Below are 141,835 nucleotides of genomic sequence, written 5' to 3' on the forward strand. Positions count from 1 at the left end.
CCAAGGGACTAGAAAGTTCTTTTTGTGCTCTGCTCATGGGAGGCTGGGCACCTGTGCAGCTGCCCGTGCCCCCACCTGCCTGCCGAGCCTAAGCCGCTGAGAGTTAAACATACAAGTCGCCTTGGCAAGGGTTTTGCAAACACCTGCTTTGCAAGCTGTCCTCCCACACGGTGACCTTGGGAAGGCCTTGGAGAGGGGAGCTGGAGGAGCCAGGTTGGTTTTTTTTTTTTTTTTTTTTTTTACCACAACTTCCCGGGGCATCAGCACTGCTTTGTCTCTGGGCTCTTCCAGAATCGGGAGGCAAGTGCCAGCCGGGGTTCAGTGGTGGGTGATCTTGGCCCCGCGGTGGCTGCTCATCCCTCTAACCCGACCAAGTCAGCAAGGGGACCAGGCTCCTCCGTGTTCAGCCCCAGGGCAGCCATCAGGGCGAGGGGGATGCTGAGCAGCAGCTCCTGCCCCCCCCCCCCCCAGAGGGCACGGGGCAGCGTCTATGCTGGCGGTGGGCAGGGGAAGAAAAGCTGGGCCCGGCTCAGCCCCCGGTCTGTGGACAGCGTTCCCTCCCTCCCGAGGGAAGGAAAGGCCCTTGGTGCCGAGCCGGTGTGGAAAGCCTGCTGCTGGGAGCCTGAGGTGGGCATCAGAGGCCGATAGCCTGCCCTGCCTGGCGCCTGCCGGAGCCCGGCGAGAGGGAAGCCGCCACCACACGGCAGAGCGAGGCCAGCAGGGCCTGCCCGAGCAGCCAGGTAAGCATCTGGCCCGGCCGCAGGGGTGAGGCGGGTGGGCGGGCGTGGCTCACAGAAGCTTCTGGCCGCCGCTGCAGCCGCTGCCCCTGACGGCAGGCCACCAGCCGGTTCTAAGAGGGCTGTGCCCTCGGGGGGAGCGGGGGGAGGAAGCCATTTCTCCTCCATGATGGGCAGGGTCCGTCTGCAGTAAGCTGCTGTTTGTCACTTAACTGCAGGGGGGAGGCGCCGTCTGCCTAAATGTGGGGCCTCTAATTCTGAAGTGGGGTGCTGGGGTAGAGGACTTCCTCTTTCCCTTTCAGAACAGACCAAAAGTTTCCTCTTGGGGGCATCGTCAGCCAAGGTGCGATTTCTCCCTCCTGGGGAAGGTGAGGCCATCCCCAGAGTAGCTTTTAAACACACGTTCCTGGCTGGGCAACGGCCACACCAGGGCAGCTCGTGGCTTGGCTTACAAGGCACAGTCTAGGGGCAGAGAGGAAATTCTCTGGGCTGGGGTGGGGGGTGGGCGCGGCAGTCCCCTTCGGGAATCGGATGAAAGCCAACCGGCTTCTTCCCAGAAAGTGCTCCTGTGTACAGTTTTGGGTCTCTTGGATCCCGGGCTAGGAGCCCCTGGAAGGGGTGGTTCTGGGTGGTTCGACTCCACTCTGGGCCAGAGCAGGTACCGTGGTAGGCGGGGGTCGGTCCCAGGACACCTGGCCAGGGAAACCAGTAATTGAACAAGCAACGGATTTTAAAAATTTATTAGAACCAACAGACATAAAGTATAAGCAAAAGGCAGACAACATTTTAAGACACAAGAGCTCTGGCGCTGGGCCCTCTGGCTCCCCCAGTGACATAGGAGTCTCTTCTCTCTTTAGGGGAGACGGAGGGGGAAGCGTCTGAGCAGCAGAAGGGCTACAGAAGAAAAGGACATGATACATCTGCTCACAACTCCGAACTTGCAAAGAAACTCCCTCAAACTAGCCAACAGGGATGAAGGTAAGGTGGGATGAGCGGAAGGGGTGGGCGTGGGCCAAAGGGTTTTTAAGTCACTGGGTAAATGTTGATTTCTAGAGGAACTCTGGTCCTTTCCCCACCTTCCATGGTGTAAAGTTTGCAGCAGCAAACTCTGGGATTCAGTCTGGATCTGATAAACCCTCCTTCACAAAACCAGGCAATTTTCCTTAAGGATAAGAGAGGTTATAAACGGGGAGGAAAGAAACCCCCTATAATCGTGACATTTTACACTGGACTACTGTTGGCAGCGAATGACAATAGTTTAAAACTATTCTTAGTTTTGGTAGAATTTTCTGAGTTTTCAAGGACCTTTCATGGCTGCAAAGCTGGGAAGGGAGAACACATCTGTAAAATGGTGAAATCAAACTGGAAGGGCCTCTTTTTTTTTTTTTTTTTTTTTAAAAGATTTTATTTATTTATTTGAGAGAGAGAGAATGAGAGAGAGCACATGAGAGCGGGGAGGGTCAGAGGGAGAAGCAGACTCCCTGCCGAGCAGGGAGCCCGATGCGGGACTCGATCCAAGGACTCCAGGATCATGACCTGAGCCGAAGGCAGTCGCTTAACCAACTGAGCCACCCAGGCGCCCCGGGAAGGGCCTCTTAAAAATGTGTTTACTTAGTGGTCCAGTTGCACTAAGGCTATGAGATGAAAAACCTTACAGAGCGAGGTCACGAGGGGGTCAGAGCACCACATGACAACAGGAGTAAACAAAATACTTCATCTGCTAACTGCAGACTAGCTTCATTTCGGAAGTAATTTGGTTGAAAGGAAGCAGAAGGCCGTCTGAAAGCGAGGGATGATTCCCAGGTGCGGCTCTTTCTCTGGGTCTACTGTCCTGTCGAGTTGCATGGAGGTTTGTAATGATGGAATATCTGAAGCACTCTGAAAATACTTCCTTCTAATTTTATACACTCGTGTATAGTAGGAGAGCTTCGTTTTTCTCTCTGGATTCATGTGGGTAGATCATCCCCACCCTGAAAATCCTGTGTGCATAGTTTCTCACAGCCCCTTGTGCTTTTCGGTATCCAGAGGTGTGTATTTTGGAGGCCCCTGGGTGGCTCAGTCGGTTGGGCGTCCTGCTCTTGATCTTGGGGTTGTGGGATTGAGCCCTGTGCTCAGCGGGGAGTCTGCTTAGGATTCTCCCACTCGCCCCTCTACTCACTAAAAAGAAAAAACAGTATATTTTGGCTTTCCAAAAGCTGGTTCAGTGTAAAATGGGGTGAGCATAGGGTTTTGGTGTTACGATTAACTTTGCGATTTGTTGGTTTTCTATTCCATCAATGGGTGTTTTTAACCCTTCTTTAATTCCTTCCTTGGGGGGTCACTATTTGAGGTGACAGCTATTCATTTATCTATTTTCTATTCAAGCCTCACTTTGTCCACTCTGGCCTCACCCCTGGGGTTTTGATGTTCAGTGTTTTCATGGCCCAAAGGGTTCACATTTTCCATTTTTTTCACTTTATCTAATTTTATTGCATCGGGGTCACTGATTTGGGCCTGGATGTGTCTTTGTGGTCTTCAGACAGCCATTTTCTGTGCGTGGTCTGTGGATATTTAAAAAGGCACAAAACTCTATTGGATCATGCTTGTAAATTCTATTAAGTAGATCCTCTGAATCCTTCATGTGTTGACCACCCCTGAGGAGCATGACTTTCATATTTTGAAGGGGTACTAGTGGCCGCTGCTCAGAACAGTCCAAATCAAGAGTAATGCAGTGGTTTGCCCTCTTCATCTTTTGGAAGAGTTCCCGGTGCTGCCCTGCTTTAGCCCAGTGGTGGAAGGTAAAGGTCTCTTCCCCAGCTCTTCCAGCCTAGGTGGAGGATAACTGTTTATGCAGCTGATAGGTAGAAAATAATCTGTGGTGTCCACAACATGTGATACAAAGTAAACAGTCCTTAATGCAATAAGTGTATAAATATGTAATTATAAATTGTGGTAAAAACTATGAGAAGACAGTACTGTTAGCCTAGGTTTGCACTGGGGGGCGGGTTATGTGTGATCTGAGAGCGAAGGGCTTGAAGACTGGAAGGGTGGAGCAGGGCCCTGCAGGGGTAGCGTACAGCCGGCGGGGCAGACCCACCCCGTCGCCAGGGCAGCACAGTGTCCTACGCCCCCGTCTTGCCCACAGGCGCGCCCTGGGCTTTCTTCCCCCAGCCCAACCCTTTAAAATCTGGGGCAGAGCTCCGCAGTAGTTTTAAACATCTGCTTGGGTTCTTCCCATCTGTCCCCCTGCTCCCCCACCCACGGTCCTAGGGAAAGGCGAGCGCAAGGTCGTAGCTGTAGGCCGGCGCCGTGTCGCTGGCCGCTCGGCAGACGGGAAGCGCGCTCTGGAAGGCCAGCCGGTCCACGGCAAACTCGTAGGCGTGGATCAGCCCGCGGTGCCTAGAGGAAGCACACGGACAGCGAGCGCGTCAGTACCGGACACCCAGGACGTGTCCCTCAGAATCCCCGGACTCGAGACAAGTCTGGTGGAGGGCATGGCGTGCCGAGAGGCTGGCGGCGGGGTGGAAAGGGTCAGCGTCAGGGAAGGACCCTGCTGTCGGGGGGGAGAGCAGAGTCACCCTGCAGCTTGAGGAGGACGGGGCTTGGCCACCAGCACTAGGAGTCGAGCCACGGCCAGACCCCTGGGGAGGCTCCTCACAACTGCTAGAACGGCCGTGCCTGAGAGAAGACCCTGGCGGGAGGCCCGGAACCCCCGCAGCCCCAGCGCACTGACCTCCTGTGAGCGGTGAAGTTGTCCAGGTCCGTGTTGCGCACCACCCTCTCGTAGGGCACGTTGGCCGTGATGAGGCTGTGGCTGGTGAAGGACAGGTGACGAACGGGGTGCCTGGAACACGACAGGAGAGCCGTGGGAAAGGGAGCCCCCTGAAACTGGGCTTTAGAACCCTCTGCCAAGCTTCTCATTGCCAGAGGACAAGCCTGGGCGCTGTCTGGTTGGCTACCCAGCAACATGGTGTTTCGGATGTCAAGGAAGTTAGCCACCTGCGGGAGAGAACAGCCCCATTTCGGGCGGGCTGGCCTTGGGTAAGTTCTCCAAGCCAGGCTCCCCAGCTCACGGTGTGGGGCTGAGCCCTAAAAGCCCCCTCCCTCCTAAGGCTGAGAGGGCTACCACGGAAGTATGGACCATCTGCAGGTGCTTTCATGCTGCGACATTGTGCAGCAATGGCTAGAAATCAATGTAGCAAAGGCTTCTGTTCATTCTAAAAACTTTCGTCCAGTGCCTCCTTGGTCACAGCACAAGCAAGGGGAGACAGGATAGAAAAGATGTCTACTGCAAGCAGGAGCCTGCCGTCAGAGGATTCCTAACTAGCTGGAAGATGCATCCCCACAGAACAGGACCAGTGTTTCACCAGTGTTTCTAGAGCACAAGAGACATTACAAGCCCCCAAGATGGGACACAGGATTCGGCACTGGGCCCCGGGTGGAAAAGGCCCATCAGCCAGGCCTTTCAGCAAGGACGTGTGCAGGCCAAGCAGGGGCTGCTCCTGGGATGGCAGGGACAGGCTTCTTGGCTGGAACAGAACAGTACTCTTGAGAGTACTGAAGATTCAGGGGGAATCTGAGTTCAGCTCTGTTGGTCCAGGGCACCAGCTAGAAGACTTCACTAGGGGCCCAGGGAATGGCGAGGACAAGGGGAGCTGGCTGAAGATGGCAGGAGGAACCAGGGAGCGTGGCAGCAGAGGCTCCCACGTACTGCAGAGCTGGACCAGAGGCTCAAGAGAACCAGACCAGCTGCGTGCACAGGCAGGAGACTGAGGAGTGAGGCCCAGAGGTGTCCTGGTGGAAATGGGGGCCTTGCCCGGGACAAGCCACTAACCAGCGTTGAAGACTGGTTGTACATTTACAAATGAGTTAGGAAGATGAGTGCTGGGACAGGAAAATTCTGGGGAAGATCTTACTGACCCTGGCTTCCCCCGAATGATGCATTGGAGGGAGCATAGCTTTTCAGGGAAAGAAAAAGATCTGCTGGAAAGCAGGAGAGGGGATGGTGGCGTCCCCTGGGGCCGGAGCTGCAGGGAGAGCTGCCCTAGAAGGGGAGGTGGACCAGCTGCTTAGGGCAGTTCTTTTGGGGATGCCACCATGGCTGAGTTTTAGCTGCCTTCCGGCACCACCTGGTGGCAAGTCCACGCATCACCACAGAAAGCAGGAAAAAAGATTACACACCTGCTCGCCGAGTAAGGCCCGGCTGGACAGAGTGGGCAGTGTAGCTCTCACCCAGGGCTCGAGTCTAATAAAAGCTGCTGAAGGGAGTGAGCACTAGCTCCCACTGCTAAGCAGCAGCCAATTCGTCTTTTAACCTTGCCTGCTTTTGCACCTGACCTGGACTGCCCTGCCTTCTCTTATGCGTTGGAGACTCCCACTGGGTCTTGCCGACCCGAGTTGTGCAGGAGTCCTGGCAGCGATGAGAGAGAGAGGAGCTGCCTCTCCCGGGACCGGGGTTCCTGGCCTGAGAAACGGAACCCCTGCACCCGGCCCAGGGGCTATGCCAAGGACGGTGCGGGGAGCTGGCTCAGAGGCAGCCTGTTACCTGGAGTGCACTTCCCACAGCTTCTGGCTCATCCGATAATCCCACACGGAGACCAGGCCTTCCTCGCCTCCGCTGACGATTTTCCAGTCGTCCATCTGCACCGCAGAGACTCCCAGCTGGTGGGCAGACAGCGACAGGGCAATTTTGTCAGTGCGGAGGTCGTGGATCCTCACCCTGGACACAGAGACGGGAAATGGGATGCAAATTAAAGCCCGAAATGACACATTCATCCCCAGTGGTGCTGGTCTATGCACAACGATCTTGTGAAGACAGAACATACAAAAACCCCTTCGGTTGCAAACATCTAACTACCGGCAGGGACGTTGTATCCCCTTATACACGCTCACAGAGGCCAAGATGCACGAGGAACGAGCTCGCTTACAGTGCTTGCAACTCTCTAGTCAGAATGACTTAAAAGCCCCTGGAACAAGAGAGACTTGAGAAATATCATGCTCTTTCTCTGCTCGACAGGAAAGACACCTGCCCTGAGCACGAGTCCGCTCCGAGGGAAGGTGAGCGGGGACTGGCGTGCGACGGTGCAGGCTGTCCCAGGGGTAAGTGAGGTGTCCAGCACATAGTCGTGCCGGCCATCTAAGATTCTGTTAAGGGCAGGAGGTAAACCAGCCACACGCGTCTCCAACCCAGATCCTTACCTGGTTGGGAAATCAACACTTTTCTGGTATTTAACTCGACTCTCTAAGTTCATCACCTTCTTGTTGAAATTTGAAAAGGGATGTGTCTGTCTATGGTTGACTATGTGGACAGTTGGCTGCCACTTACCTGAAGTCTCAAAGCAATTAACTTTGTCATAATCTGAATTTAAGAACCTATTTAAAAACTACTCTTTACCTAAGAATATGCTGAATTTCTACATATAGACAAATTAGATAATGAGACAGAAATTTCTCATCCAGCAGAAACACCAACATAGTTCCGGAAACAAGCCACAAGAGCAAAAATTAAATGTGGCAAAATTTCAGTACAGGTGAATTTAACAGCCTCTGCGCTGAGTCAAGAAGGTCAAGAAGGAAAAGTCAAGAAGGAAAAGACCCTACCACCCAGCAGGGGAGCTGGACAAACCCAATGCTGACAGGTTACGTGTGGTCCCAACAAGTGTTGAGTAGAGACGATCTGAAACACATTCTGTGTCCTAAACTCTCAGTTATGAGCATGCACACTCTAGGTCTATTGTTTTCAGAGTTCTGAGGAACATTAATTTGAACCAAAAATTCTATATCCAGTGTAGTTACCAAGTTTAAATGCATAATTAAGATTTTCTTTCTTAACAGGAAAAGACCCCAAATCAGCTACCTGTGGATACTTTCTAAAAGAAAGGGATGTAGCAAAATCCTGGCAGAACATACAGGCCCTGGAGAGATGAAGAAAACACTCAGTGTAGCACCAGACCGACTGCTCAAGACCTAACATGCTTCCTGAGTCATGGATGCACACAGGACAAACCCACATATTAACAGTAAGCGCTCTGAATGGATCACAAAGTAAAACTCCACCCTTCCTGTGTTGCCTGTGCTGATTTCAGGACAAAAAGCTTTAGAATGACTAAGGGGAGAGTTTAGTAAATGTTTGGTAAAACTGCCCAGGGGGAAAAAAAAAAAAACTTAGATGGACCTAGTTTTTGTAGTTTTTTTTTTAAGTCATTCAGTTTCTTGAGTCATAATCTACTCAGGTTTAAGCTGATTTTAAGTCTCCAAATTGAAAACCTAGATGAAATAAACAACTTTCTAGAAAAATGACAGTTACCCAAACTGACCCCACCCCCAAAGATAGAAAAGGCTACAAGGAGCAGACTGTCCCACAAACAAGCTAAATGGGCCCATCCTGGAGGGAAGAGCCCAGGGACTCTGCACACCGCTCCACAGCCTAGCAAGCAAGGCGCACAGCTTCCCACGTCTGTCTGTGAAGCCAGCATTCTGTCCTCCCCAAAACTGACCATGACAGCAGAGTATCAAAGACAACACTAGATCGGTATCAGGGCTCAGACCAAAATAAAATACAGAATTCATCGAGGATGTCTATTAATATAGTTCACCAAGTTACTACAACAAATCATGGATACTGAAACGTGAGGAGATATAGCACTTACTCCTAATGAAGGCTTTAAGAAACAGTGATCTGCTTTTACTAATACTTCACATTGTTTTAAAAATTAGGTACAATTAGATACAAGAAAAAATGAGAAGTGGACAAGTTTATTAGAAATGACAGTCGAAGATAATTCAGTAATAAATCAAATGAAATATGTCAAAATCAATTAGCTATCTTAGGTACAAACAACCACTAGTTTTAAAAACTGTACTCAAAGATCTCACTTATAAAAGCAATTAAAGACAATACCCTATAATAACTTTCTCAACTTGGAGCTCTACCAGCTACACTGCCTCAAAATAAATTCTAGATGGCTCGGAGAGTTCATTAGCTACAAGAATATTCAGAATAGGGAAGGCCCTTCTAAACCAAAAAACCTCAAAGTCAAGAAGGAAGATATTGATAACTATATATAAAAGTGTTTTAAAATTTTCCTACATGGGGGGAAAAAAAGGCAAAAATGATAAACTGGGGAAATGTTTGCAACAGAGATAACTGGCTAATTTCTTGTTAAAAAAATTCATTCGAATTGAAAGTAAAGATTCGCAACCCAATATTAAAATAAGAGAAAAGCTAAGAAAAAAAAGTTCACAGGAAAATACTAATGGCTTTTAAACATGTGTGAGATGTGTTCACTGGTAATGAGAGGAATCATGAACTAAAATCACATTTGGATACCACCTGCTGCCTATCCATCTACCTGGCAAAGGTCAAGTATGGTAGTAAACTCGGTGAGACCCTTCATGCTGGGGAGCCTTGGACAGACAGGTACTTACGTATGCCTGATGTGAGCACGCCTCTTTGGGGTGTGATCTGGCAATATTCAGCAAACAATATACTTTACTTTTGATCTGGCAGTTTTGCTTCTGGGAATTTATCTAGGCTGTATCTAATATGTGTATAAAAATACACACACGGACATATAAGGCCATTAGCTACAGCACTGTTTTTAGTAGCAAAAGATGGGGTTTCTGTTTCAGACAACTCACTGACCCTCCCACTGAAAATCACTTAGTACTGCTGGATAAATAACACCCTTTAAAATGCACTGCTGGGTTCACAAAGCTAGTGACTGCCCCGGGGCCCAAGCTGGAAAGCAGCCTGGACAACCTGGGGTGGGGCAAGGCTTCTGGTAGGTGCCAACCTCAGGAACCAGGACAAGATGGTAAGACTTGGGCCCACCCAAAACGGGGTGGGGAGTGGGAGTCAAGACACCTGCCTTAAAAAAAAAAAAACAGCCACATAAAACTTCCAGAAATGAAAATACCACTCCTGAAATTAAATTCAGAAGAATTTGTGGATTAGACAATAAATTTGAAAGATAACCTAAAATGGAGCACAGATAAACAGATGAAAAATGTGACAGGGGTTAAGAGATGCAAATGATAGAAGGGGACAGCTCATCATGGGGCAATATCCGTATAGTTAATGGCTGGTATTTTTCTAGAATTCATGAAAAGCATGCATACTCACACTCCATGAGCACTAATCAAAATGAGAATTACATATTTCTAAGTGTCCTACTGAAGTGACAGAAAGAGGTCCTAAAAGCAACCTGAGGAATGAAGCCATCACCGATCGAGGACTGGAAAGGGAGGGGCCGGGACTCTCGCTGCGCCTGTCAGTGAAGGGGCCACCACACAGCGGGGCCCCTCTGTACGGGGGCAGGGCAGCCCGGGGCTGTGACAGGTGTGGGCGTGCAGACACCCTGTGGAGGAGGACTGGGCTGCTCAGGAAGAGAAGCCTGGCTTCTCCGTTGTGCTTTTGAATTTAATGTGTAGGTTACCTGTTTAAGTGAAGCTGGAAAATTTTAAGATTTTGGGGGCGCAAGCGTTGGACTCGGTTTTAGCTCAGGGCTTGATCTCAGGGTTGTGAGATCGAGTCCTGCATTGGGCTCCAAGCGCTGGGTGTGGAGCCTGCTTAAGAGTCTCTCCCTCCCTCCCCTGACCCCCGCCCCCACTCTCTCTGAAAAAAAAAAAAAAGAAAAATCTTAAGATTCTGGAAGGACACACTCGAACTGGTAACAGCAATAGCAGAACGAAGGGCATAAAGGCGCCCTTTCCTTCTAAGCGGAGACACTGCCGGGTTGTTTCAGAAACAGGAACTCATTCGTGAGGGGGGAGGGGGCACCCCGAGTTCTTCAGGGGTACGGGCCATGCTGTTTCTTAAGCTGGGGGTGGATGCACAGGCATTCCGTGACTAAACTGGACACGGCTTACATACGCTCCCAGATGTATGCTTTGTTTCAGATAAAACTGGACTGGAGAAATACGTAGTCCCAGAACACAGAGACAGACGCGCTCGTTCTTCCTGGCCAGCGCAGGGAACCATCTAGACCCCGCAGCGCGCCCTCGAGCTCCGTGACTGGGGCCGCGCGGCCCTCCCTCCCTCCCTCCCTCCCTCCCCAGGGAGCGGTCGGGGGCTACAGATGCGGGGAGAGCAGGGAACAGGCTCGGAAAACCAGTCTCCCTCTCAGCATTTAGAGCTGCTTGAGGCATGTGTGCGAAAGAGCAGTGGGAGAAGGTGTAAATGCTGTGAAGGGAGCACTGCCCGCAGGCCACAGCTGCATCGCTCCCTCAGGGCACCTGGTAAAGGACGGGCGGGGGGAGGACGAAGATTCTAGCCCAAGGACTTTTCAGCGCATGTTTGGTTAATAAGGGTCTATTTTGCTGGGGTGATTTTCATAAAGAGCTCCTCTGTTGAATATTTATACTCCATAATTTACAGTTTGGCTGTTAGGGAGACAAAGGCAAACACAAATTTGGTCCAGAAGTTCAAAGTTTGCCATCTGTTTTCCTATTGTATTTAGATACCAGCATGGATGGCTCCAAACAAAATAAACAAATACACCAAAAGATACAGCACTTGTGTATTTTACATCACTAAGGAAAACAAAAACGGGCCAAAAGAGACTTGAACTTCTCCCCCCAGGAAAAAACGAAAAGCATTTATGACCTCTCCTTAGAGAGGCATCACTCTGCTTTCTCGTCAACAGACCGAAATAGCACACCCTACGGTGTGCACAGTCCACACGAGCCATTCAATCCACATTAAGAAACCCGTGTCTGCCTCGAGCATCTGACAGTGTGCGCCACCAACCTGAACCGTGTCCCTTGGCCAGGCGTGCAACCTTAGCACTCCAATCAGAGACTCGATGCTGGGAAACAGGTAGCACGACAAATGGGCACAAAATCCTGCCAAGACAACGGATTCCAGGGCCAGAAAGAAGCCAATGGTAGATATTGTGAATTCCTATCTAGCGAGTATTTCGTCAACTTTGCCCGTTGAAAAGAAAAATAATTGGTCCGAGAGATGTAACTGTATTATGTTTAATATTCATGGTTGGGTTTGGAGGGCTGTTCCAACGCTCCCTCTCTCCAGCCCCTCTCTAATGAAAATCACACCCTAGGAGTCGGCTCTAGCCCGCCAATTAAAATAAAAGACACCAGAACCTTCCAAAGACTCCAGCAGAGGAGCATCCATCTGATGGGCAGGAAAACGTGCTGGAACTGAGAGGGAGGCACGCTCTGGTTGGTCCTGTGTAAGAGCTTTGAATAACTTATTAGAACCCTTGCAGATGGAGCAAACACAACATTTACGCCCCACTCACTCTCTCTCGCACACCACCACTTCGTGTTTGTCGGGGCCAGAAGTAAGCTCTGAGACTCTCTAGCTGGGGGTCATCACTCAGGGGTCGCCTCCCATTGGTTTGGATTAAATAGTCCCGAATGATAATAAGGCAAACTGTGTTTGATGGCAAAGATGAAGCCTACTCAGACTCTGGCTCGGCAGTTTCATTTAGAAGGACCTGACCTAAAGCTATATTTCTATCCAGAAAATAGAGGGAACAAATAAGAAAACATTAACATGGAGCCCTTTTTTTAAACACCAAATTAATCAGAAAAGCTAGTTTTGTTTTGTTTTGTTTTTTTTTCAAGAAATCAATACATGATTCTGTTTTGTCCTGTTGAACCTGGGCTATTAGAGAATCTTAAATATAACCTTATATGCCAAAATCAATAGCTTTATCTCTGCAGCACTGACGATGGCCTCTGGTGAAGGATTCACTGTCAACAGCAACTAGAAGAACATACAGTTTTAAGTAGAACGAGCCAGTTTAATTTTCCAACTCTAGGCTCTCCTCGGAGCTCTGCATTTTAAAGCTGTATCTCTGAGGTTTGGAGTTCCCTCGGACTGCTCACTCGACCTTCCTGGCGACGTGCGTACCCCGCCTCCGAAAATAAGGCACATGATCCCACATTGGAAACATGGAAATATTTAGCTTATTTTAATATCCTTTTAGATTTTAAATTTTAATCAGATGACTATAAATAGAATATCTGCTCTATTTTACAGTCAGCTGATTTTCAACAATGGTGCTGACCAGTCCGACGGGGCAAAGGATGGCCTTCCGACAGAGAGTGCTGGACATCCACGCAGAAGAATGAGGGGGGCTCCGCCTCGCAGCATATACAAACATCAGCCGTAACTGCATCGGGGCCTCAACGGGACAGCCAAAACTAGGAGAATTCTGGGAAGGCGGCTTATATAAGAGTAGATCTTCGTGACCCCGGGCTAGGAAATGGCTCTTCGGCGTGATAGCAACAGCACTAGGGACAGAACTAAACAGACGAACGGAACCTCATCAAAATTAAAGACTTCGTGCTGCCAAAGACGCCACCAAGAGAATGAAGGGACAGCCCACCGACGGGGAAAAGTACTTGCCAATCGTATCTGATACAGGCTTGGCATCTGGAATCCATGAAGGACTCTTACAACTCAGTAGATAAAAAGACAAGTAACCGAGCTAAAAAAACAGGCCAAGGATCTGACCGCACACTTATCCGATGAGGCCAAAAGCACATGAAAGGATGTTCAACACCATTAGCCACCAGGACGATGAAACTCAAAACCACGATAAGCTGCCGCTTCACACCCGTTACGCTACAGTTAAAGACCAGAGCGAGGACTGGTGAGGATGTGGGCCATGAGGACCGTCGCCCACCGCCAGTGGGACTGTCACATGGTGCAGCCACTCTTGAAGAGAGTCTGGAAGTTCCTGAAAAGGTTCAACATTGAGTTACCATATAAGCCAGCAATTCCACTCCTCAGTTTATAGCCAAGAAAACTGAAAACCTGCGTCCACACAGAAATTTGTACTTGAATGATACAGCAGTATTTGTAATAGTCAAAAAGTGGAAACAACCCAAGTGTTCATTAATTGATGAACGAATAAATGTAGTATATTCATACGACGGCATACTATTTGGCCATAGAAGGAATGAAGTAGTGATTCATGCTACAACGCAAGTTTAACTTGGAAACGTTAAGTGGAAGAAGCCAGTCACGAAAGGTCGCATTTTATAGGATTCCGTTTATATGAAATGTCCAAAACAGATTCATAGAGACAGAAAATAGAACAGTGGTTGCCTGGAGCTGGAGGGGCCAGAGGGAAATGGGGAGTGGCTGCTGGTGGGTACAGGTTTCTTTTTAGGGTCATGGTGATGGCTGCACGACCTTGTGAATGTCGTACAATTTAACTTTGTGGATTGTACAATTTAAATTGGCAAATTGTAGGCATGTGAATTTATCTCCGTAAAGCTGCTAAAAATTTAAAAACTCATCTTGAGATTCCAGGGCGAGAAAGGCCGTGGGAACTGTTGGTGCGGTGTCTGTCGCCTGTTGGCAGCCCTCTCCCATCCTGACATAGGCCCCCACCACCAACTCCCACTTAGATTCTCCCTGCAGAGCACTGATGAGCTGCTCTGTTCCAGATCCCCGATTTCATGGTAGGGAATGAGCAGGACACTGATGAGGAGACTGAGAATAGACAGAATGGAAAGGGGCCTCCATTAACACAGCCCCCGACTGCCAACTACTCATTATTTAAATCATTGAAGAGAAAGTGGGAGTTCTGGTTCTGGCCAAGAATGAAGCCTGTTAACTGCCTGTCTCCTGCTGACCACAACCAAATCCTCTGGATGAAACACAAAGCAAATACCTGAGGACACTGAAGAGTCAACTCTGGGATGGTGGGCTGTGGAGGAAGTGGCCACATGGGGAATGGGTTTCCAATTTTTTCCCTCTTCTCTCAGCCATGCCCCACGTATGAACTCCAAGAGTCGTGTGGTGGTGTAGGAGCTCATACTCCAAAAGAAACACCATCTTTCTGAAGAACCAAGGGAAAGGGCCCTTCCAGTCCCAAGAACATGTGTGTTGGGGAAGGGATGTCTTTGTGGGGATTTCCCCCGCTCTTTTCTCTTTTGCTTTGTTACCACAGAGCTGCATGGTGGTAGTGAAACAGGCAGGGAAAACTGAGAGAAACTCTCACTTCTGGTCAGAGGCCCAAGAGAAAGGAGCCCCTGAAGGCTGGAAAGTGTCGGGATGAAGAGAGGAAGAAACTGAAGAAGCGCCTATTGCTGTTTGTACAAGCCCCCCCCCAGCCATCAGGCTCGTCTCTGAGCTGTGTGCAGGACCGCTCCCGTGCAGTACAGCAAAGGCTGAGATTTCAGCTCACACTGCCGTCTCCAGACGACCGGAATAGACATTTTTTTCTGAAGACCCAGAGATGGCCAACAGACACAGGAAAAGATGCTCAACACCACTTATCATCAGGGAAATGCAAATCAAAACGACAATGAGATATGACCTCATGCCAGTCAGAATGGCTAGTATCAAAAAGAAATAAGTGTTGGCGAGGATGTGGAGAAAAGGGGACCCTGGGCACTGTTAGTGGGCATGCAAACTGGTGCAGCCACTGTGGAAAGCAGTATGGGGGATCCTCAAAAAATTAAAAATTCCACCGCTGGGTATTTACCCAAAGAAAACAAAAACACTAATTTGAAAAGATACATGCACTCTTGTGTTCACTGTGGCATTATTTACAAGAGCTGGAAGCAATTTAGGTGTCCATTGATAGATGGATGGACAAAGAAGACGTGGTATATATACACAATAGAATATTCTCAGCCATAAAAAGTGAAATCTTTCCACTTACAACATGGATGGACCTAGAAGGTATTATACTGAGAGAAATAAGTCAAAGAGAAAAAGACAAATACCATATGATTTCACAGATGTGGAATCTAAAAAACAAATCTAAAAAACAAAACAAGCAAACAAACAAAAAAACAGAAACAGACTCATAAATATGGAGAACAAATTGGTGGTTGTCGGGGCAGTAGGATGAACAAAATTGTGAGGGAGATTAAGAGAGTACAATATTCCAGGTATAAAATAAATAAGTCCCAGAGATGAAAAGTACAGCATAGGGAATACAGTCAAGAATGTTGTATGGTAATAGTAACTATACTTATCCTGGTGATAATGCATAAATGGCTAAAATTATTGGATCACTATGTTGTTTACCTGAACTAATATAACATTGTATGTCAGCTATACTTTAGTTAAAAAAATAAAAAACCAATACCATCTCAGACTAACCCCTGAGTAACATTATGTGTGGGACAGAGCCAGAGAAGCATTAACAAAACCTTTGAAAATTGAGCTGACACTGGAATCACCAGCCACAGAAGACAGAACTTGCAGTCTGAACCTAACCAGGGTCACTCCCCATTTACAACAATCTTTTTTTTTTTTTAAAGTAGGCTCCACGCCCCAGCGTGGAGCCCAACATGGGGCTTGAACAGATGCTAAGATCAAGAGTCAGACGCTTAACCAACTGAGCCACCCAGACACCCCCTAAAACAAAAATCTTAACATTCTCCAGAGGATTATACAACAGGTTCCAAAGTGGACACAACATAACATTTCAAATGTCCAGGATACAATCCAAAATTACTTGACATACACCCCCCCACACCCCACAGAAACAAACCAACCAAAAAACCCCAGGAAAATGTGACCCACTCTTAAGGGAAAAAACAAATAACCCAGATTTGGGGAATCATCAATAAAGGTAAAATGGTAAGAAAGAATGATGTTCTGAGCAGACAAACAGATCTATATGCAAATTTTGAACTCAAAAGATCTGAAATAAAAAATTCACTGGATGGGCTCAGTAGGGAGAATGGATATAACAGAGGAAAGAGTCATTGAACCTGAAGTTAAATTGAAGAGTTATTAAACAATCTGAAGGACAGAAAGTTTAGGGAAGAAAATGAACAGAGAGAGCATCAGTGGCCTATGGGATAATATCAGAAGGTCTGACATCATTGAGTCCCAAAAGGAGAGGAGAAAGGGATTAGTGCAGAAAAAACATCTGAAGAAATAATAATTTGGTAGAAGACATAAATGCACAGATTAAATGCTCAGTGAACCCCAAACAGAGGTTAAACTAAACAACAAAGTGGCCTATTTCCTTCAGTCTTTCTCTTGGTAACCTATTCAGGCTTCTCGTAAGTGTTATCATTCCTAAGCCATTAATTCATTTTGCCTTCATTGAGCAAACGCATACTTCCATTTAATTGAAAATACCATTGATCATAAGAAGCACCATTATTTTGTGTAACATCTAAAAATGCTGCCAATTAATTTTAAGATGTCCTTATAAAGGACACGCCCTGATTGCACAGCTGTGAAAATGTAAAAAGGATATCTTCGACTAAATACAAAACTTGGTGTTGAGCACTCACTGAGCACTGGACGCTGGTGAGGAGAACAGACACGAGTGCACTCCTGATGTTACTCCTCGCTCTTCTCGGTTTAGCAGGAAAGGACAAAATGTGCAAGGGAGAAGCACAAGCCAACAATAACTATTTCCACCCTAATCATTCTCTTTGTCTTTATCAGACTCTGTCTTTTCTGGAAAGGGTGAGATGCTAGGTGAGCTATTCTTTTCCTTTAAATTTTAGCCTCACCGCCCACTGCCCCCCCCCAAAAAAAACTCCTTACAAAACTCCATGTTTGCTAATTTCCTTACATTCATGAAAAATTATTTTTGTCTTAAGCTGGGACAGTTTTATGTATCTTTAGAGTCCACTTCATTCTCAAGTTACTGATAGAGCACTAAGAGACCGCAGTAGAAATTAAGTTTAAATAAAAAAAAAAGGGGGGGTTCCCGGTTTTTAAAATTGCATCGGCCATTAAGTGACAACCAAGTACATAGTTCTCTTCATAGTATTTGACCCCTTACTCCCACTTTTGAGATAAACCATAAGCTGTAAGAGCCTGTGCGTACATCTCTAGTGAGATCCAACTCCTAGCCAGTAAGCCTCTGCTGAAAACACACGCACACCCCTTCCCTCTACTAGATTTGAGAGTCTAGATTCCTTATGCTTTCTTTTTTCCAGATGTATAATTTTTTAACCCCTGTGTTTCAAATTCATTTTGCTTACACTACTATTCTGATCATAAGGAACGACAGCAAGCCCCTGACGTCCCAGCAGCGGTCAAACAGCCAGAACAGGTCTAGGACTGCCCTGATGAAACGCCACTCTGCATACCCCCCTTCTCGACTCCAAGCCACTAGTCTGTTCTTTACATCCACAGAGACAGAGGATTAAAAAACAGAACAAACCAAAACCACACCGTAACACTGGTTTCCTAACGAAACAGACTTCCCACGGGCAAACCTGCACTTGAACAGGACCAGAGAGCCATTTTACACAGGGCCTTTAGCTTCTCTTCTGGCAGCCCTGCTCCAGAGGACAAAGCTTTACGGAGTTTGAGGGTCTCCTAAGGGCAAGATGCTGTTCAGCTGACAAGGGTCAGGACAGTCTGGCTTTAACTGTCCCCCTACAGCTGACTGGGCTACGTTATGCAGGCGGTAGAGGCCTCTTCTCTGGAACACTACGGTGGTTTCCTGGGAGCCTAGCTGTAGTTGAACACCCAAATGCTCATGCTGTAAACAAACTCTGAAGCGTAACCTACAATCCTAAACCCTTCCATTTGGATGCCCCTGAGAGCCCTCTGCATTTGCTCTCCTGGAAAGAGAGTAGGAGCGGCTCGGTCCCTGGGGGGGATCCTACCAGATAAGCGTGGAGCCGTTGTACGGCTCGGTCTGGAAACTACAACATGGGAGTAAACTGCAAACCAGTCAGGTTTCGTTTGCTGGGCCACACGTGGGGCCACTTACCAAGCCTAGTTTTTTGTTTTTTGTTTTTTAAGAGAAAAACTGGACATACACTGAGGAGTTTAATTCTCGAGCTCAGAAATTATCAGCCATTTTAGGAAGCCTTGAGAAACAATTTTCTGTCAATAGAGCACACTCACATTATCTTTCTGCTCTAAGGGAAGGGGGTAGCAGCGGGGTGAAGGTCAGGAGTTGAAAATATTATTTGATACGATAATTATTTTTGCAAGCTGCTGCACTGGTGTGGCCGAGGTCTGAGACTTGGCACACGGGAGTGCCCGCCTCGCGATCTGATCCCCCCACCGAGCAGCCCACCACCTGCAGCCCCCGGCCGGGCCGGGGGAGGGGGCGCTGGCAGACCCTGGCCTCCAGCCATGCTACCTCTCTTCGGGGCACTGGATCAGACGCGGCAGCTAACCAGCCAAAAAAAAAAGACAAGGAAAAGAAAAGACAAGGGGGAGAGGGAACGGGGAGGGAAAAAGACCTAAAATTTGGACTCAGAGGGTCTTTTCAAACACTTTAATCCTTTCGTGCTGATGGTTCCTGGAGCGTCCGTGGCTGGCACTGGACCCTGCAGCAGGAAAATCCGACTCCCTAAGCCAAAGCGTTAAAGAGAAGACTGCTAATCAGCTAAATAGAAACTGGAATCTGTTCCCATCAAGTCCCTTTTTCCCCCCATCACCAGAGGGACACCATAGTGTTCTGAAATACACTCTTGACATCATTTGGCAGGCAACCCTATTCTGTTGAACATGATTCAGCCCTTAGGTTATTGTTTTTAATATTAGAAAGTGAGCTTTTAAATGCCAAACAAATTTTGCAGCAGGGGGACAAAAGATATTCCAAGTGGTCTCACTGGACCTTCCACCAACTGTGTCCACCAAATGGCTTAAAAGACCACCTTCCCATGGTGTTTCAGAAATGAGGCAGAGACATAGCTCTGTCCAACTATTACCTAATGCAAGACTTTGTTCTCCAAGTTCACAGAGACGGTATTTAAGGATCAGGCTGAACTGAGGCAGGCAAGGCTGCGGAGTGAGAACGTAGCCGTGCAAGCAGCAGAGGGAACGAGCGAGCACAGCGGAGGGGCAAAGCCCTGGCACAAATGGCCAGGGCTAAAAACGTGGCTCTTCACTCACACCTACCTCCTGTCCATGTTGCCACTGACCATGAGGTTGGGAGGGCTGTCCCTGAGGTTGACGCAAGTGAAATCACCAAGCGCGTTGCCCAGCTTCGAGAGGCAGCGTTCTGCTTCCAGGCTGTACACCAGGATCTGGGAAGGAAGGAAGATACGTGGGTGTGCGGCTGCAGACAGCAGGCCTCCATCCAACACTTCTCGTTCCCACCCCGTCACCCAGCTCCCCTTAATGGAGATGTGCTGTGAGTAATTTCCTGACCTTTTCCAGGATAGGGATATGGCTCCTAGAATGACAAAAGGAGATGCAAAAGAAAACAAAAGAACATCCAAAGAATTCCTCAGGCCAAGGTACAAAAATCATAGGACACAAAGGAAAATGCCAAATGGGGACATTAAGTAGCCCAATTTCCTAACCTAGAAAGAGCAGCATGAAAACTAAGGGTCACTGACTGTGTCGGATTTGGAAGGTACCTTCTGATTTTCTGATGTCTGCAAATGAGCCAGCCTGTGTTCTCTTATTTTTCCCCTCTCTGTATTGCTATCCCAGAAGGTAAAAATTTCCAGGATGGATAGTTAATCACTACATGACAGATGATTCTTTAAGACTAAACTACAAACCAAAACACAAAGTCTTATTCCCGAATGTTAAAAAAGTTTTTTAACTGATGTATAATTGACATTCCCAAACCTTTCTCTCTTTAGCCACTCTCCACATGCTAATTTTAGGAGGTTCTGTTCTATAAGGTGTGAAAGCAAATAAAGTATCCTTGATCTCCAGACAATGTATTCATTATGATTGAACATTTCTGTGTTTTCTCTCCAGCAAAAAGAAAAAAAAGGATGATTCATAAGGAATCTTTCTAAAGATTATTTAAGTCTTTTACTAAAAAAAAACCCCATAGTAATTCAATTAATTAACATTAAATGCTTGCTTTGGGAGTGCCTGGGTGGCTCAGTCATTTGAGTGTCTGCCTTCGGCTCTGGTCACGATCTCAGGGTCCTGGGATCGAGCCCTGTGTCAGGCTCTCTGCTCAGCAGGGAGTCTGCTTCTCCCTCTCCCACTGCCTCTGTGATCTCTCACTCTCTCTCAAATAAGTAAAATCTTAAAAAAAAAAATGCTTGCTGTGGATTAGTCACTGTTGTAAATACTTAAGATACAGCCCCTGTCCCCAGAATTCACAGTTCAAAAGCCTCCTCATTCTCTCTCTCTCTCTCTCTCTCTCACACACACACACACACACACACACACACTTCTGAGCATGCTTCTATTCTGTTGATCATGTAGTTAAAATGACTGGACTCAAAAGTTTTAATGTTAATATTTTATAGAGATTGTCCTCCCTTTGCACACACATGAAAATCTTGTGCTATCTTTTTCTTCTCAACCTTATATTTATCAATTTATCAGGATACAGATTCTTATTTCAGTACTGAGAGGTTGATGGTCTCCACCTTGAAAACCATGATCTCCTTGTCAACACACATTTCTAACAAGTGAATCTTTGGAAATGCTTCACAGTTCAAACAAGACTATCATGTTAACTATTACCAGCAGCACCTGAAAGGAAAAGAGGTTATTTCAAATTTTATTTATTTATTTATTTATTTATTTATTTATTTATTTTTAAAGATTTTATTTATTTGACAGAGAGAAAGACAGCCAGAGAGGGAACACAAGCAGGGGGAGTGGGAGAGGGAGAAGCAGGCTTCCCGCGGAGCAGGGAGCCCGATGCGGGGCTCGATCCCAGGACCCTGGGATCCTGACCTGAGCCAAAGGCAGATGCTTAACGACTGAGCCACCCAGAGCCAAAGGCAGATGCTTAACGACTGAGCCACCCAGGCGCCCCAAGGCTATTTCAAATTTTAAAATGCTTTCCTAATCCATTAAGACTACAGAGAACAAGCTAAGTTTTATTTTTGTTTTCAAGCAGTTGAAAATAAGTTTGAAAAAACTCAAAGAATTCTAAATAGTTCTAATAATTCTGAAAACATTTCAACAATTCTAAAATACCCGAAAAAAGTTATTCTTTCAAGTAAGAACACAGAAATAATCAAATCTTCGATCTATAGTGAATAACCTAAAAGCTGCATAAAATCAGCTCCAGAAGGGAGAAAAAAAATTAATAGCAACCTCATGGTCCCTCATATAAAGGTAATCTTCTTTGCTTCTGTATCTTGGTAGAGTTCTTAGACTCAAATTTCTTTTTCAACTTCCATAGTAGGAAGGTAGGCCCCCGAATGTGCAAATGTCTGCGGTAACTGTAAGAATGAAAATCTAGTGTTGAGTCCGTCTTTACTTTTTCTCATTCTTTTTTGACAAGTGGAGGGGGTCATCTCTGAGTGACACAGGGAAATCTGATCCCTCTCCAGAAAGACTGCAAATTCATCATAAAGGTATCAACGTTCATAGTCAAGAGTCAAGTATTTTCTGAAATGTTTAATAATTCAATGAATCCAAATATCCGAAGAGCACCTTTACCATTAGGGTTAGTTAAAGACCACAGAGATTAGAAAACACATTACCCATCTCAGAGGCGGGTCTTTCCATGTTAAAAGTCCCTTAACGACCTTTACCATTTCTCCCTCCCGCACTCTCTCTCTTTTAATAAGGTTGAGCAAATGGGACTTCATTTTATCTGATTGCCACAGACAAGTGAGATTAATTATTCATGCTCACACTCCCCCCCTCTTGTTAAGACCATGCATTAGACTAATTTTTCTCTTTATTGCCCTAGTTGGGTGAGTCTCAACCCATGGCCACTTGACTCCCTCTCAGAGGTGTATGGATATGCTGGAAAGAAGGCAAATACTATCCAGAGCTAAAATCTCAGAGAAAATGTTCTGCACTAATGTGACCGCCAAATCAATAGATATTGCTGGGGATTTTTCCCTTTAAGTACCAAGTGTATGCTACAAAAGAGCCTACGTAAGTGATTACAGAGCAAAGTTTTATTTTAAGAATGATTTCGAGCGACAAGGTTCAGACCGGCATCTACTTTCCAGAGAGAACTACAGGAGGTGTGTGTGCGGTCAGAGGACCCTGGGTGGTGTGCCTTGCTCTTTGGCTTCCAGGTAGAGATCTATTGAGAGAGCACCTGATGGAAACAAGCATTGTTTAAAAAGAACTTCAGCAGAAAGTTCCTTTTTTTTTTTTTTTCTTCTTAGAAACCTTAAAGTATTTCCATAAATCCTAGTCTTAGAATCCAAACTTTGAATTTTGGCAGCTGTTCAGATTTCTTTGAAATCTTTTTCTTAAACAACTTATTTTTTTCCTGATTTCAAGCGTAATAGATCTTGTAACAAATTCTAACAGAATGACATAACAAGAAGTGGTAACCTACTGTAGATCTCAGAAATAACCACCCTTTAGCAGTTCAGTGTATATACGGCTAGACGTAGGTCTGCCTTGTCTGTTTCTCTGTGCGTATAAAACTGTTTTTTTCCTCTGAATGGGATTATATTGTTTTACAACTTGTTTTTCCTAAACAACATGAGAGTCCTTTCCTCATTGGTCTTTATAGATAGATCTTGTTCTTTTTAATGGCTGCACAGAATTTCTCTATGGATATGTAATTTCATACTGATGGCTACTTGGGTTGTTTCTACTTTTTTAGACCAATAATGTAATTCGTTCAACAGCTAAGTCAACAAATATTTATTAATCATCATCTTTGCAGTAGGTACTGGATGACCAGGGATGGCGGCTGACGTGCAGAAGCCCCAGCCTGCTGCCAGCTGAAAGGGTCCACCTCTTCACCAGCTGCCGCACGGCCCCCAGCTGTCCTGCTCTCCATACATGGGACTTGCCTCTCTGAGGAGACCCACCTTACAGCCATGTCCCTGCATCTGGTGTTGTAATGGCAGGGGCGGCAGGGTTACAGTCAGGAAGGAGGTGGCAGCCCCAGGGCCAACATCTGGGATGCCCTGGTGCAGGTAGGCCCTGTACCTTCCAGGTGTGACCCAGAATATGGTGTGTGCCCAGGACTGGCTTTCCAACCAAAGCATGAAGGAAAGAGCTAAGAAACGGCTACTGTCCCTGCAGTGGGGTGAGGTCCTTCGCCCACCCAGTGAGAACTGAGTATCGCACTGCAAATGCTTCCTAATCTGGGACTGCTATTACCTTCATAATGAAACAGGACCCAGTTGCATACAGAAATCACTATGAAGAGATTGTAGAGCCTTGCAGTCCCAGACTTTTGGTCATGTACTGATGAATGAAGAAAGGAGCTCCATTTCTGTTTTCTGTTTTGATTTTAAACTTACCCAAACAGTAAGTCCTCCTCATACTCCTCTTATCTGCCATAGTCATCACACCAACAACCTGAGCAACTGGCTCACCTCCTCAGGACCCCAGCACCGCCTTTCCAAAGGAGTGAGGAGTGGTCAGAAGGCTTCCTTACAAGATGGTGGCATTTAAAAAAGCACAGTGGGGGACACCTGGGTAGCTCAGTCGGTTAAGCATCTGCCTTTGGCTCAGGTCATGATCTTAGGGTCCTGGGATCGAGTCCCGCATTGGGCTCCTGGCTCAACGGGGAGCCTGCTTCTCCCTCTGCCTGCCACTCCCTCTGCTTGTGCACGTGCTCTCTCTAATAAATAAAATCTTAAAAATAAATAAAAAAAATAAAATTAAAAAATTAAAAAGCACGCTGGTTTAAAGAACACTTGTCTGCTGCCATTTTAAAAATGGGAAGTGAAAAAGAGAGCTCAAGGTTGGGAGATGCTGGGCTGAGAGAGTCAAAGATAAAAGGCATGGTGTGGGAGAGGATATCTGAAATCCTTGGAGATGACAAAATCTACCTACTTTCTTTCTTGATTCCCTCAGAAGCCACCCCCATCACTACCACACATACTTTGCTCTTCTGAGGGGGACAGTCATGGTAAGAAGCCAAATTCTAGAGAGTAAAACAAATAACCCTCATGTTCTCTCCTCTTCCATGCCAATGAAGCTTATTTCGTGCTCTCTCTGTGCCCTTGGCAGAGTTCAATTTGACAAGTTCCCCTCTTGTCAGTATTGAAGGTATTTACTGGCTACACACTTCAGCCGATGTTCCCAAGGGGCCATCTTGAACTGTGCATCAGCTTCTTTTTTCCCAGACCTGTGTGCTCAAACACTGGAGACTGCTTTGGGCAGGCCACCTGAGGCTCTGTGACCAAGCACCACGCCACGTGCTGTAAAATACTGCTCAAACTTAGGCTCGAAGTTCCTTGGGGCCGAAATCCTATCGTTCATTCCCGCAGCACTGATCAAGGACCCAGCATGTGCTTGGAGATTAACTGATTGGTACGTGGTATCCGGCAAACCCAGAGCTCACCACAGTCTGGTTCATAATAAATACCCAGAGACGCCTTTTTTTGCTTGACACATTCTCCCATTTCGGGATGCCTAATTTTGCTACTGGCCTATACAAAGAATCACTTCATCCTGCTCACAATAGGAGGTTCCACAGATCTCCCTCCAGAATATCCAGATTCTAGAACACCCTAACTGTATCCAGGCTGAGGTTCTACCCTGACAACACAGCAGGCTAGAATATGTGGAAAACCCTCCTGTTTACAAACACTGAAAATGCTGGATAAGTTTCAGTCTATTAAACATTCTTCAGACATTCTGTTTAACTCCTAAGAAATCCGAGAAATTCTGAGGAGCCAAAAATGAAGAGGGCACTAAAACCAGAAAAGGAAGCGGCACTCATGTCAGGGGCTGCTCTGAGGACGTCTGCCAACGTCAGGAGCCTAGAACTGGGGAAAGAGGGGGCAGAGTTTCCAGCCAGCACCAAATGGGACACCAGAACCGAGATGTCTGCTTACAGCTGGGGCCGTTGTATGGATAGGTACACTCAGTAAAAAGCAAACCGGGGAAAAAGCCAATCCACTGGCACAGAGAGCCTACCTGGAAACCTGTCTGCCTCAGGTTCAGCTCAGGATGGAAAATGTGGGCTCTGGGTCTGCCCTCACCCAGGCTCAGACTCTGAATTTGTACTACCTGCCAGGCCAAAAATCCTCATGCCTAGTAATTAAAGTATTTTCAGGTTGGTAACTTGTCTCCTGGTACCTGGCAGAGTCTTCTCAGGAGGAAGACCCTCTCACAACCCCTTAGGAAACCTACAAATCAAGGTCAGCCAAATATGAGCTCATAATAAAAAAAAAAATCCCAAATACAGAAAGAAACAAATCATAAATGAGAGGTAGAAAACTAACAGAGTAATCAGACTTCCAAGGATATCAGATATTTATTAAATAAAACAAAAAATGTATGCTGAAAATGTTTATAGAAATAAAAGAGGGTGAGGGATCAAAAGCAGCAAAGCAGCCTCGGGAAAAACAAAACCAATGGAATTTCTAGAAATTAAAAAGGCAATGGATAAGTTAAACCACTAATTAGAGTCCAAGAGAATTCTATGAACCGAAGATAGAGTTGAAGACATCATTCAGAACACAACATGGACAGGCAGAGGCGGAAAGTGTGAGTGAGCAGTGAATAGCACAGAGGAGAACAAGCTGGTCCAATATACATCCACCCTGACTTCCAGACAGGAAGAACAGACAGGATGAGGGAGACGAAAATTCTGACAAGGGCTCAGAATGTTCTACAACTGGAAGGAGAGCAGCACAGAAATCCCAAACGGGAAAAATAAAAGTACGTGCACACTTACAGACATCAGAGAGAAACCAGACACAAGTAAGGAAAAGATCTTCAAAGCAGACAAAAGCAGAGAAAGAGTCCTGAGAGCAAAGGCCATTAGACTGACAGCCAAGCGCTCGGTGGCCCCAGTGGGGTCAAAACCCATAATCTCTTCAAAGGGCTGAGAGAAAAGAACTGTCAGCCTACAGTTAGAAAGGACCAGCAAAACTACCTCAGACTGAGGTGAAACAGGTTCTTGGGATAAAAACACAGAGAAGTCCTGTGCCTAAGAGACCCTCAACTAAAGGAACTTCTAAAGAATATACTTTTGGAAGATGGAAAATTAGTCCAGAAAAGAAAGCCTGAGATGCTGGAAGGAACAGTGAGCCAAGATTCAGGTAAATGTGCTTAAAAGTATGCAAATACTGACTATCTACGACAACAGTGCCGATTTGGGGTTACGTAAGTAGAACAGACTGCATCCAGTCCTTCCAAACAGACGAGTGCCATGGATCAGGGCAATGCACCACGACCACCCAGATGCCAGGTGCCCAGGGGACCCTCCAGCACTACGGTCTGCAGTGGACAGATACTTCCTGGAGACCTGTGCTGTGTTTGGCACAAAGGAGGGACTCAATATGTATTTGATGAAAGAATGAGTAAGGGCTACACATCTCTGCCTGTCTGTCGATCACAGGCCCACGGCACACCGGCCCACAGGAGAGACCTGCTGCACGCGGACAAATGAACACGTTAAGTCCATTTGCTTTTGCCCTCGTGGTGACATATTCAGCTGTTTCAGAAGTGGGAGGTACAGTTTCATTCAGTACAGATCTTGAAGTGCAAGACTAGTAATACCCATTAAAAAAAAAAGACACAAAAGAAAAAGACTTCTCAGTCTTTGGGGTAGAATTTACTCACGTAAACGACCCAAGTTGCCTTTCTGACCCAACATAAATATGACCCACAAAAATGTGGTTAAAATTTTCACTACAAAAAATGCAGGGTCTGCATATTCATGTTCGCATACAAAGCTAAGTGAACAGCCTCTATAAATTCACAGATGAGCTAAGATTTAAAAAAAACGATGAGAAAGACAGACAATTGGGGAGAAGGGGGGGCCTAGTGAGAAAAGAGTAAATCATACACAAAACAGCCAATAAAAAAATAAAAAAGCAGTTAATATACATGAATAATGGATGGCTGATTTAAAAGCAGTTTACTCCGATATGATGTAATTTTTGACAATCAGCCAGAGAGACTATTTTGTAAGTCCTGGCCAGAGAGAAGTCAGAGCGGGAGGCTTGGTAACACGGCAAATCTGTGAACATGTGCACAATGACTGTCCCCGCCATCCCAAAGGTGACTCTCTGTTGGCAAACAGAAACTTGCCTCCCAGGTGCACTTAGCAGCAGTAAGCAGCACGGTGCGAGGCTTGAAGGAACGGACCCCCGGCCTGAGCGCAGACCCCTGAGGGGCAGCACCCCCTCCACCGTCTCCATAACGTGCTGCTGGCACAGGCCACACTCAAAGGCAGCACAATGGGAGCAGCAGCCTGGGCTGCTTTCATGTTCAAGTTTTAATTGGAGTGACAAGCCCACAAGGCCAAGATATTTCAGGGATGGGACGGTGTTGCCGAGTGTCGCCAGGCGCTGGGTAGGCAAGGCCCGCGTGCGCTCCCCACCACACGTGCCAATGCACCTGCAACCCCCGCTGTTCCAGGACTGGACTCTGCCTGGGAAGGCAGTGCCAATCACCACGGTCTGTGCCAAACGTGGGGGCTTTGTGGTGTGGGCAGATGTCTACAAAGGACCAGAGCGAGGCCAAACCAACACCTATTGTGACCTAAACCTGAAAAGAACCCAGAGAACAACAGTACGCTCGGGTGAAAATGCAGGCAGACGTAATCCTAATCTCTCTCCCGCTCCCTCAACCCTACATCCGTAGATGCTGGAAATAATAAAGGCAGGCAGGTCTGCTCTGTGGAGTGAGCAGAATAGGGCTCTCTGCTTTGCTGCAGGGCTCTCTCTAGACAATGTCCTAGTGCTAGAATAAGGAACAGAGATGCGACCACAAAGAACTGCTGAAGGGGGTACATAAAACCAATAGGAAATGTTCCTCGTCAGAGCGTTCAGCCCAATGAAATGATTATACTTATTCTGCAAACGTATCACCGAAAGCTGAAAATCAGCTGAAAAGGCTGACGGCCGGCACCAGGGCCTTACCCACAGTCCTCAGCACGCATACACTGCTCTGGTAAAGCCCGACGGGACCCTGAGGAGGTATGCGACAGGTGGTATAAGAGCGCAGAGGTGGGGAAAGAGCAGGGACCAGTGAGGGAGGGGGGACTGGGGAGCAATTATTTTCACTTCATTTTTGTGAACATAAGAGTTCACACCCCAAGGAAACACCGCAGTGCAATGAGGCCACCCAGGGGAGTAGATGGAGCCTGAACCAGAGGGCCTAACCTAGAAAGATCCAAAGGGTCTGGGTATTGAATTTGGTCCAGGTCCAGTCAGTTGGTCCTCTATCAGTGAACGTTTCTGGGGCAGGAGAGGTGAGCAGAGGCTGGGGCCCAGGTCCCAGCAGAGCTGCTTTCTGCATGCCCTGCAGTTCAGACAATTCCTGGCCTCCTTTTATTTTTGTTTTTGTTCTGAAACAAATCGTTACCATCTTACAATGCTGTAGGATGGAGACCTACTGTGGGTCTCACTGGCTAACAGCCAGGTGTCGGCTGTGTTCTCAGCTAAGGGAAGAATCCGTTTCCTTGCCTTTTCCGGCTTCTAGAAGATGCCTGCGTTCCCCGGCTCTTGGACCCCTTCCCTCCGTCTCCCAGCCATCAACAGGGAGTCAGGACCTTCTCACATGACACCACCCTGGCCTCCCCTCCTCCCTCCCTCTTCTACTTTTAAGGACCCTTGCAATTACACAGGGCTCACCCAGATAATCCAGGACAATCTCCCTATTTTAAGGTCAGGAAATTGGCAACATTACTTCCTTCTCCCACCTTCACTCCCCTTTGTCATGTAACCTAACCTATTCCCGGGTTCTAGCGACCCTGGACATTTGGTGAGGGGCACTCTGTTGGATTCCTGGCCTTACTGTGACACACTGTAAACCTCATTACTCATCTCAAATTCCTTAATTTGGAATATGATCGCTCAAACTTGGACTGAGCTGGAGTCTTCCTTTACCGTGCAAATTAATAACACACAGAGAGAATGCTTAAATGAGTAACTTTGCGTCCATTAGGACTCATAAGCAACTCAATAATTTATAATTATTAACCCACCTAACGTGATGCCTCATTGAAACTGGAGTGCTGAGTAAATGAATAAATCATATTCCATCTATGTATTGAATAAAAAGCAAAGTTCTCTAACTTATAATATTGTTAGTCTAAGCTGCTATGTGTATTTGAAAACAATAAAATGTCTTAAATATCCTGAAATTTCACTCACACAGGTCATTTTCTGTGTGCTTTCTTTCTCCTGCTCTCCACCAAACTATCCATGTGTTTCACAGGTCCAGACATCTATATACTAGAGCATGCCTCTGATTCTATAGTGTTACTGTTTTTACTTCTAGAGCAAAGACAAACACTCCCATAGGCCCCTCCTTGATCTTTATCAATTGAAAAGCAAGGTAATTTTTTTTTTTTTGATTTTTATTTATTTGAAAGAGAGAGACACAGCGAGAGAACACAAGCAGGGGGAGTGGGAGAGGGAGAAGCAGGCTTCCCGCTGAGCAGGGAGCCCGACGCAGGGTTCGATCCCAGGACCCTGGGATCATGACCTGAGCGACATGCTTAATGACTGAGCCACTCAGGTGCCCCAAAGCAAGCTAATTTTTAACCCTAACAAAACCTAATTGCTGCTTGGGTCATACTGACTCCAGGACTCACCAAAGCCATACCTATTTGTGAGGTGAAACAAACACAAAGGTCAACTCCAAGTTCACACTCTTCCATGGGTGTGGAATGGTAAACCAGGATGGAAATTCCACATAAATAATCAAGAAAGCCATTAGAAAAATTAGGCCCTATTAACAGGTCATCCGTAAATCTTCTTTGGACAGGTGAAGGGGATTAAGAGATACAAACTTCCAGTTATAAATAAGTCATGGGAATGAAAAGTACAGCACAGGGAATATAGTCAGTAATATTGTAATAACATTTTATGGGGACAGATGGTGACTGTACGTACCATGGTGGGCACAGCACAATGTATAGAACAGTCAAAGCACTAGGTTATACACCTGAAACTAGTAACATTGTATGTCAGCTATACTTCGATTAAAAAAGAGAGGGGGAAAATGGGCCCTAAATAAAATTCTAAGCTAATTCAAGAGGCAAAAGAGAAGAAAGGCAATGATCATCATATACTTCAGTGTAATCATCTTGTAATCTTGCTCAGAGCTTCAAGAATACTGGTCCATGTTTTTAAAAATTGGAAAATGACACAAATGTCGTTGGTATACAAAAATCATGCAAATGTGAGTGAAGACAAAAGATGTTTATAAGACACAGTGCCAGCCCTCTCCAATAAGGCTTCGTGTGTCAGAGGCTTTGACACAAAGTGACTCAGCATTCACATTAACTTACTCCATTAGTTCTGCAAGCAGCTAAATTGATCCATCCCTTATCTGTTCTAAATGTATTAATCCAAAACAATTCTCAGGAAAATGAATCTCGTGAAGCACCACAGATTGCTATCACTGCAAGCATGGCTTTAGCCCTGCCCGCACTACTCCCTGTGTTCCAGCCTGCATAACCCAATGCTGCTCCCCCGCGCCCCCCCCAAACTTCCTCCCCTTCAGGCCTGCTGCCTCTGCCTCGGCTTGCCCCCTACCCAGGCTTTCCTGATGAACTCCCAACTGATTTAAAGCTAGGCGGTGGGGAGGTGAAAGAGGAACCTGCAAGTGCTGAGCACCAGCCCCATGCAAAGCCCATTACCTGCTTTTCCCAGGTCTTCTCCCTTTCCAAATGGGGAGCCTGAGGCATGCAAGTGACCCATCTAAGGTTTATCTGACTCCAGAACCTTGCTGAGTCCCCAGTGGTTCTCCCACTACTTGACTGGAGCTGAAAACACTCTCCCCTCTATTTCCTTCCTCTGGCTTCATCACACCCTCTCAGGAGTGGTTCAGGACCACTAGAGACCCTACAGCCCTCTTAGCTTCCATGAGCAGCAGCAGTATTCCACGAAATGCTTTTTGCGGAGTCACCCACCATGACTGCACAGGATATCAGAGGTGGTGGGGTCCCAAAAAGTCTCCAAAGTCAGAGGTTCCATGCCCTGAGAAACCCTAGAGCCATGGAAGTTCCTTCAGGACTTCCATAACACGTGAGAACTTATTATTATTCATTAACAATACAGAACCATTATCTCACCTCCTGATACCATTTCAGGGCTAAAACGCATACGAAAAGCATTTGAATGTTCCATCATCATCTGTTTATCTGTATAACTTTTCATTGCTCTGACATTCAGCAACTTCAGTAAGAAGGCCTCCACAGGGCCTCAGGTCCATCTTGATGGCGAGAAAACCACTTTTGTGTTGCTAAGTTGCTGGTAAGGCCCACAAGACGGCAAGCCCCACGCAGAGGTCATGTTTGATTCATCTCGGTTTCCAGTTAGTCAGAAATCTAGCACACGGGGGTGTCTGGGGGGCTCAGTCACGTGTCCAATTCTTGGTTTTGGCTCAGGTCACGATGTCAAGGTCAAGAGATCAAGCCCTGCATCGGGTTCCATGCTCAGCCGGGGGTCTGCTTGAGATTTTCTCCCTCTCCCTCTGCCCCTCCCCCCAAATCGCACGTGTGTGTGCACGCTCTCTTAAATAAATCTAAAAAAAAAAAAGAAAAAGAAATCTAGCATACAGCGTGTGTTTAATAAGGAGTCACTAACAATGGCAGCAATCTCAACAGCAAAAATGGATCTTTTTGGTAGTCCACATCACTCAATAACCCAAGAAAACTGGTCTCCAAGAGCTATTTTCCTAAATTTCTCCAAGAACAAAGTATATATAAAAATTTTTAAAGGTTTTAAGATGAGAGTGAAATTAGCCATTTACTTTGTGAACTTTCAATTCTAAATTAGTCATCCTGCTTGTAAAATACCAAGTTTTTGTTCTCTGGAATAGAACCTTGAGCAAAAGATGGATTTCATATTCTAGTGTAGGTATGGGAGAGCGGGGCCCAAACTCACAGGTGCTGCGTTTCTGATTCCAAAGGCTCTCTCTGACTGATATTTCAACTCGTGATGAGCGCAAGCCGCCAATCCAGAGTCCTTTCACGTTCATGTTTAGGGAATGATTATCATAGGAGACGTTAGCAATTACTGTCCAGCGTGATGTAAGCTGAGGCAGCAGCGCCGAGCAAGCGTCCTTGTCAAACACATTCCAGCCTTCTGGATTACTTCACTCACATCCCCCTGATTAGGATGCACGCCGCGTGCTGCTTAATACGATCTGCCATCGAATGCCAAGTACTTCAGAACTAAATTAGGAAATATGTCCAAATACATAGAATGATGCTAAGAGCCCTAAGTGGGTCTCTCTCTTTCCTTTATGAGGCATGAGACTCATCATCAACATAATGCCCTTAAATGAGGCAATTCTATCTTCTCTCTACCTCTGAGAGCAAAATTTAATTCAAGCAGCAAAAGAATTAATAAAGATAATACAGTATCATAAATACCATTTTCATGGATGAAGTGTTTTTGACAGATTCAGGAAATGTGAGACATAAAAACACATTTTAGAGGGTTGGTAACAGAGTTGACATGGATTTCTGCATTGCGGCACAATGGAGACCAGAGTAATTGCAATTACATTTGCTTTCCCTCACCATCACATGCCACTTAGCAATGGCCACCTTTCAGGTCATTTGTGCCACTGAAGCCAAGAGCCCAAGAAGGCAATATTAAAACTCTGGAGCGTGTAAGCCTGGGGATCCCTGCACACAGGCAAACCAAGAGGTACCAGAGCTTTTCTCTGATCCTTCCTGAGCTGGAAACAGCTGAACCACCAGCTGTATTTACAAGCCTTTTCTTAAGACTAAATACATTTCTTTCCTTTTTTGAGAGAAAGAGAGAGAGAGAGAGGGAGAGAGAAAGCATGCATCCACATGTGAGGTAGGGGAGGGGCAGAGAGAGAGAGAATAAGCAGGCTCCATGCCCAGCATGGAGCCTGATGCGGGGCTTGATCTCACAACCCTGAGTTCATGACCTGAGCGGAAATCAAGAGTCGGATGCTCAACCAACTGAACCACCCAGGTGCCCTGAGATTAAATACATTTGTGCTATGTTCCTTGGTTTCACTTCCTTAGGAGACCGTGTATATTAACAGGGCTAGGTTCTAGAAGTGCCAATTTGCTGAAGCCTGTGCAGAATGCTGTTGTAACACTCCAATGCCAGGAACGCAACTGGTGTTCTGTAACTCTCTGCGCCCAGCGTGTGTCCGGCTGGCTAGCTGGATGTCTGAACGGATGGATGTGAAAGCATCATTATCTGATGCTCCGAGAGCTGTGGTGCCTATACAATGTTAATGTGATCATCATACGGCGCAGGGATGCTCTCCAACTGAACACAAACAACCCGCTGGAATACTTCTACAGGCTGCGGAAATTCTGGTTGCTGACTCAAATTCTGTATCAACATTTGGACTTCACCATCTGCTTTGATCACAGTTAATCAATAACGGATTATAACTAAACCTCAGTTCTGTATCAGTACAAATGAAGATAAACCAAACTCTCTGTTCTCATAAAGCCTTCTTCATCTGAATCCTAAATACACAGGCCAGAGGCACAGACACAAAGCCCCACGTGTATATAGCTGCCGGCAAACTCTCCTGCTAATAGTCTCACACTAACCTAATAAAACGTGCTGGGCCACGTGCTGCCGGGCCAAAGCAGATAGAGCCAAAACATGGTATTCACCAGCACAGTGACGCTGAGCACCGCACGTGAGACTGTTTGGGAATTATGGTATTACATTATAGGACAGCAGGATGATACTAAAATCTTAGAGCCACCCATGACGTGGCTTAATTCACCCAGAAATGTTACGGGACAATTACATTTCCTAACAATGCAGGTTTTTCTCAAACAAGCAGAGAATCCATTGAACACAATCAGATGGAAAGTGCTGCCTCCTCAAAACTGAGGAAAGTTTCACAGACATAGCTTGGCCTCCCTCACGTTTCAGTGGGTGGCATTCATGTTGGAGAAACATCTCAATGCAAAGTTATTACCGCACTACTAACAACCACCAGCCATCTACCCGCACAAGTGTTGGAGGGTTTGGAGTTACACTCACAAAATATTTGGATGACTAATGGTACCATCAGATTCAAAGAGATCGTGAAACACATTCTTGTAGCAAATTAACTTCCACTCTTCATTCTAAAACACCAATGAAAAATACCAGGTAATGACTTATTTGAGGGACTATAAACTTTTAAAAGTGAATTTTCATAAAATCAGTGGGTTAATCAGCCGATTCTAATAATTAGTGCTTTTATTTTATTTTTTTAGATTTATTTATTTATTTGAGAGAGAGACAGAGATAGTAACAGAGATAGCAAGAGAGAGTGAGAGAAAGTGAGCGAGCACACAAGCGGGGAGGAGAAGGAGAAGCAGGCTCCCCGCTGAGCAGGAAGCCTGATATGGGGCTGATCCCAGGATCCTGGGATCCTGACCCGAGCCGAAGGCAGATGCTCGACTGAGCCACGCAGGTGCCCCTAATTAGTGCTTTTAATTGGGTTGGAAAACCCGAGACATCCAAAACAGCACTTCCTTGAGTCAATATCCAAAGGATGCACCCAGTCTAATTTTGTGCTGAACTATCCCTTGACTGGTTTCTCAAATACATCCACTCAGGTAAGTCAAAGAGAAAGAGGACCTGCCTATGAAAAATTTATTAAAATAGGACAAATTTAAGCCAGGCTAGTGCTAAATATAACTATCACCTCACTACACTGAGAACTTGAGACATGAAGGAGATAACCAAAACATGAAAGTATGATGGATGAAAACTTAGACAGCAAAAAGGTCTCTCTTCTCTCAACAAATGAGCTCACCAGGGACCAGAAAAGAAGGTTTTTTCAAAGCCTGAGAACGGAAACTGCCTTAGGAAACCAACTGCTCTCCCCTCCCCCACCTCCCAGGAAGGCACAACACAGGAGTTGTATCATCCTAAGTCTATCTTTCCAGCTAAGCTGTGCTGAATGTGCTTCCACAAAACAGGCTAACTAGAGCACAAACGGAGTCCATTGTCACAGTGAGGTTGCAAAAAGCCACATGTATTTTTGACTGCTTTATGCATCTTCCCGAACGAAGAGTAAGTCACTGCAATCCGGGATGCTTCAGTTCTTTGCACATTTACTAAGTTGCAAAACCAGTGAACACCTTGATGAATGAGATTTGATCTTAGAGGGGACTATACACAGGGGAAACAAGATGTAAAAATCACAACCAGAGGCCAGACTTAAACTATGAGTGGAGGAAATGAACAGGAAGCGCCATGATGGTAACGCTCCCGTGCCAGGCACTATGCCTACAAGCTTTACAGACAGGCTTTCATCGAACCCTACAGTTTTATGAAGTAGGTACTATTCGGAACTCCCTTTTACCAATGAGAAAACTGAGGCACAGAAGGGTTAAGCAACCTGCTTAAGGTCACACAGGGCGGTAGGTTACTGCTGAGTTGGGCCTGAAACTCGGGCTGTGTGCATCCAGAGCCTGGCTCTTCTCCAGGTCGCAATGCTGCTCTGTGGAAGAAGGCCTCCTTCCAGAAGGAGAAGCATCATCAGAGGGGTTGCTGGCTCAGGGAAGCTCCTTCCCAAGGACTGTACCCACTGCCAGCAGGGTCAAGAGCAGGCAAATTGGAGAAAAACAGAACAAAACAAAACTTGATCCCTTTCTCCCCTGATTTCACTGGCAGAGAAAGAGATAAATCAGCTTTAAGACTAAGTACCTGGCCTATAGTCAGGATAGTAAAATGTTAGGTAGTGATAAAATTTAGTCATCATGGAAGGAGTTTCAGTTAAAAACTTGTCTCCTTAATTCTGACTCAAAGATGATCAGAAGGCACTTTTATGCACTACTGGTGAGAAATTTTGCTGCAACCCTTTTAGAGGGTAATTTGGCAATGTCCATCACCATCTTAAGTGCACATACCCTCTGACCAAGCAACATAACTGCTAGGAATTTATCCTAGAGATCTACTACACAAGGACTTTCAGAAGTTGCAATACACATTGTAGCGTGGTTTGTAATAGCCCAAACAGTGAAAACGACCGAACTGCCCACCAGTGAGGGGGCTGGATAAACAGACTGTGGGTCGGAAGCATATGCTGGAATCCTACGTACTGACATGGAATGCTCTCCAAGGTATATTACTGAACAAAAATGTTGAGTACAGAACAGTATGTATACTATGATCTCATTTTTAAATGTATAAACGTACCTATAAATGCATTAAATTTTTCTAGATGGATACCTAAAAACTGTTTAATAGTTTCTTCTGTGGAGTGAGGCTGGGGAAAGGGAGGAGAAACCAAAACTGCGTTATTACTTTTCATTTTATATCCTTCAGAAGTGCTTGAGGTTTCTTTTTATACCATGCTGAATATATATTGCCTGAATACACCTTAAAAAACATATCAGCTTTAATTTTTTAATTGCCTTCTAAAAAATAAAAATCGATGTTCTTTTTTGTTCCTTATACATCTTGCTATTTTTGTACCTTGTTTCCTTCGTATACCCATCCTAGACTCTTCACACCGAAAGCAGCCTGGCTGGCTGAGACATCCAGACACGTGACGGGCTGGCCGTAGACATAATGGAGGGTTCTGGCAGAGTCTTCGGCTTTTAGCAGGTATACCAGATCTCCAGCCGTGGCCACTGCCACAGGGTACCTTCCAGTATCTGGAACTATTTCAAGGTAGTCAACCTGTGAAAAGATAAGAGTTACGTAGTCCATCAGGTCTCACCTATGGTTCATCCTGACTTGGTCAAAAATACACAATTCCTCCTATACGTCCATAAGACCAGCAACCTAACAGAAAAAATGGGCAAAGGGTCACAGTTCACAGGAAATGAGAACACAGTTCTTACACTAATAAAAAGTTGCTCTTTGTAAAAGAAACATGATACATTCCCGATAAGAGAAATATGAAGTAAAAATTCACCTAGATACCATTTTCACCAGTCATATCAGCAAAGATCAATTAGCCTGATAGGACACTGGTCTGGAGGTGGAGGGGGGACAACCATACTTGCGGATCCCACTTATGGTTGGTGGGATGTAATCTAGTCCAATCTCTCTAGAGGGACATCTGGCAATACTTACCACAATGTCAAATGCACATACGCTCTGAACCAGCAAGTTAGCCCTAGAGATTTACTTACAAGTAAACTCACACACATGCAGAACAACTGTGTACAAGGTTATTTACTGTAGCACTATGCTGTCTTAGCTAAAAACTGGAAAAACCTAAACATGCCTTACGAAGGGACTAATTAACAGTAGATCTATGCATTGGAATACTACGCAGCCACGGGAAAAAAAGCATGAAGCATTTTTTATAAACTGATACAAATGGAATCATATCCAGGATACATTTGGGGGAAGAAAAGCAAGGAAGCAAGGTAACAGGATTCACAGAGTGCTACTGTGCGTGAAGGGGGGCCAGGGGGACCATGGGACATATGTGGCTTATGCAAGTATAAATCTGCTAACGATGGCTGCCTTCAAAAAGGGAACAGAATTCTTTGATGGGGTGGAAGAGAGATTTCTCCCTGTAAACCTTATTGTATCTTTTAAATTCTGAACCATGAGGGTATAATAACTATTCAAAAAATTAGAGGTTTTTTTTTTTTTTAACCACTCAGTTCCAAATTAGCACCATTCACATTTTAACATTTGTGCAAATACCAAAAATGTGTTGCTAAAAGGCTAAAAGTACCTGAGGTATCTGTCCTCTGCTGGCTTCAAGGTTATCGAGAGTAGAAAGGCCCCCACAGTATTCCTGACTGCGTTATTGCAACCACTTTCTCTAATCTGCACGGGAATGAGGAGCTCCCTTCAGGAATAATTTGCTTTTCTATGTCCCTAAGTGGCACATGTCTCCCAAGCACAGTTTATGCCAGGTTTTCACCTCAAGTGAAATGGGAGAGTACAGAAGCAGAAGGTGTGCCATGATGTGTAATTATGAAAACCACTGTGTGAAAGGACAGCGCTGCCCGGACAATAAGCCAAATGAGTTCAAAAGCCTGCATCCCGAGGACTGTCCAGAGGAGCTTGGGAGAGAGTGAACATCCGGGTGACTCTGCTAATCCTCCGGCCCAAGAGTGTGAGTGGCGGCCCCACATCCCCAGCCAAGAACTCATCACGAAGGATAGACATTCTAGGCCAGTAGTACCAACCAGGGAACACTGCCATTGTGATCCAGGGAACCTATCTGGGGAAGATAAAAACGGCCCGGCTCAAGATGTCCATCAACAGATGAATGGATAAAGAAGATATGGTATATATATATACAATGGAATATTATGCAGCCATCAAAAGGAATGAGATCTTGCCATTTGCAACGACGTGGATGGAACTGGAGGGTATTATGCTGAGCGAAATAAGTCAAACAGAGAAAGACATGTATCATATGACTTCACTGATATGAGGAATTCTTAATCTCAGGAAACAAACTGAGGGTTGCTGGAGTGGGGGGTGGGGTGGGAGGGATGGGGTGACTGGGTGATGGACACTGGGGAGGGTATGTGCTCTGGTAAGCGCTGTGAATTGTAAAAGACTGTTGAATCTCAGATCTGTACCTCTGAAACAAATAATGCAATATATGTTAAGAAAGAAAAAAAGAAGAAGAATGTAGCAGGAGGGGAAGAATGAAGGGGGGAAATCGGAGGGGGAGAAGAACCATGAGAGACGATGGACTCTGAAAAACAAACTGAGGGTTCTAGAGGGGAGGGGGGTGGGAGGATGGGTTAGCCTGGTGATGGGTATTGAGGAGGGCACGTTCTGCATGGAGCACTGGGTGTTATGCACAAACAATGAATCATGGAACACTATATCTAAAACTAATGATGTAATTATGAGGATTAACATAACAATAAAAAAAATTTTAAAAAAATAAAGTACTGAAAGAAATTAAAAAAAAAAAAAAAAAAGGCCCAGCTCTCACGGGCCAGGAGGTGCCTTTTTCAGTGACAGCACATTTTGTGGAAACCCCTCATCCAGGATGAGAAATAACACATAAAAAGCATAACAACACGTGCCTCCAGCAGTGGTTGCCTGCTTCCTCTCTCCCCTATTCTGAAACTCATTTCTTATTTTCCTAAAATCAACATCCTCAGTCTAGCCATTTAATTTCACTTTCCTGTTGGATTTTTGACAGACCGAGAGGCTCAGATCGACTGTGGCTGTGCCATTTGCCAGGAGCTGTAAACTACTTCAAAAAGCTTCCAGTCTGTGCCAGGATGCCACCTTATTGCCAAGGCAGGATTTACACTTTACAGAGGAACTCACATCCTAAGTAACTGTCTGAATTCATATAATTATTGCTCGTCTAGAATGTTCTTTAGGCAGAGACCAAATAGTAAGCACTATGGTAGTTTTGAGAACAAACAGAAAGATGGTATTTCCACATTTTTCTAATAAAACTCCAAGAGGAGGGTCAGGCAGTTTGGGGAACCACCACCCAAACTGCAGACATTACTTACTAAAGGGACCAGAAGCTTATGGAGGTGAAGTGGTGATGCCATGGCTTTTTAGTTACTCAAGCCTAACAAGATTTCCACCAGGGGGAAAAAGGGAAAAGAACAGGATCTGTTCCAGGTCAGACCATCAATTCATTATTCAACACTGGCTTTTCTGTTCGCTTTCCCACTAGTGTCAAAATCAAGTTTGTTTAAATTAAATCCAAATTTAGCATAGATTTGAGCTCTTCCTTCTTACCACAAAATCATCTCCCGCCATATAAACATGGAGGCTCACATATAACTGGACTCGGAGACAGGCTCTATGTAAAGAGCTCTAAAGGTTGGCCGAGCTTCATGCATGACATCCTGGAACATGGCTACCCAATTAACACTGACTTAAATTTATTTTCACTCAGGAGTTACTCTTAATTTCAGGTGAGAAAATCTTAGGTGGAAGAAAGTGTGGGATGGAAATCTTCCTTCCCATATGGACTGGGATGATACCACTGAATTCATTTTCACTTATATAACAGGCCAGAAACCGAGCTCAGATTTCCAGGGGTGAATGTCCTATTAATGTGAAGGAAGCTGAGGACCCCAGTGATGAGAAACCCTAGCCTTGAAATCAGCCCTGAGGTTTGAAGCACAGCTTCTTAGCGCTGAGATCTGGGGCAAGTCAATTCACTGCTCTAAGCCTCTATTGGCTTTTTGGCAAATGGGGAAAAGAATACTATGTATTTTGCAAGGCTGTGGTGAGATTTAGAAATGTAAAGCCCAGAGGAAGCCCTGAGTGAATGGGAGCTGCCGACATCATTACTCTCTGTCTATATTAGACCCAGAGATTCCAAGAACGGAGAAAACAGTGACCAGACTTAAAAGCTTACCAGTTTCTGAACTTCAAATTCGGCAGTGATTTGCCAATATCCCTCCTCATTCGGGCGTAACATCACAACATCAAAAGCAGAAGCTGTGGCCACAATTGCGTCTTCCCGGCTGAGGGCTAGTGCCTGTATTCTTGCGTCGTGCTCAAAACGATGGACAGGATACTTTCCAGTCCTTAGATCCCAAATGTTAAGAAATCCTATGTAAAAAAACCAATGCAGGTAACAGTTGTAAATTCACTTAAAATGGACAATTTTAAAAACAACTGTTCACTATAAAGAAAACTAAAAGGTACATATGTTTGCATCACATATAACAAAGGGCCAATTTCCTTAATAAAGAGCTTCTAAGATTCAATAAGGAAAAAAAGCAATTAAGAAGTGAGCAAAGGACATGAGCATCCTGGTCACAGAAAAAAGAAATATGACTGACATATAAACCTAAGAAAAATGCAAAAATTCACTCACAATTAGAAAAATACAAATAAAAATGATCATAGAGTATTATTTTTCATCAATCAAACTGACAAAGATGAAACATTTCATAAAATATTTTGTTGTTGAGGATGTGGGGAAATAGGCTCTAAAATTGTTGCTGGGGATGTAAACTAATTCACCCAACTTTGGAGGCAATTTGATATTTACCAAATTACAAATGTATTTAGGACAGTCATTGTAATGTTTTTAATTATGCCAAAAGATTAGAAGCTATCTAAATGCCCACCACAGTATGGAATTTAAATAAAATGACAAGACTGAGTCAGCCTTATATATAAGCTGTATGAAATGATCAACAAAATATATTACTAAATGAAAAGAGTAAAGGACAGAATAGTGGTATAGTATGCTATACTATTTTTGTGTTTTAAAAATTTACACACATATACATTTATGAGGACTATCCTGTGTATGGAAGGATACACAAGAAACTTTATTAACACTGGCCTTGAAGGAAAGAAACCAAAAAGAAGACAAGAGTAGGAGGGCATTTTACTGTATATCATTTGTATATTCTGAAGATTTTCCCCAAAATTATTTTTACCAAAAATATAAATTTTAGAAAATGTTTTTATGAGAGAGACTTAAAAAGAATGGGAGGACATATATCAATTGCTGAATGTTTTTTTAAGATTTTATTTATTTTAGAGAGGAGAGAGAGAGAGCACGTGCACGCACATGCAAGCAGGGGGAGAGATTGAGAGAATCTCAAGCAGACTCCCTGTTGAGCGCAGAGCCCAACACTGAGCTACCCAGCCTCCCCATGAATATTTCTAACATATGGAAATTTTTAAAAAGATTTTATTTATTTTTATTTATTTGACAGAGAGAGAGCACAAGCAGGGGGAGTGGCAGGTAGAGGGAGAGGCAGAAGCAGGCTCCCTGAGGAGCAGGGAGCCCGACGTGGGGCTCGATCCCAGGAGCCTGGGATCATGACCTGAGGTAAAGGCAGATGCTTAACCGACTGAGCCACCCAGGCACCCCTAACATATGTAACTTTTAATTCATTCTCCTAATTGTCCATTCACACAACAATTATTTCCCAGTATTATTGATACAACTGACATATAACATTGTATCAGTTTAAGTTGTGCAACATGATTTGACTTATGCATTTATTGTGAAATGATCAAAGTTCAGTTAACATCCATCACCTCGCATAGTTAACAAATTTTTTTTTTATTATGTTAGTCACCATACAGTACATCAATAGTTTTTGATGTAGTGTTCCATGATTCATTGTTTGCGTCTAACACCCAGTGCTCCATGCAACACGTGCCCTCCTTAATACCCATCACCGGGCACATCCATTCCCCCAACCCCCTCCCCTCTGAAACCCTCAGTTTGTTTCTTGGAGTCTACAGTCTCTCATGGTTCATCTCCCACTCTGATTGCCCCCCCTTCATTTTTCCCTTCCTTCCCCTAATATCCTCCTATTCCTTATGTTCCACAAATAAGTGAAACCATATGATAATTGACTTTCTCTGCTTGATTTATTCCACTTAGCATAATCTCCTCCAGTCCCATCCATGTGGATGCAAAAGTTGGGTATTCATCCTTTCTGATGGCTGAGTAATATTCCATTGTATATGTGGACCACATCTTCTTTTCCATTCGTCTGTTGAAGGGCATCTCGGCTCTTTCCACAGTTTGGCTATTGTGGACACTGCTGCTATGAACACTGGGGTGCATATGGCCCTTCTTTTCACTACATCTGTATCTCTGGGGTAAATACCCAGTAGTGCAATTGCTGGGTCATAGGGTAGCTCTATTTTTAATTTTTTAAAAGATTTTATTTATTTATTTATTTAATTTAATTTATTTATTTATTTGACAGAGAGAGACAGCGAGAGAGGGAACACAAGCAGGGGGGGTGGGAGAGGGAGAAGCAGGCTTCCCACTGAGCAGGGAGCCCGATGTGGGGCTCAATCCCAGGACCCTGGGATCATGACCTGAGCCGAAGGCAGATGCTTAATGACTGAGCCACCCAGGCACCCCTCTATTTTTAATTTTTTGAGGAACCTCCACACTGTTTTCCAAAGTGGCTGTACCAACTTCCATTCCCACCAACAGTGTAAGAGGGTTCCCCTTTCTCCATAACCTCTTCAACATTTGTTTCTTGCCTTGTCAATTTTTGCCATTCTAACTGGTATAAGATGGTATCTCAATGTGGTTTTGATTTAAATTTCCCTGATGGCTAATGATGATGAACATTTTTTCATGTGTCTGTTAGCCATTAGTCTTCTTTGGAGAAATGTCTGTTCATGTCTTCTGCCCATATTTTGACTGGGTTATTTGTTTTTTGAGTGTTGAGTTTGAGAAGTTCTTTATAGATCTTGGATATCAGCCCTTTGTCTGTAGTGTCATTTGTAAATATCTTTTCCCATTCTGTGGGTTGCCTCTTTATTTTGTTGACCGTTTCCTTTGCTGTGCAGAAGCTTTTTATCTTGATGAAGTCCCAACAAATTTCTCTTATTAGAACTTTTAAGATCTACTCTCAGCAACTTTCAAACATACAATACAGTATTAATGATAGTCATCATGTTGTATATTAGATCCCCAGAGCTTACTAATAACTGGAAGTTTGTACACCTTTTGACCACCTTTACCCATTTCCCCTACCTCCACCCCAGGAATCACAAATCTGTTCTGAGTTTGTTTTTTGTTTTTTAGATTTCATGAGTGAGAGGATACACTATTTGTTTTTGCTCTGAGTTATTTCACTTAGCATAATGCCCTCAGGGTTCACCCATACTGTTGCAAATAGCAGGATTTCCTTCTTTTTACGGCTGAATAGTATTCCATTGTAGATAAATACCAAATTTTCTTTATCCATCTGTCAATAGACATGTAGGTTGTTCCCATGTCTCTGTACTCTGAATAATGCTGCAGTGCACATGGCGGTATAGACAGCTCTTTGGGATAGTGATTTCATTTCCTCTGGACAAATACCCAGAAGTGGAACTGCTAGCTCATCTGGTGGTTCTTTATTTTTCTGAGAAACCTCCATGTTGTTTCCCACAATGGCTGCACCAATTTCCATTCCCACCAGCAGTGCATCGGGGATCCTTTCTCTCCACATTCTCACCAGCATTTGTCATCACTTGTCTTTGATGACAGCCACTCTAACAGATATGAGACATCGTGCAATTACTGAGCATGTTATAGACAGGGCACAGCTCTAGATGCCAGCCAGATCTGAAAACTACCATTAGCCTACACTCTACAAGGTTCTTGCATTTCATCCTTCCGCATACCACCCTCTTCCAGCCACGGGGAGCAGGGGTGCTTTCTTTCACATCGTTGTAAAACATGAGCTTGACTACCCCACGCTTGTTAAAAACCTTGATTTCTACCTATACACCCTTCTCTCCAGCTCCCTGAATGCTGCTACCCAGATGAATTCCTCTTACACACACTGGCCACGTCTCCACCTCCCTCAAATGGTCTAGAGTGGTGATATCCAAGTGTGGTGCCCCCAGGCCAGTAGCAGCAGCTGCGGCGTCATGGGGGAGGGGGTGCTTATTAGAAATGCAGACTTGGGGGCAACAGAAACTCTGGGGATATGCGCTCAAGCCTGAGCACCAGTCATCTTCAGGAACTTACACTTTTCTATCAGAAATATAAACTTTTAGGGTGCCTGGGAGGCTCAAACGGTTAGGCATCTGCCTTCGGCTCAGGTCATGATCCCAGGGTCCTGGGCTCAGGCTCCACATTGGGCTCCCTGCTCAGCAGGGAGTCTGCTTCTCCCTCTGCCTTTCCCCTGGCTTATGCTCTCTCTCTAATAAATAAATAAAAATCTTTTTTTTTTTTTTTAAAGAAAGAAATATAAACCTTTGGGGTGCCTGGGTGGCTCAGTCAGTTAAGCATCTGACTTGATTTCGGCTCAGGTCATGATCTCAGGGTTGGGAGATCGAGCCCGTGTTGGGCTCCATGCTCAGTGGGGAATCTGCTTAAGATTCTCTCTCCCTCTGCCCCTCCTCACACTCATGCTCTAAAATAAATAAATCAATCTTAAAAAAAAGAATTATAAACTTTTCTGTTTTCTGTATTTGGGATGCATTTATTCTTTTCTCACTAAAAAATCTCTTTTTATCATTCCTACCCACTTCTTTCCCTCAAAGATTTACCCAAGAAAATAATTACTGTCTGCATCATGCTGGATAATGTCCTGCTCCAATTCCCACTAATTTTTCAAAATTCACCAAGAAACAATTGTACAGATATAACACAATCTGTGCTTATTTGAGTTCAAATCCAGCTCTACCACTTGCTAGCTGACGGCCTTGGGCAAGTTACTTGAAGCTGTGAGCCTGTCTCCTCATCTGTAAAACTGAAGAGAACACTACCTACTACACAGGACTGTCACACAGATGAAAGGAGAAAAACCACGCAAAAGGCTGGAGATAGACCAACGAGTTTTACCTTTTATTTTTTTTTTAAGATTTTATTTATTTGACAGAGAAAGGCACAGCAAGAGAGGGAACACAAGCAGGGGGAGTGGGAGAGGGAGAAGCAGGCTTCCCGTGGAGCAGGGAGCCTGATGTGGGGCTGGATCCCAGGACCCTGGGATCATGACCTGAGCCGAAGGCAGACGATTAACCGACTGAGCCACCCAGGCGCCCCTTACCTTTTATTTTTATGTGTCCTATTGGGCCTGCCATGTTGTTAAGTATATTTAATCTATTAATAACGCAAATTTCCTCTGTTGGTCATCCAAAAATCCAGTCCTAGTTCCCATAACTTCTTATTATCTAAAACAGATAAAGCTTTTTCACTTTTCTTCTCTTTGCAGTCCATCTTCCCATCTTTCTTGTTTCTTGCCTTGTACTTTGTCTGTAAATGGCACATGCTTTGAACTTAGGATCTTACGATAAAGCATCATTCAGCACTAGATAAATACAGGCAGAAGAAAATAATACATGTGGGCTGCTTTGCAAGATTTTTGAACTGCCAGTAGGCTAAGTAGGTGATTCCAAACAAAAGCAGAGCTTTCTTCAAGTTAAATGTTGCTTCAGACATAAAACAGTGTTCTTTTCTAAGAATTGTGATAAACTCAGGGGATAAGCGGATCACAAAAGGCTCCACAACACATTCCCCTGGCGAATATTTTGGCAAATTCTTTCCACTCTGACTCAGAAGAAACAGATATGCTGCAGAAAATGCCAATGGCTCTACCCATTAAATAGAGAGGCATATTCCAAGATGTGCCTCCTCCAAATACTTCTGCATTACCTTTGTTTGCATTTGTTCAGAGACATCAGAGTAAACAGGAATGAGAAATAAAAATTGTAATTTGCATAGAGCTTTTGAGTATTCAGACGCTTTCATTTATCTCCTCTCACTGAATGCTCACTTCCATTTTGGAAGGAGCATCATTATCTTCATTTTACAAAAGAGAGCAGAAGCTCTGAGTGGTTAAACAACTGGTCCAGAGCCACTTGGTATGTGATGAGGCTGGGCTGGGATTTAGCTGGGAAAATGCAGGATGTGCGGCTGCATCTACAGTGCATAAAGTAACTATGAGCTCCATGAGGAAATGACATAGGCTTGCCTAGATTCTGCCAAATGTGGAAGTTTCTCAACCATAGCTCACTCCAAGCACACATGGAGTTTATCTATAAACACATTTTTCATTATTAATCAACTACTCGGTTTTGTTGGCATCATTATTCCAACAGAATCATATGCAATAAGATAGCCTTTGCTGCAAGGTTGAGTTCCACAGAGCTATCTTAAGAAGGATCTTCCTGGAAAACATATTCTAGGTTTCCCTCAATTCAGTGGCCACATTCTTTTCTGAACACATACAGTGTCAACATCTGTGTCAGTTCTACTTCCTTCAGCTACGAAGTGTAAAACTGTTAGACCGTCACGGTCAATGGCACAGTCCTCCGAGACCACTTTTAGACGCATGAACACTTAGGGTTGTTATGTCCTCTGGATGAATTGACCCTTTGTTGCATGAAATGTCCCTTTTTAGCCATGGTTTCCATTCTTTGCTCTGAGATCCACTTTGTCTGGCATGGATACAGGCACTCCAGCTTTCTTCTGATCAGTGTTATTAGCACAGCATATATTTTTCTGTCCTTTCTCTTTGCCATGTGTCTTCATATATGAAATGAGTTTCTTGTAGACAGCATATAGTTGGTCTTGCTTTTGGCTGGAGTGTTTAGACTATTTACCTTTAATGTGGCTATGGGCAGGAATGGGTTTGACCTACCATTTTGCTATTTATCCCTCTTGTTCTTTGCTCCCATTTTCTCTTTTATTGCCTCCTTTTAGACTGAGTATTTGGATTAACTGAGTATGTGTTTATTCCATTTTAATTCCCTTGTTGGCTCATTAGCCAAAACTCTGTTGTGTTATTTTAGTGGTCGCTTTAGGATTTGAGCATTCATCTTTAACTTACCAGTCTAGCTCCCAGTGATATTGGCCCACTTCACGTGAAGTATGAGAGCTTCCCGCAATGCACTTCCTGCCCACCAGCCTCTGTGCTACTGTTGTCATACTTTTTATTTTTATGTATGTTATGAACCCCATATACATTGTTATTACTTTTGCATAAGCAGGCAATTATCTTTAAAAGAGACTTAAATAGTAAGAAAAAAAAAAAGCCCCGTATATTTACCCATGTAATTACCGCCTCTAGTGCTCTTCCATTATCACTTTTAACATTAAATCCTGCCGCTTTTACAAGATTTGCAATTTCACTTTGCAACTGTGTTGCTGGACACTTGATCCAAAAACACATGGGCAAGGTGGGCGGGAACAGATACAGCAGCAAACAGGGAGTGATGTTGGAGTGGAAGTTGATTTTATAAATGGCTACTTTTACAACCTCCAAACTGCAGGGACTTGAACAGTGAATACCGGAATTATAAGAATGCCATATAATATTGTAGCTGATTATCACCCCTGTTAACCAACATTTAGCCCAAAGGGAATTGATGCAACAACACATTCCACAAGTGTTTGCTAAGCCCCTGCTTTAGGCCAGCCCCTATTCTAGGCCCCAGGGAAACTACAGCAAACAAGACCAAATAAAGCAAGAAAGTCACCGACTGCATGGAGCAAACATTCTCATGGCATCTACCAAGCATCTTGTTTGGGGGCAAATAGAAAGGTTCTAAGTAGAGAACTCTTCTCTAAGTAGAGAAAAGGTTCCCTATTCTCACAAAACCCACATTTGAGAGAAACAAACACATAGCAGATAATACAAAGTGCAACGGGAAAATGGATAAGCTTAACTTTTTGTCATGTTGTCACATTATTTTAATATCTCCAAAGAAGGGGCAGCTCATTTTTCCAGACATTTCCAGTTGACCTGGGTGCACAACCATTACACGACATTAAGGAATAAGTAGTCAATGCCTGTCAGAGCCATATATATTCACTTGTCAAATAGGTGGTAATCTTAAAAAATCTGATATAAATTCATTTGAACGGCCAAGTATTATATTGCAGAAACAGCAATGATAGGGATTTGGCTCTTGATATTGTGTGGACTTCTGAAGTGGCAGGATTGTGTCCTTTTTCTCCCTTATTCCCGGTGTCAGTGAATTCAGAACATCACTGATGATGCGGCTGATGAAAGTGGCTGTCAATAAAGGTTTGCTGAACATTGGTCTTAGGTTTTAGCGAGGGACATTTGGTTCTAAGAAACAGAAATCCATTGAAACTCGTTTAAATACCTAAGGGAAACCAACTGAACAGGAAAGGGGCTATTTCAGGGAACCCAAGGGCAAGGAGGAGAGCTGGAGGACTATAAGGAATCTGCACCAGGGACTAGGAAGACATTCAGAACCAGGGAGGTGTATGTCTTTTGTGTGCACCACAGACCTTGCCTCCACTTCTTCCTGCAATTGTTTCATTCTTTCCTTTCTCCCCACAAGCCAGCTTTAGTTCCTCCCTACTCTGTGGGGTCTTCTACTCCAAGCACACAATCAATACTAAAAGTGTGAGGCCCAAATGGCTCATCCCAGTCCATGAATTAGCTGCCCCAAAGCCTATGGTCCCCATCCCTGTCCAACCGAGGCCAGAGACTAACTCAAATACTATGAACATGCCCACCCCTACAGAGGCTAAGGAGGTTCACTGGAGCGAGGAGAAACCCCAAAAAGCACCTACTACATTTATCCTGCAAGTTAGGCCAAGGTAAAACAAAAGGTCTTAGCAAATGTAAAGGGAGGTTCTGTGTAGTTCCTCAGTAGTGACTTAAAAAGCAGGTCATTGCTATCATTTCCTGAACAAGGCATAATCCCTAAGAATCAGAGCTTATAGCCCCCATTTGCCCCACACCAGGAAAACTAAAAGGAGAGCAGGTGTCTTTCTTTCTCCCTGACAAGACCTCAATAGCTGGATAAAAGATGTTTAACTCTGAGGTAATGCTGGGCTCCCAACAATACAGCTTCATTCATGAAAAATATGAAAAGGATGCAGACAAAAGAAGAAAAAGTGTCTCTCAAAAAGTCTGGAAGAGCACAATGAGTGAGGGCTACCAGCCCAATCAAGGAGACAGGAGTGGGGCTTAGCAGTCCCACCTGCTCGATGGGCTCAGCACCCTCCACCTTGACAAGCAGCAGCAGGGCTGAAGGAACTCCGAGTTCATCTAGACTAGGAACAGTCGTTAACAATGACATGAGTAACGATAGCCAGTCTTCTGAGGAGACATAAAGCCCATTCAGCAGCTGTGGACGGGCACCCATGCCAGTTTGCAACATGCCCCTCCCACCTCCCAGAGGAGGCCAGCCAGAGTGTGGTAATGAAACTGCACATAGTGGAAATGGGATCTAAATGAGTTTAAACTGATTTATGTTAGCTTTTGTAAAGATTACTCGATATCGGGAAAGTGCTACCACTGTGAAATAATGTCGACAATCCTTAAGACCTCTGCCTAATGGTACTTGCATAGAATATTTATATTCCTTGTCATGGGAACAAGGACCATAATGGATACCATTTTTGTTTTATTAGGGATGCATATTTAAATTAATCTGCTATTTGCCTAAACAATTAGCTGCTTCTGTTTGTGTGCACAAAGCCAAAATTGCAATTAGGCTTCCATCAAAAAGATAAGTCCCAACTAAAACTGTCCCGGTGGAGTCATAAGAGCTCAGGGCAGAACTTTCCAAAATTACTTTTTAGCATAATGGTAATTATGTTAATTGCCTGAAAGGTAAATAACTGCTGAACTGGTTTTGGGGAGAAGAAAAAAATAACCACCACACACACTGGCACCGCCCCTTCCCCTTTGATCTTTTTCACACGCCATAAAATTTAAAACAGGTTAACAGTTTCCAAAGTCACAGACTGGTCACCTCTCGTGGTCTTTAGTGCTTCCTTGATTAGAGCTTATTTTAGCCATGAGCTCCCATCCTCTTGAGCTTGCACAATAAACACCTGAGGCTTGGGTCAGCTTCTTACCACAGCACTGTCCCCTTATCTGTGGGGGATACATTCCGAGACCCCTAGGAGATGTTGGACCATGGATAGTTCCAAACCCACTATGTACTATGTTTTTTCCTTTACATACATACCTCTGATAAAATTTAATTTATAAGAAAAAAAAAAAAGCATAGGAAGAGATCAACGATACTAAAATAGAACAATTATAACAATGTGCTGTGACAAGTTATGTGAATGCGGTCTAACACATCTTCCTGTACTGAACTCAACCCTCTTCTTGCGATGGTGTGAGATGATAAATAACATGCCTATGTGAGGAGATGGAGTGAGGTTAGGATGTTGTGATGGAGCGCTAGGCTACTCTTGACCTGCTGACAAGTCAGGAGGAGGATCACCTGCTTCCAGACCACCATGGACCGTGGGTAACTGAAGCTGCCGAAGGTGAAATCGCGGATAAGGGGGCACTATTGTAGGCAAGCAGGCAGGATCACTTACCTGCCGTTCAGAGACAGTGAATGAAACTATAGAAACAGCTGGGAACTTCAATTTCCACCACATAAACACTTGCCTATAAATAAACAGGAGTCAAAAGAGATTCCTCAACAAGAGAAAAAGAATTTTAACAAAGATTTAAGATCTACCCATTGCATTCACTAAATGTGTACTTCCTCATTCATTAAGTCCATACGACATCACTATGAAATGTAGGCCAGAGATGTAAAGGTGGCATTAGGTCTGAAAGGACAAAGCAACTTCTGCTTTTATGGAAGAGGTGGCCAGGGGGCGGGGGCTAATATTAGTGCAAACAAGGGTCACGATGAGGGGCTAAATTACGGAAGGTCTTGAAAAAGAAAAAGCATCTACCATGCATGTCCATCCTCAATACTGCAGCTGAGCACAACTTTAAAGCTGAACTCTGCTGCTTACGGAGAAAAACAATAAATGTGAAGCATTCCGGAAGCTGTACTTTAGATTGACAAGAGCATCTGAGTGGGCTCCTGAACCTATAAAGTGGTTAGGCAGAAGCAAATCAGCAACCAGACAGGAGATCACCAAAGCAGACACTGAGTCAAGAAGCAAGCAAACTGAATATATTTAGTAGTCTCAAGGTCAAAGCAGAGGAAAAACATTTTAAAAATAAAAAAATGAAAACAGACAGTAAATTGAAAAGGAGTCAAATAACATATTGTAAGACGAGGACAATGTCTTACATTCTTCTATTTAGTTTGTTAGTTTCTATTTGAGTTTGTTAACTGTAAATTCTTCTATTTAGATAGAAGAATTTACAGTTAACAAACTCAAAGGAAAAACAGGTTGATGGGGAAGCATCTGGACCAGCTCTTCTACCAGGGGAAGTGCCAAGAAGGCAGAGGATGTGAAAGAGACATCACTGTGCGCGCAGCCAATTTTTTCCTACAATAGAACTGAGCAACATAAACATAATATAGAATATATCCTGGAAGAGTCTATCAGACACTGGTAGTAGGTGATGCCTCTAGAGAAGAGATTGTGGTACTGGGGGATTCAGGGGCCAGGTGGTGGTAGGTAGAGAAAGAACACTTACGCTTTACCACACATCCTTCAGTACAATTTGAATGTGTAATACTATATCAAACATTTTATTATAATATGCATACCTCTTTGTAGATATTAATATGATTAGTGACAAGTTTTTTTTTTTTACTTTTTCCAATCACAACCCACATAATTTTATAATCAATATTTAACTCTGATATACAAACTCTACTGCTGACTCAATGATGGGTTAAGGTGAATTAGACTCCAAAGGAGTAACATCGCCACCACTTCCCTGTCCAGACAGGTGCATGAGAGCCCAGAACAGGGTCTAGGCCAAGAGTGGTATTCGTTAAGTCTTAGCCTCCTTGTTCTTTTTAAAAATACTATTTGTTACTAAAAGGAAAATATGTCTATCTTCAAAAATAGTTCCACTTACTGAATGATAGAACTACATAATATTTAGAAACGTGTAATTACAATAATACTGATGACTACTGAAGCTGAGGGATGGGTATATGGGGATTCATCACACTGTTCTCTCCAATTTTGTGTATTTTGAATTTTCCATAATAAAAGGATTTTTAAAAATAATTTGAAAAGCCATCACTAACAAAAGTAGAGATGCAGAACTTGTGTTTTACAAATGTTTTCAGTAGCTACACTGCAAGCTAAGTACATTCTCAGAACAGATTTACAATGAAAAATTCCAGCGATGATATTTTGCAACTTTTGGAGATCCCATTCCAAATCCTCAAAATATCCTGAAGTCGTACTATCAATTAATTCCCTTGCAATAAAAGTATTAAATGGCTCAAATGGAAAGTAGAAAAAAATATACGTAAAGATTTAGATTATGGTACAACCACAGTCAGCTTTGAGTTACACCAAATGAGGAGAAAAGGGAACAGCAGATGATCTCACATCTCACTTAGGCATCAAACCCAAATGCAAATCTCCCGGAGTGGGCTGGGTTCTGCCAGGAGCGCCCTAATGTTTACCCTGGGGCTCTCCCTTTTCCTTCTGCGTTCCCTGGGGTGGGGCATTATAAAAGCCCAATACAGATTTCTCCTCTAACTCCAGACCCTCAGATCCACCTGCCTTTAAGACTAGCAGCCTTCAGACTTTGTTTACCCCCTAAAATTACTTTGGCAAACCAGATCTCCCTTTCACATCTTTTATTTTTATTTTTTTAAAGATTTTATTTGACAGAGAGAGACACAGCGAGAGAGGGAACACAAGCGGGGGGAGTCGGAGAGGAAGAAGCAGGCTCTCCGCAGAGCAGGGAGCCTGATGTGGGGCTCCATCCCAGGATTCTGGGATCATGACCTAAGCCGAAGGCAGACGCTTAACGACTGAGCCACCCAGGCATCCCTCCCTTGCACATCTTTTAAAAATTTTTTTAATTCAATTATTTGACATATAGTGTATTATTAATTTCAAAGGTAGAGTTTGGTGATCCATCCAGTCTTCTATAACACCCAGTGCTCATTACATTCCGTGCCCTCTGTAATGTCCATCACCCAGTTACCCCGTCTCCCCATCCCTTCCCCTCCAGCAACCCTCAGTTTGTTTCCTAGGATTAAGAGTCTGGGGACACCTGGGTGGCTCAGTCAGTTAAGCATCTGCCTTCGGCTCAGGTCATGATCCCAGGGTCCTGGGATCAAGTCCCGCATTGGGCGCCTTGCTCAGTGGGGAGCCTGCTTCTCACTCTGTCTGCTGCTTCCCCTGCTTGTACTCTGACAAATAAAAATCTTAAAAAAAAACAAAAAACAAAAAACAGAGCCTCATGGTTTTTCTCCCTTTCTGATTTCATCTATTTTTCGCTCCCTTCCCTTATGCTCTTCTGTTTTGTTTCTTAAATTCCATATGAGTGAAATCATATGTCCCTTTCACATCTTACATATAAAACTGACAAAACTTGTTTATTGTAAGTTTTAAGTAGTGGCCTAAAAAACTAATTTCTGGCATATTGCTAAATATAATAGCTACATCATTCTTTAAAAAGTATTCTTTGGAGGGGCGCCTGGGTGGCTCAGTTGTTAACCGTCTGCCTTCAGCTCGGGTCATGGTCCCGGGGTCCTGGGATCGAGCCCCGCATCGGGCTCCCTGCTGGGTGGGAAGCCTGTTTCTCCCTCTCCCACTCCCCCTGCTTGTGTTCCCTCTCTCGCTGTGTCTCTCTCTGTCAAATAAATGAATAAAATCTTAAAAAAATAAAAAGCCTAACAAAAAAAAAAAGTATTCTTTGGAAATGAAATACCATTTCATACCATCATGCATTAAATAAAAGGGGGAGGAAAGAGCCCAAAGATAAATAGCAAGATACAGAAACAAAGTATGCTAAGAATCCCTAATTGTATAACCACCACCAGAAGAACAAGGACCCTAATCTCATCTAATTTAGTTTCCCAATCCAGCCAAACAGAAAAAGAACAGGCACATTTTTTTCCTGAATAATTACTTAACATATAAAAACATGGCATTAAATCACTATGAGAAAAAGAATCTAATCTTGTTTAATGATCTAACGTTTTTTTAAAAATTTGAAATATTTCAGACTTATAAAAAAGCCCTACAAATTATACAAAAGAGTTACAGTATACCCTTCACCCAGCTTCCCCAAGTGTTAACATATTACATAACCACAGTAGCATGATAAAAGTCAGGAAATTAACATTGATGCAAGATGTTCAATCTACAGACCTTATTCCCATTTCACCAAATGGCCCAACAACATCCTCTTCCTGGTCCAGAATCCAATCCAGAATTCCATGTTGCATTTAATTGTCATGTCTCCTTCCTCTAATCTGAGACCATTCCTCAGTCTATCTTGTCCTCCCTGCCCCTGACCCTTGAAAAGTACTGATCATGCATCTTGTAGAAGATCTCTCAGTTGTCTGATGTTTAGTCATGTTTAAAATCAGGTTATGCATTTTTGGCAAAAATAGCACAGAAGTAATGTTGTGCCTTTTCCGTGTATCAGGAGGTACATGATGTCAATTTCTCATTACTGGTAATGGTAACTTTCACCACTTGGTTTAGGTGGTATAGTCAGGTTTCTCCATTATAAGGTTATTATTTTTCTCTTGTGAGGAAATAACTTGAAACTATGCACATATCCTGTTTCTCATCATACCAACTTTAGCATCCATGGATGATTCTTGCCTGCAACAATTATCGCGGTGCTTGCCAAATGAATTTCTATTTTCATCACCCTTGTCCATATACAAATTCATTAATTGAAATGCTACTGTAAGGAAGAGCTGTCTCTTCTCCCTTATTTATTCAATTATTTATTTACATCAGCATGGGCTTGTAGATACTTACTTCTTTATTCTATAGGTTATAATCCATTACTATCATATTTTCTGCTCAAATTGTCCCTGATTTTGCTGTTGGGAAAGAACTCCAGTTTGGTTCCACTGTCCTATAAATAGAACTTCCCCCTTTCCTCTGCTATCCTTTTTTTTAACATCCTTACTTTCTGGCCCCACAAGATGTTCCAGACTCATCCTGTATTTGCCTCCCCTAGCACTGGTTCCTTTTACTGAAGAATTAATGATATTTAGAAACCAAGATATGGACACTAGCTATATTTAATATTACTAGGACAGCACAATATACGCTTCCAACTCTTAGGAATTAGAATAACCTAGTCCAGGTCTTTGCATCAAAAGTCATATGCTCTTGGGCACCTGGGTGGCTCAGTCGTTAAGCGTCTGCCTTCGGCTCAGGTCATGATCCCAGGGTCCTGGGATCGAGTCCCACATCGGGCTCCCTGCTCGGCAGGAAGCCTGCTTCTCCCTCTCCCACTCCCCCTGCTTGTGTTCCTGCTCTCGCTATCTCTCTCTCTGTCAAATAAATAAATAAAATCTTAAAAAAAAAAAAAAAAGTCATATGCTCTTAAAAACATGGAGAAAAGTCTGCCATAGCCTTGGAATAAAGGGTTGGGGAAAGCTGCTTATCCAGGAATTTCTTTTTGTAATACTGCATGATCTTGGGTTTTAAGTCCTATATGGGAGCAGAGTTAAAAGCAAGGAGGAGGAACAATTCAGAATCCACATAGCTACTATATTTGGCCATGCCTAATGCCACTATGATCCCATATATACAATATCCACTACCACTATGATCCCATACTACAATATCCATTTTTGGATCTCTTTAAAAATAGGTCCAGATTTCTTCATGAAGGATTATTTTAGAATTAAAAATATAGAAAAAAAACTTCAATCACTAAATGTGTTCCAGTGGCCATGGAGCAACCAGAGGAATTCTCTGTTCTTGATGATCATCCACTCAAATATAGAACTGAGCAGGAAAGCACTCTTGTCCTTCTACTCTAATACATCTCAGAGACCCTGTCCTTTCCTGATGAGCAAAAACCAACAAAACTTTGCAAGAATGGCACTAACTATATTGTAGAAAATATTAAAATAGTACTCTTCGGTTGTTTAAAAAATGTTTTATTGAGGTATAATCTACACACAAAAAAAAACTTGTCTACTTTAAGTGTACAATTTGATGGGAACAGACAAATATATATGGTCCTGTAACCACCACCAGTCATAACAGAGTATTTCCATCCCAGCTTTACAGGCAGTCACCTTCCTTGGTCCCAGCCCCTGGCAAATACTCACTTGCTTTCTGTCCTAGTTTCACTTCCTCTAGAATTCCATATAAACAGAATTATATAGTATATGCTCTTTTGTGTCTGGCTTCTTTTACTTAGCATTAATGCTATTGAGATTTTTCTATATTGTTGTATGTATCTGTAGTTTGTTATTGACGTGTAATGTCTCACTGTATAGATGTACCACAACTGTATTCATTTACCAATTAATACATATCTAGGTTGCTTCCAGTTTGGAGCAATCATGAATAAAATTCTATAAATATTCAAGTTTTTGTGTGAACACAGGTTTTCATTCTCTTGGATAATATGAGTGGGAGTGCTATAAAGCATAAACCTAGTGAGTTTATGCTTTATAAGAAACTGCCAACCTGTTTTCCAGTGTGGCTGCACCATTTTGCATTCCCACCAGCAAGAAATGAAAGTGCTAACTTCTCCACACTCTCACCAACACTAGGCATTATCAGTCTTTTTAAGCTGGTGTAGTGGGTATAACAGTATATTTCAAAATGGTTTTAATTTACCTTTCCCTAATGACTAATGATGCTGAGCATCCTTTCATGTGTTCACTCAACATTTATAGGTCTTCTCTGGTGAAGGGTCTATTCAAACCTTTTGCCACTTTCAGTTGATTGTCTTCTTATATTTGAATTATGAATGTTATTTATATATTCTAGATGCAAGTCATACATCAGATAGGTGTTTTGCAAATATTTTCTGCTTGCCTTTTCATTTTCTTAGTATCTTCATGATCAAAGGTTTCTACTTTTGATGAAGTCTAACATTTTTCTTTTATAATTTGTGCTTTCTGTGTCCTAAGAAATCTTTGCCCAACCCAAGGTCATAAAGATTTTGTTTTTGTCTAGAAGTTTTATATTTAAGTCTATAATCCATTTGAGTTAACTTGTAGATGGCATGAAGAGTAGAAGTTCATAGGCAGGAATGAAAAGGCATATAGATATGTTTCAACATCATTTGTTGAAAAGATGATTATTTCCTCATTGAATGACCTTGGCACCTTTATAAAAAATCAGTGGGTAGCTTTTTCTGGACTTTATTGTTTCATCGGTCTATCCTCAGGCCAGTAGCACACTGTTTTGATGACTACAGTTTCACAGTAAATCTTGAAATTGGGTAGGGTAACTCTACCAACTTTGTACTTCTTTTTCAAAATCATTCCTCACTATTCTTGGTCCTATGCATTTTTAGATTTTAGATTTTAAATTCTTTTAGATTTTAAGCGTTAGAATCAGCTTATCATCTTCCACCAAAAGAAAAAAAAAGTAAAAGCCTGTAGGGATGCTGATTAGGTTTGGATTGAATCTCTAGGTCAATGAGGGGACAGCCGACATCTCAACAGCATTCAATCTTCCAATCCATGAATATAACTCTCCATTTATTTGGGCTTTAATTTCTCTCAGTATTTTATAGTTTTCAGCACACAGGTCTTACACATATTTTGTTATTTGCTGAATTAATCACCAATTATCTTATACTTTTCCAACTGTTTGTTGCTAACTTGAAAAAATACAATTGGTTTTTGCATATGGACTTCATACACAGTGACACTGCTAAAGATACTTTTTAGTTCTAGCAACGTTTTTGTTGATGGCTTAGGATTTTACGCATAATTTATCCTTTTTCTATAGGAAATTCTTTTCCTATAATTTTTTCCTTTCCTATCTGTATACCTTTTCATTTTCTTGCATTATTGCATGAAGGCAGCCTTCCAGTACAATGCTTAAAATAACAGTAGTAAAAGCGGACATCCTTGCCTTGTTTCCAGTTTTTAGAAAGCATGGTCTTCACATTACATATGAAGTTAGCTGTAGGTTTTTCATAGAAAGGTTCCTTTATCAGTCAGCTAAGAGTTTTTAATCATCAATACGAATTGGTTGTCAAATTTGTGTTTCATTGAGTTGACCATCAGGTTTTTCCTTTATAGTCTGTTAATATGATGAATTGATTTTCAAATGTTACACTAATTAAATTCCTTGGATGAATCCTAAGTGGCTATGATTTACTATCCTTTTAATATATTACAGGATTGAGTTTTACAGTATTTCGTTAAGTTAAGCACACACGAACAGGTGGAGAAGAAGATGGAGAGGGAGAAGCAGACCCCCCGCTGAGCAGGGAGCCTGATGCAGGGTTCGATCCCAGGACCCTGGGATCATGACCTGAGCTGAAGGCAGACGCTTAACTGACTGAGCCACCCAGGCACCCCACTGTTAAGCATGTTTACATCTATGTTCATGTGGAATACTGATCTATAGTTTCCTTGTTTTCATACACTAGTTATTTTTTCTTCTTTATCTGGTTTTGGTATGAGGGTAATGCTGGTCTCATTAGTTGAGTTGAAAAGTGTTCCCTCCTAGCCTATTTTATGGAAGTATACAGAATTAGTATTATTTCCTTAAGTGCTTGGTAGAATTCACCAGTAAAACCATTGGGCTTATAGGTTTCCTCATAGGAAAATTTTACATTACAAATTCCATTTCTTTAATGGAAATAGAGCCATTCAAGTTTTCTAGTTCTTAACTGAATTTTGGTAATGTGTATCTTTCAAAAAAAAAAAATTTATCCACTTCATCTAAGAGGCCAAATTTACTGGTATAAACTTTTTCATAATTTTTCACTGTAGTCTTCTCCACATCTGTAGGATCTATAATGATGTCCCCTCTGTTGCATTCCCAATGTTGGTATTTTATTCCCTTAATCACTCTGACTAGTACTTGTCACAATTTTTTTTTTTAAAGGAACTAGTTTTGATTTTCCTATATTATTTTCTCAATTCCAGTGATTCCTGTTCTTTTTACTGTATTTAATTTGCTCTTTTTCTATTTAAGGTGAAAAGTTTATCATTGATTTGAGACTTTTTCTTTTATAAGCATTTATTGCTTTAAATTTCCCTCTAAGCACTGCTTTACATTTTGATAAACGGTTTTTCATTTTCATTCAGTTCAAAATATTTCCTGATTTCTTAACTCATGGCTTATTTATAAGAGCACCGTTTAATTTCCAAATATTTGGAGATTTTACAGAGCTGTTATTTTTAATTTCATGGTTGTTGGAAAATGTACTTTCAGTGAGAACATACTTTTGCAGGATTTCAATCCTCTTAAATTTACTGAAAATAATTTTATGGCCCAGAACATACTCCATCTTGGTCACCATTCTGAGTCTACTTGAAAAGAATGTGTATTTTATAGTTGTTGTGTGGAAAGTTCTATAAATGTCAATTAGGTAAAGTTAGCTGACAATGTTGTTCAATCTTATATGACCTTACCAATTACTTCTATCAATTACTGAAATAAAAGTGCCTGAGATTTCCACTATAATTATGAATTTGTTTATTTCCCCTTTCACTTATCAGTTTTTTTTTTTTAAAGATTTTATTTTAGAGAGGGAGATAGCACAAGCAGGGGGAGGGGCAGCAGGGGAGAGGGAATCTCAAGCAGACTCCCCACTGAGCATGGAGCCTGATGTGGGGCTTGATTTCATGACCCTGAGGTCATAACCTGAGCCAAAATCAAGAGTTGGACGTTTAACTGACTGAGTCACCCAGGCATCCCTGAAGTTGTGTTATTAGATGCGTATTTAGCATTACTATGTCCATTTGATTAACTGACCCCTTTTTCATTATGAAAGTCCCTTTTTATCCCTAATATTCCTTGTTCTAAAATTTTGTCTGAAAGTAATATAGCTACGCCAGCTTTCCTTTATGTTTGCACTGTATAACTTCCCATCCTTTTATATTTAACCCTATTTGTATATTTAAAATGTCTTTCAGGGAGCCTGGGTGGCTCATTCGGTTAAGCCTCTGACTCTTGGTTTTCAGCTCAGGTCATGATCTCAGAGTCCTGGGATCGAGCCCCACTTTGGACTCTGTGCTCAGCATGGAGTCTTCTGGAGATTCTCTCCCTCTCCCTCTGCTCCTCCCCTGATAGCATTCTCGCTCACTCTCTAAAATCTTTAAAAAGAATTAAAATAGCTTTAGTGTTAGTGTTATGGACTGAATGTCTCCCCCCAAAATTCACAGGGTGAAGCTTTAACCCCCAATGTGATGCTATTTGGAGATGGGACCTTGGGAGGTAATCAGGATTAGATTAAGTTTTGAGCGGGGGTCCTGAGGATGGGATCAGTGGCCTTATAAGAGAGAGGTCTTTCCATTCTGGTTGGTGGGAATACAAACCATTCCTAGCCCTGCATGAGCTTCAGAAACTGTTCAGCCTTCTTCTTTCAGGTGGTTCTTTCCCTGGTCTCTGTATCTCTTCTCACACATGGACAAATCAGTACTCAAAGACAGAGGGGCCTCTTTAGGTCTGTAGAGTTCTCTCTGTGCAGCTCCCCCCTCCCTGGTACTCTGGCCTATAAATTCTTTCCACCTTGGCTTCCTTGACCTCTTGGTGTCTCCTCAACAAAGTGAGGTCCAGGCTCTGTTCAGGTTCCCTTTCCCTGTACTGGGTTGTTTCCAGTTGGTAAGCTGATATAATTGTAGGATTCCTCCTGTTTGAAAAACAGCCCAAGGGGCGCCTGGGTGGCTCAGATGGTTAAGCGTCTGCCTTTGGCTCAGGTCATGATCCCAGGGTCCTGGGATCAAGTCCCGCATTGGGCTCCCTGCTAGGCGGGGAGCCTGCTTCTCCCTCTGCCTCTCTCTCTCTCTCTCTCTCTCTGACTCTCATGAATAAATAGAACATTTTAAAATAAAAAAAGAAAAACAGCCCAAGACTGATCCCTTAGAGAAGATTAATGTCTGAAAACCATTATTTAATATATTCTGTCCAGTTCTCCAGTTGTTTAAGGCAGAAGGATAAATCTAGTCCTTATTACTTCATCTTAATCAAAAACAAAAGTTTTAACTTATTTTGAAACAATTTGAAAATTACAGAAAAGTTGCAAGAACTTCTATTTACCCATTATTCAGATCCCGCTGCCAATTGTCCCAGTAAAGTCCTTTATAGAAAAAGAATCCAATCCAGGATGATACATGGCATTCATCTGTCTTGTGTCCTTCAACCTGAATAGTCCCTTCATTTTTTTTTTTTTTTTTTTTTTTTACCTTCATGAGTTTGACAGCTGGCCAAATCTGGGACAATCTGAGTATCAGAATGATACTAACAGAGGTACACACTTACAGTAGAATGTCACCTAACAAATATAGAAGGAACGATGGAATTAGAAAAATCACTAATCGGCAGTTACAATGGCAATAATTGAGAACAAAACAAAACAAATCAATTGATGCTAAAACTATCAGATGAGAAGAATCAAAGAATCTCCCTGCAGAACATTAATTAATTGCTATGGTGAGCGCTGTGAATTGTTTAAGACTGATGAATCACAGACCTGTACCCCTGGAACAAATACATTATGTTAATAAAATAAATAAATAAAAGAACACTAATTACAGAATGGGGGGGGAAGTAACTTTGTAGTCAAGAAACCTGGCAGATGTCAAATTAATAAAGTGGTCAAATTTAACATCAGTAATGGGACAAACGAACATCTTGTGCTACATAATAGAATGCATGGCGATGAACACAGAATCGCTTGTGACAGTCCAGCCAAAAATGCATAACCCAGTCGAATCATGAGGAAATATGAGAAAGCGCAAATTGAAGGACATCCCACAGAAAGACTAGCCTGACCTCGTCAAAGCTACCTTCAAGGTAGCTTCTGTATTCATGTCACCATTATTCCTCAAGCACTTCCGTATTTCCTGGTACAATACGATGCTCCGGGATTATTTTGTTCTTTCCCTACCCCAGCCCTGGATGGAGTCAGCCTCTTTGCCAAGCAGCCCGGACTCCTTTTAGTGGAGACCGGTATTTTTAAGATCTGAGCACTAGGTATGCTCATTGCTACTGGACTATTGCTGCTTCTATACTTTCAGAGCAAACGAAGCTAGGACATATATAAACATATTTGTATACAAACACAGATATCTCTATTTACGTATCTATATTGAAAAGCAGGAATTCCACACCAACACCTCCTGTTCCAATCCAGCCCCACAGGGTTCATCTGGATAGCCCTTTTCCATGCCTGTAACTCCCTTCTCCAATAGTGAGAAACTGGCTTCCATTATCCTTAATATATTTACCTGCTCAATCTCCCTGGATGTTGCCAACCTCCCACACCCGCCAGGCCACTGTTCCACTCAGACTCCCTCCTCCACCTGTCCCTGGCCCCACGGGATTGCCTTCCTACTCCACTGTAGCTTGCCTAATGACTTTTTGACTGAAATGGCAGACAGGCAGGCACATCTTGCTTTTAAAACAAAAATACGTTCCACAAATATATTTACTTCTGCTTTAACAGAGCCCTAGGGTTTTGTGTAGAATAAATGCTACAATCAAAATTGCAAGTATTAAAAGGGAAATTAAATTCCTGCACTTAAAATTTGATTTATCAGCCTCCAAAAAAAAAATTCATGTGTGGATTTCATTAGGTACATTTAAGAACATGGACAATTTATCTCTCTAGTCTAAACTATCCCCCAACAAAGATACCCTGTGCTATTTATTGTTCCTTTCCATTTTTAACCTCAACTGTAATAACACAGGACAGCTACTTTGAATTTATGCATCATACTCTATATTATTAAAAATCAGTTTTCAGTAAAACCACCCCAATAAACACCAAATCTCATACCATAAATTTAATGTGCCACTTTCTGCATGAGAACAATCATTTCAAGTTATTTTCACTAGTAACTTCAAAAATTTATAGTAATCGTAGAAATTGAGAACTCCCCTCCCCAGTGTTTCTTAAATCTGAGAGCTTGCAGACCTCTATAAAAAGTCATCTGTGGACCCCTCAGCATGAAAAACAATCACAAGGCATGTAGTGATCACTTGGTGCCAACAGCCTGGGAACACAAAATGCAAATTCAAATACTGAGATCATGCAGCATGGTTTAGTTACAAGGTCAAAGGATCGGTTTTTTTTAGATTACTATAAAAATACAGATAAAAAAAAAAAAACTTTCTTAGAGATCTCATAGCTCCTGCTCAAGATTTTCTCTCTAGACTCCCATTTGAGGAGCACTGTCCTAATACTTAGTTACAATGCATCTTCAGTCCAACGCGTACATAAGCAAGTGTGAAATATAATTTTGAACTCTTCTCACTGAAAAATGGAAACACTTTAAAAAGGTTTTATTCAAAAACTTCCATCACGTAAGCATAGTCCCCATGGCGTGTCTATGAAACACAGTCTAACGCTCTAGACCATGCCAAATAGCAGTCAACTTTAAAGTTCAATTCCTCAAATCCTTCAATAACAAAAGAACCATCTCTGTTCAGAACTCTGCATTTCAGTGTTTAATTCCACTCTGAGCACCTTTAAAACGTGAGCACTCCTACTGTTCGTCGTTCATGTTTATAAAGGTATCCTATCTTTTACAAGGACTCTACCTGGTATTTTGGTGTTATCAGAAAGTTTCATTTTGTTTTGTCAAATACCTGAGTAAGTCCCCTAGACTTAAGGGCAGGCAAAGGTTTCAAGCAAAAACTGGTTGTTGAAACTTTTAAGAGAACAATGACCAGAAAAGGCAGGCCTTGGCCAATCAATCATATCCACAATCCACACTCAGCTGTCTTAGCCATCTCCCAAGCAAGGCTTTAGCATGTTAATGCTCCACTTCTAAAACTTCTATCTTGATTGGGGGGTGAGGAATATTGTTTATTGTATAAGTATTACATTCAAAGGTTTTATCATTACATTCCAATGTCACCATTATACAAAGAAGAGACATAAGCAAAACTATCAAAGAACTGATTTTTTTTCTTAAACAAAACTATAAAGTTTTAAAAGCACCTACTCTTCATCATAGCTAACTAAAACATGGTCCTACTGTTCTCTGCTAAAAAGAAGCCTGGAGAGACCCACTCCCATCCATTGTTACCAGGCCAGTAAACGAGGAATCGCCATCACTCGGGCCCAGGGCGGGCCCAGCCCCAGACAATGGAGCCTGTGTGTGTTCAGACAATTGCTCGGGGAGTGCTGCAGAAGTGGATAAGCCACTTTGCCTTGCTTGATGGCAGCACAGAGAGAGGACTGTTGGCTACCCCATCTCGGCTTCCACATGCTAATATGCACTGGGTCTGGTCTCTCCTCTCTACTTGCAGGGACAAACGAGAACTTCTTTGCACCTAAGAAGTGTGTAATCTCATTTCTCACCAAACAGTGAGTTTTCAAGGCAAACTCTGTGAACGGGGAGCGGGTTTCGAGTACAGCGCCTTCCCTAATGCTGTGGCTCGGGGCCAGAGGCAGGCAAGCATGGAGCAGATGGAGTCCTGGCAAGGTCTCCACTGTCCCTGCATTAGCAGCATCTGCTCATTACTCAGAACCTTCGCCTGCTTTATCTAATGCTCCAGGAAAAGCATTTTGATTTGATTCATTTCGGTACGGTAACATGCAACACAATTAGTGGTCAAATCAAACTGGAGGATGGCCAGTGCTGACAACTGGAAACAAGGCAGAAGAAATATGAGGCCAGTGGGTTGGAATTCAAAAAATCACAACTGTGGATCACCTTGCCAAATCTCAACACCCCAAGTGGGTGTACAGTGTTCCTACAGGGCGAGGAGCTAAAAAGGATGTGGGGACGACTGACTTTCTCCCAAAGTGGCTTCCATCCCCCACTCCAGATCGGACTCCTTCTGTGGAGGATACATGTGTAGGCCATCAACAGGGCCTCAGTGACTACAGAGCTTCCCTTCGGCACAGCCAGGGAGCTGAAGTTCATTTTATCCTCTTCTCTCCTGTCCGGCATAGTCGTGAATTTTATACAGCAGACCCCACAAGGTCCCTTTCCTTTTTGCCATGTTTTGCCTAAGAAGTGCCCGTTTGCTGCTCCTGAAAAGGAACAATATAAAACTGTGTGTTTGAGGTTTTCAATCTGTCTTTGCCTCAGAAGTAGCTACTCATAGACATGTTGGTATAAATATCACAGCGTCAATCTGTTAAAATAAAGTGAGACCAAAGACAATGCCACCTGAGGTCTGGGAGAAAAATGAAAAGCTCTCGTGTATCCCAGAAATAGTAAAGCCCCAATCAGACTGGTAAAACAAGCTCAGAGTGAGAAGAGAAGTAAAAATGCAAGAGTTCTCACCAAAGACACAATCCTAATCCCCAAATGAATTTGAGACCAAAGATTTCAACATAAACGATGTAAGTACTATAGATTTAACCTTATCTTGGAGTAGGGGAGATCCCCCTAAGCATGCCGTGGAACCCAGAAAGACAACACCAACATGATAGTATAAATGTAAGCAACCAGACAAAGCATAACATCCAGAAACAGACCTGCGTACTAAGAGAATCTCACATCTAAAAACTTATAAAGGCAGCACCTTGAACCAGTGAGGTAGGGAGTGATGGGCTTTCTAATAAGAGATGCTGGAAAAAATGTTCTCAGATTCATATTTTATACTGTCGCAGGATAAATTCTATATTGGTCAAGATTCAAGTGTGAAAAATAAGCCATAGCTTATTAGAAGAAAGAAGTACAAGTAGCAGGTACAAATATGAAAACAATTCTTAGGCTAAGAGAAATGTAAATTGAAACTACATTTGGATACCATTTCTAATCTATCAAATTGACAAGTACCTAGAAGTCTGAAACACACTCTGCTGACAAATCTGTGAGGAAATGGGCATACCTACATACCTGGCTGGTGAGAGTGCAAAATCGTATAACCCCATCTGCGTTTATCCTTGGATTCATAAATTTTATAGGAAACTACCATTCCTGTACTCACATGAAATGTCTCATAGGTAAGGTTTTTTTGCTACATTGTGATAGCAGAAGGGTCCGAAACAATACAACTATTCCTCAGTAAGGGGCTGTGTAAATGAACCACAGTCCTTGTACACATGGAATACTATGCAGGAAGGGGGGGGGGGAAGGAGGCTGTTTTTCTATATACAGACATGGACAAGCTTTCAAGACAGATCATTAAGTGAAAAAAGACAACGTGTGGAATAATATAAAGTAATATGCTATTTTTCATTTAAGAAAAAGAGGGGAAGAATACGAATGTTCATATTTGCAACACAGAAATACTGGAAGGATGGGGAGCCTGGGTGGCTCAGTCAGTTAAGCATCTGCCTTTGGCTCAGGTCATGATCCTGGAGTCCCATGATCGAGCCCCATGTCTGGCTCCCTACTCGGTGGGGAGTCTGCTTCTCCCTCTCCCTTTGCCCCTCCCCCTGCTCCTTCTCTCTCACTCTCAAAAGTAAAATAAAAAAAATCTTAAAAAAAATAAAAGAAAAGGGGCGCCTGGGTGGCTCAGTCGTTAAGCGTCTGCCTTCAGCTCAGGTCATGATCCCAGAGTCCTGGGATTGAGCCCCGCATCGGGCTCCCTGCTCGGCGGGGAGCCTGCTTCTCCCTCTTTCACTCCCCTTGCTTGTGTTCCCTTTCTCACGGTGTCTCTATCAAATAAATAAAATCTTAAAAAAAATAAAAAGAAAATAAAAAGAAAAAGAAAAAAATAAAAGAAAAAATACTGGAAGGATAGACAGAAAACTAAAATATATGGTTGCTTTAGAATGGAGTGGACAAAAATGGGTAAAAGCAAGACTTCTCGGGGCACCTGGATGGCTCAGTCAGTTAAGCATCTGCCTTTGGCTCAGGTCATGATCCCAGGGTCCTGGGATCGAGTCCCGCATCGGGCTCCCTGCTCAGCAGGGAGTCTGTTTCTCCCTCTGCCTCTCCCCCTGCTTGTGCTCTTTGTCAAATAAATAAAATCTTTAATAAAAAAAAAAAGCAAGATTTCTCAATGTGTAACAGTTTCTATTAGTTTGATCTTACATCCCTAAAAATGTAGTAGTCAATAACATTAAATTACAAAATAAAACCCACTCAATTATGGATTAAAAAGTTAAAATTATACACACCTACAACTACCATCTAGAAAAACAAACCATAAACAAAGTCCACTGAAGAATAACCGACCAACTGAAAAAACATTTAAAATAGGTATGGCAAGGGCTATTTCCCTTTCCAATCAGAAAAGATAACCCAGAGAAAAATGAGGACAGGAACAAGCAATTTGCAGAGAAATAGAAAAAAAATATGAAAAGGTGTTCACCTATCCATATAAAGAAAGGCAAACAAAGACAACAGTGAAATGCCATTTCCACCTATCAGACCAGTATGAGGAAGCCACCGCTCTCATACACATGGTGGTGCGACCATTCACTGGTAGAACCTCTGTGGAGGGCAATTTGGTAATATTTATCAAAACAAAGCATGTGTAGCCTCCAACCCAGTAATTACTAGTAATCTACCCCATAGCTATAGTTGCACAAGTCCATCATGGTATCTGAGGAACTGTTTTTAATAACAAAAATAAGCCATCCAAGTGTGCGTCATTAAGGGCTCTAATAAATTATAAGTACAACCACATCGTGCCATAGTACTGAGGCCCCAAAACAATAAGGTTTACCTATAAGTGCTAATATGGAAAGATACCAAGATGTGTCATTGTGTTAAAGACAAAACAAGGGCAAGGCGCAGAGAAGTACACAGTGTAGGACCCATGTCTAAGACATGCAAGGGGAGGGACAGAGGCAGGGGGCAAGGGAGAAGCACTTCAGCTTCCTTTTGGATATGTTTTCTTTTATATTTTATACTTTTTTTTGCTCTGTTTGAATGTTAACTATATTTTTTTAAATCAAGTTTTAAAAATACATTTTGGCCATTATTTACCAAGTAATTGCCAAAGAAGGTAGTTTCTCTCTCCCATCTACATGGTTTCCCAATGTTTCTGTGCAAGAGGGAGGAGGGGAACAAACACTTCTGACCAATGATGGGAAACCGGCAGCACACGAGCCCATCTCCTCAAGCTGGGTCTTCAAGCTTCCAAGGTAGGAGGCGTGGGGTTGCCAATCAATCAGGGGCACAACTCTGCAGGCATCTGTGTTTAGTAGCACATAAAGTGTGCACTCCGACCCCGGCGTGGCCTGGGACACACAGTCACACTTCTGGATTCACTACTGGACTCACAACTCAGCCTCAAGCAAACCACCTAGCTGGTCTCTCTGGGCCCCAGGTTCGCCTCTGAAGAAGAATGTGTGTGTGCACAGGTATGTGTGTGGCCGGGAGGCTAGCAGAGGGTGTAGGATTCTAATTGTACTACAACCTTTGCATACTCATTTTTTAGAGAAACTCATTGGCTGTTTGCAAAGTAGCAAACACATTCAAGCCGATCTTATGTTATCTACCCCAGAGCTCAACAAACATACAGGAAATACTATATACCACAGAAAGAGCTTAGCTGAATTTCTAGAGGCTGAAAAGAAAATCTACCAAGGAGGTCTACTAATGTCAAACTGAAAGAACAGAGTTCATGTTGTTAAAGTAATACCTTGAAAATATTTTCAAGACTTCAGCTCTACTTTTTAAGTGACATATAGATATAAAATAGCCCATTAGCTACTTTACTACAGTTTTGTCCCTTTGAGCCAACCATGGATTCTGTGGTTGTTCCACTGACTCCAAAGATTTGCAACAGTGCCATGACATGAAGACTAACATTCCAAAATATTTCACGGTCCGACTCAGGCAAGTGGGGAAACAAAGCTTTTGGGGATTCCAACGTCACAGCATAATGGAACTTAGGAGCATAGGATATCATGGCCATCAAAATTATGATTCCTATTAGCTACAAACTGACAGGTGTTTCATGACTTAGGTAAATATAATTTTAGACTTTTCTCACCTAGTTCTGTAAGTCCACGGTTGCTCATACACAAAAAGAATTCTATCAATCCCAGAGAGACAACACAGCACCACAGATTATCTTGTATGGTATGTAAGTGCCAGGAAAAGGTAGGCACTGACTTTTATTTTTCTATTTCCATATTTGTCAACAGATTATCTATCCCCCCTTTTCCCTGTTCCCTTTGGACTGAGCAGAGACTAAAGGAAAAGTAGGCCAAGTATATTTAATATTTTATACCAAACAAGCTATTTGCTTAAGATGGCTTGGCCAGCCTCGTGTCTGGCACTGAAACGCAGCCCGCCAGTTCCAGTAGGAATTAAACCCCAGTCTTACTGGGTTCTGTGCTCCATCGCCTACTAATGCATGGAGGGGTTATTGGCCAACTTCTCCACATAAAGGCAAGAGTGAGGCTATGTGTGTGACCGTGTGTGTGTGCCCACGTGTATGTATGGAGGGATTACAGGGGGGAGCCGGCCACAGCTGCTTAATTTTTGTAAAGCTTTTTTTTTCCTTAATAGGGAGGAGGGTTGCAGTTACTTACCATCCTCATAAGCGGCTACCGCCAGCGAGCTGTTTATCCTCACAAAGGAGACATATGGCTGCATTCCAGGCTCGTCCTCCTCATACTCTGATTCCAGGAAAGGGGCTGTGTAGTCCCAGGTGCGGGTGTCCCACACCCTCACGTCCCCTGATGTATATCTGGAAAAGAAGGGCACACTTGGTTCCAAATGGGGACTGGAGAGCAGGGCCATGGTAGAGAAAACAGGGAGAGCCTTAAAACAACAGAGAAATAAGATTTGGTCAGTGGGGAACCACTCCTGTAATGCTGTTTAGATGAGTAATTCCAAAAGGAGAAAATGTCACCGAGATGACAGAAGGCTGGGAACATGGTTCATGCTCTCACAGGGCACAATGGTGACAATTCAAATGAGAACGCTGTACTACAACCCGGGATATCAAGATCTCCCTTACGCTAGCATAACCAATCTACTACCTTGCATTCTCCCAGCAAAGGGATCACTAGTAGAAATCTGTAGAAGCCACCGTATTTACACACATACACTAAAGACAGACCGAGAGAAATGCTAAGGACTAATGGTCTTACAGGCACGAGCTTTCTAATGCCTCATCCATGCATCAGATTTGACTGATTAAAGTCCCTAAAGACTAATTGATTTGCTGAAACAATTAAGTCTTGCCTTTAGCAGCCAGACAATGCTGCCTTCTCATGAAAAGCTCTTGCCGAAATGCATGACACTCCCCGGTTTTGCCCACTTAGATTATAGGAGCACTCACTCTCTCCTATTACTACTGCCACTCCAACAAATGACTCTCTCCATCAAAGCCAAGGCAGGGCCAGAACCTGCTCAGACATGAGGCCCCTCAGACACCAGGATAATGGAATGACCAGATGACGAGGTGGTGTGCTGCCTGCCATCGAGGTACTTATGCTAAGTTCCTTACATCTGCTACAGAGAGTTTGGTTCAACATGTAAATCAACTAACCATGGGGAGGGGTGTTACAAATGCTTTAAGAGTCTAATGATGTACCCCACAAACACAAAGACAGGCACACAATTTTAAGCAGGTTCACAGTCTTCTTGAGGCCCTAGCCATAGTTCCTTCAGGGTTTCTTGGATCCCACGTTAAAACTATAAAGACTCAAGATAATCTCTGAAATGTATTCAACTACTGAAATCTATCACATGATACATCTATGAAGTAGTTAGAGATCAATTTCTCACGTGAGATTCCTTAATAAAGAAATTAAGGGGGAACCCTGGGTGGCTCAGTTAAGCATCTGCCTTTGGCTCAGGTCCTGAACCCAGGGTCCTGGGATTGAGCCCCACATTGGGTTCCCTGCTCAGCAGGGAGCCTGCTTCTCCCTCTGCCCCTCCCCTTGCTCATGCGCACGCTCTCAAATAAATAAAATTTTTAAAAATATATATATCTAAAAAAAAAGAAAGAACATTCTGATAAAGGAGTGTTTCATTTACTGAATGTAGCAGTAATTCCCTCAAATTATTGACAGTAAATATGTGATTCAAAGGTGATTTTGTCACACAAATTCCCTCGCTTGGCGAATTCGGCTCTCCCCTTGCAAGACAATGCCTGGGGAGTGCACGTGTGGTATAAAGAGCCAGTAAGAGAGACGTGCTTTCTAAAATTGGACTGAAGGAACTCTGCATGACCACTGATCCCCCAGTAAACAGGAACGCTCACTCCACGAGTGTTGTTAAGCCTGGTGATGCACAAGCAAGGGTGGATATTGATATCACCGTGGCCAAAGCACGGCCACTGGTTCCCAGGTCCTCCGGGCAGCATTCCAGATCACCCTTCTTAATGAGGAACCCTATACAAGAACACAGACTCCGCCAAATCTACCAGGCTCACCTTGACACCCTACAAAACAACTCAGACGTTCCCTGGAGTAAGGCCACTTGCTTAGCTACAGACACACTGAACAGAGAAAACATGTTTGAATGTCTAGACTGTGCATGATTAGATTCTTAAATTCTATGTGAAAGGAAGGAGCCATTTCAAAAAAAAAAAAAAAGGTGAGAGGGATGGTGACACCATCAGAAATACAGAGACGAGGAGTGAAAGGAAGACACAGAAAGCAAGTGTAGGGGTCTGAGGACTCTGGGACTTGGAAACGTTATTTCCTTTCCTTTGATGACCAGCACAGCAGCCGCACATGCTCCCGCAAGGCCCTTTGTGCACCCCATCGGGGCCGCATGGCCAGCAGAGGGGTACAGAGGAGAGCATTTCAGGAGCCTAAGCTCCAGCCCCAAAGCCCCTTTACAGAGTTCCGAGGCAAAACCACAAAACCAGAACCTGATGAACTGCCGGACCCCACACAGCAGGGAGCGGTGAGATCCAAGCTGCCACTCGCTCTCATCACCGGCAGGCTCCCACACGAAGAGCGCTCTATTAACGTCCACCAGAGCCTCACAGGGCTTTTCCGGCACAAAAAGAGTTGTCCTCACCCTGAGATGCCGCGTGTCTAGATTAAACCCAGGTTCTCCTCCAAAGGCTTCAGTTCACCACACACTAGCCCACTGCTGAATTCCCTCCTTTCCTCAGTGACCGCATCAGTCCTAGTCCCTGGTGCAAAACTGAGCAGCTTCTCCGCATCCCTTCACCTCCCCCCTGCCGCCCCCCGCCCCAGCCACACTGCCCTCTGTGTTCCAGTGGCCACGTCCTCTCTGTTCCCTTCCCCAGTCCAAACCCCTCAGCGCCTCAGGGCCCCTTAGTCCCAAGGCTCCCCCCACCCACCATCAGCCCTGCACAAGCCAAGCCCTCAAAAGTACCTGACAACATGAATAATCATTCTTCCTTCCTTCCTTCCCCTTCACCCTGGACCATGTCCCCCTGTGATCTAGCCTACATGACAGCAGCCTAGACTTTTCTCACAGCAACTGTGTGTGTGTGTGTGTGTCTGTTCAGCTCGCCAAGAACCTATAAGCTTCTAAGGTCGGGGGTTGGGTCTTGCTCACAGCTATGAGCCCAACAACTAGAAGTTCTGAGTCAGACTAGAACAGCACTTAACCCTTAGAAAGCCCCCTAGCTACTCAAGCCTTAACATCTTATTGATGACATTTTAATTACTAGGCCTAGCACAGAGATCCCTCCACAAACTAGCTTCCGCCCCTCTCCCCAGTCTCATTTTCTGTTCTTCCTTAGCATGAACCTGTCTCCGGACAAGTCTGTCATTCCTGGCTTCCATATACTCTTGCTTCTGCATCTTTGCTCACATTATCCACCATTCTGGAGTACTTTCCCTCCTGACAACCCAGCCCAGTGGATCCCAACATTGGCTGCACATGGGAATCACCTGGGATGCTTTCCAAACTCCTGATGCCCAAAGCACACCCAGGCCACTGAAATCTGACTCTGGGAGTGGACCAGGCATCAGTGTTTCCAATGTTTAGGCAAGACTGAGAACCACTGACCTAGCCCAAGCCTACCAACCACCCAATGTTTAGCACAGACCCTCTTCCTCCATGAAGACTTCTCTGGCTCAACTACCACTGTATCTGAAGAAATGGCATTCGTTACATTCCACATCTCCACTTGATTGCCAAGTCCCCGAGAAGGCCATATCTCAATGCTGTATCTCCATCACAGCACCTTACACATAGCTAATAACATACCAATGACTGGAAGGGGGTGTCCACAAGTAACAACCTGACTGGTTTGAGTGGCGCCTTTTACTTCTACTGCCCACCTTCCATTGCTGATGATCAGTGGAAACACTCCGAACACACACATCGAGAGGTGTTAAACTCCTTGCATTTACTTCCAAACTGATTAAAATATCTATAAAAGCACAGGATAAGCTAAATCATTTTGGTAAAGAACACTTTCAAAGATATCCATTTAAATTAACTCCATTCCTCATGGCCAAAGAGCAGGAGAAGAGTATAATGCAAATGACTCAGGAGACAAAATATAAAAGACTCCATGTTTCCTTTTGGAGGGGAACAGAGAATACATACCGTTTCAGCAGGTACCACGTGATGACTCAGCGCCAGGCTCTAGAATCTAACGCAAGTGAGAGCAGCCAGAATAATGGAGCTCAGACCCCGTGCTAATGAACTCGTGCTAAAGAAACAGACATTTGCATGTAAAACGATGGTTGGAGCAGAGGGAACTGGACCAAACCCTAAATGTGATCTAAAAGTGCTTAACAACATTGGCCAGGAGAAGCAAGAACAGATATTGAAGGGAGGTAGGAAGAAAAAACTGATTTTTCTCCAGAGCTCCAGATGTCTTTATCGCTGCCTAATGACAATTACACTCAACCAATTAAGGCACCACTATGACAGTTGCATTGTCGGTAAGCCTTTGGACCCCAATGTTGATGGCTCTCTAATTAGTGTCTGTGCAAAGTACAACTGCAACTAATATATTACTGATGTAAGAGCACTAAAGAAAAACTAAAGGAGAAAGAAGCCTTTTCCAAATGAGTGAGGATGTCCCAGTCCAGGGTACGGACCAGTGAAACTGTATGCTTTCCCAATCTTTTTTACGCTTGGCAGGGTTACCTCCAAATAAATAGGTCAGAGACCACAGCTGATTTGTTGTTGAAAGAATGGGAATAGAGCCTCTCAAGCTCGGCACGCCAGAGCAATTGCCAATTTACAATGATTTACCACCAAAGAGCTTCCATTAACTAATAAGTTTCCACTAAACAGACTACTCATTTGGACTAAGAGACCCGAAGAAAAAGGAAGAAATGTCGTACAGCTAAAAACAAAATAAAACAAAACAACCCCCACCTTTAACCTTTCTTGTGGGGGGAACCTGAGCTTATTTGCTAAAAACATTTTTCCCCCCCCAAGGCTCTTCATGACAACCTCGGGGGTTGTTTTAAGAATGCTGTAAGTAAAGTTAAGTGACTTACCCAAGGTCACAAAAAAACATTTTAGTGGCACAGCTGGGATCAAAACAGGTCCCTAGGCTTTCCTCAAACTGCTGCTTAGCCAACAAGCCAGGCTGCCTCCTCAGATGACAGTGTCTTTAAACAAATACGGCTTTTAAGGACCATCCCCATTTAAGTGCAATATAAGGAATTTATCGTTTTCAGTATTGTGACTCAGGCATGCAGGACACAGCCCGTGAACCTAACCCATCAATTCTACCACTGTCTCTACCTAGAAGGCAAGAAGCCAACAAAAAAGTCTCAATACACTGGCAAGGAGTGTGAGGCTGGGTAGATGCAATGGTGTGTCCCACACGTACTTCACAGGTGACATGGGAGGACATACAGGATGGCTGATATAAATAACTTCAGCCTCTACAGAGCCATATTCATACAACCGTCCCCAAACGAAATCACAATTCTATTCTGATCAAGTACTCACAGAAGCCAAAAGGAGCCCCGTTATGAGGCCTCAGGCCCGGACTTGCAGATAGTTTGCGTGTCAAATCCAGTACATTGATCATGGCTGCCTATAGCTCTGTGTTGACAAGGATTCTGAAGCTGTATTCCAGCAGCTTACCAGAAAAATAAATGCTGGGCTGGATTATTAACACCCACCCTTGGTTTGGGACTGAGGAGTGGCAGCATGTAAGCGAGTTATTTGCATCCCTGCCCCATACAAAACTCTACCTAGCCAGCTCCTCGTCATCCTTCCAGACTCAGCTGAGAAGTCACTTTCCAGGAGAACCCGGCCTGACTGAGCCTGTACCGGGTGCCCTTCTCTAGGGTCTTACGGTGGATGCCTTGCTCTCCCCACCCTAGCGTCTCCCACGTTGTTCTGTCACCACCGGGGCTTGTACCTCTTGCCGCCTGGGAGCAAGGGAGGGGTCTGCAGTATTCATCTGTGCTTAGTAAATGTTCAGTGAGTTAATTTTACTAACAAACTCAGAGGACAGAACTGGTTTAAAGCCTATCAAGCAATTAGGCAGAGGTCCCTAAAAATGCAGCACCCACATTTCAAGAACCATTTTTGCCCTTACCATGCAGAGGCTTTAAGAACTATTCACATGCTCCATACTTAATTTAGTAATAACCAAAGAATACAAATCAATGAAATCAAGAGTATTTACTGTTTTCTATGAAACATGACTGCGCTGTATTATGCAATTAACAAAATGAACTCAACCCCACGGTGCAGTCTTTCCGTGGAAAAGCACTACTACAGACATCAAGTGCAGCTTAAGACGCAGCGATTGAAAACTAATGAACATCTTAATGGACCTTACGAGATACATGCACTACACACTTAAAACTGTTTTCCATACATCTTGGTTAATCACAATCAATAGAGTCAGAGTCGATGACGGTTATGCAGAGTTACTGTAGCTGTGGCCCTTCCCATTATTCCTTGGAGAACCAGAGATGGATAAATGCAGCCATGAGTTCACCAGTATTTATTAAGGAGATTCTGGAGCTCCTTCATTAAGGATATAATAAATGTAATGCTCTCCTCCAGTCTCTTATCAATACCTTACCTCAGACTTATTTACCAGAAGAGCACGTATACCTCACAGCAGAAAATAAATAAATTTAGAAGTATTTTTAAAAAGTGGTCCCTAACGGGTAATGATCGAATCCCTTACGGCAAACAGTCCAATGTCATAATGAGCAGCAGCACAAAATCTATATAAACCAAGGCTGAAAGAAAAACTGTGAAGAGAAAAAGTTCTTTAAGAAGCAGGAAGATAGCAAGCATGTCCCTACTAAGTGAGGTGCCCGTTGTCTAACAACGTTATCATGGGTCTCTATTTACAAAGCAGGTTATCTGAAGAGTCTCAAAGCAATCCACAGGTATTACCCATTTTTTATACATTCCCCTGAAACTAGCCAAGTATTAAACCCCGTCCTTGTCATCTTTAGCTCCTGGGTAGAATATATTTTAAAATCCGGGGCAAATATACACAATTTCAGAGCAAAGCCTTATTGTGGCATGGTATATGGTCAATGAAAAGGCACATTTTTAAGTACTGGGAAAAAGTGGAGGAAAAAAAAACAAACGGCTAAAAGCAGGGTATTTCAAGTTACCTTAGACGCAGGACTGTGTTTGAACCATTATTTTCCTTAATCATAAACTGGAAACTCAAAGCTTTGCTTCCAGCCTACAGAAGACTGGGTTGTGTGGACAGACAGAGCTAATAAAGATAAAAAGCCAGAACAGCAGCCAGAAGTCACTTGGCTGCTAGAGGGAGGCATCTGCACTTCTGTCACCTGACTACTTGGGCACAATTGCCCCAAAGGGAACAGAGGTGGATGAAAGTGCAGGAGACCAAATGGGACAACGATATTTTAAGGGAAAGTAGAGAGCTAATATTTTGCAACATTAAATGATAATTTTCCCTCCAACCATTCTTGGCAGAGGAGAAACACTGATACACGGTCACTGTTCCTTCTAACAAAGGCGGAAACTGGACCCTAAAAAGGCAACATCACAGCAACAGAAAACGAGGTAGAAACACATTTAGGAGTGTTGAGAAAAACCTCAACACAAAGAGGGTGCTTGATATTTTTTTTTACACCAAAAGGGGAGAAAAGAGTCCTCTAATGTGAATAGAGAAGTATGCTCTCTTACGCAAACTGAAATGCTTCAGACTTACGAATCTTAAGTAACAGTAAGGAGGGAGTTTATTGCAAAACACCAGCATACTCCTGGGCAACAGCTAAAAGCTTCTGGTGAGCTAATAGCTTAACGGTTCGCAGAGCCGGCACAAGGCCTCCAATGAGCCCCAGCTTGACTTTCTCCCTCAAGTTTTACCTGAAACACTCTCCTTCACTAGGTGGCAGCAAAGCAAACATACTTCTGGCGGATTATACCTAGACCTACAGCTCAGGTTTAGAATGTGGCCTTTCTGAACTCATGACGTCATCTGTTTTCAACGCTCTTAACTTCCAGAGTGCAAATGGGGACAAGAACAACAGTCTCAGCATCACAAAACAGGACAGAGATGTTTTCATATGCTCATCTCTTTTGTTCTTTTGCTTTAATGATAAACATAATTTGAGAAACATTTCAAAATTCTCAGAGCTATCATCACCCAAACAAAAACAAAAACCACACTTCCACATCACTTATTATCAACAAACTTTCCAGATAAGCTCTCTTCTAAATACTCAGAAAAGCACATACCAACCCTCACTGAATTTCAGGAGCACTACCTCATCACAGAGAAAATGCAGCCGGAGGCTGAACTCGGAGACAGACAGGGGGTTTACAGTATGGAGATTGGTGGTTCTGAACACAAAATTTTCTCAGGTTAAAGAAATGGGAAATTTGGGCTGAAAGAACAAAGTAAACGTTGTGTCTGAATCACTCCGCCACAGTTGAAGGAACTTCTTATCTACCCAGCAAAGACAACAACTGCTTCTGGTGTTTTCTGGGACATTGCACATCACTGCTAAGTGGCCAGGTGAGACCACAGAAAGGCAAGAAAGGCCGCAGGAGGAGATGCAGGTCAAAGATGCAGTAAAGAGGCTCAAAGTGCAGGGTCTCAGGAGCGTGAGTTTTCATCCTGTACACACTTTCCTCAAAGTTTGAGTCCTGGGTCCAGTGTTAGGCTCTGAGGGTACAGAGAAGCCCAATGCACCACCTCCACCATTTTAAGAGGGATACAGTTAACAAGACCCAATACTGCCAAGACGTGGAAGGGGATGGGCCAAGAAAAGGGCACTGGTTTGTGAGCACCGGTGACCTGAGAGAGAGTATAGCTTGGTGGAAGGGCTGAGATGGAAACCAGACTGTAGAAGGTTAAGACGTGAATGTGTCCTCTCTTGTTATTTATGGCACTGACAGAAAGAAGGGAGGTAGATTCAGGAGAGCAGGCTTGAGGGATGGTTTTGAGACTTCAAACCAAAAGTTAGACTGAAAGGAAGTTGAGAGTTAGGAGGGCTTTTTAAAAATAATTTCTTAATTTGGAAAATATGAAAATTCATTCCCCCAAATCCAGTAATGGGACTCTAGCCTAGAAAAATAATCACACTGGGGGATAAAGAAAGACGTAGGACTCTTTATTCTACACATTTATATGCAATTTAAGGTTTCTATAGTTAGCATGTGATTTTTAAATATTTTTTTGAATTTATGAGAGAGCGAGAGAGAGCGCATGAGCAGGGGGAGAGGCAGAGGGAGAGGGAGAAGCTCCACCCCAGGACCCTGAGATCATGACCTGAGCCGAAGGCAGATGCTTAACTGACTGAGCCACCCAGGCACCCCAATAAGCATGTGTTTTATAATTTTTAAAGAAGATTGACAGTACTGAAAAAGGGAAAAATCTGTAAACCTCTACGTAAAATATTCACAATATTATATAATAATAAAACACAGGAAATTACTTTAATGTCCAATATTAGGGGAACAAATAAAAAAATTAGGATATAATTATATCGTAGGAGTTTTTGTAACAAATCAAAGAAAATGAAAAGCATGTAACAACACCAAAAAAAATCTCACCAGTTTAGTGAGGAATAAAGGCCAAAATAAAAGGTAGGTTAGGACTATGTAAAAATGTGCATAAAAAAACAACGAAAAATAACTTATGTACACAAAAACCGTAACAAGAGCAGTGTTAGCATGCTGGGATTTAGGGGACTTTTTCTCTTCTCTGCTTTCTAACGGTTTTGCAAGAACAAGGTTTTACTACCACTTCTTCATTTTTAACAGAAAAGAATGGTGTATGCCACAAAAGAAAACCCAAAATGAAGCTGTCATAGATGAGCCGTCGGAGTAGCAAACGAGAGCTTAGGAAGGCAGCCCTACCGCCTGGCCCTCCACGCGGACACTGCACAAGAACGGTGGAGTGGTGCAGTGCACGCGTGCCCTCTCGGCTTGCCAGACCTCCGAGCCTCAGGCAGCCGTGCAAAAGGAGGGTTTTGGAACAGTTTACCTCTACGGTTCCTTCCAGGTTGAAGATGACATGATTCTAAGTGGAAAGAACTAAGAAATCAAGGACCAGACAAATTAGGGATTTCTCCAGGTTTCCATGTAACACACAGTATCCAGGTAGGAGGGGGTTCTGCATATTAAATTGTAATGCTTCTTTCAGACAAAACAATGTACAAGCACTGTGGGGCGCTTCATATTATATACCACATCTAGCTTTAAAAAAAAAAAAAATGTAAGAGGCATCATCCAGGTCCTGCTCAATTGACGAGTACTCTGGGTCCTGGGTGAACTTGAGTGAATGAGTATTTGAAGGCTAGTCTGGTTTGAGTGAGAAGAAAAGTAAGGAAGACCCAAGCCGGGGTCAACTGTGAGGCTAATTGTAATAAATTACTCTAGGTGACTCCAAACCAGGAACTTTTTATACAAAGGCGTGAGAAGATGGGAAGAAGCAAGAGATTCTGCAATAGCCTTTGCTGTCAGTTATAAGTAAACCTAATCGCTTTCAATGCAAAGATGTTACACAGTTTAGTTCTAGGCAAATAAAACTGAAGCCTCTGAACAAATTCTGCCTATTTTTAAAGGGAGAAAAAGGAAACGAAGAAGGAAAATTAGAGAAACACAGGCTAAGTAGATGGGCAAGAGATGGCGAAGTGGCCAGTGTCTCTGTAAGCGGCTCCTTGGAGATACATAGCTGCAGAAAGCCGGGTGAATACAGCATTGATTGGGAATGAGGTAACCACAAACATCACGGTCTCAAATGAAAAGGGATTCGAGATCTGACCCAGAAAACAAGCATCGTAACCACCAGATAAAATTTTAATGATAAACACAAGATGCTCTACACACAAGCAAGATTGAAGTACCCGATACTAGGCCATAAACATAAGGTTCTCTTAGAAAGAGGAGCTGGGAGGAGCCTCTCTGACCCACAGATCACGTTTCATCTTATCGATCCATGAGACTCTGCCATCACTTTGCGTTGTGCTGGCATAATCTGTAATGTTGAGCAGATCTCAGGGGAACGGGGAGGCAGGAAAAGAAGGGCTGGCATCTGGACTCGTGGCCAGCCTGCCTTTGTGAGGTGCGTGTCCAGATAAATTCATACTTGGCTTTGGAGATTAAAGTCTCCTTTATCTCTAATTTCCTTTATGACCCTCAGTCCAATCTCAACATTCTGTCCTCAAAGGCCTCCTGACACACCGGGAGACCTCTTTAAGCTAGAAGGACAGAAGTCCTTTCCGAGTTACCACGGAGTCTTAGAATTTGTAGGCAGAAAGGACCTTATGTAGCATGAGCTCTTAGACCCACATTTTAGCAATGAGAGGCTAAAGCCGCACTGATAACTGAATGAACAGAATTCCAGATTTCAGGTCCATTCATCTTTCTAAAAACAGTGGTTCTATAGCACTCCCAAGAAGGGCATTAACCTCTGAATTGTGGCCAGCAAAACAAAAGCTAAGGAAGTGTTCTTTCTGGGCATATCTAGTTTAAAGCAAAAATACTTTTTCTAGGCATTATAGATCACAAAACATTAAAATAATCTGTTTGGAGTTTTAACTCCAACGGTGCCCTTTAAAGAATGTTTCTTAAGCAAAGAGTCTTCTTTAAAGAAAAAGACTCACCTACTACCAAGCTCTTCAGGCCAAGATTTGTTTTTGGTTTCCTCCAGGTAGGAACCTCTCCTGGGGGGGCTCACCCCAAAGCCAATCCAGACTCAGGGTTTTAAGTGTCCTGGTCTCTACTTAGGGCATTAAATATACAATGAGACTGTAGTTCAAGACTGCTTCTCAATCCAAAGATGAAACGGGTCTTCTCACTGTACATTAAAGAAATACACAAACTGTATTTGCATCCGTGTTAGTAAAATCGGAAGAATTGATGAAAGGGGTTTTCGGAACAGAAGCCACAGGAATTTACAGAAGCTAAAATTAAATTTCTTGGTGATGAAGACAACTAAAAAGCCTATTTCAGGACAAGGTAAGCAGCAAATAGGTACTGTGTGGTGGGGGAAGGAAGATTATGTGTGGTCACGGCCCTTTCTCATAAAAATGGCTTCAGAACAAGAGAGTAAGAACAGGCTCTGTTTGTGCCAACACGTATTATTCTTGCTTGACTTTTTTACGTCTTCATAAAACACAGACTGTTTGCCTTAATGAAGCTCTAACCTAACATGCCACAAGAGTGATTTAAAAGCTAGGAGAGACATATTGAGACAAATGGATTACAGCTCTACACTCCACACCATTCGCTTCTCACCACTAACTTCAGACTCTTGAATACTTGACAACAGAATCATGGAGATTTTTCCATCTCAAACCCGGGCTATCGTGGGAAGGTACGAGCTTTCAGGGACTGGGACTCTGAGGGTAGCACACGAAAAAGGAAAGACCTTAAGATGAAGAGTTAATCATCAAGTAAAAAATTGCGTTTGCTTACCCAGCAACAACAATGCCATCATGGGAGTGCACGTCGCACAAAACCGCGTCAGGGATGTGTTCCAGTTCACTCACGGCGCCTTTGCGATTCTGCATAAGGAAAAGGGAACGCAGTTTACACCGTTCTTGTGCTCAGCGGAAGCCAGCATTTCACTTCCAGCCACGTTCCACGGCCATTTCCTACCGCACGATTGTGCTCAAAGTGGCTGGGGCATTCCAAAGGACAAAGAGGACAACTAATATGATCTGGTGTTAGCATTTACGAGCTACCACACACAGGAAAAGCACTGAAGGGGGGGGGGCATGGGATGTGGGAGTCACTGCTCCTGGGCTTGAGGGGGTTACAGGATATAAAGGCAATGTGTGAGCAGACAACTACGATCCACAGTAGGCTGGCAGTGGCAAGTACCTGAAGAAATGCATCAAATGTATTTAGAAAGTTCAGTTCAGAGGACAGAGGTATTTAATGATATTTTACCCGTCAACAACCCTTATGAACATTCGGAGGATAAAAGGAGCAAGGACATACAAAGATAAAAATCAGGATGGGGAAACAAAGATGACTGCAAGGTCAGAGGTTCATGGAAACAGTAATTTTTTTTAGATTATTTTTTGAGAGAGACAGACAACACAAGCTGGGGGAGAGGCAGAGGAAGAAGCACGCTCCCCACTGAGCAGACGTTTAACCGGCTGAGCCACGCAGGCACCCCGGAAACGGTACTTTTGAAGGGAACCCTAAAAGCCATGACAACGGCCGCTCCTGAGGGGACCAGGTGGAGACACACAAGGGACAGATGTGTCTTCCACTATGTGGCGGTTTGTGATTTTGGAATCATTTGTACAAAGCTCATTACACTGGACATGGGCCGTGCTGTGCAGGAGGCGCGTTCGTCACCCTCACCACAACCTGACGAGCGGGCTACTGTCAGCCACACTTAGCAGAAAACGGGGGCATCCTAAGGGAAAGCAACTTGCTCGAACACTACTTTTCACGCTTTGATAGGGCTTTCTTCCTAGAATCACAGTAAGAATTCCATCATTTCACACTTCACTTAGATAGTCCTCACTGCTAACAGGGCCAGGAAATGGGCCGAGACGCTCCAGAGTCTGACTCTAGTTCACTGAGTCGACAACCACTTATCGAGTGCTTACCAAACAGCTTTGTGCTTGTTAGAGAAAAAACAACTAGCCATTTTGTTCAACTGTATGTAACCCGCAAACAGTTATGAAGGGCCAGATGCTTGCAGGTGGGTCTCTGAACACCTTCACTGCTGCCACCTTCAGCCGGATGAGGAGGATGGAGCTGCCTCCCTCCGTGGCTTTCTCTATCACCGAAGAGGAAACAGAAACTTAGCCGCTGTGTGCTCTCAGGGTCTGACATCTCTGAATTCGAGCCAGTGTTCACTGACACTCTAGCTCCCAGGCGCACAAGTCAAAAGCATCCCTCCTTTCTGGATGCAAAGGCCCCAGTTATTGCCCAACTGGCCAGCTCTCCTTTAATTCCAGCCCCTCCTGCAGGGCCGGACCCAGCTTGTCTAAGTAGCGCCGTCGAACCTTCATGGCTGCCTCTCACTGACGTCCCTCATGCAGGCCCAACGGAGCACAAGAGGCCTGGGGGCCTCCGCAGGAGCTTATTACCTGGTGAGCACACAGCTGTGGGGCCCGGGTGCTTCTTATTTGGTGGTGGTGGCGTAATGGTCTAAATAAGAGCAGTGTTTCTTGAATTCAGGGTTTCTCAACCCCAGCACCAGTGACGTTTGGGGCCGGATAATTCTTTTTGGTGAGGACTGTCCTGTGTGTGGCAGGATATTGAGCAGCTTCCCTAACCTCTACCTAGTAGATGCCAGTAGCATTCTCTACCTACCCCCAGTTGGGACAACCACAAATGTCTTCAGATGTGTCAAATGTCCCCTGGGAGGCAAAATCGCCCCTGGTTGAGAACTACCTTTCCAAGGAGAACTAGCATAGCCATCCTTTCTAACTCTGCTAGAAAATGTGTGAGTTTGCCCAGATCGAGAGTATCCATCACTAATCAAGTTATGAGGTGACCGGGGAAGGACAGGCACATAGGCAATCTATCACCATCAGTAATGAACAAAAGCTTGTTGATCTCAGTCTATTAGGATTAACCTTTACAGGAGTGGAGAGAGTATGTACAGGTCTACCCTATCCATACAAGGGACTAACTAGCCCCCAGGTGGGAAGAGGCACCACCACTGCTGCTATCTCGTGATGCCTCAAAACAGCTTTATGTAATGCTGTTCTTGACAGTTATTTCCTACAGAAACACTCCACTGTGCAAATTCTTAGCTGTGATCTAATATTTCTGTAGAGATTTTGAAGTGATAAATGCTATGGAAGCAAGCCAGTGGGTTATGTGAGGGGAGAGAAGACAGTACTTAGAGACATTTAAAATCTCCCTCTTATATGGTTACTGGAAATAGCATTTTCAGCTCCTCTTTTGTATCCAGGTGGTGCTTTTGCTTTCTTGGTCCATCAGCGTTGGCCAAAATGAAAGGAGGCTGCACAGAGCACTACTCCAAATCCTAACCATCAGTGGGGAGGTGAGGGACACCCCAATCTCACCCCTCCTCTCCTAGAGAATAGGATGCTCCCAAGCAGTGTGGTTGAAAATGGGGGCAGATACTCTAACGGCGAACAAAATGGGCAACGAGTCGCCAGCAGCTGACAGGACTCTCACCACACTCCTCCCTTTGCTTTTGGCAGTTAACCTCAGGCTGTAATTGGAGGGACTCCGGATTTAAGCCAGGGCCTGGATTCCTGTGTCCTTGTAGGCTATTCTTCTACAGGTAATGATATTGGCCACTGCCTACCTTCCAGTTGGTTCTTAACATGTGTTCCTTGGCTCGGCACTCTTGGAAGATGAGCTTCCAGCAAGAATAATCAGAGATGCTGCTCTCGGGCAGGTGCCCCTCCTGCTGGCACAGCCTGTACCAGAGCACTTCGTCTTCTGCAATCACCTTCCACGTCTTGCTCACCTAAAACAGAAGGGACACAAATGTCAACTTCGACAATTAGAGAAGCCCCTTGTCATCCAAAAATCAATCAACACCTTTATTATTGCCCTGCGTTTATGGCAGTATAAAATGTCTCATTAACAAAACACTCTGAGGTGAAAAAAAAATACAAGCAAATGTTTCCAGTTTGATTTTTCAAGATTTCAAAACTGTTGTTCTACCATTTCATATCACATCTTAGATGACTTGGTTAAATTATTATATAACATGTAAGAAAAAATACACAAATACATAAAAGGCAAAAAAATGCAAACTGCAACATAGCTGCACAATCATACACAGCTTTTCAGACCAGAATCTCTTTACTTTTTACCAACAGGCACTTGTATTCTTATACAACTGGAGACTGATGGTCTCTGAAATAAAAGCCTGTAAAAAAGTAAATATCCATAACTCAACACTTCTGGTCATATGAGAAATTTGAATTTATATCACATACAAAAACTTTGACTTTGTATGTATACATTTAAAAAAAATTAACAGAAAACTAAAGCTGTTCACCAGGACTGTAAATCTGATACAGAGAAATTAATGTTGTGTCTGGACAGAATTTCAAATCCCAACAGTATGCAGAGGAAATGGCCACTTTCACTATTAGTATTTTGTCCTCCAAGCCTAACTTAGAGAGATGATGGATTTACTTCCTCACAGGACAATGAACAAAGTTGGCTAGAGTGCAACTTTGGCAAGAGGAGAAAATGATCCAGCAGATCAACATGATCTTGGGTCCACAGCACATTCTGGTAATGTGTTCAATACTTGCTGCCCAACTAAAGGTCAAGACTCAGTCCTAATAAAGTGAAAGTCATGACCACTGGTTTACAGTAACCTGTGCTCCTTAACACTCCCTTGGGGCAACCTCAAGACACGGAATACAGACAAGGAAAGGGAACATGAGGCAAAGTAGGCAAGAGTGCACACAGCATGTGCACCGCAGACTCTCATTACACCAGGGTTCCTCATTTGAATAAGTACTGATAGGTAGTTAACTTTCAGGATGGCAGAGTAAATATCTCCAAAAATCTGCTCCTATATACAAGCAACAAGAATACTGCCAAAAATTGTCAAAAATCAACTGTCTTAGAACTCTGGCAGTTAAGTAAAGCCTTTCAACATTCTGAGGAGCATTTATTCAAGAAAAACGGCTGAGTCTTGGTAAGAACAACCTTCATGTTGTTTTAACTTGCACTAATTCCATCCTCCTCCTCCAGGACTATAGGTAACTCCTCGCTAGCCTTGAAAACCAACAGTCTTGCAACTATGGTAGCTATAAAAACCAGCAGTCTAACAGTCACCAGAAGGGCCAGATGGCTTTACAGGTCTGCACATGTGCCATCCCCAGAGAACTGTCACCATTTGACCTGACAGCTTGCTGGAAAGGCCTGTTCTAGAGGCTTGTCTTTATCTGACCTGACTCAAAGCTTCCTCTGTCTTATCTCCAGGGCATTTGTCAGAAACAATAAGGGAGAACTGTTTAACATTGTGGCTGCCTGAGGTAACAATACCAACTGGGGCTAAGAAGAGCTGACCAAAAGCTTAAAAGGAAAACCTGGGGAATGGGATGTCCATAATGGGCTTTGAGAGGTTCCAATGTATTTCTGGGACTCAAGAATGCCATGTACAGGGGCGCCTGGGTGGCTCAGTCGTTAGGCGTCTGCCTTTGGCTCAGGTCATGATCCCAGGGTCCTGGGATCGAGCCCTGCATCGGGCTCCCTGCTCTGCGGGAAGCCTGCTTCTCCCTTTCCCACTCCCCCTGCTTGTGTTCCCTCTCTCACTGTGTCTCCCTCTGTCAAATAAATAAAATCGTAAAAAAAAAAAAAAAGAATGCCACGTACATGTGTAGGATTGTGTGTATGCCAAGACCTGAAAAGGCCCTGATCTCTCACTCTGGCTAACCCTGAAGCTTTACACAAGCACAAAATGAAGGCTAAAACAGAGTTGTGAACTGTTGGCATACTGAAAGCATGCCCCAACATACAGACAGCACCTCAGCAAAACTTGGGAGATTTATGGCTTCAACATATTTAAGGAAATCTTCCCAATCACTAGCTAACCATTAAGCTAAATGAGCAGAGAATTCAGTGGTCACAAATGACAAACACAAACTAGAGAGAGAATCAGCCCCAAAAAGTCACTAATAAACAGCAGCAACAACAAAAGTAACAACAACAAACTAACCCTCCTGAAGGGAGAGAATCTGATTTCCAGAGCTGCCCATTATTTTAAAAGTCCAATTTTTAACAAGAAATATTGAGACATGCAAAGAAACGGTAAAATATGAACCATATACAAGAAGAAAAAGCGGCCAACAGAAACTGTCCTTGAAGAAGTCCAGACTTTGGATTTAGTAAACAAAGACTTTAGATCAGCTATTATACATAAGTTCAAAATACTAAAGGAAAGCATGTTTAGGAAAATAAAGTTATGAGCACAATGTTTCATTAAGTACAAAATATTGATAGAGAAAATTTTTTTTTTAAATAGAAGTTTTAAAGTTGAAGAGTAGAGGGATGCCTGGGTGGCTCAGTCAGTTAAGCGTCTGCCTTTGGCTCAGGTCATGATCCCAGGGGCCTGAGATTGAGTCCCATAGGGGGCTCCTTGCTAAGCACGGAGCCTGCTTCTCCCTCTGCCGTGTGCTCAATCTCTCTCTGACAAATAAATAAAATCTTTAAAGTTGAAAAGCAGAGTAATAAACAAAAAATTCAGATTTGAGCTAGCATTAGAATCAGCAAACTTAAGGTTAAGATTATCCAGTCTAAGGAAAAAAAAAAAAAAAAGGAAAACAACAACAGAAACCCCTCTTCCCCAAAATGAACAAAATTAACAGAGCCTCAGAGGCCTATGGAATACCATCTGTGTGGACCAACATAGGCATTATGGGAGTCCCATAGAGAAGGAGAGAGAGAAAGAGGTAGAAGGAATATCTAAAGAAATAATGGCTAAAAGCTTCCCAAATACAATGAAAAACATTGATCTGCACACTACAGCGCAGTTCACCAAACTCCATGAAGGATAAACTCAAAGAGATTCCCACCTAGACACATCGTAAACTGTTGAAACCGAGGACAGAATCGTGAAAGCAGCAAAAGAAAAAGACTCATTGTGTGTACTTCTCATCAGAAACCAGGGCGCCTGGGTGGCTCAGTCATTAGGCATCTGCCTTCGGCTCAGGTCATGATCCTGGGGTCCTGGGATCGAGTCCCACATCAGGCTCCCTGCTTGGCAGGAAGCCTGCTTCTCCCTCTCCCACTCCCCCTGCTTGTGTTCCTGCTCTCACTGTCTCTCTGTCAAATAAATAAATAAAATCTTTTTAAAAAAAAGAAAAAGAAAAAGAAACCAGGGAGGTCAGGGTGCCTGGGTGGCTCAGTTGGTTAAGCGACTGCCTTCGGCTCAGGTCATGATCCTGGAGTCCCACATCAGGCTCCCTGCTCGGCGGGGAGTCTGCTTCTCCCTCTGACCCTCCCCCCCTCATGCTCGCTCTCTCTTTCTCTCTCTCTCTCAAATGAATAAATAAAATCTTAAAAAAAAAAAAAAAAGAAACCAGAAAGCAGTAGGCTGGCACATTCAAAGTGCTAAAGGAAGAGATCACCAACCAGTAACTCTATACCTAGCAAAACTATCCTTCAAAAATAAGAGAAATTAAATTATTCCAAGATAAACAAATATAAGATAATTCATCACTAGTAGACTTGTCCTATAAGAAATACTAAAGGAAGTCCTTTAGGCTGAAATACAAGGACACTAGACAGTAACTCAATCCACATAAATAAAATAAATCAGTAAAGGTCATTACAAGGGTAAATATAAGTGACAGCATAAATGTATGTTTGCTCACAACATTTTTCTTCTGATTAAAAAAACTGCCTAAAGTATAAAATTGAGTTGATAGGTTTATAACAATAAAGCCATAATTTATATGAAATAGTACAAAGAAGGGAAAGGGAAGTTCTAGTGCAGCAGTTTTGGTATACTAAAAGAAACAAAAGAATTAAAATAGTATGCTAGAAAAAGATCTATTTAAACACAAAAGGAGGCAGTAATAAAGAAAAAAGACCTAAGACATAGAGAAAATAGCAAAATGGCAGATATAAATGCTTATCTAATTATATTAAATGTAAATGGACTAAGCACTCCAGTCAAAAGACAGAGATTGGCAGTATAAATTAACATGGTCTAAGGATAGGCTTTCTACAAGAGACATACTTTTTTTTTTTTCTTTTTTTAGGTAAACTCTAAACCCAACATGGGGCTCAAACTCATGACCCTGAGATCAAGAGTCGCATGCTGACTGAGCCAGCCAGGTGCCCCGAGACATACACACTATTCTTAAAGGTTCATTTACTTTATTTTTCTTTTTTAAGATTTTTTTATTTATTTGAAAGAGAGAGCACAAGCAGGGGGAGGGGCACAGGGAGAAGCAGGGTCCCTGCTAAGCAGGGAGCCTGATGTGGGGCTCGATCCCAGGACCCTGGGATCATGACCTGAGCTGAAGGCAGACACTTAAATGACTAAGCCACCACGGGTGCCCCAAGGTTCATTTACTTTGAGTGAGAGTGAAAGAGCCTGGGGGGGGGGGGCAGGCAGAGAGAGAGTCTTAAGCAGACTTCAGCACTGAGCCCAGAGCCCAGTGCTGAGCTCATTGTCACGACCCCAACCAAAACCAAGAGTCAGATCTGCTCAACCAAGTACACCACCCAGGTGCCCCGTGAGACATACATACTTTAGATTCACATGCACAAATAGATTAAAAGGATGGAAAAAAATATACCATGCAAACAATATCTGAAAGAGAGCTGGAGTGCATATACTAATATCACTTAAATTTTAGGAAAAAAAATGGTTACCAGAGACAAAGGATATTTTTATAATGAGAGTCAATCTATCACAAAGACCTAACAATTGTAAACATGTATACCTAAAAACAGAGGCCCCAAATACAAGAAGCAAAAAGTGATAAAACTGAAGGAAGAAATGGACAATTCAACAATTCTGGGAGACTCCAATACCCAGTTTCAGTAATGGATAGAAAAGTAGAATATCAACAAAGAAATGTAAGACTTGAACAACACTATACACCAACTAGACATAAGAGACATCCATAGAACATTTTACTCAATAATTTGAGCATTATTCTCACGTGCAATAGAGGATTCTCCAGGATAGACCATATACTAGGCTATAAAATCTAAGTTCAAAAGAACCAAAAAAATTATACAAAGTATGTTCTCTGACCACAATGAAGTGAAATCAGAAATTGGTAACAGAAAGAAATTTGGGAAATTCACAAATGTGTGGAAATTAAATAACACACTAACAAATGTTAGCATGCTAAACCACCAATGGGTCAAAGAAGTTGAAGAAACTAGAAAATATTCTTCAAGGAGTGAAAATGAAAATGGAACATACAAAACCTATGAGGCCCAGTGAAAGCAGTACTTAGAGGGAAGTATACAGTTATAAACTCCTATATTTTAAAAAATATAAAATCCATAACCTAGCCTTCCAACTTAAACTAGAAAACTAAACCCAAAGCAAGCAGAAAGAAAAATTACAACAGAAATGAGTGAAATAAAAAGAGAAAATGAAGCAAATAAAAGCTGGTTATTTAAAAAGATGACCAAAATCGACAAATCTTCAGCTAGATTGACCCAAGAGGAGGGTGCAAGTGGGGGAGAAGACTCAAATTACTAAAATCAAGAAGGAGAGGGGCCATCATTATCAACCACAAAAATAAAGTGTTATAAAGGAATACTATGAATTATACGTCAACAACTTAGATAAACTAGATGAAATGGACAAATGCTTAGAAAAAGACACAAAGTACTGAAGTTAACTTATGAGGAAACAAAATCTAAATAACTCTATAATAAGTAAAGAGGTTACATTAGTGATAAAAAAACAAAACAAACCTTTGCACAAAGCCCAGACCTAGATGACATCACTGGTTAATTCTAAATGTTTAAAAGAAATTTTAAAAGAATTCTACCGTATGTTTAAGAAGATTAATGAATAACCAATCATTCACAAACTCTTCTAAAAAATAGAAGAGGGAAGACATCCCAACTCATTCTATGAGGCCAGTATTTCTGATACCCAAACCAGACAAAAACCTCACAAGAAAACCACAAACCAATATCCCTGATGAATATACACAAAACTGAATCCAGCAACGTACAAAAAGGGTTATACGTCATGACCACATGCAATTTGTCTCAGGAATGCAGGGTCAGTTGAACATACAAACATCAAGGTGGTATCCTAGTACTAGGATAAAGGACAAAAACCACATGCAAACCAGAAACCCAAACAATTTAAAATTAAAGTAAGGGAATTCTTTATATTCAAAATAAATCTATACTGTACTGAAGAGTTCAAAGTGGAGTGCCTTTATATAATGATGTCCCCAAGGAGACCTAAAGTGATAGGGATATATATATATTTGATCAAGTTTTTAGGAACATGCTTCAAGATCACCTACATTATCCAAGGAGCAGCATGATATAATAGAAAACCAGCTACAGGGGCACCTGGGTGGCTCACTTGGTTAAACCTCTGCCTTCAGCTCAGGTCATGATCCCAGGGCCCTAGGATTGAGCCCCACGTTGGGCTCCCCGCTCAGCGGGGAGTCTGCTTCTCCCTCTCCCTCTGCTCTTGCTCTCTCTCACTCGCTTGTGCACCCTCTAATAAAATCTTAAAAAATAAAAAATAAAAACACACACACACAATAAAACAACAGTTACACTTGTGAAACAAAAACAAAAACCTTGGATTCTATTGTCTGGTCTTTCAACTAGTTAGCTGTGGTATTATGACAAAATCACTAAACTTCTCTATACCTCTTTCCTCCTCACTGGTGGAGGAATCAGACATCCTGAAATGTCCCTCAAAACACCAAATTCTATGACTTTGGGGATGTCGTTTTCTCACCCTTAAAAAGCGAATCATTGAAATGGATAAAGAAGATGTGGTCCATATATACAATGGAATATTACTCAGCCATCAGAAAGGATGAATACCCAACTTTTACATCAACATGGATGGGACTGGAGGAGATTATGCTAAGTGAAATAAGCCAAGCAGAGAAAGTCAATTATCATATGGTTTCACTTATTTGTGGAACATAAGGAATAGCATGAAGGACATTAGGAGAAGGAAGGGAAAAATGGGCGGGGGGGGCAATTGGAGGGAGAGATGAACCATGAGAGACTATGGACTCTGAGAAACAAACAAGGTTTTAGAGGGGAGGGGGGAGGGGGGATTGGTTAGCCCGGTGATGGGTATTAAGGAGGGCATGTACTGCATGGAGCACTGGGTGTTATACGAAAACAATGGATCGTGGATTACCACATCAAAAACCAATGATGTATTGTATGGTGACTAACATAACATAATAAAATTTAAAAAAAAGTGAATCATCGGGGCACCTGGGTGGTTCAGTCGTTAAGCATCTGCCTTCGGCTCAGATCATGATCCCGGGGTCCTGGGATCGAGCCCCATATCGGGCTCCCTGCTCCACGGGAAGCCTGCTTCTCCCTCTCCCACTCCCCCTGCTTGTGTTCCCTCTCTCGCTGTGTCTCTCTCTGTCAAATAAATAAATAAAATCTTAAAAAAAAACAAAGAAAAACTGAAGTAGTAAGAGGGGTCTTGGAGATCAACCAGGAGTAGCTCCTCACCACAGGAGGGCTCCTTCTAGCAGCCCTGGTTGGTGAGAGGCTTCTGCAGAGACCGGACCTTCCAAATCAGTCTGATCTACTACAAAGCCGTCTGGCTGTTAGAAAGGGATTCCACCCATGGCCCTAATTTTGCCTATCTGAAGAAATCTCTTCCTTCTTCCACCTGACAGCTTCTCAAGAGGCCAAAGACACCATCCTAATTCTCCTTAGTCAATTCAGGGGCCTAAATATCACCCATTTCCCTCAACCAACTGTCCTAGGACTAGACTAGTTCCCATACCCCTTATCTCTGAACCTAATAGTTGTGCATATACAGCATACCTCTTCAAATGTGATACTCAGGACAAAACAACACCCCAAATGTGGGCTCTCAAGTGCCATGAACAGAAGAATTTTATCAGACACTAATCTGCTGCTTCATTTGTTGTAAAGACCCCATCATGGCTACTAAACCAATAGTCCACCAAAGCTTTTGGAGTCTGTTTATTAAACGTTTAAGTCGAACAAAAATAAATATTACAAACATGCATGGACTTGTCACCCCATTTAATAAGATATTACTAGTAAGTTTGAACTCCTGTGCATCTCTGTCTGTACCCTCTCCCCTGCCACAGGGGCAACCTGAATTTGGTCTCCACCATTCTTCAGAGTTGTTTTAAGAGGGGGGAGGGGAGGAGAGAGAGAAAGGAAAGGATGGGCAGAGAGAGAATCTTAAGCAGGCTCCATGCCCAGCATGGAGCCCCACACAGGGCTTGATCTCACAACTGTGAGATCAGAACCTGAGCCAAAAAACTGACTGAGCCACCCAGGTGCCCCCATTCTTTAGAGTTTTTTAAAACACAAACTGCAATTAAATAAAAAAGTCCCCACTTCTTACTTTCACTGTTAGTTTTTTTTTTATCTGATTTTAAGTCCCATTTTAAACCCCAGCTCACTGTACCCACCCCCACATCATTTTAGATCTTTGACCCCACTTCTGTCATCTGTTGCATTAGCTACTTTTCCCATACAGAAGTCATCTGCAAAATATGGTCTGTGGGCCTGTGTGTCTTAATTAAAAAAAAAAAAAGTTAACCCGGATGGGACTGAGGACAGAGCCCATGGCAAACCACTAGAGTCCTCCCCATACCACCCCCCCCATTCAGCTGACATGGATCCATTAAGCAGCCCACCCTAGGCATGGCCACAGCATCAGTTACAAATCCACTTAACCACACTGTCATCCCACACTTCTCCATCTTAGCCATAAGGGCGTCAGGGAAACAAACCCTCATCTGATCACAAGTGGTCAGGCAATAAAGAATGGGATAACGACTCAGTAACACTGGAGCTCTGGTTTTGACTAGACAGAACACCACAGTTTTATTTTTGGCATGTTTGGGCCACAGCTGAGCCTGCCCGGGACATGACTGGTGTCTGTCCATCTGTCCGTGCCAGAGTGAGGCTGAGAACTAGGCAATCATGAAGAGCAGACAGGGACAGACCAACATCAGCTGTAATGGAGCCAGGCCACAACTCAAATAGTTCCAGGGTAGAGTACCTCCCTACCAAACCTCTGGAATTCAGGATTAAAGGAGAAGTGAAGGGCTAACATACAGAGACCCTAATGGGTCCTCAAGGGCAGAAAGTGCTCACTAAACCCAGGGCAGCTCACTCTGATCTTGGGATACCATGAGCCTTTTTGGTAAGAATTATGAAATGTAAAATTCTGTAAAAACTATGAAATGTAACTGGATGAAAGACTCAGAGTAGCTAAGAGATCATATAATGGGTAGGCATTATTACATAGACCGGCACTTCCCAAAGCATGCTCAGAACAGCAGCTCCTCAGGGGGTTAGTAAGTTATCTTAAAAAAAGGATTCCATGGTCAAATGAGTTTGGGGAACACTAGTTTAAACAAAACCAAGCAGGGTTATTTGCTGAAGAACTTCTGAGAGCTTTTTATAGACAGACATGTGTTGTAGATCTCTCAGAAGGATAGGAGATGCTGCATTCCCCAAACTTATTTGGCTCCTGAACTCTTCTTGCGAGGACTGTCTCAAAAGCCTAGTACTCTGCAGAAGACACTTGAGAGAACATCAATATGGCCTACTGGTGAACTGATGAAGGTATGTGTTGGACACGAAGACCAGAAATTCTCATCTACCTGCCAAACAGATACCTTGTGCATGACACCTTTCCCTCAGGGTGGGGAAGCTACAGGTTGGATCCCAAGCCCCGCCCCAAGTACAGGGCAATAGCTTTAATTTGGGAGTCCAAAAATTAGCTACAAGGCTGCTTTTTAGTAGATGGAGCCATTCAATCATCAGCAGCATTTTAAGAAAATCCAAATCCAAGGCTCAGTGACTACAAACTAGAAAATCCCAATTAAAAACATTCTGGATGAGTTTTCATGAGATCTACTAAACCATACAGTTCTCAGCCACTTTAAAACGGAGGCACTTTTCAGTGAGACTTTCAAGGAGTCCCAAATATATCAGACCTTGAGAACACTGGAAGCAGAAAACAGATTTTTCTATCAGCTTCAAAGAAAATGCCAAGTCACTTTAAATAACATGATCTGAAATTTGTATAACAGGGTTACGGGATGAAAAATGGAGAACAAAAAGTTGATGTTTCGGTGCATCATTCCCACTGCTAACCCCTAGATCACTGGGCTTATTCTGTGGAAAGTAATATTCAGGATAAAGTTAAAACCCTGGATAACAAACAATGATCTCTTTGAGGGATTTATAAAAGCTAGAGGTGAGAATTACTTCCAAAAAGGGATCAAGACTGTACCTACAATTAGGTATTAAACGCAGAAATGTGCCAACAATTTCTTTGGCAAACTGTAAAGGGAGGGTGCCTTTTCTCTCCCCTTCTTTTTAAAGGGGCACAAAAGTGACAGGCTCTAAGAATGTCTTTTAATCTTGGAAAAAAAAGAAACCAAAACAAACAAGACCTAGATAAACTTTCACAATTTTAAAGAGCCTCACCAAAAGGAAAGCTAAGAGTTTTGATTTCTTACATTATTTTAAATCTAGCAAATTTACAAGCCTGAATTTTCCAAAGGCCTAATGGTCTTTCTTTAATACACTAGGATTGGAATGGCCCTGCCCAGTAAAAGCCCCACTGAGTGAGCCTCAGCTGTGAGAATTTGCTAATAAAAGTGTCTCCAGCATTTTGCTTTATAGCACCACTGTGAATTGCAGCATTAAAAAAAAAAAAAAAAAAAAGCTCTTGGCTCAAAAACTAGCTTTATTAACTCTGCCTGGATTAGGGTTACCAGTGAGGCCCACAACAGGGGGGAACACATCATTGTTCTAGTTACATGTTCACAAATCAAGTCTACTTGGAGAGGACATATCATGCACAGACAGTCCCACATACACTCCTTATCTCAATGTCCTTATTGCCTTTCTCCCCATTCACTCATGAACCTGCTCACTTTCGCCCCTCACTGTGCCATGGATTCTGGTCAAGGTCACCAGTGACCTCCAAGTTGCTAAACCCGACGGTCATTTCTCAGTCCTCCTATTTGACTAACGATGACACTTAATACCTCTGATCATTTTCTCCTCCTTGGAAAGGTTATCCCTTGGTTCCAGGGGACCATGTGTTCCAGGTTTCTTCCCACATCACAGGGAACACCTTCTCCAACTCTTCATCTTGGCACATGACAGGGCTCAATCCCTAAATCCCCCTCCATCTACACTCACTTCCCTAATGACCTCATCCAGTTCCCTGGCTTTAAATACCAATGATGTGGGTGGGGCACCTGGGTGGCTCAATCAGTTAAGAAGTGTCCAGTTCTTGGCTCCTGATTTCAGCTCAGGTCATGATCTCAGCGTCATGAGATCAAGCCCCACATCAGGATCCGTGCTCAGTGAGGAGTCTACTTGAGATTCTCTCTCTCTCCCCCTCTCCTCCTCCTCCTGCTCTCCTCAGAAATAAGTCTATTAAAAATACATACATACCAATGATGTGCTGCCAGCTCCCAAATTCATATCTCTAGCCTCACATCCCACTACTGATCTTCCCCCAAAACTTTCTCATCTCACAGTCTTCCCCTTGTCAGTAACAACAATCTCATCCGCCCAGTTGTCCAGGCCAAATACCCTGGAGTCCCTGTTGACTCCCCTTTCTCTCCCTACACCTAGCCCATCAGCAGTCCTGACTCTACCCACTTCTACTGGTTCAACGCACTTCAAGCCACCATCTTCTCTTGTCTGGGTTAGTTCAGTAGCTTTTTCACTGGTCTCCCTGCTGCATCCTTGTCCCCCCGCTTCGCTCTAGTCTCCACATAGCAGCCAAAATGACCCCTCTAAGTCAGACCTTGTCACTTCTCTACTCAAAACACTTGAATGGCTTCCAACCTCTCTCAGAATAAAAGTTCAAGTTCTTTTAATGGATTTAAGTGCCTTTTCACATTTTAACTATTTCTTCTTCCTTTTATCCCCATCTTCTCATTATACCCTCACCCGTATTGGTTTCCTATTGATGCTCTAACAAATTAGCACAAACTTAGTGACTAAGAACAGTATAAATGTATTCTCTTATGGTTCTGGAGACCAGAAGTCTAAAAATCAAAGTATAGGTGGCAGGGCTACATTCCTTCTGGAGGCTTCAGGGAAAAAATCTGTTTCCTTCTCTTTTCCAGCTTCTGGAGGCCAGCTTACATTCCTCGGCTTTGTGGCCGCTTCCTCCATTTTCAAAGCCAGCAACACAGCATCTTACCTTTGACCTCCAGCCTCCCTCTCATAAGGAGCTTTGTAATTACACTGAGCCCACCTGGATCATCCAAGATAACCACTCCACCTCAAAATCCTTAACTTCCTCACATCTGCAAAGGCCCATTACCGTAAGAGGTAACATATTCACAGGTTCTGAGGACCAGGACGTGGACATCTTGGGGAAGGGGCATTATTCCATCTACCACATCCTAGGCACTCTGACCTCCCTGCTATTCCTCAAGCATAACAGGTGTGCTCCACCTCTAGGCCTCTCTGCCAGAGACCTGCACAGCTTCATTCTTCCCTCCTTCAGGTCTTTGCCCAAAGGTCACCCTCTCTGTGAGGTCTTCCCTGGCCATATTACCTCTGTGGGCTTGTATTTTCTCCATAGCACTTTCCACCATCTGGAACACACTCTACTTAACTGGGTGTTTTGTGCATAGAAAGTAAGCTCTGAGCGGTGAGTTTTTTTTTTTTTTTTTTTATGTTCTGTTCTCTGCTGCGCTGTCCAGAGTATTACAGGACACATAGTAGGCCCTGTGAATAACTGAATGAGATGAAGAAGTCCAACTTTTAAAAGTTCAACACTTAAAAAAACTGCATTGCTTTTATTTTCACTGGTCAGCTTCTTGCATGTACTGCCCTCAAGAGGCTCGGACTTTTTTTTTTTTTTTTTTTTAATTTTATTTATTTATTTGACAGAGAGGTAGACAGAAGAGCACAAGCAGAGGGAGTGGCAGAGGGAGAGGGAGAAGCAGGCTCTGCGCTGAGCAGGGAATCCGATGCGGGACTCGATCCCAGGATCCTGAGATCATGACCTGAGCCGAAGGCAGACGCTTAACCATCTGAGCCACCCAGGTGCCCGAGGCTCGGACTTTCTTATTAAATACTAGCTCTTGCTTTTTTTCTTCTTGTAAACTTTTTAATTATAGACAACCTCAAACACACAAAAAAATGAAGTGAGCATTGTAAAGAACCTCAAGTCCCCAGGACTCAGTTCAAATAATTATCGACGCTCTGCCATTCTTCTTTCACCTAGCTCCCCATCTTTCCTCCCAGAGTGGCTGCTTTTCTGTCACCCCATTAAGTTTAAAAAGATTTATTTATTTGAGAGAGCACATGAGCAAGTGCAAGAACATGAGCACATGCCCCTCCCACGGACAGAGGGAGAGAGAATCTCAAGCAGACTCCCCCACCGAGTGTGGAGCCCAATGTGGGGCTCAATCTCATGATCCTGAGATCATGACCTGAGCCGAAACAAGAGTCGGACACTTAACCGACTGTGCCACCCAGGCGTCACCCCCCACCTGTTACCCCCCCCCCCCCTTAAAGGAGGCAGCCACGACAACCTGGTGAATTAAAAGGAAACCCCTGAGGGTGCCTGAGTCCTGGGCAGGCATGTGTTTCCCTTGGAAACAGAGTCAGGTGACAAAGGCAAAGTGAAGAACAAAAGGAACCCTGCCAATAGTTACAGGTTTTCAGAGTTAGGTCTGCTATAAGAAAGAAAGAAAACAAACAAACAAAACAAAACCCCCAAAACAAAAAACAAATACCCAATAAACAAAATATTTCTAAATTTGAAAAAAAAAAAAAATCAATCCAGCAGCACTTGGCTGGAGATTCCCAACTTTAAAGACTTCACGAAAATCTTTAGCTAAATAAAACCTCAGATTTTAGTTGCTCCTATTTGGTTATCTGGGAAGATCATAAGATCACATTTTCCTTAAAACCTGAAATATCAGGGGCACCCAGCTGGCTCAGTGGGTAGAGCGAGCGACTCTTGATCTCAGGGTTGTGAGTTCGTACTCCATGCTGGATGTAGAGCCTACTTAAAAACTTGAAATATTGGGGTGCCTGGTGGCTCAGTTGATTAAGCCTCTGATTCTTGACTTAAGCTCAGGTCTTGAGTTCAGGGTCCTGAGTTCAAGCCTTGCACTGGGCTCTACATGCATGGAGCCTACTTAAAAACAAAAAATATCATAATCTAATATAGCAAGCTTTAGTTCCAGATTTTGGTAACACCTACTTCTTGCTTGCCAATTTTATCATACATCTTAAGTTTTTAACCTCCATCCCTACCCTTTCTTTCTTTACTGCCTCCTTTATTCACATTTTTCTACTTCTTACTTGAAGAATGTGACATTATCATCTATGCAGCTAGATTTCTAAAATTATACTTTAGGAAATACACATAAATAAACTGTGATAAAAATGAAAATTAAAAAAAGACAAAATTATAGAGATGAAAACAGAATGGTGGTTGTGAGGGGCTAGGGATGGGAAGGGAGGTAGAGGTGGCCGGCCCATAAGAGGCAGCACAAAATATCCTTGTGATGAATGTTGTGTACCTTAACTGTGTGGTCACACAAATCCACACCTGTGATAAAACTGCATAGAACTAAATACACTCACAAATAAGTGTACGTAAAACTGACGAAATCGGAGTTAAGCTCTATGGACTGTACTAATGTCAGTTTCTTGGCTTTGATATTACTCTGTAGGCAAGATACTGTCAATGAAGGAAACTGGGGGAACAGAACACAGGGCCTCTCCAGACTATCTTTTGCAACTACCCATGAATTTATAATTATTTCAAAAGTTTTAAAAATGAATGTTAGTAAATCCTAAAACCATTACTTCTCAGAATTACAATTCCTATTATAACAGCTTACTCTTCCCATTAAAAAAAAATTGTAATTTTCAATTCAACAATTTGTAATTGTTATCCATTTTAAAACATTGTTTTTAGAGTGCCAGGAACCCTGTGGGCACACACACAAAACCATAAAATTATAAGTAGCAAGATAAAGCTGTTCGATGAATCGCCCAACGCATAACTTTGCTTACTAAAAGCTACACTGTTTTCGAGACATTTCAGCATGAAACACTCCCACAGGGACACTAAATCCCGCAAGAGACAACTATTGATAGCAAGGAGCTAGAAAGGTCAGCATCAGAAGTACACAAGGATCACAAACAAATGTAGTGGGACTTTAGTCCTGAAAGCTTAAAACCTACAAAGCAGAAAATGAGGGGATGCAGAAAAGAGACAAAGTCAGAGCAAAATCACTTCTCCAGCATACTTTGTGGCATAATTAAATCTCAAGAAGTCCTTCCCAATCCGGGTTCCTTACTGTTAGTCAGTTACCAATTTGGCATAAAGATCTAAGGAAACAGGTTTTCTCCAAGGGCACACATATAGTTCATGGTGCCAATTCCTCTATAACTGGCCCAATTTCACTGAAATCCTAAGGCGGCTTGATTAAAAGAGAAGAGAGAGAGAGAGAGAGGGACAGACAGAGTGAGCCCCCTCTAAAATCACATCCAAAAGCAGCAGGACATTCCACTCAACAGAAGGACTTTTTCCCTGGTTTCAATAATAAAAACACCACAAGAAACAAATGAAAATGCTACTTATGTTTATTACTTTGTGGTTGTATTTTTTTTTTTTTTTAAAGATTTTATTTATTTCACAGAGAGAGAGAGCAAGATAGCGAGAGCAGGAACACAAGCCGGGGGAGTGGGAGAGGGAGAAGCAGGCTTCCCGCTGAACAGGGAGCCTGATGCAGGGCTCGATCCCAGGACCCTGGGATCATGACCTGAGCCGAAGGCAGACGCCTAACGACTGAGCCACCCAGGCGCCCCTGTGGTTGTATTTTAATGCTTGAAAAAAAAACAAAAGAAAACAAAAATAAAAAACCAAAACAAAGCCAATTCTAAATATTACAGGCCATCCATTGTCATCCTCATGACACTATTAAATAAAATCCTGGCTTCATAGACCAGAGCCACCTTAGGGGTTCTGGTTAAGAATATTTTTTATGCTTTTATGTGTGCTCTAAAAATTAGGTTGAAATGAAAAACAAAAAAAACAAATCCAACTGGCCAAAGAGGGAAGAATTCTGGTGGACAATTGGACCACTGTGTTGCAAATTAAACTGTTCACACCTGCAGAATAATCTCACCAGCATAACCAATCTATCCTGAAATGCAGCCCCCTTGTACCAAAAGGGGTATCTCTTCTTCCACTAGATCCTATCTTTCACTGATAAACTCTTTGGATGAGAAAACCAGCAGCAGATGTGAAAGCCACATGGCCCTCTATAAAGCAGGAGAGCAAAAAGCAGTGTTAAAAGAAAGGACTCCTTAAACAGCAGCTCCCTATCAAGAATGAAGATTTTATCATCTAATGCTGACTTTGTGGAAAGCAGCTAGCTATTAGACCCTGTTCCAAGACTTCGGCTAACAGCATCAGGCTGAAATCCAGGAGTTGGACTCATTTAGCTACACCCTTGTTTTCGACTCTTGGGAACAGGGCCAAAGTGTAAAGTTAGAATAGAACAAATCCAATTTCCAACGGAAAGAAGAAGACAATATAGGTACTCTTGCTTAATGCAACTGATAGGCTCTGAGCATGGTTTACATTTCAGTACATTTTTATTTAGTGAATTTTAGCCCTGGAATAATTTTTTCCATCATTTCCTAAAGATTCCAGACTCTGCATCAAAAAATATCTGCCAACACCCCCACTTAATATTGTGGCAATCAAGAATACTGAAAACTTTTTCAAATTCATATCTAGGTAGAAAATTTTGATTAAGCAAACTGCTTCATATAGTGTAAAACCAGCAACTTTTTAAATTGTCCTGTATTGTGTGTGACTTCATTGAACTACCAGAGGTAGCAAGCTCTAGAGTCTCAATTTGGCTACAGTTTGCACCTCTCAAACTGCCTTAATGTTTTTAACTTCACATTGTAAAAAATTTTTTATTTTTAAAAATTTTTTATTAAGTTTATTTTTTTAGTAATCTCTACACCCAACCTGGGGCTCAAACTCGCAACCCCAAGATCAAGAGTTGCACGCTCCTCTGACTGAGCTAGCCAGGCGCCCCTGGAATTTTAGTGTACAGTTCTGGTACCACTCCATTTTACCTATCCCTTTCCTTTAAGGGTGTAGACACATGTATAAAATGCAGTCTAGAATCCAGGGATAGGAAATGGTAGCCACTAGACAAATTAAGTCTTGGAGTTGGAGACAATGAATACTCTAGGGTCTTCTGGGGAATACAGTTGTCCACGAAAGCCAAATGGTCAGCAATCATACATTCAACTTACGAGAAATTACACACTTCACCCATTACACTCTTCACCAAAAAGAAGTGAACAAGAGACCTAATTTAATTTGCCTCTCAAAGTGCGGTCAAAGCCACAAGGGTATTACCTGGTTAGAAATGCAGAATATCAGGCCCTACCCCAGATCTCCTGAGTCCGAATTTGCATTTTATCAAGATCTCCTGTGATTCATGTACACAGTCAAGTGTGGCCTGGACGGTAAGTGCCACCATGCCGCCCCATGGGCATATGCCTCAGAACAAGCAGGAGATGGGGGACACAGATCTGCACTTCCCTCAGGGGGTCTCTGTTCTCACGTCTCACACCTCACGGAGTGGAATTCTAGTGTTTAAAGGGTCATTTGGACGATATGCCTAATACATGACGTCACTGTTTTGTCCCCCGGCTGACCTTCAGCTCTCCACCTAACAATTGGCTTGATTTAACCAAGGGCTGGCATTTTTGCATTAATGGTGAGGACATTAACAGCTCAGGCTAGCTCTATAAAGGCCAGCAGAGTTGTCAGCCACAGGTCGACCATAACTCAGACTGCAGGAAGAACAGAGCTCTTGAACAGATGGCCACAAAAAGATAAACACCAAGCGGTGATAAGGAACCCAATCCTTCCAGTTCAAGGTTGCGTTCCCTCAAGGAAAGTTGCTATCCACTTCCTTAATTCTTTAAACGTTGCAATTCTGATAAGTAAATCTCTGTTACCCAAGAGCTGCCTAGCCTTGCATTACAAGCAGAAGGAAACCTTGAACGTTAGTTTAATAATTGCTTACCTGTGCGCACCTTCCTAGTTCTTTCCTGTCCAGATACTGAAATATATTGATTGCCAGTTCATAAGGCAGTTGGATATCAAAGAAGGGCACATCATCCATTTCATTCTGAAGAGAAAAAGGAAAGGGAAATAAGTTCACAATTCGGAGGTATGAAAATGCTCCTTTATACAGCAAGAGATATTCTTCGGTGGGAAGGACAGAGGTGCTGTTGTCCCTGGGGGAGGCACACATTCTCACTACCCCATGGGGCAGCCATCAGACCTGAGAGCCACTGAATTTTCTCACTGCCACAAGCCCACCCTCCTCACATTCACTCAGAAAATCCACAAGACCATTTCCCATAAGGCTTCAAAAAGGAGAAGCGAGGGTGCCAACTCACAATCTGGGGTATGCCACAGGAATCAGTGCAAAGGTTGTAGAAAGTCTCGTGGCCTCTAAGGAAAGTTGAGTGGTGGGCAGCCAAGAAAGGGAGCCTTGAAATCAAAGGGGCCACTGGTCCCCCCAGGACAACTCCTACTACACCCGACTTGGGAGGGCAGTGAGCCCCCACAGCCAGAGAAAATGCTGGCCTAGGTCACTAAAGTGGTTTCATCAGGAAAAGAACAGGGCTATGAAGATGAACAAGAAGTAAACAAACGAAATGCTGCTCTTAAAGGAGGTGAGCACCACCTCCCCTTGGCCACTGGAGAAACACACGGTTTCCTAATGCACTCAGGGGCCTACACTGGTTAACCTGAGTGAGCCAGTGCAAACAAAGCTGTTCTTCTTCGGTGTCATTTATTAATGTGGAGAAATTAGAGCTCGCCTGCCTTCGGATAAGCAATTAGGGATGAGGTAACGGGCTTTATTTGAGAGATAAGGCTGTCATGACAATCCTGGTTGCACAAAGAAATAGAGGAGTGTGAAGCAGAAAGAAAGCCAAGTGTGTATACGTGCCCCTCTGCCTGTTCCCAAATCCACCTGCTAAAGCTCCCTTTTGCATGTATTTCTGCAAAGCTAGGGAAAGTGGGCTGTTTGTCTCAATGGAACTTCCTTAAATAAAATTCATTTTTAATAAGCTTTGGCTGACATCAGTGACTTACAGGTTGCAAGCAAATTATTAATTCACCACTCAAATACAATAGTCCTATACCACAAGGCTGCAGTCTGAAAATTGAAAATAGACTCAGCATTTTTAAGGGAGTGTGAGCACTGATTTAGCCCCTACCAAGTTCCAGGGTAAAGATTTTTGTGAAATCATGTTTCCATTCATCTAGGAGTCTCAGAGCTAAAAGATAATGCAAGGCATAAGAAGGAAATGTATTCAACTTCACGAAAACAGTGCAAGGCTAAGTATGAGAGCCAAAAAGGATCTCCGGAGGGAAAAAGAGCAAGAGTTGACAGTTCTCTGTGGGCAAAGACAGTACAGAATGTTAAATCGGCAAAGAAATGTTGGCCATACGGGGGGCGGGGAGAGAAAAAACAAAAAAAAATCTGCAAGTGTAATCAGAAGGCAAAGGGGTCCCTGCCCAAAAAAATAATGGAAAGTCTTAGTCTAATGTCAGGCTGGGTCCCCTCTTACAATTAATTGGCTTCACTCATGGAGGAAAAGAGGCAGCACTTTCTCACTTGGCCCAGATATAACCTGAGACGACCCAACACAACCAAGGCGAGGGAGAGGGGTGTCACCCACCACCAGCTGAGGAAAGCCACACACAAAACCAGACTATCGTTTGTGACCCGTGGACTTCCTTCTGCTTTCTCTTTTGGATTATTTGACTATGGTGAGGTGAAGAAACCTACTTTACCTGCTTGGTAGAGAAACAAGAGAATAACGCTGCTTATCCTCATACAAGTAGGATGAAGGCAAAGAAAAGCCTGCACTCATGCAAAGTGAACGCAGATCTAGCTTTTACACTGTTAGAGACACCAGGCACTGCTTTCTTCAATCAGCCCCCGGTTTAGGACTATCACCTGGTTTCTGGACAGGACACTACTGTAACGAAACAGGAGATAGCACCTTTATTTTTAGTCATTCTGGTGTAGAAAAGTCACACTTGCGGTGGCAGGAGCCTTCCCCCTTTTGCCCATTCAGATGGCCGATTCTCTGTTCTCCTCCTGGAGCACAGTGCCTCTACCCCAGTACCTCTACCCCAGCAGAACCACAACCCTGCCACCGGCCTTTTTGATCCCAACCCCCACAACCTCTGGGACGGAGGTTCAGAACAAAGATTCAAACGGATAATCCTGGTTCTGCCACTTGACTCGCCATGTGACCAGGCTAAATACCTCCAGGTCTCAGCTTCCTCATCTGTAAAAGAGAGAGCGTACCTACTCATAGGGTAGTTATAAGAATAAAATGAAATAATACATGGAAAGGGCATGGGGCAAGTACCAGGGCAAAGCACACAATAACGGATTGATACGGCTATATTCTTTCCTGGAGTGGCACTTTGGCTCCCTTTTTTTCCCCCTTCAACAAGCATTTGTGGATTAGATCCACATTCCAGGTGACTCCTCTACCAGCTTGTTTACACAGAAAGTTTTGTCTCCCCCTGTCCTACCACAAGCAGAGGATTGCTGGCGACAGCAGGGAGGGGATGGCATGGTGGATGCAAAGTCACTAAGGAGTCTGAACAATGGGAGTGTCCACACCATAGGTCTTTTTCGAGAGAACTTTTCAAAGAGAATCAGCAATTTTAAGACGCTATACCATGGTAACAAGTAGAGAAGGATTTGCTCTAGTGTACAGTGGAGGAAAAGGAGGCAGCCACCAGGGTGCAAATGACCAGTCAGGGGTGTTATGGCCCCCACACCAACAAAGGATCTGAAATGCCATACTGGTCACGTTGTGATGGGTCTTGAGAATTTTTAAGTTCTGGGGGACAACAACTGTTTCAAAGCACTGAATTATGTAAACACCAACAATACAAAGCCAAGCTTTTATTTATTTTTTAAAAAGACTTTATTTGACAGTGAGAGAGGGAACACAAGCAGGGGGGGTGGGAGAGGGAGAAGCAGGCTTCCCGCCGAGCAGGGAGCCTGATGCGGGGCTTGATCCCAGGACCCTGGGATCATGACCTGAGCCAAAGGCAGACGCTTAAGGACTGAGCCACCCAGGCACCCCAAAGCCAAACTTTTAAATCATTATGCCCTTAGAATTGCAAATCAAGTTCCAGATTCCCTGTTGCTACCAGTGGTTGGGGAATGGCAGGGAAAAAAAGAAACCAATGTGATAAAGGAAGGTCCACATCTATGTAGACCCACAAGGTCAGGAAACCAAAGGCTGAAGTTTCATGTTGCACATTTGGAATCTCTTTGGCAAGACATCTGATCACTGGTTCTTATAGTAGATGCTGCAGTGGCTCACTCAGGTTCCCCCTTCTGGATCCACGACACTCATCGTCCCAAATGCTCAGATGCTGCCTGCTCTTGGCTCACTGGCTCAGCTGTCAAGCACTTCCTAGGCACTACCCTTGGTCAAACAAGCTGCCTCGTCCAAGGTTACATCCCCTACTGGAGGGCAGCCTGCATCCAGTGACTAGTCGATACCTAGGTACAAAGGCTTGTCCCCATTGCCTCAATTCAGGGCTTCTGAGGAAGGCCAACCTGCTAAACCACCTGCAGGCAAATCTCCATCCCAGTGTCCGTTTCATGAAAAATCCAACCTGATTTTCCGAAGTAGATGTGATGCAGGACAGTTCTATATCCAACACATTCCCAAAGGCTCTGATGCACAACTCTGGAGACAGGAGTCTAGCTAACCTCCTTCCCTGTCCTCCACTCAAGGAGGTAGAATGACGTTGGAGTGACATTATTAAACCAAGAGACAGAACAAACTAGATTCAAAGTTAAATAAATCACTCATAAACTTCACTTTGTTATTAGTAACAGATCACTTGGGAAACACCTTATAAAAGATTGAGAGTTAGGAGCATGTTTGACCCTGTGGTTGAAAATGTCATTCTTCTATAGGTACCCAGGATTTGGCAGGGATGTAGAGCCACATGCTGGACAGAAGTGCTAGCCCAATAAGCACGCACACACTCACAGTGGGGCTGGAGCACTCCCACTGGGCCCTGCCCACAGCTCGTAAATAGAAGTAAACAATACCACCTGCTGCAAGTATGCAGCGAAGTACCTTATCCTCTAAAGGGGGCTATCAGACTTCCACCTAGGCCGTTCTGAAGCACACAGCCATCTGAAAAGTGCTAGGCCACATGAACCAATTCTGATTTATATGGTTTTAAAAACACGGAGGCAGACAAGTAGACATTTCAGAAACAAAGAAATTCCAAGAATGAAGGAAAGAGGTTAAAGACACTGGAAATATTAACATAGAGAAACCTGGTCACACTAAAAATATCAATAGGACCACAATGTTTAGTCCATTATTTTTATAGCCCAAGCAATGTGAGACTGGCCAATAATGCTACAGAAAACCAAGACATTAAAGTATTAACATGGCTTCAAATGTGAGGAAAAACACCGTTTTGATTAAATACAACCTGGCTTTTAATTTTTCAATGGCTCAAATATTGATTCTTTACCACTATGGTGACTCTTGTCCTGTGTTATACATCAAGACTATCTGTGGAGTTTTAAAAAAATGCCCCCAATTGTGTTACCCCAAATTTCCAGGGGTAGGGCTCAAACATCTCTTCCTCAGGGATCCTCAGGCACACTAGAAATCAAGAACCACAACCCTAAATTAGGTGGATTAAAAAAAAAAAACACCACACAAACCCACAAAGAGGTCATGTTACTTTGTTAATTCAAAGTCAGAGAATACTAGATTTTCCCAAAGTCTGCTGGACTTACTCCAAAAATGCTAAAAGAAATCGCAAATAGATCCATCCCCAGGGAGGCTGATTTGTACTCCTATGTGCTAATGTAAGACTAATTCTGTAAATGGATTGGTTTTGTGCCTTACTGTTAGAAATTTAATCTGTCTTCTCTTGTTTAGTAGAAGAAGGGATAATTACTAAGAGCCAAATCAGTGAAAAGTGAAGAAACGGCCTCAAGGTTTGTTCCCAATGTACATCTCCAGGACAAACGGAACACGAAAGCTCTCTAGGTGGTGTTTTAAGAAACCAAAAAAGGCACCTTGAACATACAATAGACATGCAATAGTATTTATGCTAAATCTGTGGCTGAAAGGAGACTGTTTTCTAAAGGAATTACTGTAAAAGTGGAGTAGAGCAGACCCACGCAATCTCAATCAGAAAGAATGAATTCCAGTTTCACCTGGGTCTTAAGAAAAAAACTGGTTGATTGGGGTGGCGGGGGAGAGTCTGAAACACTCAAGATTAAATAGGCATTCATTCACAATCCCAAATTTGTCTCAAAATATGTACTTTTAAAAAGATGACAGAACACCAAAACGTTAACAGCATAGCCTCTGACCAATGGCATTACAAGATTTTTCTTTCTTCTGAATTCCCTAAGTATTTTTACAGTAAGTAGGTGATATTTTCACAGATATAGAAAAGCAAAACTTTTTTTAAAGATTTATTTGAGAGAGAGAATGAGAAAGAGCATGAGAGAGGGGAGGGTCAGAGGGAGAAGCAGGCTCCCCGCTGAGCAGGGAGCCTGACGTGGGACTCGATCCCAGGACTCCAGGATCACGACCTGAGCCGAAGGCAGTCGCTTAACCAACTGAGCCACCCAGGCGCCCCCAAAGCAAAACATTTTTGAAATAAGGTGTTTTGGGGCACCTGGGTGGCTCAGCTGGTTAAGCGTCTGCCTTCGGCTCAGGTCGTGATCTCAGGGTCCTGGGATCGAGCCCCGCGTGGGGTTCCCTGCTCAGTGGGGAGTCTGCTTCTCCCTCTCTCCCTGTATCTCCCCAACTTGTGCTCTCTCTCTCTGAAATAAAAATCTTAAAAAGATAGAAGGTGTTTTATGTTCAAAACACTATCTGAAATCAGGGCCATTCCAGATGCTGGGGGAGAAGAGGTGCAAATGTGTAAGAAATGATGTCTACACTCAGAGCTAAAATCTTTTCTAGAGAGAAGTCATCACATACAACAGTATAAAGATGGGAGACTACAAAATGCAACATACACAGTCCCCTAAGGTATTCCAAAGTTCATTAGCAGATCAGCTATTTAGAACTTGGAAATCATTTCTGCAGAGAAGCAACGTTATGAAGAGTGGTTAAGCTCCAAAACAGTCCACAAAAAGCCAAGTTATCTCTTCACATTTAACCTAATCCTCGTGCCTTGTGATGAGAAAAAGCAAAAAGTGTTACGTTTCTGTTGATTGCATGCATGGCTGATACACTACACAATCTAACCAGCACAGTGCCTTGCACACAGCAGACGCACAATAAATGTCCAATGGGTTTTTTTTTTTTTTTAAGATTTTATTTGTCAGAGAGAGAACAAGCACAAGGAGAGCGAAGGCAGAAGCAGGCTTCGCTTGGAGGGAGCAGGGAGCCCAATGCGGGACTCGATCCCAGGACCCTGGGATCATGACCTGAGCCAAAGGCAGGCGCTTGACCCACTAAGCCACCCAGGCATTCCTTTTTGGTTTTTAAAACAAGCTTTCCAATTTCAAGAACCATTCTCATTCACCACCTACTGGTGGGATTGCACTGGGCACTTTGGCAAGGAATGGAGGCAGAAAAATGCCCATCTAAAGGACTGGGAGCGAGTGCTGTGGGTGGCAGCAAAAGAAGTTGGTGTGAAGCAGAAGAGGCTGGCCCTCCACCTTCAAAGTCCCTTTTAGTTTAAACTGGGATCAGAGCTTAAGGACCCAGAAAGGAGATAAGTCAGGTGAAGCGGGGCACTCCCAAGTCAGAAGCCTGGACCAGTATGGGTATGGATTTATTTGTGGAAAGAGTTTCATGTCAAGGGTCCTCAACACTTCAAGCACATTCCTACCATCAGGATCAACTATATAATTTGTGGACCCCCATGTAAAACAAAACAGGGGCCCTTGTTTAAAAAGAATTAAAAATGTTAAATCACATAGGGTCACACAGGCCCACAAGGCCAGGGGGCCCAGGCCAGCATAGAACCCGCACATTTGCCATTCTCTGCCTAGAACCCTCTCCCCCAGGTCTCTGCACGCTTGCTCCCTCATCTCCTTCCATGAAGGCCTTCTTGCATAGCACTATTTAAAATTATAGCCTCTCCCCCAACACATACACACTCTATCCCTTCCACCTGCTGTATTTTTCTCCAGATCATCACCTGACAATTATTTGTTCACATTCGACCTCTCTCCAGAATGTAAGTTCTGTAAGGGCACAGATCTTTTCGGTCTTGTTCACTGCTATATCCTCAGTGCCTAGAACAGTGCCTACTACTAAGAAGCCATTTCATCAGTATTTGTGGAATCAGTGAAGACCAAGCTGCTTCAACCAGCAGAACCTTTCAACGAAGAGATGGTGGCCTAAGTTACAAGTGTTCTGGTATACACAGAGAGCATTTTGAAATGTGCCTAAGTAGAGACCTGCTAATTCACCACAGGAAAAAAATGAATCGCCCTGATAGTAAGATGTTCCATTGAGGGAAAGGAAGAAGGAAGAGAACTCTGAGCTCAAGACAGATTTCAAGTTGAGCATTAAAGAGAAAGCAGAGGACAGCAAAGAGGAAGGGAAATTGGCCCAGCTAAGCCAGTTCATGAGTTCACATTTTATTCTGTTTGCCGTGATTCAGATCAGCAAGTTTCCTCACTTGTTTCTAACTTAAAAACTGAAGAAAGCTATGCCATCAAATTGACCTTGTTGACAGCACAAATGTAGGTTCTGACAAATTAAATACTGACCTAGTGGACAATGCATATTAGTCAGCACTAATAAAACTTTATCAGGCCTGAAAACCCAAATCCTAACTGGAAGGAGGTTTGAAAGTTCCCAAGGGTTCTAACAACCATGGAGCAGCTTTATAACACTGCTGTTGGGAGCAGTAATTCTGCCTATCTCAACTCCACAAATGTTGATGGGGCCCCTACCGCAAGAGAAAGACAGGAGACCCTGCCTTCCAGGGACTCCCAAGGCCAGGTGTAGGGCAGCAAGGGGTTAATCAATGATAAGTCTTAGCAAAGAGGAAATGAGTATAGTGAACTCTCCCCAATACTAATAAGAATAGGACCAGTTTTAATTTATTGGCTGCTTATTTTATGCCAGGCTTTGTGCTAGGAACATTCCATGCTTTATTTCTCGGTCTCTTCACAAGACAGGCATTAGCATCATCCTCATCTAAGTAAGGCAGGATAAGTTAACTTGCCCAAGGTCAAACACTTAGTTAAGCAGGGTCTCAATTCTGCTTACTACGGATTCCCCAGCACCCAGCTGATCAATAAATATGGTTGATGATTAGAAAACACATACATTCCCACAGTTAGGGCTGCTTCAAACACCCACCTAAAGGTGGACATCTGTTGTTTCTGTCATTTCCTGCCCAACACCCACCCCTCTACTTTTCGGAACCCCCCCCCACTCTTGCTCACCTTGGTTTAATGACGCTGACGCCTCCACCACCCCTTTATCAGGAGTGGGAGTGGATACAAGCCTGGCCAACCTGAGTCAGTGATTGGCCCGAGGATGAACACATGACCCAGTCTGGACCAATGGGAATTTAAGTTCATAACAACGCTGCAGAGAACAGATGCTCTCTTTCTCCTTGTTGGAAGCAGATAGAAAGTTAAGACTGGAGAGCACCTTGGTGGCTCAGTCAGTTAAACGACTGCTTTCTGCTCAGGTCATGATCCCAGAATCCTGGGATCGAGTGCCGCGTCAGGCTCCCTGCTCCACAGTGAGTGTGCTTCTCCCTATGCCCCTCCCCTCATTCTCTCTCTCTCGCTCTCAAAAATCTTTTAAAAAAAAGAAAAGAAAACTGGAGTTGCTGGTAGCTATTTTATCCCAAAGTGGGGGGGAGGGGGGGTCTGCCTGTGAATAAAGACAACAAAAGGAAAGCAGGACGAGGACACAGAGATTTCTAGTTGCATGATCTAAGCACCCACAAGTGGAATCTTCAGGCACACTAACCAATCGATTCCAGTTTGGGCTCGTTAAGCCAGTTTGAGTTGGGTGCTGATTGCTTGTGGCTCAGAGTCCTGACACATCACCTAAATAAAAATGGGACCCTGCAACTGGACAGCACACATACCAAGCAAAGAAAGAAGCATCCTCGAAATTATGCTCAAATGCCCCCACCACCTCTGAGAAGCTGGAGTTTATGGAGAGAGGGAAATGTAAGAAAAGGGCCTATTGCCTCTGAAAATCTGTCTGGGGCTGTAGCAATTCTTTTACTCGTTAAAACCATATACTAAAAAGACAGTTTAGGTGTCCCCATTCATCTCCTAAAAATACACGGCTTCTCAGTGCTATTACTTAAAGCTTCCCAAGAGAAGACAGGGCCCACTTCTAAATTTTCATCTCAGCTGTGCTTGTCCATCAAATGTCTGGCCTGCACCCAGCCAGATGACCCTCCAACGCATTGCTGTTCACCTACTCCTCGAAAGGCAGATTAACTCTTGACTGCCAACTTACTAGCTGGCTCGCAGTCTAGTGCGGATACTGCAGGCTCTGAGGTGAAAGAGGCCGCATCAAATACAACACAACAGGACGCCCTGGCCCAACGGAGCGCACAAGGGGCTGGAGGGAAAGCACCCCAAAGAGAGGGGATGTTAGGAGGTGGGACCAGATTTGTAGTTCTCCCTCATGTCAAGTGGATCAGCCTGTCGGAGTTCCTGTGGAGTCTCAGGTGGAACTAAATCTTCCTTCTCGGGAGTCAGCCATGGATCAAATAAGGATTCTTGGGAAAACAAACACAAAGATCACAAACTCACGACCCAAGGCAGACCTGGCCCACAGAAGATTTCATTTAACCAACAGTGTTAGGACTTAAAAACATTTTTTTTTTTTTTTTTTTTTTTGCATTAGTTACCAACAATTAAAAATGGGAGGAATTTGGGGCACCTGGATGGCTCAGTTGTTAAGTGTCTGCCTTCGCTTTAGGTCATGATCCCAGGGTCCTGGGATCGAGCCCCATGTCTGGCTCCCTACTCGGCGGGGGTGGGGGGGGACCTGCTTCCCCTGCTTGTATGCGGTTGTGCTCTGTCAAATAGAATCTTTAAAAAAAAAAAAACATGGGAGGAATTTGAGTGATAGATGGCATTAACGGCCACTACTTTGTTCATTCTTGCCTGTATCCAGGCAGTGGAGGACTCCACCCTAACTCTAGACTTGGCCATCTGGCTCACTCTGGCGGATGTGACAGTAACAAACATGACCTGGGCAGAGTTTGAAAGCACTTGGGCATTAGAGCTTGCCCTCTTGCTGCTCTTGTAGCTCTGAGAAAGCCCATGCAGGGCTCACCTGTTGGATGATGAGACACATAGCAAGCGCGCACGCACAGGCACACACACACACACACACACACCCAGCACGCACAGGCGCGCGCGCACACACACACACACACACACACACACCCAGCAACTAGCCAGCTGCCAGAATCAGAGCTGCCTAGCTAACCAGCAGCTAACCTCAGACATCTGAGTGAACCCACCCACACCCAGCCCAAACTGCCACTCTGCAAAATGGTGAACTAAATAGTGGTGGGTTGGTTTTTGTTTTATTTGAGAGCACGTGAGTGCACACACGAGTGGGAGGAGGAACAGAGGGAGAAGAAGCAGACTCCCCACTGAGCAGGGAGCTGGATCTGATCATGACCTGAACCAGAGGCAGACGCTTAACCGACTGAGCCACCCAGGTGCCCCTAAATAGTGGTGTTTTAAGCCAAAGTCCTGGGTGTTTTCTGTGTGGCAAAAACTGATGTAGTCCACATAAAAATAAACATTCCCAGTTACAAAACAAAAATCTAAAGACCCTGCCACACTGGGACCACATTCCCACAAGGCAACAACCAGTTGAGATGGGCAGTAGCTCCCACCTTTAACCCAGCTACCGTGTGTGTCCCCTAATTTTTTTTTTAAAGATTTTATTTCTTTGACAGAGAGAGACACAGCGAGAGAGGGAACACAAGCAGGGGGAGTGGGAGAGGGAGAAGCAGGCTTCCCGCGGAGCAGGGAGCCCAACGTGGGGCTCGATCCCAGAACCCTGGGATCATGACCCGAGCCGAAGGCAGACGCCCAATGACTGAGCCACCCAGGCACCACCCCCCAATTTATCACCTTCTCATCTCGCCCATGCTGAGGTCGAGTTCAGTTGCCATAGGTCATCTCAGTTAGATGCTGTTATATTTATGGCAGAGAAGAAAGTACAATACTGTATTCTACATACTTGAGTTACTATCAGGTAGGAAAGCCATTATAACCACCTTGGAAAATTGTTTGTCAGGATCTACTAAGGCTGAACATCTGCATACCTATGACCTATCAATTCCACAATTAGCTATATACCCAAGAAAAATGAGTACACAGGTTCCAAAAGATGTGCAAAGTGTTCACAGCACTACTCCCAATCATCCCAAACCAGCTGTTAAACTAGTCATCAAGAATGTCCATCAACAGAATAAAACGTGACATATTCATAGAGATGAATTTCACACATAATGCTATGTGCTAGAACCCAGACACAAGCAAGCACATGCTTTATGATTCTACTTATAGTTCAAAAACAGAAAATTAAAATAAGGTGTTAGAAGTCAGGTGAGAACACATGGGGGTTCTGACAAGCTGAGAATGCTGTTCTGAAATCTGGGTGTTATTTACATGGATGTGTACACTTGTGAAAACTCACCAACCTGGACATTTATGATTTTATACAGGGTTTGGTCTAAAGAAACTTTTAAAAGTAGAAAAACAAGACCAAGAGAACTAGGTTTCAAACAAAATGGTTATTTTTTAGGGATATCATGAAGGCAATTCCTATACTGTCATGTTTCGTACTTAATGTGACAAAAATAATAGCCATCATGGGGCACCCAGCTGGCTCAGTCAGTGGAACATGCGACTCGACCTCAGGGTTGTGAGTTCAAGACCCAAGATAGGTGTTAAAGAGTACTTAAAAAAAAAAAAGATAACCATGAGTTAAAGCATTACAGATATATGGCTGGAATCTGGAGAGATACATAACAGAACACCTGGTGAACTAGGAAAAAGGACTGAATGAGCCACTCCGAGGCTACCTCACTCATTTGCAGGATCTGCCTGACCTCTGGGCTCTGGGGCTTACAACCACTGACATGGGAATCCAAGCCTTTTCTGTAAAGGTTACCATCATTTCTCACATTTAGGATACTGGGGAGGTTGAATGCCCCTAAAAATCAATTACTTTCTTAATGCTCATCTGTCAAATGGGGCAAATAGCAGCCACTGGAGAGGGTTGTGGGAGAACTGAAGATCTTCAAGCCCTTAAGGCAGTACCAAGGAGATTGAGAGTAATTTTATTTATAGCCGTGTTGATTGCAAAGTAAAAAAAAAAAAACAAAAAACGGTGCCCTGAAGGTTGGATGCTGTTCATAGGATGCAGAGTCCAGTAGCACCTAATATGGTGATTCTGCAGACAGAGGAGATCATGGGCACACACTCCAGAGCAGCTTTTTTCTAACTAATTCCGATGTGCCCCTTGGATCCTACAGTAGGCAGGCCCCTTCCATTTCTAGAAGACTTCAGTTAAGGCTCCACTATTTTTGGTCTCAATGCCTATCCCTCAGGAGTATTAGGGCCAGAAAGCCTTGAAGAATCAAGATAGTAAACCAAAGGAAGCTGTACAGCAGAAAACAATTTGGTCTCAAATCTGCTTGACCATCCCAACCATCACATTTCTAAGAGCTTCCTCAGGATATTGATTAAGCAGATCTAGGGACACACCAGAACCTGTCTTTTGATAAGGCCTAAGGGGATTTTTACACCAAGTTTGCAAAACTACTACCTGGTGAAATTTACAGCCTAACAGACCTGGATCCAAATTCAACCCCCAAAACTTATCAGCTAGGCATCCCTGGGGCAGTTACAGAAAACCTCTTTGAATATCCTCATTCATAAAAGGAGATACTAACAATATGGACTTTCCAGGATTGTTGTGAAGCCTGAAGACACTGCCACACTCAGCAGGTTGGATTTTCGCTGTGAGGCCCCAAGTGTGCCTTTGTCCTAACAATCCACTTTCCTGTTTCCCTCTACCACCAGAAGCTGGTCTTACCTTAACCTACAAATCTACTTCCGTGGGAGTGATTTCTGCATAGATCTGGAATGGCCTGAGCAACTTCTCCGGTGCTAAACCACCTTCCCAAGGCATTGAAAGATTTTTACATCTGCAAGACTTCCTCAGTGATGACCCACTTTTTACAGAAGCAGACATGATACCAGCATGAATTTTCATACACATAAGAATTGTCACATTGGATGAGTTTATAATGCACGTACACAGAAAAAGGTTCTAACCTTAGAAGTAGACCAGAAACTTGGTGGAAACTCCTATAGCTATTAATGTTATTTGAATAAAACTACGTTAAATAGGCCATTATTTCTAGAAACTTGCCAATTACAGAATTACTCTGAACTTAGCTTCTTTAAGCCTAATTTAAATCAAACCAGGGGCGCCTGGGTGGCTCAGTAGTTAAAGCAGACGGCTCTTGACTTTTGACTTGGGCTCAGGTCAGGATCCCAAGGTCAGGAGATCTAGCCCAGCATCGGCCTCCGTGCTCAGCAAGGAGTCTGCTTGAGGATTCTCTCCCTCTCTGCCCCCCCCCCAAATAAATAAATCAAACCATTAAAATTTGCTGTATTTCCTAACCCTTAACCATGGATGTGTTTTAGATGATCCTGATTGTGTCAACTTTGTGAAGGGTTTTTTTTTTTGGGGGGGGTCCTCCAGATTCTCAAAAGGATCCATGCCCATGAAGTGGTTAAGAACCTCCATGCTAATGACCATGCCCACAGGATTTGCTTTCCCTTTTAAATACATGTACAGTTGGAAAAAAACTGAGTAGTACAAACATTATACAGAACAAAGTTAAAATCGCTTCCTATCCCTGTGCTGAGACCCCCTCCCTAAAAGCAACGCTTTCCAAAAGAGTTCAAGAGCAGGATTTCCTCAAACTGATACTGATAATTTCGGGCTGGATAATTTTTTCTGGATGCTGTCCATGCACTGTAGCATGTTCAGGAGTATCCCCGACCTCCACCCACTAGACTCCAGTATCAACTCCCCCAACCCAGCTGTGGCATCCTAAAAAGGTCGGCAGACGCTGCCACTATGGGGGAACAAAGTCACCCCAGAGTGGGAAGCACCCCTTCCAGAGATGCTCTATGCCTGCAGACACAGGGTGGCACACACTTTCCGATTCACTAGGGGGGGCTTGAAGCAGGGGCAGGGGCAGGCCCGGACCTCGGCAGGAGGCGACGGCCACTCACCAGGTCGCGGATGAGCTGATCCACCAGCTGCTCCCCGCCCCCGGCGCCCTCCCGAGCCGGAGGGGAGCGGGAACGGCTCGCCGCGTCCTGCCTCTCGGCCCGGGTCGCCCGCGCCGCCGGGGGTCGCCCCGCACCCTCCAGGAGGCCCTGGGCCAGCGCCAGGTACCCCGAGGCCTGCTCGCCGCGCCCCGGGGCCACTTCGGCCCGCCGCGGCCGCCGCTCGGCAGCCTCGGGCCGCCGCCGCTTCCTGAGCGCCTGGGCCTGCGCCAGCTCCTCCTGCCAGCGCCGGCGGAACTCCTCCAGGCTGTGGTCATCCATCGCCGCCGCGCTCGGTCCTCCGCGTCCTCCTCGGCCCGCCGGCTGCCACGGGACAGTCCCTCCGCGGGAAGTGTCCGCCGCGGCCGGAAATCCGCGCCGCCGCCGCACTCGGGTTCCGGGTGGGCGGCCCCGCCCCCGGCGCACCCCGCGAGCGGTCCCCCGCGCAGGTGGCTCGCGGCGCCCCAGGCCAAGTTGGCGGCCTGACCCCGCGCCCAGGCTCTCCGCTTTCCCGCCTGCGGCTCTTGTCAAGCGCGGACTTGGCGCCAAGCACCGTCTCTTTGGGCAAACATGCATTGAGCACTTACTGGATGCCAGGCGCTGAGGATTCAGCATTTAAATCTGGCCCCCTGCCCCCACCCTCCTACTATCACTCCCTTCTTGGGGTTTCCATTCAAGTGGGGGCGGGGGAAGGAGACGACATTCAACAAACGAATATGAAGGCTTGAATTAGTGGTAGCTGTTGATACAACAAGGTAATAAAATAAGGCACGGGGTGGGGATGGGGCTTCACTTTAGAGGAATGTTCAGGGAAGGCATCTCTGAGACGGCATCTGAACTAAGAGCTAAATGAGGAGAAAAACCAGCCGTGGAAAGATCCCAGAAGACCTTTCTAGAAGGAACTACAAGTGAGAAGGGAAAAGAAGTGGCGTACAATCGTATTCCATCTTCCAAATGCTTTGAACCTGCTCTTCCCTCCTCCGGGAATTTTTCTCCCCCCTTGACCTTAACTCCCACACATCTTCCCTAACTCAGCTCATACCTCCCTTAATCTCCCCTCCATCCCTCGAGGGCCTCCCCCCACAAAATAAGGTCACCTGGTTATTCAATCCTATAGCTTCTCATACCACAGAACACAGTTCGTGATTTTTGGATTCATGTAACTGATTAATATCTCCCTTTCCTACTGGACTATCCATTCTTAGCTTGGAGTCTGGAGATTGGTAGGCATTCAGTAAGTATTTACTAACAACCCCTTCAGATGAGAACTATTGTCCCCACTTTACAGATGAAGAAACTGAGCTAAAAAAAAAAATCACACAGCTGGTCATGTGAATACTCAGGGTTTTTTTCCCCCACTCCAGACCTGACCTTAACCTAATCATACAGCCTATTTGCCTAAGCCAGCTAGGAACCATTTGACTAATTTAGTTACCATGATTTTTCAGTGCAAGGATATTAACAGCATGGTGATCAACAGCCTGGGCCCCAGAATCAGACAGACAAATCTACTTGGGAATCCCAGCACCCTCATTTACTCTCATCGCCTTTCTTCCAAGAATTCCATTTCTAGGAATTTATCCTAAGAGAAGAAACTGGAGGATGAATTCAAGAATACCTTCAATGATGGCACCGGAGCATTGTTTTATTTATTTTTAAAGATTTTATTTGACAGACAGCGAGAGAGGGAACGCAAGCAGGGGGGAGTGGGAAAGGGAGAAGCAGGCTTCCCACTGAGCAGGGAGCCTGATACGGAGCTCGATCCGAGGACCCTGGGATCATGACCTGAGCCGAAGGAAGACGCTTAATGACTGAGCCACCCAGGCACCCTGGAGCATTGTTTTATAATACTGAACATTGGAGGCAATCTAAGTAACTGACAATACGCCATTGGTTAAATAAATTTTGCTCCCATTAGAATGTAAGAAAGATCCTAACTAGAATATCAGCTCCTTAAGAGCTGAGACGGGATCTGTTTGTCCATTGCTAGGTCTTTAGCACTCAAAACCATGCCTGGGATATAGTAGCTGCTCTATAATAATCAGTGAAATACTATGTAGCTATTAAATATTACATGAAGAAAATTTAAATCACATGAAGATATAACCTAGCAAGAGAAAGCCAGGACACATCAACGTACAGTAAATGCCAATACCTTTTTTTTTTTAAAGTACATATGCAGAGCGCTCTAAAGAGGGCCGGATTATGGGGTTAGAATACACAGATATAAACCAAACCACTAGTTTTCTACAATGAATGTTAGCCTAGCCCGGATTCCCCCAGAAAGCAGAGCCTGAGACCTGGGCTTGCACGTAGCTAGTGTATCAGGGATTATGGAGAATAGGAGTGGGGTACCAAGAGGGGAGTGAACAGGGTAGGAGGGAGAGCTAATCCAAAGACCATTTTGAGTTGGTCCTGCTGTGGGCAATTTACACTCCATCCCACAGAGACCTTCCAAGCAGCCTTGAAGACACTGAAGGATTGTCCTCCCAAGAGATCAGAAATGGAAGAAAGGAGACTTTATTTACTCACCCATCCTCCATTAGAGAAAGGTTAAGGAAAGAGTTTTTCCATCATCTCCTAATTCCAAGCTGCATTTAGGGAAATGAGTTGTTATCCATGTCCCACACCAGGGAAGCAGATGCCCTGGGGCAAAAAGCAAGACCTACTCCATGCAGCTAACAGGAAGGACTGTCCAGTTACCCATGCACAAAGCTAATTACTACAGCAATGGCGAAGTAAAAGGGGAGTAGAGGATGGGATGTGGGGCATAAGAAAAGTCCAGTAAGTATTCCTTTTGTAATAAAACAATGAGCTGTTTTCCTCCGAATATTTAGCTTACATTCTGCTTCATACTAGGTATTTTCCGAATGGGATTCCAAGGCTCAGTTAAATTTGTTTTATCTACTGGTGAGTCAAAAATCCAAATACGGCTTTTCTGATAGCTCTGCAGTTTATGGAACATCTAATATTTAAGACAAAACCATTTTTTTAAATTTTTTATGTTAATCCCCATACATTAAATCATTAGTTTTAGATATAGTGTTCCATGATTCATTGTTTGTGCATAACACCCAGTGCTCCATGCAGAATGTGCCCTCAATACCCATCACCAGGCTAACCCATCCTCCCACCCCCCCCAGAACCCTCAGTTTGTTTTTCAGAGTCCATCGTCTCTCATGGTTCTTCTCCCCCTCCGATTTCCCCCCCTTCATTCTTCCCCTCCTGCTACATTCTTCTTCTTTCTTTCTTAACATATATTGCATTATTTGTTTCAGAGGTACAGATCTGAGATTCAACAGTCTTGCACAATTCACAGTGCTTACCAGAGCACATACCCTCCCCAGTGTCCATCACCCAGTCACCCCATCCCTCCCACCCCACCCCCCACTCCAGCAACCCTCAGTTTGTTTCCTGAGATTAAGAATTCCTCATATCAGTGAGGTCATATGATACATGTCTTTCTCTGTTTGACTTATTTCGCTCAGCATAATACCCTCCAGTTCCATCCACGTCGTTGCAAATGGCAAGATCTCATTCCTTTTGATGGCTGCATAATATTCCATTGTATATATATACACATCTTCTTTATCCATTCATCTGTTGATGGACATCTTGGCTCTTTCCACAGTTTGGCTATTGTGGACATTGCTGCTATAAACATCAGGGTGCACGTACCCTTTCGGGTCCCTACTTTTGTATCTTTGGGGTAAATACCCAGTAGTGCAATTGCTGGATCGTATGGTAGCTCTATTTTCAACTTTTTGAGGAACCTCCATACTGTTTTCCAGAGTGGCTGCACGAGCTTGCATTCCCACCAACAGTGTAGGAGGGTTCCCCTTTCTCCGCATCCCCGCCAACATCTGTCCTTTCCTGACTTGTAAATTTTAGCCATTCTGACTGGTGTGAGGTGGTATCTCATTGAGGTTTTGATTTGGATTTCCCTGATGCCGAGCGATATTGAACACTTTTTCATGTGTCTGTCGGCCATTTGGATAAGACAAAACCATTTTTAAAACACCTAATTAAGATGTTTAAAACAACATTGTTTCCTCTGGTCCTTTTAAAAGGATTTTTACAGGGGCAATGCAGGCAGGCTAATGCAGTCATTTGTCACCCAGAGAAAGTGGAGAAAAAAAGGAAAAAGAAAAAATATACCAAGAGGAAGGAAGATGCTGTTCTCTTTTCAGTATTGCCTACCATTCACTGACAATATTTATGTTGATTTTATCTTTCCAATAGGAAATTCCTGAGCCTCCCATTTCCTCAAATGGAAAATGAAGAAAAAAAACACCTTCCCTTCAGAGTGACTGTAAGGCTGAGAGAGGTTTATAAAACTAGCACCTGTAAGTAACACAGTAGGCATTCAGTAAATGCCGGCTAGGATCCATACTAAGTCTTGGCCGGCAGAGATTACATCCAAAATATGCTCCATAAGTCTGGTGTTCCACGAGACCTACCTGTGTTCTCTATCATGTGTTCCTTGCAAATTCAAGCCATTAAAATTCTTTGGTTACAAGTCTTGCTAGTTTAAGAAGCAATCGAACTCAGAATGGCTCAAAGTTAAAATGAAAAATAACCAGATCCTCAGAATCAGATCAGATCCAGGGATTTCATTACAGTAAGTCATGAGCCATCTGTTTTGGATGTCACCACCTGTCTTCCATCTTCTAAGACTCAAATTCCCAGAGCAGAGCTTCTCAGTGTGGCCCCCTGACCAGCATCACCTGGGAACCTGTTAGGAATGCAAATCCTCAGCCCAGAACAGAGAGTCAAACTCTGGGACTGCAACCCCAACAATGTGTTTTAACAATCCCTCTAGATGCTTCTGATGCACAATCTAGTTTGAGAACCAGTACCCCAGAGAATCATCAGGATGGCCTGGTTCCTTGACGAGTGGGGGCTTGTAATGGGCTCAGTTTCCAGGACTACATGAAATGGGGAGGCAGAGTTCCCCAAAAGAAAAGAGGCAGGGAGAAATATTGGGACAAACTAAAACATCTACAAGGCTATCACAGGAGGGAGACTCTGGAAATTCAGTCTTCAGGTGTCCCATGCCATCAGAGTTTTCTACTGCCCACTGTGGGATCTGTTGTGTATCTCCCTCAAAACCCAAGTTCAGGTCTGCCAGAGCCCCAGAAAGATGCTGGAAAATGGCCACCATCCTCCCCTAAGTACCTCCTGTCTCAGTCGCCCTCCTCAGGCTAGTCACCAGACTACCAAGGTGCAAGGACTTCCTTACCTCAGGGTCAGGTAAGTCTCAGAAAAGTAGAGAGGGCGGGGGACAAAAGCAGAGATTATTAGTTTGTTCTTAGGTACAAGAAGATGTACCAAGTTCCTAAGGCTGCTGGGACAAGGGGCTTAAAACAACACACAATCATGCTCTTACAGTTCTAGAGGCCAGCAGTCTAAAAGCAGTTTCGCTGTGCGGAAACCAAGGTGTCAGCAGGATCATGCTTCCTCCAGAAGAAACTCTGTGTCCTGGTTTTCCAGCTTCTAGAGCTACGTTCCCAGGCGTGTGGTTCCCGCCTTCACGTTCCAAGCCAGCAGTATAGAATTTTACTTCAGCCACTGCCTACCTTCTGTCCCTGGGTTCAAATCTGCCTCTGCTTCCCTCTTCTTATAAGGAAAACTGTGGTTACATAAGTCACACCTGGATAACCCAGGATCCTCTCCTCCTCAAGACACTTAATTCAGACACATCTGCAAAAGCTTTTTCACCATTTAAGTTAACATTCACAGGTTCCAGGGATTAGGACCTGGCTATCTTTGGGGGCCATCATTCAGCCTACTGCAGAAAGCCTTCAGTGACCACAGACTCAAAAAAAGTCACCGATAGGTGACTCCAGGAAACAAAATGAGGCACACGAGGGGCGCCTGGGTGGCTCAGTCATTAAGAGTCTGCCTTCGGCTCAGGTCACGATCCCAGGGTCCTGGGATAGAGTCCCGCATGAGGCTCCCTGCTCGGTGGGGAGTCTGCTTCTCCCTTTCCCTCTCCCTCTGCTCGTGTGCTCTCTCTCTCCTTCTCTGTCAAATAAATAAATAAAATCTTTAAAAAAAAAATGAGGCACATGAGCCAGGTGTATACTGTCCCAGGCTGGAGCGTGGATGCCCATCTAGACAATAGTCTGCTCCACCCACCTGCTGGATCTCAATCCGGATCATCTGAAAATAAATATCTTGATTTTCAATTATTAGCAACAAATTCCACTTTTTTAAAGACTAAAGATTTTTGTTAAAAGTGTAACTTGCATTCGGTAGGCTTCAAACCCAGCAGTAGTTCATTCTTGAACAATCCATGAGGTAGGACAACACTTCCTTCAACTTACATTAAGATACCTCCTGAGCTCTTGTGACTGGGATGGGAGAATCATACCTCGTTTGGGATCATTAATGTGTGAGGAACACCAGGAGATTAACATCAAAAGTAATACAAGGAAATGATTATGATTTTAAAGTACATTGTTTAGACACATCAAAAACATCAGAATGGTATGTAGCCATTTTGAATATCAACATCAGTATCACTCTGGGTATTATTGCCCTTTATTGTTATTTTATGCCTTCATAATCAATAAAATTTAAAAATCTGTGGGGGGAAAATAAAACTTTGGTCTTTAAAAAAAAGAAAAGCTATCTGTAGCAAGAAACAATTTGCTTGTTCTTGAGAATTCCCCCATCAGTAATTTCTTTTCTAAAAAAGGCTGCACATGGGGCGCCTGGGTGGCTCAGTCGTTAAGCATCTGCCTTTGGCTCACATCATGATCCCAGGGTCCTGGGATTGAGCCCGCATCGGGCTCCCTGCTCCACGGGAAGTCTGCTCCTCCCTCACTCTCTGCTGCTTCCCCCTGCTTGTGCTCTCTCCATCTTTCTCTGTCGGATAAATGAATAAAATCTTTAGAAAAACCTTTTTTTTAAAATAAAATAAAAAATGCTGCACAGGCAGGATTCAATGTCAGCTGTCAGCTACAGACTTAGTCATTCAAAAGAAAGTTATCTCATATGGGCACCGCTCCCCATCTCTCTCTCTCTCATCTCAATCTCCTCCTGCTTTTATTGAAGCCCCCTCCAATCTGCCCCTTTAATCTCCCCAGCCTGGTTCCAAAGCCCCTCCCTTTGAAACTTTACCTTCTCTCAGAGAAGAAGCAGGTTCTGTCCTTGGGTCCCTTTTATCTCTCGAGAATTCAGCTCCAGCCCAGTGCTCATCAGAGATGCTTTACTCAGCCATCTCTGGCACACAAGGAGGACATGATGATGTTGGTCCACAAGACGGGTGTTCTCACTCCAGCTCAGACTCTGAGACTCCAAGAGCTGATTTCCTCACCTGTCCATTTAAAAAGCAACACGCAATGAGAAGCATGAGTTTTTCCCGGAGTTGCCATTCTCTGGGTGCACATGAAGATATTCTTCTTCTTTTTTTAAAATACTTTATTTGTAAGTAATCTCTATACCCAACATGGAGCTTGAACCCACAACCTCGAGATCAATAGTCACACGCTCCACCGACTGAGCCAGCCAGGTGCCCCAAGATATTCTTGTTCTTAGCTTGACTTTGACCCTGACTCCTCCAAGAAGTTCCCTTATGTTATTATATTTTTTTGAGATTTTATTTAGAGAGAGAGTGTGTGTGCAAGTGGGGTAGGGGCAGAGAGAGAGGGAGAAAATCTCCAGCAGACTCCATGCTGATTGTAGATCCCAACGCGGGGCTCGATCCCATGACCCTAAGATCATGACCTAAGCCGAAATCAAGAGTCAGATGCTTAACTGACTAAGCCACCCAGGTGCCCCTATTTTTTTTAAGTTTTATTTATTTAAGTAGTCTCTACACCCAATGTGGGGCTTGAACTCATAACCCCGAGATCAAGAGTCACATGCTCTTCCAACTGAGCCAGCCAGGCACCTCACTAACATTTTTTTAAATTCCAAATCATTTCTCCCAACTTGTCTCTTTGCAACTCCAACCGAGTTTTTCCTATCTCAGAAAACTACACCACTACCTGGATGCTTTAGCCAGGAACCTGGATCTCACATCCACAAATCCTGACAAGTCTACCTCCACAATATATCTTCAATCTGTCTGCTTCTCTCCCTCTCCCCCACCATCCTAGTCCAAGTAGGGACACCAGATAAAATACAGGATGCCCAATTAAATGGAAATATCAGATAGACAATGAATTTTTTTTCTAAGTATGCCTGTGCAAAATTTGAATTTGAGATAAGCAAAGAATAACTTTTTATTATGAATATGTCTTATGCAATATTTTGGGGGGGCATACTTACATTAAAAATAATCCTTTGCTTATCTGAAATTAGAATTTAACTAGGTGACCTGTATTTTTATTCACTAAATCTGGCATCCCCAAGTCCAAGGCAATAACATTGCACCTGGACCACTGCAGTTACTCCGAACTGGTCTCCCCACTTCTATTCTAGCTCCTGGCAATGAATCACACAGTTACCAGAGGACTTTTGTAAAAGTGAATCAAATCAGGACACCCCATTTAAAAAACCTTGAGGTGCCTCCATGTTCTTGAAATAACAAGATCATTTTTGAGAACAGCTTTATTGAGATACTATTCACATATGTACATTTACCCCTTTGACGTGTACAATTCAATGGCTTTTAGAATATTCACAGGTATTTATAACCATCACTACATTGTATTTTTTTAAGATTTTTATTTTTAAGTCACCTCTACACCCAAAGTGGGGCTCAAACTCACAACCCAGAGATCAAGAGTCACATGCTCTTCCAACTGAGCCAGCCAGGTGCCCCCATTACTGTATTTTATAACATTTTCACCATCCCAGAGAGAAACCCCACTTGCTTTGGCCATCATCCCTAATCCTTTCATAGACAAGCATAATTCTGTATTTTCTGTATAGATTTGTCTATTCTGGACATTTCATATAAATGGACTCATATGATATGAGGTCCTTTGTGACTGGCTTCTTTCACTCAGCATCATGTTTTGGAGGTTCATCCATGTTGTAGCATCTATTAGCACTCTATTCTTTTTTATAGTGGAATAATATTTCATTGCATGTATAGACCACATTTTGTTTATCCATTCATCCATTGATGGACATTTGGGCTGTTTCCACCCTTCGGCAATTGTGAATATACTATGAACACTCATTACAGGTTTTTGTGCAGACACATGTTTTCATTTCTCTGGGTTATACACTTGAACTGTTGGATTAAGCCATTTATTTTTATTTTTTAAGTTTTAATATATTTATTCATTTTAAGAAATCTCTACACCCAATGTGGGGCTCAAATTCATGACCCCAAGTCAGGAGTCGCATACTCCTCTGACTGAGCCAGCCAGGAGCCCTTGTTGGGTTAAGTCATTTAAAATCATGTTTAATCATTTGAGAAACTGCCATATGGTTTTTTCCAAAGTGGCTGCACCACTTTACATCCCAGCTAGCAGTGTATGAGGGTTTGCTGTGTATCTTGCACCTTCCCATTCAAACCTGTCTGTGGTCTGAAGAAGGTAAACATTTTTTACCCCCAGGGTCTTTGCACATACTCTGTCTTCCCAAATACTCTTGCCACATCACTCCCCAGTGAAGCTGACCCCCTTCACCCTTCGGCTCTTAGCTTAATTGTGACCTCCCTAAGTGCCTCGTCTAAGTAACACGTCCACACACAATTTTCTCTAGCTCTGAAATTGACCCTTCCTTAATGGGTAAATTGTTTTATTATTTGCTTGTGTGTCTCTCCCATTAGAATGTAGGCTCCCTGAGAGAGAGAACCATGTCTATCTAGCGTGTTCACAGGGGCTAGGGTCTGTGTTCTCAGCCCCTAGCACAGAGCCTGGTTCTTAGAATGTGCTCAATAATTGTTGGTTCATTGACTGACTGAATGAATGAATAAACAAATGGATCCATGAATGATGGAGCTAAGAGAGGGCAGAAGGTGTTTCTGAGGTTTGTGAGAACACATAGTAGACGCTCAATAAATATTTGTTACTGATGAGGCTATAAGTAATAAATATATGCACAACTACACACGTGCGCACACACACACACAGAGATACGGAGTAGCAGAGAGAAAGATAAAGATAAATTCACTCCTATAAGAAGGACGTGAGAGATGTCATTGTAAGTCTCATAAATCTCAACCCAAGCGCTCATACAGGAGATAGAAGGAGTTGCCTGGTCCAATCTGCTAAAGAGTTTCCTCTCCTTTTTGTTTTAATAGAAAAATCACTCTGAGCACTTTGGAACTCTAATTACAGGTGACACGCAAATGGAAAGAAAAATAGGAAATCAAACATTTGAGCCAATAAGTTACGATTTATATGGGCACTTAATAGCAGCAAAGTGCCCTAAGCCACTTAGGATTTCCTCAAAGCACTTTGCAGATGGACATCTCAGGAGCTGTCGTGGGGATGAAGTCAGGAATGTCTGTAATGTGCCTGAGTTCTTTGGAGACGTGTCATTGTTGTGAATCTTAATGTCTATCTTCACAAGATTTCTCCAAGGTCAATGCCATGTAAGACCTTCAGATTGCAATCTGACTCTAGCCTACCTCTGCAGCCGGATCTCCAGACACCTTCCTCCTTCAATCTCTAAACTCTAATCATCTCAAACTCTTCCAGCTTCCCCCTCCATGGTGCTCTCTCTTGCCAGAAATTTTCATCCCCTCTTGCCCAAAGCTGCCTAACTCCTGCCAGGTTTTGTTTGAAAGGACACTTGCTCCAAGAAGCCTTCCTTTCCTTCTTCCTTCTCCAGACCGAGTTAGGTTCTGTATTACTTACGCTTTTTAGGTTGACTTTCACTTCTGCCTGTAAGGAGCTTGGCAGGCTCCACTCTGTCCTAACAACAAGTAAAAAACTGAACAGAATCATCAACTCTTCTTGGATCTGTAGCAGTGGTGAGGACACAGAGAAAACCATTGCCCCCAAGAGTGGAAACAGGTGCATACAGGGAGTCTCAGCTTACCAAAGCTGACTCACAAGTGGAAACCAATGCCAGGGTAGGAATTGACAAATTGCTGGAGGCTCGAGGCAGACAAGTCTGAGAGTTAAAAGCTCCAGAGGGACCTCGTCACAGAGGGGGCCCACACTTTGTGAAGTTTTTCCTCCAGGAGCTTGATCAAGTTCTCACAATAAATATGGGGGGAGAATAGTCTTCTCTTGCTTCCAGCAGGGAGAGGAGAAAAGAGCCATTTTGAAATACACCAGAGCACTCTGTTCTTCTTAACAAGACCTGCCCTCAGGAGAAACTAGTTAACCAGAGCCTGACCTGCCTTAGTATTATCAGAGCCTAACTGACCTGGGGGAAGGGAAATACTCAGATCCAATTAGCTTCAGCCTTCCACATGGGAGAAAGAATTCCAGCCCACTTCAGCCATCCTGTCTCACCTAAGGGGAGAGAAAAAAAACTGAGAACCACATGAAATTCACATTAGAGAGGTATAGGCTCACCTAAAGACAGACCCAATCATAGGACTATGGAATGCTTCTGCCTCCCCACACCTCACACCATATTACTAAAGATTTTTTTTTTTTTTTAAGATTTTATTTATTTGACAGAGAGAGCACAAGCAGAGGGAGAGAGAGAGAGGCAGGCTCCCTGCTGAGCAAGGAGCCCGATGTGGGACTCGATCCCAGGACCCTGGGATCATGACCCGGGCTGAAGGCAGCCGCTTAACCGACTGAGCCACCCAGGCGTCCCCTAAAGATTTTTTACAACAGATCCTTTAACCTGATATGGTGTGTCAAGCTATCAAGAAGAAATTATAAAGCATACTAAATGGAAAACACACACACACACGATTTGAAGAGATGGAACAAGCATCAGAACCAGATACAGCAGATATTTTGGAATCATCTGACCAGGCATTTAAAACAATGATGAATATGCTAAAAAGCTCTCATGGATAAAGTGGACAGCATGCAAGAACAGATGGGCAATGTAAGCAGAGAGCTGAAACTCCTAAGAAAGAACCAAAGAGAAAAGCTAGAGCTCAAAAACTGTAACAGAAATGAAAAATGTCTTCGATGGGCTTATTAGTAGACTGGGCACAGCTAAGGAAAGAACCTCTGAGATTGGGGATATCTCAACAGAAACCCCCAAAATGGAAAAGGAAAGAAAACAGAGACTGGAAAAGCACAGAAGAGAGTTTCCAAATACTGTGGGACAACTGCAAAATGTGTAACATACGCATAACGGGAACCCCAGGAGGAATCAAAAGACTAAGGAACAGAAGAAATATTTGAAACAATGATCACTGAGAATGGTCCCCCAAATTAATGTCTGGCACCAAATCACAGATCCCAGAAGCTCAGAGAATTCTAAGCAGGAAAAAAATACCCCCAAATCTATCCCTAGAGGTATCACTGTCAAACTACAGAAAAGAAAAAAAAAAGAAAAAAAAATCCTGAAAGAAGCCAGGGGAAGGGGAAGTACCTTATGAGTATCATAGATAAAAATTACATCTGACGTCTCAGAAGCCATGCAAACAAGAAGGAAGCAGAGTGGAATATGGAGTGTATTGGGAGAAAAAAAATCTGTCAACCTAGAATTCTCTACCCTACAAAATTATCCTTCCAAAGTGAAGGAGAAATAAAGACTTTCTCAGGCAAACAAAACTTAAGAGATTTTGTGCCAGTAAACTTGCATTGCAAGAAATGTTAAAAATTCTTTAGAGAGAAGGAAAATGATAGAGGTCAGAAACTGAGAAAAAAGGAAGCACATCAAAGGAGTAAGTGAAGGTAAAATAAAAACTTCCATTTTTCTTATTCTTTTTTCTTTTTTTTAAGTAGGCTCCATGCCCAGCGTGGAGCCCAATGCAGAGCTTGAACTCATGACCCTAAGATCAAGACCTGAGCTGAGATCAAGAGTTGGATGCTTAACCAACTAAGCCACCTAGGTGCCCCATTTTTCTTGTTTTTTTTTTTTTTAAGATTTTATTTATTTATTTGAGAGAGAGAGAAAGAGCATGTGGGTGGAGTGGCAGAGGGGGAGGGAGAGGGACATGCAGACTCCATGCTGAGTGTGGAGCCCAATGTGGGGCTCAATCCCATGACCCCGAGACCATGACCTGAGCCAAAACCAAGAGTCAGACACTTAACTGACTGAGCCACCCGAGTGCCCCTTTCTAATCCTTAACTGATCTAAGAGAAAACAGTTTGTTCAAAATGTTAACAGCAACATTGTATCCAATTATGTATGCTTATGTATGTATCTTATGTATATATGCCTATGTATGCTTATATATAAGTGAAATGAATGACAGCAATGATGGGAGGGAGGAATTAGGGTTACTTTGTTATTATCAGGTACTCACACCACCCATGAAGTGTATACAGTTATTTGAAAGTGGGCTTGGGAAGTTGCAAATGTATACTGAAAACTCTAAGGCAAGCACTAAAAAAAGGTTTTATTTTATTTTTATTTTTTTTAAAGATTTTATTTATTTATTTTGACAGAGAGAGAGAGAGACAGCAAGAGAGGGAACATAAGCGGGGGGGGGGGGGTGGGAAAGGGAGAAGCAGGCTTCCCACGGAGCAGGGAGCCCAATGTGGGGCTCGATCCCAGGACCCTGGGATCATGACCTGAGCTGAAGGCAGACGCTTAACGACTGAGCCACCCAGGCGCCCCTAAAAAAAGGTTTTAAATAAGTGTAACTAACTGATATAGTAAGAAAAGAGATAAAATGGAAACATAATCAACTAGTGAAAACCACAAAAGGCAGAAAGAGTGGAAGACAAAACTAGGAACAAAGAACAAGGGCAACCAATAGAAACTAGTAACAAATACAGTAGTTATTAATCCAACTATATCAATAATTGCTTTGAACATTAATGGTCCAAACGTACCAATTAAAAGACAAACTGGGGCACCTGGGTGGCTCGGTTGGTTAAGCGTCTGCCTTTGGCTCAGGTAATGATCCCAGGGTCCTGGGATTGAGCCCCTCATCGGGATCCCTGCTCAGCAGGGAGCCTGCTTCTCCCTCTCCCTCTGCCTGACGCTCTCCCTGCTTGTGCTTTCTCTCTGTCAAATAAATAAATAAATGAAATCTTAAAGAAAAAAAAAGACAAATTGTCAGAGTGGATTAAAAAAACAAGACCCAATGATAGGTTATCTATAAGAAGCCCACTTTAAATAAACACATTTAGATTAAAAGTAAATCTTTTTCTCCAAACATAAATGGAGAAAAATGTACCATGTTAGCACCATTATATAGCAGGGGTAGCTATATTAATTTCAGACAGAGCAGACTTCAGTGCCAAAAAAGGTATCAGGGATATAGAGGGCATTACATAATGATAAAGGGGTCAATTCTCCAAGACGGTAACAACCCTTAACTTGTATATGCCTTGTATTTGAAAGCCTCAACTATGTGGCAAAAATCAATAGAATTGTAAGGAGAAATAGATGAATCCACTATCATAGTTGGAGACTTAAATACCCCTCTATTAGAAATGGACAGATTCAGCAGGCATAAAATCAGTAAGGAGATAGTCGAACTCAACAACACCATCAATCAACTGGATGTAAATGACATTTATAGACAACTTCATCCAACAACAGCAGAATACACATCCTTCTTAACCTCATGTGGAACATACACCAAGACAGACCACACTCTGGGCCATAAAACACACCTTTAAAATTTTAAAGAATAGAAATCATACAATGTGTGTTGTCAGACTACAGTGGAATTAAAATGAAATCAATATCAGAAAGATAATTGGAAAATCCCCAAATAATGAAGATTAAACATACTTCTAAATAACACATGAAGAAATCTCAAGAAAAAATTTTAAAATATTTTGAACTAAATAAAAACACAACTTATCAAAGTTTGTGGGATGCAGGGAAAACAGTGCTTAGAGGAAAATTAATAGCATGAAATGCATATATTAGAAAGGAAGAAAGATATAAAATCCACAATCTAAGTTTCCACCTTAGGAAACTAGAAAAAGAAGAGCAAGCTAAATTCAGAGTAAGCAGAAGAAAAGAAATAATAAGAATTAGAACAGAAATCAGTGAAATTAAAAACAGGGAATCAACAGACAAAATCAATGATAACAAAAACTGATGCTCTGAAAAGATCAATAAAATTGATAAGCCTCTAGCTAGGCAAACTAAGAAAAAAGAGAGGATATAAATTACTAATATGAAAAATGAAAGAGGGGATATCATTATAGATCTCATGGACATTTATTTTTTTATTTTTTAAAAGGAGAAATCCTCTTTTAAGATTTTATTTATTTACTTGAGAGACAGAGAGAGAGAGATACCAAGAAAAAGAGCACCAGAAGGGTGGAAAGGGAGAAGCAGGTTCCCCACTGAGCAGGGAGCCCGACATGGGGCTTGATCCCTGCGATCATGACCTGAGCCAAGGCAGACACCTAACTGACTGAGCCACCCAGGCGCCCAGATCTCATGGACATTTAAAGGAATACTATGGACAACTCTATGCCCACAAATTTGGTAATATATGAGATGGACCAATTCCTTGATAGGTACTATCTGCCAAAACCCACACAAGAACAAATAGATTATCTGAATAGGCCTGTGTCTATGAAAGAAATTGAATCAATAATTAATAAACTTTCAGAACAGAAAGCACCGGGTTCATTGGTGAATTCTACCATATCTTTGAGGAATAAATTATACCAATTCTCTCCAATCTATTTCAGAGGATAGAAGCAGAGGGAATACTTTTTAACTCTTTCTATGAGGGCAGCATTACCCTAATGCCAAAACCAAAGTCATCACCAGAAAAGAAAAACCACAGACTAATGTCTCTCATGAACATAGAGAAAAAAGCCCTCAACAAAATGTTAGCAAATCAAATCCAACAATGTATGAAAAGAATTGTAACACCATGACTGTGATACTGTGATTTATAAGAAAAAAATATATTTTGTCATTCAGATGATCAAAATATATTTCTAATATATATTTGGTTTTCCTCCATGGTTCCTGCCTCACAGCTCCCAAAACCCTGGGAATTTCCTAAGTGTTGAGAGTGACACTCAACATTATGTTTTTGAAATACATGCATATTGAGTATTCCATAGTATGAATATATCACATTTCATTTACCCACTCTCTTTTTGTGGGATATTTTTTTTTTTTTGCTTCCAAATTTTGCTTATTTCAAACAATGCAGCAATGAGCATCTTTGAGCACCACTGGGAGACTTTCTCTAGTACAGAAGATACTGTCATTTCCTCCTCCTTCCTTGCCAATAAAGTCCTGATTTTGCTTGAATATTTTATGCCCAGCCACAAGGAATAAATCATAATTTGTCAAAGGTGAGGTTGGCAAAATTTTTCTGTAAAGGCAAAATAATAAGTATTCTAGATTTACAAGTCATACAGTTTCTGTCACACGTGCTCAATTCCCCTGTTAGACTGTAAAACCAGACACAGATGATATATAAATGGATGAGTGTTTTCCAATAAAACTTTATTTACAAAAAAAAAATGGATTCACCAATGAAGACATACAAATGGCAAATAAACATATGTAAAAATGGGCAACATCATTTGCCATTAGGCAAAAGCATATTTAAACTACAATGAGATATCACTACATACCTATCAGAATGGCTAAAATAAAAAATAGTGACAACACCAAATGCTGGAGAGGATGCAGAGAAACTGAGATCACTCAGCCACTGCTGGTGGGAATGTAAAATGGTACAGCCATTCCAGAAACAGTTTGGTAGGTTCTTAGAAAAGTAGACATACAACTATCATATGACCCAATAATTGCATTCCTGGGCATTTATCCCAGAAAAACTAAAACTTATGTTTACACAAAATACATGAATGTTCATAGCAGTTTTATTTCTCCTGCCCCAAACTGGAAACAATCCAGATGTTCTTTGATGAGTGAATGATTTAACAAATTATGGTCCACCCATACCATGTACTCAGTATCTTTACAGCAGTGATGGATACATGAACCTACACAGGTGATTAAATTGTACAGAACCTAACACATGCACACATATACAAACACACAAGTACAAATGGGGAAATCTGAATAAGCTTGGTGGATTATATCAATGTCAATATCCTGGCTATGGTATTATCCTAGAGTTTTGCCACATATTACTATTGGGGGACACTGGGCAAAGTATAGAAGGGATCTCTCTATATTTTTTCTATAATTGCATGTGAATCTATAATTATTCAATACAAATTTCATTAAAAAAAACAACAACAACAGATGGGGCACCTGGGTGGCTCAGTTGGTTAAGCGGCTGACTCTTGATTTTGGCTTAGGTCATGATCTCAGTGTCCTGGGATCAAGCCCTGAGTCTGGCTCCTTGCTTAACAGGGCGTCTGCTTCTGGATTCTCTCTCTGTCTGTTCCCCCCCCCCCCCCGCCCGGCTTGTGCGCACTCTCTCTCTAAAATAAATAAATATATCTTTTTTTAAAAAATTACTAAAAACAAACAAACAGATGGAAGGCTAAATTTGACCTGCAGGCCATAGTTTGCCAACCCTGGTCTAAGACAATAGTGGTGAGGAAGAGACCTTCAGCTGCCATATGTTCTTTACTTTCCTTTTAGTAACAGAACTCTCATATGTATTAGCAAGGCACATTGCTGCCTAGCTAAAAGACTACATTTCCCAGCATCCCATGTAGCTAGGTGTGTCCATGTGACTAAGTTATTCTGGCCAATAAAATGTAGGTGAAGGTGTTAAATGGTAATTCTGGGAATGTAGAAGTGTGGTGGGAATTCAAGGGACCGTGTTGGATCACCGCTATGCCTCCAAAGGCCTAGGGAGGAATCTTCCCTTGCTTCTCTCCTGGCTTCTGGTGGTTTCCAGCATTCCTTGGTGTTCCTTGGTTTGTGCCAGCATAACTCCAGTCTCTGCCTCCATCTTTATATAGCCGTTTCCCCTCTATGTCTGTACAAATTTCCATCTTATAAGAAAACCAGTCATTGGATTAAGTTCCCTGCCCCCAATTCCATATGACCTCATCTTAACTTGTTTACATTTGCAAAGACCCCTTCTTCCATTAAGGTCAAATTCATAGCTTTCAGATGGAGATGAACTTGTGAGAACTTGTGAAGACACTATTCAGCCCAGTACACATGTGATAGCTGGAGCTGTGGCAGCCATATTGTTGCCATGAGACAAATAAGCCTGAGGACTAAAATCAACATCCTGAGGATGGAGGAGCAGAAGCATAGGCATAGCCTGATTCTTAATGAAAATTTGCACTACAAACCCAACCCTGAGCTTGCCCTTCTCTGGATCAGAGGTTGACACACTTTTTTCTATACAGGGCCAGATGGTCATTTTTTAAACTTCGTGGGCCATACAATTTCTGCTGCAACTATTTAACTCTGCTGTTGTGGCACAAAAGCAGCCAGAAATAATGCATAAATGAATGAGCATGACTGTGTTTCAGTAAAATTATTACAGAAACAGGCAGTGGGCCGACTGTCCCACATACCATAGTTTGCCAACCCCTGCTCTGGACTTGTCGTCAAGCAAATAATAAAAATCCTTGTGATTTAAGACCCTATTAGTTGGATTTTCTGTTATTCGTACCAAACGCATACTAACTGATATATCTAGGGCAGGGTTTCTCACACTCGGCACTATTGACCTTTGGGGACAGATAATTATTTGTTGTCTGAGAATCGTAGAATGGTAAGCAGCATCCCTAGCCTCTACCCATTAGATGCTCGTAGCACCCTTCAGTTTTGATAACCAAAAAACGTCTCCAGACAGTGCCAAATGTCTCCTGGGGAGCAAAATTGTTCCTGGTTGAGAAGCACTCATCTAGAAATAGCTGGAAATGGAATCACCTGGTCACAGGGCGTGTGCACGTTCAGCGCTTCCAGGTTTGCCAAATTGTTCTCCAGCATTTACCCCCATTTACCCTCTCAACACTATAATTTCAAGTCTAGCGATTCACTTGTTTAAACTAAGCTCAGTTGCCTTCAATAAAGTGATGATGGCCTGAGCAAAGGACAATATGTCTGAATTTTCACAGCAGGAGTGTGGCTTTAATCAACCCTATCTCTTGTGACTCCAGTAATCAAGGCATTAGGTTTTATTTAAGTGAGGTTTACCCTTCACACTTAAAGTATTGATGAGACTATAATTATGGGCTGGTTAATTTTTTTCTCCCCTGCTGTGGACATTCGTCTGCTGTTCCCTCTTTACTTACAACCCAAAGATCCTTAAGGGAGAGGTATCAAATGAATAATTAGGAGATCCCTGGAGAAGGGGTTACCCCATCTTTTCAGGTATCAGAGGGTGAAAAAGGATAAATGTGAGAGATGAGAGCAGTCCTGCCCTGCGTCTATTGAATGGAGGGAACTTTCCTGGGAATAACTGTGATGTAATTGAATATTGGACTCAACTGAAATCTGAATCCTCTTGTTTCCCCAGTGGGCTTGGGTAAGGGTCCCAGTTCTGTTTCTTAAGTGGATGCTTAATAATCCCAATAGAATAACAAGGACCATAACTAATACTTATTGAGTGCCAAACACTTTGCTAAACACTTGATAATTCTCTCTTTTAATTCTCACAGCAACTCAATGAGGTAGACACCATGATCATTATTTCTATTTTACAGATGGGAAAGTGGAGGCTCAGGTCAAAAATACGCCCAAAGCACCTAGCTATTGCATGGTAGGGCTAGGGTTCAAACTCAGATCTCTCTGGCTCAGAGTGTCAAACCACTCTGCTATAACTCTGACTTCGATTCAAGAACTCTGTTGTTCACCAAACCGACTCCTGGCATCAAATCCAGCCCTGGCATTAATACATAGCTTCAGGAAACACAGCTGTTTGGAGGAGGCAACAGCTGTTCATTCATTTACCACTTCACCAAGCCACACAAATTAAAACACCATAAGGTAAGGCTCACTCAGTCTCAAACACCAGGATAGGTAATTATTGCTTTAATTAAAGAAAAAAATATCCCTCCCCCTCCTGCTCAAAAACATTTGAGTATTGATTTCTGTAGGAGGTAAGGGAATGATTTGGGGCAGGAAATTTTTGTATGTTCTTGATGATAATTCTATATTGTGTATGTTTGAAAGAGAGAAAGACAAATCAGGATGCTTACCATTCATTCGTTCATTCACTCATTTTTTAAGTTTCTCTTTCATCGAATATTTACTGAACACCTGTTATGTGCTAAGCCCAGTTGTTCAGCACTGGGACACCATAGGAAACCTTCATGGATGAGAAAAATCTGTCTTATTTCTTTATGAGAGAGAGGCTTCACATTCTTGCATCTGGCAGGGAAAGTTTTCTCTGAATAAAAGTACCAGCTGGATTTCATGAACTATTTCTCAAATCATCCCCTAAAACCTGTCCTCCCTTAAAGGTTTCCAATAGGACATGGGAAGAGGAAGAAGGGAACGTGTCAACAGTCCTAGAACCCAGTGCTTCTCAAGAACCAAGAAAAAGGGGTGCCTGGTTAAGCGTCTGCCTTCGGCTCAGGGTCCTGGGATCGAGCCCCATGTCAGGCTCCCTGCTCAGCGGGGAGCCTGCTTCTCCCTCTTCTCCCTGCTTATGCTCTCTCTCACTATCCCTCTCTCTCTCAAATAAATAAAGTCTAGTAAAAAAAAAAAAAATCCAGAAAAAGGTACAAAGCACATACCCGTCAGTCAAAGCGGCCACGTCTGATAAGTATCTGCTTCTAACTTCCCTTTTAGGACATTCTCTCCCCGTTCATTGCCTCTCTATTCATCTGCTGCCATAACAAAGTGCCACAACACTGGGTGGCTTAAACAACAGAAATTTATTTTCTCAAATAATAAAACTCTCAGGGAGTTGGCAGGGTTGGTTTCTCTTGAAGTGTCTCTTCTTCGCTTGCAAAAAGCTGCCTCCTTGCACGCCTGGTGTCTCTCCCTCTTTTCATAAGCCCAGCAGTCATATTGGATTAGGGCCCCACCCTTATGACCTAATGTAAGCTTAATTACCTCTTTATTTTATTTTTTTAATTATTTATTTGACAGAGAGAGAGATAGCCAGAGCAGGAACACAAGCAGGGGGAGTGGGAGAGGGAGAAGCAGGCTTCCTGCGGAGCAGGGAGCCCAATACGGGGCTTGATCCCAGGACCCTGGGATCATGACCTGAGCCGAAGGCAGACGCTTAACGACTGAGCCACCCAGGCACCCCTTAATTACCTCTTTAAAGGCCTTGTCTCCTAATATAGTCATTATGAAGTCCTGGGGGTTAGGGCTTCCACATAGGAATTTTGGGGAGACACAGTTTATGTGGTCTCTTATGTAGAGAGAGGTAACAGCCTCTCTCCCTCTTCCCAAGTGCCCAGGGGTGACATAATGCTAATGAGCACAAACCCTGGGGCCAAACAGCTATGTGACCTTGGATAAGTTCTTTAAATACTCTGCCTCCATTTGTTCATCCATAATATCGGACTAATAATAGCACCTGTGCTATTACATAGGGTTGTTAGGAGGGTTAACTGAGATAATATGTCTAAGGACTTAGAACAGTGCCCGGTGTACAAAGTAAGCACTATGTAAGTGTTTATTAAGTTGAACATTAAAAGTAAAAACTCATTTAACTGGAGTGTGAGGAGGGTGTTATGTTACTGTCCCAAAGAATTTGCTTTTTCTGGACAACACTAATGTCAGTGACGGAACGGCCGATTCACAATAGCGGAATCATATATAATTGAGGGTGCAGGCCCTCCAACATCCTCCAAAGCAGACTGTTTAGTGACTACATGATCTACTTTAAAATATTAATAGTAGCCAACATTTATTAAATGCTAACGATGGGCTGGACACTGTGCTGAGGGCTTTACCAGTATGATCTTATTTAATTCTCGTAAGGTAGGTACTATTTCCACTTTACAGATGAGGAAGTGGAGGTTCCAAAAAGTCTCATCTCAAGGCCAAGTTCCCCAGTTAGTGAATGGTGGGGATAGGGCCAAATAACTCCAGTTAAGAGCAGATTAGGGACTGTCAGATGCAGAGTATGGCGGGGGGGGGGGGGGGGGGGAAGGTCTTCTCTTTTTTCCAACTTCCCATCACCCTTCTCTTTTCCCTCTGCTGAGTGACACATCCCCACGGCCAACGCTGCACTCCCTTTGCTACAGAAAACATCCAAGCGGCTGGGACCCAACCCAGCGCCACCTTGTGAGCCTAGCATTTCGAGGGGCAGGCTTCCAAACAGGGTAATAATCGTCCCATTAAAATTAATGTCCATGAAGTGAGCCGTTAAAAGCGTGCAGATTAAAAAGGGGGGGAGGGAATTGTTCAATTTAAATCCAAAGGGCTTTTCAAATAGACACTGTATCTTCATTCTTGGAACGCTACACCGGGCAATGGATCAGGTCCCCTCTGCAAAGACTAGGGGGGATTAAGAAGGTGAGTCCCAGGAGAATGAGGAAGTGGTTCTGGCCAGAAGCAAAGGGAACCAAGATTTATCCAGGGCCCGCTGCATGCCAGGTGTTTGGCATACATTTCTCTCATTTAATCTCTGCCCCAATCCTGGGAGGGAGGTATTATTATTCCCAGATTACAGGGGGCAGTATAAAACCGTGGTTAAGCGCTTATAGTCTGCAGCATGCTGCCTTAATTTAGATCCAGTTTCCCTCTTCACTAACTCTGTGAACTTGGGCAAGAGGCCTTACCTCCCCGTGCCTCAGTTTCTTCATCTGTAAAACAGGATAGTAATAGCACCGCCCCCCCAAGTGTTGGGGGATTTACTTAAGGCAGCCAGGCAGCGACCAGAGCCCAGTAACCTGCATAGCGGGCACTCAGAAGGCAAGTGATGACCCTTCCAAAGGATAGGAAAACAGGCTGGGTAAGGGCAGGGCCCACCAAGATCACACTGCAGAGCTGGGATCTGACACCTGACCATGCCAGGGGAGGCCGAGGGGAAATCTCCCCTCATGACGAATGCAAACCCAAATGATGTTCATAGTCTTGAGAATGTTTTCCAAGGGACCAAAGGACTCGGGCCTTGGCAGCCCTCTGCCCGGCGGAAGGAGACAATCAAAGTTCCCTCATCAGGTCCCAGACAGCTGGCTTGAAGTCACTTCTGGCTCCTCCAGTTTTCTGAATCCCAAAGTTATCTGAATCCCATTAAATTTAAGATCACAGAAGGGTTCATTATCTCCCCCCAAATCCTGAGTGTCCCTCACCCATCTGTATCTTCACTAAGCAGGGACAACTGCAGCCTTTGGAGTCTGAAGTCCCCCCAGCCCCTCCCCCTCGTTGGTCCCTCAGGGTCTCCACTGCGCATTAAATCGGGATCGCCGCTAGAAACTGTAACCCGGCAGGAAAACAATATTCACAAGGAAGCAGACAAAAATAAGTTACCTTCCAGAAAGCCCCTTGCGAGGGTTTTTCGGGTGCGCGCCTCTGCGCCTCTCCGGGGCTAGGGACCGACCCCCTCTAACCCCCCCGCCCCGCCTCCATCAAGCGTTCTAGAGGCTTTGGGGGCGCGTTAGGGTTTGGCGGGGAAGCCCGGAGCGGGGTGGGGGCGTGTGTCGGGTGTATTCAGGTCCGAAGCCTATAGGTGCCGAGTCAGACCTGAAAGTGGGCAAGTTGGGTTGAATCTGGCTCTCTCAGGAGATTTTCAATCAACCCACCTCCCCAAACAAAACAATAGCCTCGGAATATTTTTTGGAATAACGCAGCCGAATTCGCTATCAGCTTCATCCAAAACGGCAAACAAGCCTGCTTCCCTCGCCAAATCGGAAGCGGAGCTGAATTCAGGAAAAAGAGAAGGAGAAGGCCTTCCCTCGCGCTCTCCGCCTCCGCGGGGGTCCCATGCGACCCCCCAAGCCCGGGACCTCGGCGGCGGGGGCCTGGTCGCGTCCCAGCGCGCCG

At 43.5% G+C, this 141,835-nt stretch overlaps 1 protein-coding gene and 1 non-coding gene across 3 annotated transcripts; both read right to left on the reverse strand.

Annotated features, from left to right (window-relative positions):
- Window positions 1-1,462: 1,462 nt before the first annotated feature.
- FBXW8 (F-box and WD repeat domain containing 8) lies at window positions 1,463-118,370 on the reverse strand. 2 transcript variants are annotated; one of them, XM_036115858.2, is made up of 11 exons: window positions 117,974-118,370; window positions 103,667-103,771; window positions 85,177-85,341; window positions 82,344-82,432; window positions 70,085-70,242; window positions 40,756-40,952; window positions 36,906-37,112; window positions 19,546-19,673; window positions 6,262-6,435; window positions 4,450-4,560; window positions 1,463-4,115 (listed from the first exon to the last, which is right to left on the reverse strand). In XM_036115858.2, exons 1-11 carry the CDS (start codon window positions 118,289-118,291, stop codon window positions 3,983-3,985), a joined length of 1,785 nt encoding a protein of 594 aa, XP_035971751.1. In that variant the 5' UTR covers window positions 118,292-118,370; the 3' UTR covers window positions 1,463-3,982. The 2 variants fall into 2 exon arrangements, with proteins under 2 accessions (XP_035971751.1, XP_035971752.1); XM_036115859.2 differs by lacking the exons at window positions 1,463-4,115; window positions 4,450-4,560 and adding an exon at window positions 4,570-4,715.
- A 7,087-nt stretch (window positions 118,371-125,457) lies between these two features.
- On the reverse strand, window positions 125,458-125,530 carry TRNAN-AUU (transfer RNA asparagine (anticodon AUU)). Its single transcript has one exon. It is a non-coding gene; the product is annotated as a tRNA-Asn (tRNA).
- Between the last annotated feature and the right edge of the window lie 16,305 nt (window positions 125,531-141,835).

Source organism: Halichoerus grypus, chromosome 13 (assembly GCF_964656455.1).
Source record: "Halichoerus grypus chromosome 13, mHalGry1.hap1.1, whole genome shotgun sequence".
NCBI lineage: Eukaryota > Metazoa > Chordata > Mammalia > Carnivora > Phocidae > Halichoerus > Halichoerus grypus.

Excerpts from the sequence above, each read along its gene's own strand:
- FBXW8 (XM_036115858.2), bottom strand. The coding sequence starts at position 118,291 with ATGGATGACCACAGCCTGGAGGAGTTCCGCCGGCGCTGGCAGGAGGAG. Across the intron at positions 85,342-103,666 it reads AACTAGGAAGGTGCGCACAG|GTGAGCAAGACGTGGAAGGT; the intron begins GTAAGCAATTAT and ends CTTCTGTTTTAG. Across the intron at positions 37,113-40,755 it reads AATTTGAAGTTCAGAAACTG|GTTGACTACCTTGAAATAGT; the intron begins GTAAGCTTTTAA and ends ATCTTTTCACAG.